The sequence below is a fragment of the Bos grunniens genome, chromosome 6, assembly GCF_055505025.1.
Source record: "Bos grunniens cultivar Pamir isolate PY7600 chromosome 6, Bosgru_T2T1.0, whole genome shotgun sequence".
NCBI classification, from domain to species: Eukaryota; Metazoa; Chordata; class Mammalia; order Artiodactyla; family Bovidae; genus Bos; species Bos grunniens.
In genome coordinates, this window is record NC_141170.1 from 10109233 (window position 1) to 10253411 (window position 144179).

Genomic DNA, 144179 nt, shown 5'->3' on the forward strand with positions numbered 1-144179 from the left:
AAATTAATAGAATATACAGAAAAGTAGAAGGGTATAGTAGACCTGGAAAATACTATGATCCAATTCAACTTAATTAAGGTTTATACAATTTTTTACACAACAGTAGGATACAAATCCTATTCAAGTTCCCATAGGCTGTAAACTAGGAGACACTGGAACATATCTAGGGACATAAAATAAGGTGCAAAAATTTCATGATCTAAAGGTATTGAAACCATATGGAGTCTATTCTCTTATCACTGTGGAATTATGTTAGAAGTCAATATCAAAAGATACTTGAAAATAACTCACATATTTTCAAGTCCAATGTGGCATTTACCAAGCGTCTATATAGTTTCTTATTTGATGTTCTTAGAGTCAAATTCACTTTTTAAAGCCTATTCAAAGCATTAACCAAGATAATTTTGGCTAAAATATGAAGGTTTAGTAGATGTACAGAAATAATTAAATTGTTTTCTAATATCTTTGGTTACTATAATTATTTAAGCTATTGTGAAATAAAGGAAGTCAATGAAAACTGCATTTTGCAGTAAATAGATGAATTCATAGTTGGGGAGTTCTAGTTCATTGTTCTTATATGATTCTGTTTAAATACTTTTATATGTACTAGAGAATACAACCATCTATGATTAAAAAATAATGAAATGAACCCCAGCATTATCTAATTTAGTCTGAAAATACTACTGTATTTTTATCTGTTTAGGGTGTAAGCTTTAAAAAAATTCCTGTTTTAATTTGTTTCTCTAGTCCAGGGAGGCTCACTTTAGGCAAAATTAATCATGTTAATTAAGTGATACAATGTAACAAAGCCTACACTTGAAATTATAAATAACCAAGTAGATAATCATTAACTATTTAATGATAGTTAAGTATTTTCCAAATATACAATGCAATTTAAAAATGAAACAAAAATGATATGTTAAGAAAGAGAGGAAAATGAATGTTTGGCTTTTTTCCCTATTGGGTATATCACAGTCTTTTGGGAAACCAGGCATTAATTCATTTATCCCTCTAAGACTCTTTTCAGAAAACATCATTAGGAATTAAACATTCATTATTTTATTTCACTCCTTATTGATATCAGTAGAGGCAAAACATGCTGTGGGCTTAGATTTGACTCAGGAGAGGAAAGGACTTATGGTCAAGAATTTGATTCCCATTGGCTGTGATACCTTGACTAATTTGTTGCATTTTTATGAGCTTCAGTTGCTTCAAGTGTAAATTTGGAATATTAACCCTTCATTGCCCTGTTTTCCAAATACTTTTGATGCAGAAACCAAAAGAGGTAAGCGTGGCGATCATTTATACATGCCTAAAACTTTCACATTTTTAGTCTTTGTCCATTTAAAGAAGCTACACAGAAATTTCTAGGAAGAAGTCTGGCTGGTCTCAGGGCCAAGGTCTAGTCAAATGACCATTTCCTAAAGTGAATGTCCCATTCCAAAAATATGTTCTGCTTTGCAGGTCGAGACATTTGCTACATTGGTGTTGTATACTCAGTCAGGAAAGACTCCGTTTCAGAAGAGATTGATAAACAGACATGAAAAAAAAAGAAACTTTATAATAAATGATGGCTTTCTAGAGATAGCTATCATCTAGTCTGCTCAACTGTGTTACATCCTGGGAGCCACATAAATCACCAGAAGGCTACTTACTGATTATAGGAAAATGGCGGTCTCAAGGGATATTTCATCCTGATGAGCCACTGTAACCACACCCCTTTTAGATTTTGAGGTGTTTTGTGTCTGACCAATTTCACTTAAAGTACTAAACACATGTATGCACAGTCCTATTCTCTGCTTTCTCCTTTCATAATCACTAAACGTTCCTCTTAGAACATTTTTTTAGAAAATGCCTTTCTCTTATCATGTTAGTCATGCTAATTAAGACAATGTTTCCTCCAAAGTAATTTCTGCTTCAGCAGACAATCTTTTTAATTAATTCTACATAGATGCTTCACATTATCATTAATTTAAGACATAAAAGCTAATTTTAGTTCAAATTATGGAGATATACCACTTTTAAGTGAATAAGCATTCATTAAAAATGTTTGCTATTTTTATTATTCCTCCAATTATTTACTCTGCTTACTTCATTCCACATTAGGTATTACATGAAATTTTCTTATTTAGTTTTCAGAGATTTAAGACTGAAGCTTAGAGAAGTTGAATATCTTTTTAAGATTAGATTGCTAGTGAACCAGGAAGCTGTCAAAGATGAAATTTGAGTTTGAGATGCACAGAGTCCAACTTTTTGCACATTATAGTATTTAAGAAATAAAATCTCAGTATCATTTGACAATATATTTAGAATTCTTTATGGGTTGGTATGGAAAATGATCATTCCATATTCTTGTGACAAAACTAAAATCATATCACCTGGATTGATGCGCAATCACATACATATTATATTGTTTCCACATGACTTTATCAGAGGATGTGCTTAATTCTCGGAGAAGGCAATGGCACCCCACTCCAGTACTTTTGCCTGGAAAATCCTATGGACAGAGAAGCCTGGTAGGCTGCAGTCCATGGGGTCGCTAAGAGTCGGATACGACTGAGCAACTTCACTTTCACTTTTCACTTTTCACTTTCATGCATTGGAGAAGGAAATGGCAACCCACTCCAGTGTTCTTGCCTGGAGAATCCCAGGGACAGGGGAGCCTTGAGGGCTGCCGTCTATGGGGTCGCACAGAGTCGGACACGACTGAAGTGACTTAGCAGCAGCAGTAGCAGTGCTTAGTTCTTTTGTTACTTTGCTTAAATTATTTGTTAACTATTTGGAGGGGCAGTACAGTCAGTGGGTAAAGTGGAGTAAGATAAACTTGTCTCATGGCCGCATCACTCACGTGCTCTATAATTTTTTTTTAATTATGTAACCCACTTCAATCTCACTAAAATGGAGATTTCACTATTCTAGCTCTGATTTCACTATTAGGCACTGGGGTCACAAATAAGAAAAATAAAAAATAAAGTAAAACAAAGGTTACAGCTTTAATGGAGAGAATAATTTAAGGAAGAAGATATGGAATAATTAAATAAAATTGTATTGTCACAAGGAACAAGGGCAAGCAATGTTGTGCTGGTTAATTGATCTATGAACTTGAAAATACAATTTATAATGTCTGCTGATCCCTATGGTAGATATACTCCCGTCATGGCCAATTTCAAGCTACCAAATTGCCCTAAAATTCCCTGAGTGTTTTATAATCTGCTCTTATGATCCAGTGGAAGAGGTTAATATCATCTTTGAGTGTTTAGTAGGGAGGATTTTCCTATCAAGATATTTCTAGAAATATCACATGTAAATTGCCTAACATAGATTTTTGGGGGGAGTTGTTTTTTGTTTGCTTGCTTTTCTGTTTTTTAAAGAGCAAATTTCTGTAAGCACCAGTACCTTTTTATTCCGCAGGTCTACTTAAGATATTGTTTGCCTCTGTTTAATATATTTAAGATCTATGTGAGAGTTAAAGGCTGGAAATTTTTCTATCTGTATTGAGAATCTTTTACAGACCTTGGTTTAAATTACACAATAAAGCATTTATATTTGTGCTTGAGGAGTCAGAATATATAAGAAATAGAAGGTGAAAAGGTTTTTAAAAGTCCCAGGGGCAAAGAATAATATACAAGCTGTGATCGATAGATTGGATAAAATGGTCATTTACAGGGCATTAATTTTCTCTTAGCATTCATGGTCCTCTCTGGAGAGTAAATAAAATCAACATTTTCCCCAACCTTTTGTGTTGAAATGTTCATTTATCTTTTGCCATCTTAACTTTGTTTTTCCATTTCTCTTTTCTAATATCCTTTTCAAATTCATTATAATGACATTCTTACTCAATATTTCCCCTGGCTTTCTATCAAACTTCCGATTCTCATTTTTTTCTCCTTTATCTTAAGTCATTACTATTCCTTCTTTTTCTTCATGTTCTTTCCTCTACTAATGTAATTGCCTTTAGCAGAATGCAATTCACTAGCTTCTACTTTAAGTTTAGTTTGGAGGCAGTATCTGAGGTATAAATTGCATATAAGGAAATGCAGAGATTGTATTCATACAGCTTGATGAATCCTGACAAATATGTATGTCCAGGTAACAACTGTCTCAATTAAGGTAAAGTCATATTTATCACTCCCAAATTTTCCCTCATACTCATTTTCATGTAACCCTTTGCCTCAAAGCAGTTATTTCCTTGACGTCTATCTCCACGGGTAAGTTTAGCTTACTCTCAAATTCCATAATATTTATATGATTTTGTCCTGGGTTCTAAAATTAAATATAATGTTTTTCAGTTCATTAGTTGTGTTATTTTTATCAACAATTTATTATATAATTGCTAAACAATACATCATTATATGAGTATACTATATTTTAGGGCTTCCCAGGTGACTCGGTGGTAAAGAATCCACCTGCCCATGTAGGAGATGTAGGAGAAGTAAGTTTGATCCCTGGGTCTGGAAGATCCCTGGAGGAGGAAATGGCAACCTACTCTAGTATTCTTACCTAAAAAATCCCTTTGACAGAGGAGCCTGTTGGGCCATAGTACATGGGATTGCAAAGAGTCGGAGATGACTGAGCACACATGCATTTATTATTTATGTATTGTCTTGTTGATATATTTGTGCTGTTTTCAGTTTGGTCCATAATGCTTGCTTGTTGAAGTCTTATCTCAGATATTTGTTTGTACCGTTTTGGGTGAGGGCATGAATAGTTTGGGGTCAAAATGAATGATTAGAGACCAGGTGTTATAAGAAACTGGCAAACCATTTTTCAAAATGCCTGTGACAATTTAACTTCTATCAGCAATGTACATTCTAGTTACTCTGCATCCTCACTACATTTACTATTTTTTGGGTTTTTAATTCCAGTGGGGACCCAGTGGTTTCTTATTGCAGTTTTAAATTGTAATTTCCTGAAGACTGGTCGTGTTAAGCCTGTTTTCATGTGCTTGTTAATTTTCATATATCTTCTTTTGTGAAGTTTAATTTTCCCATTTTTTAAAGGTTTTGCTTGCATTTTTTTCTATTGGTTTGTAGAAACCTTTTTTATGTTCTGAGTATGAGCTCCTTTTCAGATATAAGTATTGTGAATACTTTTTATCAGTCTTTCACTTTACATGTGTTTTCATTTGTCCACTAAGTCTTTTTCTTTAATGATCTCTTAAGCTTTTTGTTTTTAATTGGGAATATTGCTTTACAATATTATGTTAGTTTCTGCTGCACAACGAGGTGAATCAGCTATGACAGTGTTAGTCATCGCTCAGTCATGTCCAACTCTTTATGATCATATGGACTGTAGCCCACCAAGCTCTTCTGTCCATGGGACTTCCCAGGCAAGAATACTGGAATGGGTTGCCATTTCATTCTCCAGGGGACCTTCCAGACCCAGGGATTGAAGCCTGGTCTCCTGCATTGCAGGCAGATTGTTTACTGTCTGAGCCACTAGGAAAGCCTGATTCAGCTATATGTACACATATGTCCACTCCTACTTGGACCTGCCTCCCTCTCTCCTCCTGTCCCACCCATCGAAGTCACCACAGGGCTCCGAGCTGAGCTCCCTGTGCTATATACAGCAGTGTCCCACTATCTATCTATTTTACACATCTTAGTATATATACTTATATGTGTGTATATATATACACATATAGGAGTATATAGTGTATACATATAGAATATAGTGTATACACATAGTGTATATAGACATACACATATATGTATATATACATATATACACATATATGTACACATATACATATATATATATGTCACTCAGTCTCCCAATTCATGCCCCACCACCTCATCCCTGTGCACTAAATCTTTTGAGGAGCAGAGTTTTTACATCTGATTGAGTCTCAAGAGTAGGACAGTAAATAAAATATATACATATACATATAGACACATAAATATATGCTTATGGTAAGTATGATAAGTAGATAGATGATAAATAGATCATTTTTTACATCCTAAGAAATCTATACCTACGAAGATATCTGTATCACTTGAAATTTCTGTGACAGAGGGAATAAGTTAGCATTACGAAAAGGGTTTTGGAGATTCAGTTCAGTTCAGCCGTTCAGTCGTGTCTGACTCGTTGCGACCCCATGGATTGCAGCACGCCAGGCCTCCCTGTCCATCACCAACCCCAGAGTTTGCTCAAACTTATGTCCATTGAGTTAGTGATGCCATCCAACCATCTCATCCTCTGCCATCCCCTTCTCCTCCCACCTTCAATCTTTCCTCACATCGGGGTCTTTTCAAATGAGTCAGCTCTTCGCATCAGGTGGCCAAAGTATTGGAGTTTCAGCTTCAACTTCGGTCCTTCCAATGAATATTCAGGACTGATTTCCTTTAGGATGGACTGGTTGGATCTCCTTGCAATCCAAAGGACTCTCAAGAGTCTTTTAATTTCATGTAGTCACCATCTGCAGTGATTTTGGAGCCCCCAAAAATCTATTAAAATAGAAAGATTAGGCAATGGTTATCAGACCTACATCTAATCAAGTTGAGATGCAGATCTGATATTCTGCCAGATCAACAGGGAGCTCCAGACAAAATTGCCAGTTAGAAGAATCCTGGGTTGGGCAGACAAGGGTAGATTATTGCTCCAGAGTCTTGATCAAATTGCCTGGACCATCCCACCCTGAGCAGACTGTAATTTTGAAGAGTGATCCAAACAGTACAAGCTGTACAGGTACAGGCTGTACCAAGTCTGTTGCAGGCCATTCCTTGTATTATGTGTATACACCATGACTTCATAAACATTTGGGGAAAAGCTCCTTCAATGTTCTGTTGGTCTTGCTTTCTGAAAAGAGACAAACTCGGAAGGTTAGTGGGACCCAGTACTGACCTTTGCATGTTATTTAATTGATTTGGGGCTGCAACTGGTATTCATCAATTTCTTCCACTACCATACATTCCCCTTGCCCTAAGCTCTCCTCTTTGCTAATCTCAGTGGCTATTTGGTAGGGTCACCTCTCATTCCTAGAGGTGACTAAGTAGTTGGTTATAATACTCATCTCAGCCCAGACTTTCTGCACATGTCTATTCACAGATCATGGCCCCTATTCTTACCTTTTAGACCCTGCTATTGCTGCTAAGTCACTTTAGTTGTGTCCGACTCTGTGCGACCCCATAGACGGCAGCCCACCAGGCTCCCCCGTCCCTGGGATTCTCCAGGCAAGAACACTGGAGTGGGTTGCCATTTCCTTCTCCAATGCATGAAAGTGAAAAGTGAAAAGTGAAAGTGAAGTCGCTCAGTCGTATCCGACTCTTAGCGACCCCATGGACTGCAGCCTACCAGGCTCCTCCATCCATGGGATTTTCCAGGCAAGAGTACTCGAGTGGGGTGCCATTGCCTTCTCCATTTAGACCCTAGACACAATGAATCCAAAATATATGTTGGAAGTTGTAGCTTCTAGTTGCTTGGGATACCTGCTGTGTCCTCTCTCCACTTTTTAAAGTTCAAGTCTAGGTATGGATGTAATGGAATTTGTCCATTTTAGGCACATACTTAATGAATTAACCCATGTACTAGCGAGTCTTCACTTTTTCTCCTTTATCAGCATCCTGTGCAGCTGTGTATAGAAAGAAGTTTCTGGTCAATATCTTGGTTAGTAGGTGTACCAAGTGAACAAGATAGCATGTTAATGAAGCTTGTGGTGTCCTCCAGTAATACTTGGGATCTGTTCTTATACTAATTTTTACATACTTATATAGTATAGGATGGTGCTGAACCACACAACATTTTGACTTGTTGGGTGTGATAGGACAAAACTCCTGATGGGCAGTTCTGAAGTTTTATAAATGATAGACATCATCACTTGGTTTGCTATAATCATGTCTTCCATCTCTACAAGGACCCAGTAGCATTCTAGGGATTGTTGATCAAAATATATGCCTTTCTCTATAGTATAGAACATGGTTAGGCTCAAGAAATACAGGGATTTCCATTGTGACCCTTCTACAGGGACTTCCCATAAATTTCAGAATGTATCTTATTTTTGTCTAACTTAGTTTCCTAATGTAATATTTTTCTTTGAGATTATCCTATGTTTTTGCATGTGTGAAGAGTTTTTCCTATCTATTGGTTAATTGTATGAACATACAAACGTGTTTATAACTTTTTTTTTAATCTGAGTGTTATAAATAAGGCAGCTATAAAAAAAAAACAACAACTTGTGTAAATATACTTTCTGATCTTAGGTGTTACATTCTCTTGTGCAAATACTTGGCAATGATATTTTGGGGTCATAGGATAGATCTTTGGAAAATGATCTAAGAAATTGTAAAATGGATTCCCAAAGTGGTTATAAAATTTTAACTCTCACCAGTAGTTCGTGAGTGTTCTAGTTTTCTTTCTTTTTGTTTTTTTAACCTCCTTATTATCATTTGCCTTTATTGAAGTTTTTAAATCTCAGCCATTCAGGTGAGTATGTGGAGTTCTTTTATAAGGGCTTTAAGTTGATATTTCCCTGATGACTCAAGATATTTAAAATCTTTACATCTGTTACTCTTTTGAGAAGTGTCTGTTTCAAATCCTTTGCCTTTTTCCCCCCATCAATTTATAGTAGTCATAGTTTATAGTTGAGGATGGACTAGACAGAAAAGTTGGTTTGGTGATACCACACATGTATTCAGAGAGTCTGAAAAGATTTATGAAAAGTAGAGGCTTTCTAAATAGGTCAGAGCAGGATCCAAAATGGCTTGAGAGGGCAAGATAAGTAGACTGGCTTGGGGTTTATGGTGGTGAGAAGGTGGGACTGGACTGATGATGCCCTAGCACAATGAACTACTTGCAAGCACCAAGGGAGAAGTATCTGGGCTTTCTCATCAGCATGTCCTATAGTGGGGATGCAGCCAAGGAAGAGAGTCGGGGAGGGGTTAAAACTTTCAGCAGTCAAACATCAAAACTGGAGTCAGACTCTTTATTATAATTATTTATATTTTTATTGATAACTTACAGGGAGATACATAATGAGGATATTTTCCAAGTTTCATTTGTCTATCATTTATAAAACTTCAGAAAAAGAAAAGAAATTTAATTTTGATGAAGCTTAACATAACATTCTTTTTTTTTACTTTACATTTAGTGCTTTTTTTTTTTTTTTTTTTGATCTGTCCCCAAATCCTTGCCTACTGCAATATAACAAATATATTTTCCTATTTTTTTTTATTATAGAAGATTTTTGACTATGATTTTAGGTCAGGTAATAATCCATTTTAAATTATTATTTTCTGAATTACGTTACATAGAATTTGAGGTTTTCCCTTCTTTAATGCAGATATGCTCTTGTTCCAGAAGCATTTGCTTAACCATAAGTTTCCTCTTTCCCATTGAAATGGTAGCTTGTCAGAATCAGTGGACTATGTATGTGTGGGTCAATCAAAATTCCCTGTGCTGTTCTGTTGATCTATTATCTATCCTGAAGGTAATACCACATTGTTTTGAGTTACTAGGATTTCATAGTAAATATTAAAATCAGGAAGTAAAAGTCCACCAGCATTTTTCTTCTTTCTTGAGATTGTTTGGCTATGCTTGGCCTTTTGCATTCCCATGCAAATTTGAGACTTAGCTTGTCTATTTTTTCAAAAGAGGCTGACTTAGTTTTGATAGGGATTTCATGGAATCTGTTAATCAATTTTGCAAAAACACATCTTAAAATACCATATTTCAATTTATGAAATAAATTTATGAAATAAATTCATAAAAAGTTATTTATGAAAATATACATAGTTTTAAAACTCAACATTCAAAAACCTAAGATCAGGGCATCTAGTCGCATAACTTCATAGCAAAAAAGATGGGAAAAAATGGAAAACAGTGACAAATTTTCTTTTCTCGAGCTCCAAAACCGCTGTGGATGGTGACTGCATCCATGATATTAAAAGACACTTGCTCCTTTGAAGAAAAGCTATGACAAACCTAGACAGTGTATTAAAAAGCAGAGATACCACTTTGCTGACAAAAGTCCCTATAGTCAAAGCTGTGGTTTTTCCAGTAGTGATGTACGAATATGAGAGCCTGAACATAAACAAGGCTGAGCACCAAAGAACTTTTCAAACTGTGGTGTTGGAGAAGACTCTTGAGAGTCCCTTGGACAGCAAGGAGAGCAAACCAGTCAATCTTAAAGGAAATCAACCCTGAATACTCATTGGAAGGACAAATGCTGATACTGAAGCTCCAATATTTTGGCCACATGATGCAAAGAACTGACTCATTGAAAAAGACCCTGATGCTGAGAAAGATTGAGAGCAGGAGGAGAGGAGATGACAAAAGATGAGATGACTGGATGGCATCATTGAATTAATGGACATGAGTCTGTGCAAACTCCAGGAGATGGTGAAGGATGGGGAAGTCTGGCATGCTGCAGTCCATGGGGTCACAAAGAGTCAGACCTGACTGAGAGACTGCACAACAACAACAAATCTTTGCTTGGCTCAGTAGCATTCTGCACAGATTTCAGTTACCAGAATTTTGAACTTGTAGGTTAAAAGGGAAGAGCGGACTGAGCCATTTACAGATAAAGCCAATACAAATGTGCTCCCCCAATATAAAAATACTGGTTTTCTTCCATGTAGAAATGTTTTCCTTTATTTTCTTGTGCTAAAGTCTATCAGGTTTTTAGCTTTACACATTTATCCTTTTGGTGGTGCAGCGTGAAGGATGAGCGGGCAAAAAAGCCCTACTGAGCACTGTTTAGTGAGCAGTGAGGTTGTACTTCTTCCTTGCTCCTAGGACTGAACTCTGTCTACTTCACTTTATCACAATGATAATAAAATGGAGACATCCCTGCCCCAAATTAGACCCTCACTTTCCCTTTCAGCACTGAGTTCTGTCCCTCAGTACCATCCTGAGGCTTGGTGGCCACCACACCTACTTTGTATTGGCCACCTGTTTGTGGAGGCCTCTCCAGGTCGAACGTGGTCAGAAGTTTCCTGCTCATCCAGATCTCCACACTGTACCACTTATACTTCTTTTTAGATTGCTGCTCACTTAGTCTAGATGTTTTTCACACAAGCAGACAAAATATCCAGAAAACACTTTTTCTGATAATATTATTGCATTGGTTGAATGCTGTTTTATAAGCCCTAAAATGCACAAGGAAAAAATTAAAATCATGCCAGTCTACAGATATAGCTATTGCTATCACAATGGTTTGTAATTTTTATTAGGCCACACACATACACATACATATCTTTCTCCATATGTTGATTTTGAAAGTGCTATTGTATTTGTTTACTGCTTACACCATATGAAAGCATTCACCTTTAAAAACTACAAACATTAAGGCTAAATTCTCTATTAACAGCTGGCTCAGTTGAGGTCACACACTTTTTTAAGTTCACCCATGTCCAGTGACTGAGGATGGCCCCAGGAATACAGCCCAAGACAGGATAATTCAGAGGTGTCAAGCATACTGCAGAACACCTTGAAGGGTTGGTTGAGGATTTCTACAAACTTTGGAGCCCAAATTCTGTTTCAGTGTTTACTTCCAAAGAACCCAACCTTCCATAATCACCTTGACCCTCTCTTGCTTCTCAGATTGGATGTATGTTCAAAATTTTAATACAATCCCTAACCTCAGAGATAACCATTATTAACAATCACTGTACTTCATTATTGCAAACACACACACCCCCGCCCCACACACACACGTGCAAGTGTGTGCCAGAAATACAGGTATTTATTGTGGACTAAATGCTTCTGTATCCCCTCCCCTCAAAATTCATATGTTGACATCTTAACTCTCCAATATGATGGCATCAGGAGGATATTAAGTCATGAGAGTAGGGTCCTCGTGGCCTGTCTAAAAGAGATTCCAGAGAGCGCTCTTGTTCCTTTTGCTATGTGAGGACATGATAAGAAGCCTATGAACCAGGAAAAATCATATACAAATCTTAATCTTGGATTTTTAGCCTCCAGAATTTTGAGAAACAAGTATTTGTTATTTAAGCTATCCGGTTTATGATAATTTGTTATAGCACCCAGAACTGACTGAGACAGTATTGCTATGATAGTTTATAAATATACATATGTATGCAAAAGCAAGACCAGGAGCTGACTCTGGCTCAGATCATGAACTCCTTATTGACAAATTCAGACTTAAATTGAAAAAAGTAGGGAAAACCACTAGACTATTCAGGTATGACCTAAATCAAATCCCTTATGATTATACAGTAGAAGTGAAAATAGATTTAAGGGCCTAGATCTGATAGATAGAGTGCCTAATGAACTATGGAATGAGGTTCGTGACATTGTACAGGAGACAGGGATCAAGACCATCCCCACGGAAAAGAAATGCAAAAAAGCAAAATGGTTGTCTGGGGAGGCCTTACAAATAGCTGTGAAAAGAAGAGAAGTGAAAAGCAAAGGAGAAAAGGAAAGATATAAGCATCTGAATACAGAGTTCCAAAGAATAGCAAGGAGAGATAAGAAAGCCTTCCTCAGCGACCAATGAAAAGAAATAGAGGAAAACAACAGAATGAGAAAGACTAGAGATCTCTTCAAGAAAATTAGAGACACCAAGGGAACATTTCATGTAAAGATGGGCTCGATAAAGGACAGAAATGGTATGGACCTAACAGAAGCAGAAGATATCAAGAAGAGGTGGCAAGAATACACAGAAGAACTGTACAAAAAAGATCTTCATGACCAAGATAATCACGATGGTGTGATCACTGACCTAGAGCCAGACATCCTGGAATGTGAAGTCAAGTGGGCCTTAGAAAGCATCACTACGAGCAACGCTAGTGGAGGTGATGGAATTCCAGTTGAGCTATTCCAAATCCTGAAAGATGATGCTGTGAAAGTGCTGCACTCAATATGCCAGCAAATTTGGAAAGCTCACAGTGGCCACAGGACTGGAAAAGGTCAGTTTTCCTTCCAATCCCAAAGAAAAGCAATGCCAAAGAATGCTCAAACTACCACACAATTGCACTCATCTCACACGCTAGTAGAGTAATGCTCAAAATTCTCCAAGCCAGGCTTCAGCAATATGTGAACTGTGAACTCTCTGATGTTCAAGCTGGTTTTAGAAAAGGCAGAGGAACCAGAGATCAAATTGCCAACATCCGCTGGATCATGGAAAAAGCAAGAGAGTTCCAGAAAAACATCTATTTCTGCTTTATTGACTATGCCAAAGCCTTTGACTGTGTGGATCACAATAAACTGTGGAAAACTCTGAAAGAGATGGGAATACCAGACCACCTGATCTGCCTTTTGAGAAACCTGTATGCAGGTCAGGAAGCAACAGTTAGAACTGGACATGGAACAATAGACTGGTTCCAAATAGGAAAAGGAGTGCGTCAAGGCTGTATATTGTCACCCTGTTTATTTAACTTATATGCAGAGTACATCATGAGAAACGCTGGACTGGAAGAAGCACAAGCTGGAATCAAGATTGCCGGGAGAAATATCAATAACCTCAGATATGCAGATGACACCACCCTTATGGCAGAAAGTGAAGAGGAACTCAAAAGCCTCTTGATGAAAGTGAAAGAGGAGAGTGAATAACTTGGCTTAAAGCTCAACATTCGGAAACGAAGTTCATGGCATCTGGTCCTATCACTTCATGGGAAATAGATGGGGAAACAGTGGACACAGTGTCAGACTTTATTTTTCTGGTCTCCAAAATCACTGCAGATAGTGATTGCAGCCATGAAATTAAAAGACGCTTACTCCTTGGAAAGAAAGTTATGACCAACCTAGATAGCATATTAAAAAGCATAGACATTATTTTGCCAGCAAAGGTCCGTCTAGTCAAGGCTATGGTTTTTCCAGTGATCATGTATGGATGTGAGAGTTGGACTGTAAAGAAAGCTGAGTGCTGAAGAATTGATGCTTTTGAACTGTGTTGTTGGAGAAGACTCTTGAGCGTCCCTTGGACTGCAAGGAGATCCAACCAGTCTATTCTAAAGGAGATCAGTTCCAGGTGTTCATTGGAAGGACTGATGTTGAAGCTTAAACTGCAATACTTTGGCCACCTCATGCGAAGAGTTGACTCATTGGAAAAGACCCTGATGCTGGGAGGGATTGGGGGCAGGAGGAGAAGGGGATGACAGAGAATGCGATGGCTGGATGGCATCACGGACTCGATGCACATGATTTTGGGTAAACTGTGGGAGTTGGGGATGGACAGGGAGGCCTGGCATGCTGCGACTCGTGGGGTCGCAAAGAGTCAGTCACGACTGAGCGACTGAACTGAACTGATGTATGTATATATATATACATATGTATGTATATTTTATGTATTTGTAACTGGACACCTTCATCACTTCTAGTTTTTCCTAGAAATTATTTTCAGAGATTTATGCATGTCTGTGTATGTAGACCTACCTCATCATTTAAAGTGCTACTTTATTCCAAACATGTATACTCTTGATAGAACCAGTCTGTTTAGCTATTGTTTCTAGCTTTTGCATACTTACCATCAAATCTAAATCAATACCTTTGTGTGTGACTCCTGCAGAGTTGTGACTATATCCCTAAGTAGACACTAAGAGATAGCATTACTGGGTTAAAATAAAAGCCTTGCTATTTTTTGTATGAGTTCAGACTCATCAGCAATGAATATGAGTAACACGTTCCCTATATACTCTCTCCCACACTTGATGTATTCAAGTTCATTTTGGCATGTTTATCCTGTAAATTTACTGTTAATGTATTCTTTAAAATGTTTATTGGGATCCATTTACCTTTCAATATTTTCTTTTCCCTCTTTTATTTCCCTGCCATCATCCAAACTTTATAACTTACATAATGACTTCACATCTATAATCACATTGTATCCTCAAAGCAGAGCAGCAATTTTTGTTAATGAAGTTTGAGAGAAAAGATTTCAGTATAAATGTTCAACTATAATACAGTAACATGTAAATACATTTAGAAGTGAGATTCTGCAATATTTATGCATATTTAATATTTTAACACTTTGTTTTGCTATTTCCTACAAGCAACATTTCTTATTTCTAAGCTTGAGTGTATCCATGGCTCTGTAGAAAAATATCTTAATTCAAGGACAGTTGTGAGGGTTTCTTCATTTTAAATACTGAGCAGTTTTTCCTCTGAGAAAACTGCCTTCATTTTTTTTTTTTTGCATATACTATTAATTGTGTTTGCAGATACCCAAATTCAGAACCCCAAATCATTTGCCTTATTACTTAAAATAGTATAATATTATCTGTCTAAAAGTTATTTGAAACCTTCTGAGACTTTAATTACTTTTTTATTTTCTTGGCTACAACAGAATTGGAATTTTTCCTAGATAAAATATACATATAAACTTCACCCTGATATTAGCAGATCAAGGGGTGTAATGCAATTTTTAATGAACTATTATAGGAAACCAATAAATTAGCTATTACAATGAATTGCAACATATAATTTATGGCAATGTCATTAATTTTCAAACTAATTAGACTTTTGGAAATTTTGGTGCTGTCTTAAAAACTGATTGAAAATCTGATGAAATATACAAATATGGTCCTATCAAGTCTCACTTTTACAGGGATATTTTTGCCAATCATTTTAGACATCTCCTATAATATTTTTTAATCATCAATCTTTTTCTGTTTTAGCTGGATTATGCATCTTAGTTCTCACTTCTTTGTTAGTCCATTCTTCTTTTTCCTTATTGCTATGTTTCTAACATTTGAATAGCTCAGTTCATTTACCGTATGCTGTCTCACTGCCAGTCTGAGAATATCAGAAACCTCTGCTCTCCCATTAGAACAACCTTGGAATATGCTATGCTTTTTGCGCTAGGACTAGTAACCAGATAAGACAAACTCTCACAGCCTTCCAGTCCTGAAAGAAATCAAGCTCAGGTCCTGTTATACCTTTTGCCTTTGAGAATTAGTCTAGTTTCTCCAGAGAACATAAAATACATAGATAGAGATAAATATAGATATGGATAAAGAGAGAAAGAGAGAAAAACAAGAAAGGAATTGATATTAAGACACTGACTCCTTACATTAAAGCACATATATGGGATCTAGAAAAATGGTACTGAACCTATTTGCAAGGAAGGAATGGAGACAGAGACATGGAGAACAGACTTGTGGACACAGGGGCAGAATGAGAGAGTGGGTCGAGTTGAGTAAGTAGCGTTGACATATAGACACTACCATGCTTAAAGTGATACCTAGTGGGAGTGCTCAGTCACTCAGTGATGTCCGACTCTTTGCGGCCCCATGGACTGTAGTCTGCCAGGCTCCTCTGTCCATGAAATTATCCAGGCAAGAATACTGGAGTGGGTTATCATTTTTTACTTCAAGGTATCTTCCCGACCCAGGATTTGAAGCTGCATCTCTTATGTCTCCTGTATTGGCAGGCAGATTCTTTACCACTAGCACCACTTGGCTGCTACATAACACAGGGAGTCCAATCTGGAACTCTGTGATGGCCTGGGGGAGGGGGGGGGAGGATGAGGGGGAGATGGGAGGGAGGCTCAAGAGGGAGAGGAGATATATATAGTTATGACTGAGTCATGATGTTGTATGGCAGAAATCAACAATGAACACAATATTGTAAGGCAATTATCCTTCAGTTAAAACACAGAAACAACACTGACTCGTGTAACTGTTGGGCAGACAAATCTCAAATTCACAGGGCAGGCCAGCAGGTTGAAAACTCAAGTATGTTCTCTATGTTTCAGCCTCACTGAGCCAGAAATTCTTCTTTAAGAAGTCTCAGTCTTTGTATTTTAAGATCTTCAGCTATTTGGAAGAGACCCACCCACTTTTTGTAGGCAAATCCTCTTTAATCGCAGTCTATTGATTTAGATGTTAGGCACCTTCAAAGAAAATCATAGCAACATTTAGACTGATGCTTGACCAAACAACTTGGCACTGTAGCCTAGTCAAGTTGACACGCATCACTAACCATCAAAGCCTGCAATGTGACTCAAGATGTCGAATTTCAGGGCAAAAGCAAAGAGTGAAAAGCCAAAGCAAAAGGAAAGCAAAACAAAGTCCCGAAACATGGTCACACAAACATAGAAATCTGAAGTATTTAATAAACATTTTTTATACTCAAAATGGGGACTAACATATCTATTTCCATACCATTTCTTTTTCATTTAGTTTCTTTAATTTTCATAGGAATACTAAAGAATAAAAAGATTGCCAGTTTGGGAATGCAAGGAAATTAAGCTCATATATATTAAAAAATGCATCCATGATCATATAGTTGGAAAAAAGCCTTAAAAATGTACTATCTGAGGATAATCAAGAGAATCATGACATTTGACATGGTGAGAAGTCTTGGATGAGGAAAGTTAGCTCCTTTAATTTATAAAAGAGGAAGAGGGAAAAGAAACAAGATATTTGTAAAGAGTTAATTACATTAGAATGTATACTGGCTAGGGAGGGAAAGAAAGAAGGAGGAATTGATTTACAGTAAAGAAATGGTTGAGTTCAGTTCAGTAGCTCAGTTGTGTCTGGTTGTTTGAGACCCCATGGATTGCAGCATGCCAGGCTTCCCTTTCAATCACCAACTTCCAGAGCCTGCTCAAACTCATGTCCATTAAGTTGGTGATGCCATCCAATCATCTCATCCTCTGCCATCCCCTTCTCCTCCTGCCTTCAATCTTCCCCATAATTTCATTGATTTAGATAAGGACTAACTGGGAAAGATTGAGGGCAGGAGGAGAAAGGGACAGCAGAGAATGAGATTGTTGGATGGCATCACCAACTCAATGGACATGGGTTTGGGTGGACTCTGGGAGTTGGTGATGGACAGGGAGGCCTGGCCTGCTGCAGTTCATGGGCTTACAAAGAGTCAGACACAACTGAGCAACTGAACTGAACTGAACTGAACTTGAGTTTCATTGAGTTAGACAAGATACTGAGCCAGACTTGCCTGTGAATGTCCAGGAATCTCAGGTGGAGGTGCGGGTTGACAGAGGCCTGCCACAGGGTCAGGGTCACTAAATACAACAGTGCCCTTCTTAAGGAGGTTACCACCATTACCCCTACAATAGTTTGGCCTCAGGCCAAACAATAGAGGGAACAAAGCCCCACTTATCAGTAGAAAATTGGATTAGAGATTTACTGAGCATGGCCTCACCCATCAGAAAAATACCCAGATGCTGCCACAGCCAGTCCCTCCTATCAGAAAGCTGCCATGAGCTTATCCGTCTGAGGACAGAATGAAAGCCAAAATCACAGAAAACTAATCAAACTGATCATGTGGATCACAGCCTTGCCTTACTCAAAGAAAGGGTTCAGTTCATTTTAGTTCAGTCGCTCAGTTGTGTTCAAATCTTTGCGAATCCATGAATCACAGCACGCCAGGCCTTCCTGTCCATCACCAACTCCAGGAATTCATGCATACTCATGTCCATCGAGGCAGTGATGCCATCCAGCCATATCATCCTCTGTCGTCCCCTTCTCCTCTTGCCCCCAGTGCCTCCCAGCATCAGAGTCTTTTCCAATGAGTCAACTCTTTGCATGAGGTGGCCAAAGTATTGGAGTTTCAGCTTCAGCATCAGTCCTTCCAATGAACACCCAGGTCTAATCTCCTTTAGGATGGACTGTTTGGATCTCCTTGCAGTCCAAGGAACTCTCAAGAGTCTTCTCCAATGCCACAGTTCAAAAGCAGCAATTCTTCGGCACTCAGCTTTCTTCACAGTCCAACTCTCATATCCGTACATGACCACTGGAAAAATCATAGCCTTGACTAGACGGACCTTTATTGGCAAAGTAATGTCTCTGCTTTTGAATATGCTCTTTAGATTGGTCATAACTTTCCTTCCAAGGAGTAAGCGTCTTTTAATTTCATGGCTGCAATCACTATCTCCAGTGATTTTGGAGCCCCCCAAAATAAAGTCTGACACTGTTTCCCCATCTATTTACCATGAAGTGATGAGACTAGATGCCATGATCATAGTTTTCTGAATGATGAGCTTTAAGCCAACTTTTTCACTCTCCTCTTTCACTTTCATCAATCAACAGGCTTTGTAGTTCCTCTTCACTTTCTGCCATAAGGGTGGTGTCATCTGTATATCTGAGGTTATTGATATTTTTCCCAGCAATCTTGATTCCACTTTGTGCTCCTTCCAGCCCAGCGCTTCTCATGATGTGCTCTGCGTATAATTTAAATAAGCAGGGTGACAATATACAGCCTTGACGTACTCCTTTACCTATTTGGAACCAGTCTGTTGTTCCATGTCCAGTTCTAACCATTGCTTCCTGACCTGCATAGAGATTTCTCAAGAGGCAGGTCAGGTGGTCTGGTATTCCCATCTCTTTCAGAATTTTCCACAGTTTCTTGTGATCCACACAGTCAAAGGCTTTGGCATAGTCAATAAAACAGAAATAGATGTTTTTCTGGAACTCTCTTGCTTTTTCCATGATCCAGTGGATGTTGGCAATTTGATCTCTGGTTCCTCTGCCTTTTCCAAAACCATCTTGAATACCTGGAATTTCATGGTTCAAGTATTGCTGAAGCCTGGCTTGGAGAATTTTGAGCATTACTGTACTAGCATGTCAGATGAGTGCAATTGTGCAGTAGTTTGAGCATTCTTTGGCATTGATTTTCTTTGGGATGAAAACTGACCTTTCCTAGTCCTGTGGCCACTGCTGAGCTTTCCAAATTTGCTGGCATATTGAGTGTAGTGCTTTCACAGCATCATCTTTCAGGATTTGAAATAGCTCAACTGGAATTCCATCACCTCCACTAGCTTTGTTCATAGTGATGCTTTCTAAGGCCCACTTGACTTCACATGCCAGGATGTCTGGCTCTAGATGAGTGATCATACCATCATGTTTATCTGGGTTGTGAAGATTTTTTTTTTGTACAGTTTTTCTGTGTATTCTTGCCACCTCTTCTTAATATCTTCTGCTTCTGTTAGGTCCATACCATTTCTGTTCTTTATCGAGCCCATCTTTGCATGAAATATCCCCTTGGTATCTCTAATTTTCTTGAAGAGATCTCTGGTCTTTCCCGTTCTGTTGTTTTCCTCTATTTCTTTGCATTGATCGCTGAGGAAGTCGTTCTTTTCTCTCCTTGCTATTCTTTGGAAATCTGCATTCAGATGCTTATATTTTTCCTTTTCTCCTTTGCTTTTCGCTTCTCTTCTTTTCAAAGCTATTTGTAAGGCCTCCCCAGACAGCCATTTTGCTTTTTTGCATTTCTTTTCCGTGGGGATGGTCTTGATTCCTGTCTCCTATACAATGTCATGAACCTCCATCCATAGTTCATCAGGCACTCTGTGTATCAGATCTAGTCCCTTAAATCTATTTCTCACTTCCACTGTATAATCATAAGGGATTTGATTTAGGTCATACCTGAATGGTCTAGTGGTTTTCCCTACTTTCTTCAATTTAAGTCTGAATTTGACCATAAGGAGTTCATGATCTGAGCCACAGTCAGCTTCCGGTCTTGTTTTTGCTGACTGTATACAGCGTCTCCATCTTTGGCTGCAAAGAATATAATCAATCTGATTTCGGTATTGACTATCTAGTGATGATGTTCATGTGTAGAGTCTTCTCTTGAGTTGTTGGAAGAAGGTGTTTGCTAGAACCAGTGCGTTCTCTTGGAGTTCATGTATTTATAGAGGTAAACAATTGCCTTGATGGGCATTCTGAAATAGGTGAACAGGGATGGTAGAGAGGGAACTATGAAATTGTGGTATGAGAGAATGCCCTTATTCATGGTATAAGATCTAGAAGTGAGACAGATCCATATGAGATAGTAGAAACAGAAAGAAAAAAAAATAGAAGAGGTAAAAACATTGAGAAGCCTGGTGGTGTATGAGTTATCTGTTCATGTATCAGCAAGTCCAAATGGTGATGCACATAGTGGTGGGGAGAAAGATTATGGAGACAGCAGCCAAGGTCTTTAACAAATGAAAAGAAATAAGAGTGTGCTTCATACATAACCCCGTCTAGACAGTACAGCTCAGGGTATAATCCTGTGGTGCAACCTTTGAAATAACTGGAGGTGGAGAGTGAGCAAAGAAGTAAGAACTATTTACAGAGAGGTGATGGCCCAGAGTGATTGGAGCTTAAATGCATGCCTGAGAAAAGGGTCACTGCTGGAAGCAAGAATGACAATTCTTCCACCAAGCACATTGTGCTAGTATAGATCAAGCCAAACACGTGAGGCCAAAAATGTTCAAAGCCAAAACAACTGCAGATAGCAGTTGGTGTTACAAGAGGGAAAACCTAAATTTGGAGTCTTTGTTTTGGCAGAGTTGGAACACCCAATTTTCTTTTGGGTGACGTTTTCAAGATGCCTGGGTAGATTCCACAGGAGGAGGAGAGCTATCTAAAGTCAGGTTTCCCCCTCCCCAAATCAATTCATGCCTGCTATGTGGGGGATGGTCTTCCCCAGTGGCTCAGCGGTCAATAATCTGCCTGCAGTGCAGAAGCTGCAGGAGACACATGTTTGATCCCTGGGTTGGTAAGATTCCCCGGAGGAGGGTATGGTAACCCACTCCAGTATTCTTGCCTGGGAAATTCCATGGACAGAGGAGCCTGGCAGGCTATAGTCCATGGGGTCATAAAGAGTCAGACATGACTGAAGCGATGTGGCATGCATGCATGTAGGGGATCGTGCTCAACTATAACTTTTTCCATGCTCCTGACTTTGGGAGAGAAGATCTGAAATAAATGGTAGTTTGAACAAAAAATGATACCCATGTGATGGGCATCAAGGGGTCACCATTATCTTCTTCCAGTTTGACAAAATGGACCATATCTTGTCTAAATGACATGACAGTAATGTTATTCACTGCCAACTAGCTGTCATTTTGATGGCAAAAATCATCACACTTTGTATCACAGATGTTAGTGATCCACAGGAAATAAAACGTGTTGACATCTTTCACTTATAATAATATAGGATTGATTGTTTCCAACTTTAATTTATCCAAAAATACATTTGAAAAAAATTAGACAGTGATTGATTTACAAATGACAGGGCTTAGGGGAAGGTGGTAAGACTATAGAAAATAATCTACCTGTAATAATTAGAGGGCAAAACAGTTTTAGTTGTAAAATAATCTTGTTGGATGGTTTAGAAGCAAATATGAGAGATTCAGTGATTCTTTGGGATTATTCACTGTCATAAACTTAATAAATAGCAACTAATGTAGAAGCTAGTTTGACAACTCATATAGAGACATATGTAATATATTTTCTTCTTCACATCTTAAAGCGACTTCCAATTCTTGGTGATTTTATTAGAATTATAAAAATATAGCACTGGTAAGATTCTTAGAGATTTTCTAAATCCAATTTATTATTTTATTAATGAAGAAATTGAGGAAGAGCTCATTTAGCAAATGCCAAAATTCATGAGTCATGTCCTTTTATTTAGGGTAGGCAAGACACGTTATTTAGTTCTTTCTAAGTAAGAGTTCAGTTTGGAATTTCAGGACACCAAGAAACCTGGAGACTTGTAAGAGTATTATTATGCTGCTCCTTTATTTTTCCATAAAGTGTTACATAAAACTCAGATATTACTGCAATGATATCAGCCCTCAATCCCTGTGCCCCCCAAAAGGTGTTTTGCTTCCCTAGAAACTAGGAATACATAGGCATTGTAGCTCTCATATACATTTGCTTCTTACAGTAAATTTACCTCATATGTAAATTAGCATCACCAGAATTCTGATTGGTGTTCTATCATGGGAAATTATAAGGTAGAAGGACAAACCACAGGTCTTGATGCTGATGTTGATCTTGAGATTGTAACTGATACCCATCCTTTATTTCCTCTGGCACATATTCTACCAGCTCACTGAGCACCTCTGTTTTTCTAGGTGACTGGTTTGGTGGGGCAACCCAGTCCTTGAACCTTGAGGAGCTTGAATTCTTGGGTATCATGCTTCCCTGATTGCTCAGTTGGCAAAGAATCTGCCTGCAATGCAGGAGACCCTGGCTCAATTTATGGGTCAGGAAGATCTGCTGGAGAAGGGATAGGCTACCCAATCCAGTATTCTTGGGCTTCCCTTGTGGTTCAGTTGGTAAAGAATATGCCTACAATGCAGGAGACCTGGGTTTGATTCCTAGGTTGGGAAGACTTTCCTTGAGAAGGGAAAGGCTACCCACTCCAGTATTCTGGCCTGGAGAATTCCATGGGCTGTATAGTCCATGGGGTCGCAAAAAGTTGGACACAACTGAGAGCCTTTCAATTCAATCAATGCCTATTTCAGACTTTGGCCATTTATCATTACAACTGATTATGAGAATGTTTCTACTGCTGGAGTGCCAACTGATATATTCTTTCATTTGTCAAGATGTTGGAAAATCAACATCTTCATAATTGGGGCCCATTACTCCTAGCAGTGTGGTGGGACCTTTCCTTGCATACTAGTCTTTTGGCATGAGGAGCCTGGAATAATCAAGTGATGGCCATATCTTAAAGTTCAATAGGTCTTCTACAGCGTTACCAGGTGAAAATATTTCCCCTATAAGCACTGAGATCACTAAACCCACAGAGACTAAACTGGTATTACAGGGAGTGTACATTAATTGATTAGGTGAATAGTGAGTGATAGAGAGGTCATTTTTACTTCCACTTTTAGTAACTGAGCAGAATATATAGTCATCCTATAAAAGAAGTATGTAATAATTATTGATTTAGGGTATATGTTCGATCTTCATGAATGATAACCCATCTCCAACCTGGCACCTCAGCTGCACATAAGGAAAGTTAGTGCTCAGCCATTTCCAACTTTTTGTGGCCCCATGGACTGTAGCCTGCCAGACGCCTCTGTCCATGGAATTTTCCAGGCAAGAATACTGGAGTGGATTTCTATTGCTACTCTAGGGGATTTTCCAACCCAGAAATTGAACCCGATCTCTTCTGTCTCTTGCATTGGCAGGTGTGTTCTTTAGCACTAGCACCATGTGGGAAGCCCGTACATCAACTACACACACATTATGTCAGTGCACAACTGTGTTTGCCCAGGAACTTTGCAGTGGCGGACCAGAGATGCATCTGAGTTATTTATGGCGAGTATTTCCAAGAACTGCAGAATGGATGTGTCAGATCTGAAAAAAAGACATAGAATCCTTATGTGGCTATTTATTCAGCCTCCTTGATATTGAATATAGCATGATTACATGGTAATCCTGTTGATAGTCATTACTTTTCTGGACAAGAATTTACTGAGGACATACTATGTGAGATATACGCTTCCCATCATTAAGTAGAAAGCTTGAGAAAAATGTTGTTTACTAAAATAAGCAGTAGGAAAGATGTCAGAAAGGATTAATGTGGGGATTTTGAGGGTTGGATAAGCTATCACTCACAAATTTGACTTGAGTAAATATTTATTTATATTAGATAGTTAATATTTGTTGAACATTGCAGTTTAATTTTAACAGGGAAGACCAGATATCCTAATACCTTTGGCAAGTGAATGATTTCTCTACATTTGAATATCTGCCTCTCTGTTTGATTGTCCAGATTTTCAAAGGGATATAATTGGGGACTTGAACAAAAGAACAAATTTCAAAGGTATATAATTGGGGGACTTGAACAGAACCTTTGCCAACAAAGGTCCCTCTAGTCAAAGCTACAGTTTTTCCAGTAGTCATGAATGGATGTGAGAGTTGGACTATAAAGAAAGTTGAGTGCCAAAGAATTGATGTTTTTGAACTGTGGTGTTGGAGAAGACTCTTGAGAGTCCCTTGGACTGCAAGGAGATCCAACCAGTCCATCCTAAAGGAGATCAGTCCTGGGTATTCATTGGAAGGACTGATGTTGAAGCTGAAACTCCAATACTTTGGTCACCTGTTGCGAAGAGCTGAGTCATTTGAAAAGACTCTGATGCTGGGAAAGATTGAGGGCAGGAGGAGAAGGGGATGACAAAGGATGAGATGGTTGGATGGCATCACCGACTCAATGAACATGAGTCTGGGTGAACTCCGGGAGTTGGTGATGGACAGGGAGTCGTGGCATCTCAGAGAGTCAGACACAACTGAGCAACTGAACTAAACTGAACAAAAGAAAAGGTTTCCTGTCTGCCAGTCAAAGAATTTAATAAAATGTGGGATCAGTGAAGTAGTAATTGCAATTTCTGGCTCACCTGCATAATTTTGTCTGAGTATCAGTACCCTTTTTTCTTCTTAAAAGTAGACAGCAAATTAATCTTCTGATATGTGTGGTTGAGAAGAGACTGGAGGAGGACCCTCATAGTGAGACTTTACACCAGCCAGTCAGGGTGAAAATAAACCAAGGGGTTCAAAGACAAGAAAAGCATTCAGAGGAGGTGATGGCATGGATGAGACACAATGACCATTTTGAAGGGTGTCAGGAAGCTTAGTTGGTGCAGTGAACTGGGCATGTTGCAGATCGTGGCTTATTAAAGTGATTCCCAGTCCACTAGGTGGGATGGAGCAGCAGACATGTGCAGACTTTAAGAGTACTCAAAGTCAGGGAGTGGTGGTGGCATGATTCCACGTGGTCTGTATGCATGAAAGCCAGAGGCAAGGTATGTTCCTGAAAGAGGAATCAGTAAATCAAATTCTCATAGTGATCAGGTAGCTAGAGCAAATGAGTGATGCAGACAAGTTGTTGCAAAGGGATTGAAAACGACAGTGATGTCACGGAGTTTGCACGCACACCCTTTATGAAGGGGTCAGCTAGAACTCAGCCTCAGCCAGTTCTGTTTTGTGAGAAGTGGGCAAGTATTACAATATCTCAGACATTTTTCAAGATATTTGTGGCCTGTTGATTTAAATTTATATAAATTTCAGATAGGTGGATTTTGGAACTAAATCCATTTTTAGAACTGGCTGGGCAAATTAATATGAATCTGAAAATCAAATGTTGCTGATAGGCTTCTGCAGTGCAATTCTGAGATAGTATTTGTCAGAATCCTAACGTAGAGTGTAAAGCTACAGAGAAGGGCATCTGTGATGAATCTATGGACAAGTCAGAAAACTGAGGCACCATCTAATATTCAGGGCTGGGTTATCACCGCAGGAGTGAGGAAAAACCTGATGTCCTGCGGGCAAGCTGATGTCCCCATATTCACTATATTTGTCAAGGCTAAATGACCCTTTCCAGTTTTTAAGTTTTAAAAACTGAGAGAGCTAAATCTTCTTTATGAAGGGCAAAAGTAAGATCTAAATAATAGTCCAAGGTGTTTATGCAATCACTCTTACTTGCTTTTACTCACTTTTCTTTGACTTTTTTTTTTTTTTTTTTACTTCTGATCTTAGATTTAAAATCTGCTTCTTGTGACTCTGGTTTGAAGGTAAATTTTGATTCCCTTGTAAGAATTTTTTTTTTTTTTTACTTTGAATCACAATTAAACTTTTTTCAATGCTCATCACACTGGTATTGGTTTCTCCTGTGGTCTCCATCTAGAAGTATGTGGACCCCCTGGAATTTCAGTAATGAAGCTTGCTTCCTGGGTAGCAATAGGGGAAGATAAGTGGAAAGAAAAGTCTACATGGATTTTTTAAAACTGTCAGGATTGCTTCAGGAATTCAGAGTGGGATAGAACCATGCCCCCGGGCAAAGAAAATGATTAATAGTACATTATAGCACTGCGCACATTTGGGAATGTAAGTTGTGTTAGGTTGCAACCTCGAGAGTTTCCTGGGTAAAATTTGAGACTGGTCTCATACACAGAGGGCAAGGAGTGACCAAAGAAAGAGGCAGGTCACTCGAGACTGGTAGGTGGCAATTTTAACAAGCAAGGGAACTTACATACAGGACTTATCTTAGGTGGCATCAAGATGAGTAGGTCTCACACCTGCCTGAGAGAAACTTACATTTTATATAGAGGCCTTAACTGACTTCCTTGGGCTTCCCCAGTGACTCAGGCAGTAAAGAGCCTGCTGGCAATGTTGGAGACCCGGGTTCAATCCCGGGGTTTGAAAGATCCCTTGGAGAGGGAAATGGCAACCCACTCCAGTATTCTTGCCTGGAGAATCCCTTGGAAAATAGAGGAGATTGATGAGCTACAGTCCAAGGGGTTTCAAAGGGTCAGAAACAACTGAGTGACTAATTCTTCTTAACTGACTTCAGTCACATATTCAATTCACATCATCTCACCCATACATTACTGTTCACTTTTCCAGGTCTGCATCCCTGAAAAGGCTCTGGCAAAGGGAATGGTGAATGGAATGTACATTCCAAGGCTGGGGAGGGGTGGGAAGCCTCTGATTACCCATATCTGGCTCAAGGGTCACTAGCCATCACATCCCTTCAATGACCTCCTCCAACAAATAGGTGTATTGTTTATTCTTTCATAGACACAATACAAGCATCTGTAACTATAGGTAACAATACAACTTCACAGCATTTTTGAAAAGCTTAATCTAAATCACATCTTTAAAATGCTAGAGTGCAGCTCACGGACTCTGGAATGCTGGTTCAGTGATTGTGGCACAGGCACTTAGTTGTCCCGTGGCACGTGGGATCCTCCCGGAGCAGGGATTGAACCTGCATCGCCTGCACTCTGCAACTACTGATGTCTGCAAGTCTAGAGCCCATGCTCTGCAACAAGAGAAACACCCACTCTGTTACCGATCCAAGCTTGCCCCATGACAGGCCAACGAATCTGAGAAACTAGGGATTGAGGCAAGGAAGAGACTTTATTTGGGGAGCCAGCTGACCAAGAGGATGGCTGCCGAGCACCTCAAAATAAGCATCTTACTGGAGTCTGGATGCCAGGTTCTTTTATAGATCAGAGATGGGGATGTGAGGAAACAAAGTAAAAAGGCCATACATCTTGCAAAGCATCTTCTAGAATGGCATGCCTCAAGCAGGAGATGTGTTCATTTCTTCCTTCCTGCCATCTTTAGGTGGACAGGGTTCTGAACAAAGGCATTTCAGTTTAGCAATCAGACAAAAGGGCAGGACTCTCTGAGGCAGACCATTCTGTAAGATTATAATAACAAAGGCAACTAAAAGCAAGTCAAAAAAGTTCCAACATAGTCACAATTGGCTTCTCTTCTGCAACAGCACCACAGGGAAGAGCAGCAACTAGAGAAAGCTCTTGTGTGCAGCAAAGACTCAGTGTGACCAAAATTGAATAAATAAATAAATACTAAAAAAAAAAAATATATATATATATATATATATGTGATGGCTTCTGCATTGGCTCAATGGTTAAGAGTCCAAGAGTCCGTTTGCCGATGCAGGAGACAGGGGTTTGATTCCTGGTGCAGGAATATTCCACACGCCTGGGGCAACTAAGCCCGTGTACCACAACTATAGAGCCTGTGCTCTAGAGCTAGTGTTTCACAGCAAGAGAAGCCACTGCAATGAGAAGCCCGTGCACCACAACTAGAGAGAAATCCTGCTCACTGAAACCAGAGGAAAGTTCACACAGCGGTGAAAACCCAGTGCAGCCAAAATGAATGAATGAATGAACGAATAAATAATATATATATATGCACATATATATATATGTATTAAATGCTAGAGTTGGTTGGCATGTAACAGGGTTGATGCACCACAAGGTTGTTTTTTGCCCTCTGTCCTCCCACTGTGAACAAAAGAAGACCATAGAGAATGTTGAGGGGAACTCCTAACGTTCATTTCTCTTGCAGCAATGTTTTTCATAAATGTATGCATGTATTTTCTGTGTCAACAATACCTTGTTGCCTTTTCTTTGTGCTTAATAATGTTCATGTATCATCTATTATGCAATCCACACCTACTCCCTTCCCTCCCACGAAAATAAATAAATGAAAAAGCAAATGCTAAAAACTACTTTTGTAAAAGCTAGGAGAGGCTATTAAAGTGACATATTACATAGGAGTATAACCCAGGGACTTTCATAAAATAATTTAGCATCCAGAACTTCCTGATGATGAGTGGTGTAATAAAAGCCCTAAAACTACCATCTTGACTTCAGGAAAGGCCAGAGGATAAAGAAAGACACCATTCACATTTGTTTTCAGAATCTCACCTTGACTGTTTTTCCTTTCACAATGAGCTTGGGCTTGATTTAGAAATGAACTACAAAGTCAGGTTAAGAAGAACATAATTTTGCATGCCATGCTGTAGGCTGCTTTTGCCAGCAAGGGGACCTTTGTGGGCAAAGAACTTCAAGGTGCATAACTAGAAAAAATAAGCCCTGGTGGAAGCCTAACTCCCTCCCCTCCTTGAGAGATGCACTTTCATACACCAAAGATATTTGCCTTCCTTTATTCTTAAGCAAAGGAAACAACAGAATGAAAATTTGTGTCAAGGAACTCTCACTCTCAGCCCATCTGGACAGAGGGTGATTTAATGGAAAAGGTCAGCTGCCTTGGCTGAAGGTAACCCTGCTCTCCTAGGAGTGAACATCGCTACACACACAGCACTAAGCACAGGTCAGAAGTTAATGCAGGTCAAATTCTTTTTCATTATCGAGTGCCAATTTTATTGCAGGTATTTTTTATAGCTACTTCTGAGTGGTAAATATTACCATCTGGAATTTACAGATGCAGAAGCAAACCCATAGAAGATAACTGTCAAACTTACTGCTGGCTTTTGGGTGCCTTTATATGACTGGGTTTGAGCCTGACTTGCAGTTATGTACATCTTGTAGTTGTATACTTCTGCTTATATTTGAGGAGCTTCCCTGGTGGGCCAGATGGTAAAGAATCTGCCTACCATGCATGAGACCCAGGTTCGATCCCTGGGTCAGGAAGATCTACTGGAGGAGGGAACGGCAACCCACTCCAGTATTCTTGCCTGGAGAATCCCATGGACAGAGGAGTCTGGTAGGCTACAGTCCATGGAGTCTCAAAAGAGTCAGACATGACTGACTTACTAACACTTTCACTGTTTACTTTGCAGTCATGTATGTGTGATCTCTTTAGTAACTTTGATATCAGAGCTATCTTAATTTAGAAAAATGAATTGGTAAATGACTTTCTGTGCTCTACAACAATTTACAGAAAATATTCTGGTAGTCCAGTGCTTCTGACACTGCACTCTCATTGCCAAGGACTGGGCTTCAATCCCTGGTCAGGGAAATAAAGTCCCACATGCCGCACAGTGGCACAGCTGACCTATTTAACTACCTATACTCAGATGTTTTTTGAAAAGAACTGTTTGAATACAATAACGGATTATTTGTCCAAAGCTTTGTCATCTTCAGGACTTTCACGGAAGCTTTACTTTATTAAATTATTTATTGTATTTTCCCATAAAGTTATAAATATATCACTGATATATTTTTAAATTTAATATTAGGAGAAGGAGTGTTCATTTATTTATTTGTTGGTGTTTTCATAAATATCTCCATAAGAAATGCTTGGAAGGTGAATCACGAAGGTGAGTTTTTCATGATTTGCTTTCCTTTTTGTGAGTTCAAGCAAAGGATAAGGGTAATGGCCCAATAAGTATGTCATAAGAGACAAAAGGAGATTGATACTGCTATTTCATATTGACAGAGATATCAAAACCAAAACATCCAGGACAAAATAGTAAGCGCTTGTATGCTTTGTTTTACAACTCTAGAACCAAAAATGTGGGTTCTGTCCTTAATAAGGATGTTTAAAGAGATGACAGCTTCAAAATGAGGTGAATAGAACAGTGGGTGTAGAGGACTGTTATCAAGGTATTTGTGTTGCCCCAACAGTCATGTGGAATCGTTATCACAAATGTTACTGCTATGACGGGCCAGTGAGACATGACAGAGAAAAGAGCTGGGCCCTACTTCAGAAGGTCAAGATTCTTTCAGATGAGGTGAAATTAACATGAGGAAATAAAAGTGAAAGTTACCTATGTGAGGTCCCAGAGGAAGAGTATTTCAAACATACAAAACAACATGCACAGGGACCATCAGGTGAAAGATGGTTTGACTCATCCTAAGATTCTGCCCATGTGTCCCAAGCTTTGAAAGTGATGGAGAGAGTAAGATGAGGTGCAGTCAGTGTGATGGGCAGAGTCAAGACTACAAACATCTTATTTTGCAAGCTAACTAATTCATAATTTAGCAGCTATAGAGTGAGAGTTCCCAAATGGTGGGGGGAAAACATGTAAACAGGAGAAATCAACAACATTTCTGCATGCTGATATGGCCCCTCAGGGGCTTCAACTGGAAGAAAAAGGAGTTCCAACTGAAGTCCACACTTCTGAAATCCATCTTGTAACATAAAGCAGAGCACCATGCAATGTCCATTTTGAAAGCAGCTGTCTTTCCCCTTAGCTCTTCGGTACATTCTTATATAGTGAACTTAACATGATGACAGAATATGCTTTCGGATTTGTATGAGAGATGCATAAATAGATGTGATGTGTAGAGTGAGATGACAACTTATTCTTTTTTTAGTGTTGATCAGAAATAACACTGTGTTGATGTGATTTTTGCACCACTGGAAAAGTTTAAAATCATCCTTTAATTCTTAAATTATTTCCTAGAGAGATGGAGATCATTCATACTTGAGAAGTGGTAGAGTTAGAAGCAATAGAAAAACTATATAGGGGTTTTCTTATACACCCTGTCTATTGTTATCATCCCAAACTTATGATGTTTTTTGCCTTAAAAAATGAAATACTATGATAAATGCAAGGAGCTTCCCAGGTGGCACCATGGTAAAGAATCCACCTGCCAATGCAGGAGACACAAGAGACACAATTTGATCCCTATATTGGGACAATTTCCAGGAGTAGGAAATGACAGCCCAGACCAGTATTCTTGCCTGTAATATTCCATGGTCGGAGGAATCTAGCGAGCGAAAGTCCATAAGACCACTAAGAGTCAGACACAACTGAGGGACTGAGCACACACACATACATGGTAAATGCAGACTGTTTATATTTTCAGTGGCCTTTTGGAAGGAACATTTTGTAAGAAGGGAATTGTTAAGCTTAAAGTGAAGTGAAATGCAGTGAAAGTTGCTCAGTCGTGTCTAACTCTTTGCAACGCCGTGGATAGCTCATGGAATTCTCCAGGCCAGAATACTGGAGTGGGTACCCTTTCCCTTCTCCAGGGGATCTTCCCAACCCAGGGATAGAACCCAGGTCTCCCACATTGCAGGCGGATTCTTTACCAGCTGAGCCACAAGGGAAGCCCAAGAATACTGGAGTGGGTATCCTATCCCTTCTCCAGTGGATCTTCCCAACCCAGGAATCAAACTGGAGTCTCTTGCATTGCAGGCAGATTCTTTGCCAACTATGTTATCAAGGAAGCCCTTGTTAAGCTTGCTGCTGCTGCTGCTGCTATGTCGCTCCTTCAGTCGTGTCCAACCCTGTGCGACCCCATAGACGGCAGCACACCAGGCTTCCCCATTAAGCTTAAAGGTCTTTAAACAACCAAGTATGCAACTTAAATACACTCATATGAAAATAGACACTTTTAGAAATAATTATAAGAAATAATGCTAGCTCCAAAACTGTCCATATGCTGTAAGCCATTCTCAATTTTTTATTCTAGTTCACATAGCCAATTGTCTATGAATCTTCCCTCTTTGCCCTTTTTAGCATTTTCAGTGAGCTTCTTTTTTTCAAACCAGCTTGAGAAAACCAAAATCATAAAGTTTATCACAACAGAAGTGGCTCAGTAGTAAACAATACTCTGACAATGCAGGAGAGGAGGGTTTGATCTCTGGGTGGGGAAGATCCTTTGGAGAAGAAAATGGCAACTCACTCTGGTGTTCTTGCCTGGGAAATCCCATGGACAGAGGAGCCAGGTGGGCTACAGTCCATGGGGTCACAAAAGAGTTGGACATGATTTAGTAACTAAACAACAACAAATTTTCTCCCTCTCTCTGAAGTATTTGCAACTGTATAGGTCTTATTAGGATGCTTACCACAATTCCTGAAAAATAGTAAATACTGAATAAACACGATAAATGACGGAGATAAAATGAAGCAGTATCTTCCTTAGTTTTCCATTTCTGTTTTACTTCAAAAGACACATGTTCATAGAGCTTGTTGAGAATATCAGGAAAGACATTTTGCAATCTTTAAAATTATAAAATGTATCTCTTCCAGAATTTTTGTCTCATAAAAAGCAGACCACACATCTAAATGACCTAGATTTTTTCAAGAATGTTCAAGCAGTTCTTGATAACTTAAGAAAAGGTCAGCTACCAGCTGGAAGCTGGATAAAAGGCTGAGCAGGTACCAGTGTGCATTGTGTTTGATAAGGATGGTGAAACAATGAGGGGAAAAAAAAATAAATGTGTATTTGGTTTCCTCTTTGATTTCTGATATATTGTAAAGTTGCTCTCATTCAAATTTAGTGACCTTGAGGTTCTGAGCAGACAAAATTACATTTTATCATTTTAGTCTGTTTGACTAACACTTACCATTGCTTTAATAAAAACCGCAGTGTACTCTTGCCTGGAAAATCCCATGGACGGAGGAGCCCGGTGGGCTGCAGTCCATGGGGTTGCTAAGAGTCGGACACGACTAAGCAACTTAACTTTCACTTTTCACTTTCATGCATCGGAGAAGGAAATGGCAAGCCACTCCAGTGTTCTTGTCTGGAGAATCCCAGGGATGGGGGAGCCTGGTGGGCTGCCCTCTATGGGATTGCACAGAGTTGGACACAACTGAAGCGACTTAGCAGCAGCAGCAGCAGAAGCAGCAGGTGTCTCTATTTTTTTTCTCTTTCTTTCCAGAATGTGTAACATATTCCTCCCAACTTTTCCTAGTCACTCAGACAGACCCGGGTTTGATCCCCGGGCCGGCAAGATCACCTGGAGAAAGGAATGAAAACCCACTCCAGTACTCTTGCCTGGAAAATCCCATGGACGGAGGAGCCTGGTGGGCTGCAGTCCATGGAGTCACTAAGAGTCAGACATGACTGAACAACTTCACTTTCACTTTTCACTTTCATGCATTGGAGAAGGAAATGGCAACCCACTCCAGTGTTCTTGCCTGGAGAATCCCAGGGACGGGGGAGCCTGGTGGGCTGCCATCCATGGGGTCGCACAGAGTCAGACATGACGGAAGTGACTTAGCAGCAGCATGTTGAAACTGAGCTGGTAGCACAGCTCACCTGGAGGTACTGCTTGCTTTCCATTGACAGAAGCGGTACTCATGAAACCAGGCTGCCTTCACAAAAGTTAAATGGTCGAGAAGGATATATTTTATTTGGGGTTAAATGTGTGTGTGTGTTCAGGGGGGCGGTGAGAGTGTGTATGTGTGAATAGTGAGTGTATGAGTAGTGGAAGAAACACTGAATAATAGTTGAGGTTCAGATAGACTTGCTTTCTCAGTTCTGACGATTACAACAGAGTAATCTTTGGCAAGACAGTCAACCTTTCTAAACCCTAGTCTTTGCATTCATAAAATGGGGAAAATATAGAATTATGGTACTAGTTAAATTAATTAGCTATAACCCCAATATGCCTAGTGCAAACTCAAAGTAAGTGCTTGGTAAACATTATTGTTTATACTATTATCATTGTTGGCATTATTATTATTATTGCCATATACTACTTTTGCAAACTACAAACCAGAGTTGCAGAAAATCCTTCAATAACAAACATCTTCTCTGTGTTCCTGCAGTGACTTTGCACCATAGGGTCAGTAGATCTTAGCTATGAATTTTACATCCTAAAGGCAAGACTTTATGAACAACAGTGGAATATTTGGCAAACAACCATTCTGTAACATCAGAACTGAATATCGGAACAGAACATGGCACAAAGGCAGACAGAAGAGACATAAATTATCCTAAAGTTGTGTGAGGAACAGTTGAGAGAACTGGAGATATTTAACTTGGAGAAGAAAGCTGTCTTAAAGATCTCTGTACATACTTGGAAAGCCATCCTAACAAAGAAATATTTAACTTTTTTTTTGATAGAGTCTCTACAGAGAAGATGTATAACCAATAGATGATGGTTACAGAGAGAAAGTTTGAAATTAAAGTGCTACTTGAAGTTGGGAAGGGACTTCCCTGAGAGTCTCGTGGTTAAGATTCTGAGCTACCAATGCAGAGGGTGCAGGTTCAATCCCTGGTAAGGGAACTAAGATCCCATGTGCTGTTGGGCACAGTCAAAAAAAAAAAAAAAAAAAACAAGAGTACAAAAATTGGGATTGCAAGAGTTGGACATGGCTTAGAGACTAAACCACCACACCACAACCACAAAAATTTGAATGGATTGTCTCGTGAAGTAATGAACATTTTACCACTAGAAATCAGTGAAGCATCAATATGGAGATCAAGGGCAGAGTGAGGGCAACTTACTAAGGGATTTCTAATATTTCCTTTTGGTCTCCTCTTCCTTTTTTTACTAGGGGCTTTCATGGTGGCTCAGATGGTAAAGAATCTGCCTGCAGTGCAGGAGACCTGGGTTCAATCTCTAGGTCAGGAAGATCCCCTGGAGAAGGACATGGCTACCCACCCCAGTATTCTTGCCTGGAGAATTCGATGGACAGAAGAACTTGGTGGGGCTACAGACCATGGTATCGAAAGAATCCAACAGGACTGCTACCACTTGCTAGAGAGATCTCTTTGCTTCTCTTGGGTACAGAAACTATAAAGGACCAGGAATTTTACAGAAACTTTGATGCCAACTCTTATCCAGTCCCAGTCACCAGGATAATGGCCCAGACTGTAATATGAGCCAAAAGACTTTACTTTTGAGAGTGCATTTTCTTAGAGTATCTATTCTGTTGTCATTGCAAACAAAGAAAAGTGAAAAGTCCACCTCCTACCTATTCTTGGTAGGAGGAGGACAGTTTTGAACTCATTTTCCTGGATGCGTTAACCATATCTGTTAAGATTAACTTTGAGTTTTATGCATCACTTAGACTCTCAACTTCTATCCAATATTTTAAGGTGAGACTTTCTATATTATTATATGTATTAATATATATATTTATCTATTTTTATATTGATGAACCAGTTCTCAAGATATCTTTGAGTGATAAGAAATTTCCTAGTGTCTTGAGTACATGTTATCATTCAACTCCCAGAAGATAAGGCCAATGTCAACATTTGTGTCATGCTTGGTGCTTGTAAGGAAATGGCAACCCACTGCAGTACTCTTGCCTGGAAAATCCCATGGATGGAGGAGCATGGTAGGCTACAGTCCATGGGGTGGCAAAGAGTCAGACACGAATAAGCGACTTCACTTTCACTTTCATTTTGGTGCCTAGAAGCATCACAGTTAGGTCATGCTCTGAGCCAACAGCCTTATGTGTATTCTTTATGAAATTAGAGTCTAAATGTGGATTCTTTTTCTCTGCTCAGTTTTAAGTTTAGCCTCTCCTGCAAAAGCATAAGTCAAGTGCATAGGCCTCCTGTGAATAATAGATTTTATCTGTGTAGGATTCACACTTGATGATCCGTAACTACAGTGCTTTGCTACTCATAAAATACCCATCTCAATTAGTGAATTAGCAGCCCATCAAGTTGATGCCTAAGATGTGAAACCTTGAGAATGCTCATTGCAGCTAATGAAAATATGTTTAGAAATTGCTTCTCTAAATGAGTCACTAGCAAGAAATTGGCTTATTATTGTAGACTGTATGTGGTTCTGGAAAAAAAAAAAAAAGAATCAATCTTCCCTTCAGCTCTGTCATCTAGCAGCTCATCAGATGTTTGAAGCATCACATAAGCTGCCTGCCTTTACCGATTCTTAAAAATTGGGACATTTTCACAGTTCATCAAGTGACATTAGAGCCATTATTATACAGACTGAAAACAAAGTAAATGAATGACTGCCATGCTTCTTTAAATGCAATCATTCTGTTCACGTTTAGTCAGCATTGGTTAAAAAATAGCTGCGTTTCTTGAAGAATACAGATTCCAGGGGACACATAGTTAAAAATATTAAGCATCACACAGTATTTCAAACATCTGTAAGTGCTTGCATTGCATATTATAAAAACCTTGATGTAAAATGCCACAATTGAAAGGGAAAAGTATTAAAAATGTCAATGCTCTTATATCATTTCTGAAGACCAATTTGCCATTTTTAATTTTTTTTTTAAAGTTGTAATGAGCATGGTTCATTTTGCTTCCTAGCATTTATCTTTTCAGTAGCAATGGAAAATTTCCCCCTTAGGCCCAGCATGCTATTCTTGTCTTAGACGATTAGGCAGAAATGAAGATCATAAAGGTGAGAGATTTTCCCACAAACAATATGATGCTCAGCAGAGTAGCTTGCACAATTTAGGCTGAGGAATTCCAACTCATCTCAGGGATAGTGGTTTTGTGATATAGGGGATACAAACAACAGAGCTTCCATTTCTTAGTACTCTGAGAGGTGTTGTGAGAAGGCAAAGTTCAGACTTTGCCTCGGCCTTTCTTTGAATGTTCAATAAGCTGTCAAATGATAGTTTAACTCGAGAGTATAAAGCGTCAATCTCAAGTGCATTGAGGCTAGACAAACAGGAATGAAATAATTGTAGTTTATTACATTGAAACTGGAAGAAAGGCTATTTTTCAGGAATTTTTCTTTGTTGAGGTTTAATATGTTTCTCTCAGATATTTCTGGAACAAAGAAAGCTCACGACTGTTACGCTTCCTGAAATGAAGGTGTTACGAGTGTTTTTGAGAAAGAAAATGGAAATATGCATTCAGAACCAGGCAAAACTGGGTAGTTCCTGTCTCTGCCACTCTTTGCAAGTGTGAGTGTACACGGGCTATTTAAATCTATTCAGACTATTTCCTTAACTGCAATGGAGTTTTAGATTAATTTGGACCATACAAGACTATTTGACCACCCTTGATCAATCAAAATGGCAAAGAGTTAGTTCTCGGTGTTGCTGTGAGAATTAATGAAAAAAACAAGCAAACAAAAAAGCCCCCCCCACCCCAAACTCACAAAGAGATCCAATGATCAATTCTCTCTGCTCTTAGATAATCAATGATAGAGGAGAGCATGGTACCCACCTCAGTATTCTTGCCTGGAAAACCTCATGGACAGAGGAGCCTGTCAGGCTACAATGCATGGGGTCACAAAGAGTTGGACATGACAAGCAGCTTAGCACACACAAATGAAACTAACCCGCAAAGCCTTCCAGATGTTGCCCTGGATCCAATGCCTTCTCCAAAATAAGAAAATGTCTCATAATAATGAGTGATTGCTTTTATTATCAACAGCTATGGACAGAACTTTGCGTGTGGCTTCTCATTTAACTAATTCTTATCTATGAGATAGGTCTTAATATTATTTCCATAATATAAATTCACAAACCTATATTATTATTATTATATTGTTATATTATTCACAAATCTCACAAATATGAGATCACATATCAAGGTCTTAGGATGGATAAATGGAGAACCCATGGCAATTACCAGCACAGTGTGATATATTTTGAGAGGTCAGGAATCTGCCTTCAATGTTATAGACTTTTCTTGCTTTAGTCTTCTTCATGAACCCTTTGTATTTAATAATAATGTTTAGGATGTTTTAGGTATGCAGATTCTGTAATTGAGCTTCCATTTTCTTAAACTTTTAGCTTTATAATCTTGTAACATTAAATAAGCACATTTTCTATTTATTTGATAATTTGTTTATTTTTTAGTTTATTGTTTTGGCTGTGCTGCATGACTCACAGGATCCTAGTTTCCTTCAGTTCAGTCAGTCGCTTAGTCGCGTCTGACTCTTTGCGACCCCATGAATCGTAGCACGCCAGGCCTCCCTGTCCATCACCAACTCCTGGAGTTCACCCAGACTCACGTCCATCGAGTCAGTGATGCCATCCAGCCATCTCATTCTCTGTTGTCCCCTTCTCCTGCCCACAATCCCTCCCAGCATCAGAATCTTTTCCAATGAGTCAACTGTTCACACGAAGTGGCCAAAGTACTGGAGTTTCAGCTTTAGCATCATTCCTTCCAAAGAAATCCTGGGACTAATCTCCTTTAGGATGGACTGGTTGGATCTCCTTACAGCCCAAGGGACTCTCAAGAGTCTTCTCCAACACCACAGTTCAAAAGCATCAGTACTTTGGCGCTCAGCTTTCTTCACAGTCCAACTCTCACATCCATACATGACCACTGGAAAAACCATAGCCTTGACTATATGGACCTTTGTTGGCAAAGTAATGTCTCTGCTTTTCAATATGCTCTCTAGGTTGGTCATAACATTTCTTCCAAGGAGCCTTACCACGTGTTAAACCCACACCCCCAGCAGTGAAAGCATAGAGTCCTAACCACGGGATCGCCAAGGGATTCCCAAGTAACATTTTGTTCCAACTTATATTTACTAATATTTGTTGATCCCATAGTTAACAGCCACTGTTCAAGGCATTTGCTCACATGACCTCTTTTTATACCCACAGCAATCTTGATAGATGGCATTATGACTTCCATTCTGCAGAGATGGAGACTTGCTCACAATCACAAAACGAGAAAGCAGAACCAGGGTTTGAACCTGATGCTCTGACTTTAACCTTACACTCTTAACTATTATTCTAGATTTAACCTATTTTCTCTATTTCTTCAGTGTTAAAATGATATTTAATGGGAACATACATGAAAAACCCTGGGACATGGTATTTTCAATAAAATTTTTATTAATATTAATATTTGTTAACCTGCAACAGTGATCCTTGTGTAAGTGTTGTTGGGCTAATTTCAGATGAAAAGCTGAACCTTACCAAATAACATTGATTTGTCAATGTTATTGCATGAAAAGATGCTATTGCATCAAAAAGGTATATTAAAAGATCCTAGAACCTACAGCTTCTGGCTTTTAACCCACTGGTTTTCTCAATATTCATTCCTCCATTATACTTCACTGTGCCTGCATGTGTGCTGAGTCGCTTCAGTTGTGTCTAACTCTTTGAGACGCCACGTTCCGTAGCCCACCAGGCTCCTCTGTCCATGGGATTCTCCAGACAAGAATACTGAAGTGGGTTGCCATTTCCACCTCCAGGGGATCTTCCAGACCCAGGGATCAAACTTCTCTCTCCTGTGGCTCTTGCATTGCAGGCAGATTCTTTACTGTTTCAGCCACCAGGAAAGCCCATACTTCACTCTAAGTGTTTATAATTAATTTATAATTTTATCTGATTATTACCAATTCAGTTTTACTTTATACCTATTTAATTTTTAATTTCTTGAACCTCAAATCTCTTTACTATATTTGGGTAATAATTTCATAGTTATAGCCTAAGGTATATGTAATTATAGTAATAGCTACAGGTAGTACATTTATGAAAATGAATTAATTTTCTGACATTGGCTCAATTTTTTTTATTTTGAAAAAGTATATGCATATAATATAAATTAAATGGGAGAAAATTTTACTTTTTAAATTAGAACAAGGAAGAGGAGACAAGTGAGCACAGAAAACTTGAGTTTCTTTCTTAGAATAGGAGTAGTTTTAATGTGTGTTGACTTCTCTGTATTTGATGGTTACCTACATGTAACAAAAATGTTAAAAGGATAGTCTTCCTCCCTGAGACTTAGTTTCCATTCTGTGCACATTGACCAAGTCTAGTGGGTATACTGAGCCATGCAGATACTTCCTTCCAGAATGAGGCACTCATTTAACCATTTGCTGGGTGTGTTGTGGTTCACAGTCATAGCTGAACTGACTTCTAAGAATTAGCCTCAGCCAAAAACAGCCACTTCACCCAATGTCACACCTCTTTTTGCCAGCAGCCTGCTCCAAAAACTGATCTAAAAGACTGACCCTGTGTCTGAAGATGGGGAAATTCTGAAGGGCCATATCAATGTTTGAGTTCTTGGAGGGCTCTAGGATTAGCTGAGGGCTCTGTTTATCTCTGAGAAGGAAGAGGGGCTTGGGTATAATTTCTCTCTAATCTCAGTACTATGCCCTTCATCCCCGCCACCCACAGGCCTGGGTCCTGAGAATACTCCCCAGTAAATTCTCTGCATACAGATCTCTATGTCAGAGTATGTATCCTAGACAACTCAACCTAAAATAGACAGGTTTTAAAGAATAGACACCTGCTTTGCTTCTTACATTAAAGTGATCTGATACTAGACTTGGTTGCGGCTAATTGACTATGATTAAGGCTCTCTGATTCTGACCATTGCCCATTCCACCACAATCTTTCAATACCTTCAGCCTTGCAAGGTAGCATCACTGGCAACAAAACATAGTTCTTTTCAACTATTCTTGGCAATGTGTCTCTGTTCCTTATCTTTGGATCTGGTGTCATGGCTTCATTCCAAAAATTGTATCTCCATCTTTGGCAGATGTCATACAGGGCACCATTTCTCATGTTCTTGGCACTTGAATCTTGCATTCTGTACTTGATTTCTGACTGTGTACACATTTCCAGGGACAAATGACTTGTGACATTATAGTTGAGTTCCCTTCACTCTTGTTTCCTCCTGAAATTAAAAGTGCAATCCCTATGTGCAGTTAGAGATTAATTCAGTCATTGTTTGACTGAATATATCCTCATATGTCAGATAAACTTTACCCTTTGGACTCATTCATTACTTCCCAAATTTCATTGCATGGAACTAGAATCTGATCACTTTTTAAAAGTGTTCCTCAATGGGCGGGGTGGGGGGGGACTTAAAAAATCATTTAGTAAAATTGTCTTTATAAGTTCCATTTTAATGATTCACATCTTTCTTTACATATTAAATGTGCTCAGTCACTCAGTTGTGTTCTCTGCAACACAACTCTCTGTGACAACTCTCTATGACTCTCTGCAACCCCAAGGAGTGTAACCTTGCCAGGCTCCTCTGTCTATGGAATTTTGGGGGCAAGAATATTGGAGTGGGTTCTTTGTTTCCTACTCCAGGACATCTTCCTGAGCGAGGGATCAAACACACATCTCCTGCATTGCAGACAATTTCTTGTATTGCAAGAGAATTCTTTACCACTGAGTCACCAGGGAAGCTCTCATAATGTCTGCAGTCAAGAAATTATGCTTATCTTCACTTAACCTCTTTCCAAAATCTGGATTGACCACTGGATGCTTTTTGTTTTTTGGCTTTTTACAATATCTGGCCATCTTTCACATGTAGCTTGTCTTGGAACAAGTTTGAGGAACACAAATCTACTTCAAACTCTGATCCAGTTTAGGATGCCTTTCTGCGGTGGGCTTCCCTTGTGGCTCAGCTGGTAAAGAATCCTCCTGCAATGTGGGAGACCTGGGTTCAATCCCTGGGTTGGGAAGATTCCCTGGAGAAAGGAAAGGCTACCCACTCCAGGAATCTGGCCTGGAGAATTCCAAAGGGGTCGCAAAGAGTCGGACATGACTGAGTGACTTTCACTTTCACTCATTGTATCTCAGTATGATTCTTTAATATGGGAGAGATGTACCATTAATACATTTGCATTGCACTTGACTTTTGCTTTTATTTCGGATATTTAGGAATTCTTTTTTTTGTTTGTTTTTTTGCATGCAGGTAGAGACCATAAAGATGAATAAAAAGGCAGTTACCATACATCATATCTTTCCTGTGCTTGAGGAGGGAACAGCTCTAGTTGAAGAGAAGTTAATGAGTAAGGGCCAGGCTAGCCCTTCAGCCTTGTCACAGATGTCCCCAAGGAATAAAAACTTGTTTCATAAGGAAGACAATTTCACTGCTAGATTAGTCTAATTCTTATAAATTATCTTCATTATAATTTCTGTACATCTACCCCAGATTGGCCCTCTGGAGAAACATTAAAAATTACTTGTCATTACTATTATTTTTAATAGTGTATCATCCTCTTAGACAGTTGAAGGCAACTAACTTACTCTATTTGAGACTTCTTGTCTCCAGACTAAACATAAATTATTATAATATTCCACAGTTGTCATGTTCCACAGAATCCTTTTAAAATGTCTTCCTCATGTGAACATATACTGCTTGGCCCTGAAATTCATATTTCCAGCTAGATAACATATTTCTGCAATAGCATTCAGCTGTTTGACAGTCACTTGAAGGTGAACGAAAATAAAACAGTATTTGCTTCCTTGTTTCAGAGGGATGAGTGAATTTTGTGTTTTATTCTTAAGGTTTTCCTTTAAATAAAAAACTAGATGAGAAAATAGATGGGGCTCCTATTTTTAGTCTCGAGTATGATTAAAAGGCCGCCTGTGCTGGGATAGCTGCATTCTTTGTGATCTACACAACAGCTGGCATATGTGTCATTTAAGAAATGGGCACCAGAGGATTGGGGATTGCTAAATAATATTAGATCCTCCCTGGGAAATGAAAAGTCAACACCTATTTTGCTTTACTTTTCCAACTTACAGAATTACCATAGTTCTTGCCAATATTTGACATCTTAAACTTCAAACAAATTACCCATAGGCACAAAGCCACTTCACACAGATTTTCTTATTTAAGCAAAATGTCATTGAGAGGAAATCACACTACTGAAAATCACCACTTTCTCAAATGACTGAATGTGTGTGAGGTCCTCTATTGGGAATGGGTATAGTTTGATAAGGAAAAGCGGTGAATATGATTTATCAAAGTATATAAATGAACTCTATCAAATCATGTTTTCTATAAATATCAAAATATGGGAATAAGAAGCCAAATCAGAGGATAATTGAGAAGCATTGGACTAATAAACAGAACAAGATAATTAGATCCTGTTAATTATATTATTGATTTTCCTCTTAAGTCAGTGTTCATTTCCCTTTTCTTATGGAGAAAATTAAATGTAGGTTGTGGAGTTTAAATCTAACTCATCATCCTATGCCTAATGTAACTTGTAACTACTCTACTTGCTAACTGCATGTTGGACAGCTTTTATTGATCCCATTCAATGTTGTTTGGGATAGAAGAAGAAAATGAGAGAGAAAATGAATGGATGTTTTTATGATTACCACTCTCCTGAAAGGGCTGAGTAGTATTCAAACTGATATCAGTCACTGTGACTTACCCATTATCTGATCGAGGGGAGGTGAGGGGGAAATGGGCAATTCTCTTTCTACCTTAAGCACACACATTAGGTTTGGTGGAAAGCTCATGTTTATTAAAATGTTAGCTCTGTTGGATATTTCACAAATGCACTTGACACTTGAAATCTCAATAACTTATTCAGATCTCCCAAACTTTTAAATAGTCAAATTAGACTCGAGAATCCTGGCATTGGCAGTTAGGAGAGTTGAAGATGTAAGCAGTTAATCTCTGAGACAATCTTGGCTGCTCCTTTTCACATGAAAAACAGATTTCAAGCAATTAAAGATATATATATATATATAATGAGGAAAAATGTAAAGGAAAAATGATAGTCATAATTTATAAATATTTTATAGACTTCCAACATTTAAAATGAAATCTCTGACAAATGAAGAGACAACCCGCTCACACATAAGTTCATTGCAAAACATTTTCAAACATTTGCCAAGATATTTAGTTCCCATCCGAAATGTAAATAATTACATATTTCTGTGAAGAAGGCTGAATGCCGAAGAATTGATGCTTTTGAACTGTGGTGTTGGACTCTTGAGAGTCCCTTGGACTGCAAGGAGATCCAACCAGTCCATTCTGAAGATCAGCCCTGGGATTTCTTTGGAAGGAATGATGCTAAAGCTGAAACTGCAGTACTTTGGCCACCTCATGCAAAGAGTTGACTCATTGGAAAAGACTCTGATGCTGGAAGGGATTGGGGGCAGGAGGAGAAGGAGATGACAGAGGCTGAGATGGCTGGATGGCATCACTGACTCAATGGACGTGAGTCTGAGTGAACTCCGGGAGTTGGTGATGGACAGGGAGGCCTGGCGTGCTGCGATTCATGGGGTCGCAAAGAGTCGGACACAACTGAGTGACTGATCTGATCTGTTCTGAACAGTAAAAGGTCAATATGATATTCAATAGTCATTGACATCTTCTGCCTCTTCACCACAGTCTTAATCTGAAACTGTGAAAGAATTAAAAAAATTTGGTTTTGATTGATGTTATTTATTTTGAGTTTCAGTTTCCCCATATGTTAAGAATTCAACAACAAAATGAACAAAAGTAAAATCTAGCAAACTAAAATCCAAATTAAATGAGCAAAAAAGAAAAACACAGAACAAAGGGCCCCAAATGTCTGCACATACTGCTATACACTCTGTGTCCAGTGATGAAACTGGTAGGGGTTGAGATTATTAATTTAACCTATTTAATTAACTCACATAAAGAGTCTATACTGGGCCAGCCACTGATTTAAATTATTTACATATGTTGAGTCATATTTATTGCTTAAGATAACTTCAAGAGCTAGCTAATGTTATTATTCTCATTTTCTGAAGAAAACTGATTCACAAAGAACTTAAATGCTGGATGAGAGTTCACCCAGCTTGTAGATATTAAAGCTGGCCTTCACCCTGGATATTAGGCTCTGGACATTCTTTTTCTTTTTCCCACTTTTGTGCTGTGTGGTTTCACCTAAAATATTGCTCAAATATAGGAGCTCACTCTTCCATTCTCCTCTTACTGTTTACTAGAAAACTAATTTAATTTTTAAATTTCCTGTTCAGAACCTGGTACGTAGAAGTAGTGAATGGTAGATTCACTTTAAATATGGTGGGCTTCCACTTACAAGTTTGAGGTTTAGAACCCCCAGTGAAGACAGTTAAGCAAACCTCATAATGCTGTAATTGAAATGTTAACAGATAACTGCCTATGTAATTATTCCTGGTCATTTTACTATCAGTAAGAGAGAATAAAAGCAGTACAATTCCTTTTTTTGTTGTTGTTGTTCATTGCAGGTTTATTTTTAATGGCTAACAACTAGAAACAACACTTCCTACAACAGGTGATTAGTTAAACCTATGATACAGCTTGGAGATCTCAAGAATAGAAAAGCATGAACTATTGGTACGGGCAACAATTTGGATGAATCTCAAGGACGTTATTTCCAGTGAAAAAAACAGCTGGTCTCAAACGGTCACACAACTGTGTAGTTCCATTTATTGTATCTTTCTCAGAATGACTGTTATGAAATGGAGAATACAAGGAAATCAGTGATTTCCTGGAATTAGGAATGTTGGAGGGTGGATATTTAAGTGTAATCCAAAGGAGATGCTTATGTTGTAGTAGAACTCTGTATCTTGATTCTGGTGTGTGCGTGCAGGCATGCCTAGCCACTTCAGTCGTGTCTGACTCTTTGCGACCCCATGGACTGCAGCCCGCCAGACTGCTCCGTCCGTGGGATTCTCCAGGCAAGAACACTGGAGTGGGGTGCCATACCCTCCTCCAGGGGGGCTTCCTGACCCAGGGATTGAACCTGGGTCTCCCACATTGCAGGTGGATTCTTTACTGTCTGAGCCACCAGGGAAACCCATGAATACTGGAGTGGGGTGACATGCCTTCTTCCAGGGGATCTTCCGAATCCAGGGATTGAACCCAGGTCTCCCATACTGCAGGCAGATTCTTTACCCTCTGAGCCACCAGGGAAGCCCCAGTGGTTATACAGATCTGTATGTGATACCGTGATGTAGAGCTACACACACACATTCGCTCAGTGTCAGTTCCCTGGTTTTGAGAATGGCACCCCACTCCAGTACTCTTGCCTGGAAAATCCCATGGATGGAGGAGCCTGGTAGGCTGCAGTCCATGGGGTTGCAAAGAATCGGACACGACTGAGCAACTTCACTTTCACTTTTCACTTTCATGCATTGGAGAAGGAAATGGCAACCCACCCCAGCGTTCTTGCCTGGAGAAGCCCAGGGACGGGGGAGCCTGGCGGGCTGCTGTCCATGGGGTCGCACAGAGTCAGACACGACCGAAGTGACTTAGCAGCAGCAGGTGGATCTTGCGTGAGATCTTTCTAAAGTGTATTTGCAACTTCTTGCAAATCTTATAATTGTTTGAAACTTTCCATGGATCTATAGTTATTTTAAAATTAAAAAGTTTAACAGCAAAAGATCCCTGGAGGTGGAAGCCCAGTTTTGTGGATGGATGTTGGTGAGGGGGTAGTTTGGGGAGAAGAGGCAGAGATGGTAATGATGGAAAAGGAAAGATTGTGAGTGATGTGGACATTTAGGACTATGTTCTAAGTACATGCAAGAAGTGCTTAGCAACATGGATGAGCCTAGAGATGCTCATACTAAGTTAAATAAGTCAGACAGAGAAAGACAAATACTCTGTATTGTTGTTTATATGTGGAATCTAACAACCAAGTGAACAAATGTATGTAACAAAACAGAAACAGACTGAAAAATACAGAGAACAAACCAGTGATTACCAGAGGGGAGGGATATGATAGGGATAGGGGATTAAAAGGTACAAACTATTATGTATAAAATAAGCTACAAGGAGCTATTGTATAGCACAGGGAATATAGCCATTATTATGTAATCCCCTTAAATAAAACTTAATCTTTAAAAACTGTGATTCACTATGTTGTCCACTTGTAACTAGTATAATATTGTAAGCCAACTACACTTCAAAAAAAAAGTGCTCATTATGACCATAATTCCACATTTTCTTTCAAAGTAACCACCAAATTCTTATGGGTTGTAAGAACAGAGGATGGCCAAAAAAAGGCAAGACCATTTGTCAAAGAAATACAAGCCAAAGGACCGTCAGTCACATGTGCCAGGCAAGGTTAGGGCATCTGTTTTATAATAATTCAGGTGTTTTCATTTTGTCTGAAGACAGACAGCATGCTAATTCCAGGCACAGGAAGCACTTGGTAAGCTGGATTGTTGTCACTGGTAATCATCATTTATCAGGTGTGTGTACATCTCACTCTCAATCATAGCTTCTAAAATTATTGTTCTTTGTCCTGGAAGACCTCCTGCAGCTTCCCTAGTGATTCAGATGGTAAATAATCTGCCTGCAATGCAGGTGATCTGGGTTCAGTCCCTGTGCCAGGAAGATCCCCTGGAGAAGGGAATGGCAACCCACTCTAGTCTTCTTGCCTGGGAAATCCCTTGGACAGAGGAGCCTGGTGGGCTACAGTCCATGGGGTCACAAACAGACATGACTGAGCGACTAAGAGTTTCACTTTCACCTCCTTGCTGTCCAAGGGACTCTCAGGAATCTTCTCCAGCACCCCTGTGGTCTGCCTTTCTTTCTAGTGGCCTAGAGCCTCCCATTAGCTCCCTTCCACTGCCCTGACAGCTCAGCTGGTAAAGAATCCACTTGCAATACAGGAGACCCTGGTTCAATTCCTGGGTGGGGAAGATTCGCTAGAGAAAGGATAGGCTACCTACTGCAGTATTCTTGGGTTTCCTTGTGGCTCAGCTGGTAAAGAATCCACCTGCAATGAGAGAGACCTGGGTTTGATCCCTGGGTCGGGAAGATACCCTGGAGAAGGGAAAGGCTACCCACTCCAGTATTCTGGCCTGGAAAATTTCATAGCCTGTAGAGTCCATGTGGTTGCAAAGAGTCAGACATGATCGAGTGACTTTCACTTACTGGTCTGATATTTAACATTTCACCATTCATGCCTTATTGACATTAATTATTTCAGAGTTTTCTATATTGGTTTATTTTTTAAAATTTATTTTTATTTGGAGGATAATTGCTTTACAGTAGTGTTGGCTTCTGCCATACAACAATGTGAATCAGCCTTCAGTTCAGGTTCATTTGCTCAGTCATGTCCGACTCTTTGTGATCCCATGGACTCCAGCTTGTCAGGATTCCCTGTCCATCACCAACTCCCAGACCTTGCTCAAACTCATGTCCATCGAGTCGGTGATGCCATCCAACCATCTCATCCTCTGTCGTCTCCTCCTCCTCTTGCCTTCAATCTTTCCCAGCATCAGGGTCTTTTTCAGTGAGTCGGCTCTTCACATCAGGTAGCCAAAGTACTGGAGTTTCAACTTCAGCATCAGTTCTTCCAATGAATATTCAGGACGGATTTCATTTAGGATGGACTGGTTGGATCTCCTTGCAGTCCAAGGGACTCTCAAGAGTCTTCTCCAATACCACAGTTCAGTGCTCAGCTTTCTTTATGACCCAACTCTCACATCCATACATGACCACTGGAAAAACCATAGCTTTGATTAGACAGACCTTTGTTGGCAAAGTAACGTCTCTGCTTTTCAATATGCTCTAGGTTGGTCATATCTTTTCTTCCAAGGAGCAAGCATCTTTTAATTTCATGGCTTAAGTCACCATCTGCAGTGCTTTTGGAGCCTCCCAAAATAAAGTCTGTCACTGTTTCCATTGTTTCCCCATCTATTTGCCATGAAGTGATGGGACTGGATGCCATGATCTTAGTTTTCTGAATGTTGAGCTTTAAGCCAACTTTTTCACTCTCCTCATTCACTTTCATCAAGAGGCTCTTTAGTTCTTCTTTGCTTTCTGCCATAAGGGTGGTGTCATCTGCATATCTGAGGTTATTGATATTTCTCCCAGCAATCTTGATTCCAGTAAGCTTTAAGTAAACATATATCCTCTCCCTCTTGAACCTCCCCTGCCCCCTACCCAGCCCTCTAGGTTTTTGCAGAGCATGGGGCTGACTGAGCTCTCTGTGTTGTACAGCAGCTTCCCCCTAGGTACCTATTTTACACGTGGTAATGTATGTGTTTCCATGCTCCTCTCTCAACTTGTCCCACCCTCTCCTTCCCCTGCTGTATCCAAAAGTCTGTTCTCTGTGTTCGCATCTCTAATTTAAATTTAATTAAACAATCTCAGTGAGATTATGTGATTACAACCTAAAGAATTAATACTTTTATCATTATTCTGTTAATAAGTAGCTAAAAATATTTTAAAATGGGGAATTGATCTTGTAGTTTAGCAAATGACTAATTTCAGTATTTTCTTAGGATTTCTGTCATTAAGTTGTTTTGGATAGCACCCCAATCTCTTAAATCTTCAAAAAATATTGTCTATAAATTTGCATGGTGTTAATTATAGGTGATTCTAGGTTTACTATTCTAGGAATTGTTTGAAATCGTATGTACTTTTCAAATTTAGTGATGAAAAGATTATATGCATAACAATTAGGGATCAACAAAATTAAGTCTCAAAATATAACTAAACTTTCCTTTGCCTAATGATGACATAGATATCTAATAAACAAGTATAACATTTTAGATTTTTTAAATACAACATTGGAAAAATGCATGTTGAAAATTGAAATATTTACTTTGCATTTTTCTTAAATAGTTAATTTCTCCTTTGATTTGAAACTAAAAGTCTGACATGTTTTCTTTCACATCTATGTCAATGTTCAGTTGAGTTCAGTTCAGTCGCTCAGTCATGTCCGACTCTTCGCGACCCCATGAACTGCAGCACACCAGGCCTCCCTGTCCATCACCAACTCCCGGAGTTCACTCAGACTCAAGTCCATCGAGTCGGTGATGCCATCCAGCCATCTCATCCTCTGTCGTCCCCTTCTCCTCCTGCCCCCAATCCCTCCCAGCATCAGGGTCTTTTCCAATGAGTCAACTCTTCCCATGAGGTGGCCAAAGTACTGGAGTTTCAGCTATAGCATCATTCCTTCCAAGAAATCCCAGGGCTGATCTCCTTCAGAATGGACTGATCGGATCTCCTTGCGGTCCCAGGGACTCTCAAGAGTCTTCTCCAACACCACAGTTCAAAAGCATCAATTCTTCGGCGCTCAGCTTTCTTCACAGTCCAACTCTCGCATCCATACATGACCACTGGAAAAACCATAGCCTTGACTAGATGGACCATGGTTGGCAAAGTAATGTCTCTGCTTTTCAATATGCTGTCTAGGTTGGTCATAACTTTTCTTCCAAGGAGTAAGCATCTTTTAATTTCATGGCTGCAATCACCATCTGCAGCGATTTTGGAGCCCCCAAAAATAAAGTCTGACACTATTTCCACTGTTTCCCCTTCTATTTCCCATGAAGTGATGGGACCAGATGCCATGATCTTCATTTTCTGAATGTTAGTTCTTATATTTTTTATTGAGGTGTTCCATACAAAATTCAGTGTTGAATTATTTATCTGAGAATGACATATATCTACTTATTTGTGTAATGGAAAAATGCTTCTCACATATAAATGTTTCTGAATATAGAGCCTATGTAAAGTACTAGAACAATACTAGTTCTCAAATACACTAGTACTAGAACTAGTGTATTTACTAGTTAGGGTAAATTTTTCAGATATATTTAAGGTTTGTGGTACCTCAAACGGTCAATTTTTTTGTTTGTTTGTTCCTGACAACCTTATACTGCAGTTAAATAAATTTTTTGGAACTCTTCATCTTTTGATCATCATTACCTGGCAAAAGCAAATGGTAATATTAGTTCATTTTCATAAAACTGAAATTCAAAGAACATTTTTGGAAATCAATGCTCAGGTTCTTAGAGTACACCTTCAGGTTTCTAGTTTGACATTTGGAAATGATTTAAGCACACGAAAGTGTGCAATGATAAACTTTCTCTGGTGAATTTCATTCTGGTGAACTCATTGAACTATAAAAAAAGTAAGAACTGCACATATTTAACTATTTCCAAATTTCCTTGAAGATAAATATTGAAAAAGTTTGTATGGTTCTAATGTCAAACAGAAAAATGCCTAATATTGTTGATGTGATTTTCATCAGCAAGCTAAAGGTAGACATTTTCCAGACTTGATATGAGCAAACAATTTTCTTTCAAAAGATCAAAACTTGCCCCAACACCTTCCATTACTTAGTTGTTCAGCTCTAAGGTGTATGACAGATGAAATGTATATCCAATTCATCAAGCAAACCTTTAGCTGTCTATGGCTAAGACCATGGAAATGTTTCTAATTCACAGTATTCATTTTTGTATGCCTGACACAGACCACATGAAATCCATCAGCACAGGTGATTTTTGGTAAATGATGCAATGGATAGATTTAAATTTGGAATCTTTTCAAAATTGTCAAACATGGTTTGTCGGTTCTCCAGCAGATCTTCCCAATCAAGGGATTAAACCCAAATCTCCACATCCCTTTCACTGCAGGTGGATTCCTCACTGAGGAGCCACAGGGGAAGCTCAGTTAGTACAAAGATATCATCAACCATCTGACTCCAAACCAGTTCAGACTTGTCTATCTTCAAGTTTGCAGCACCTAAGAAGAAACCATTTTAGATATGTATTAACACTTATTGTGGGCACCATGTAGGTGAGTCTCTAGGTCATATATTCACTTCCTTAGTAAAAACTTTAATGCTCTGTGGATTTTCTCATTTCTTCAACATGCTGAAAAATTGCATTTCTGAATGGGTTTTTATATTTCCAAATGCTTGTTTCAGTTTAGGATATTTAATTTCTGTTGCACTTAGAGGAAAATTTTATAAACTTACTTTCAGTAAATAAGTTTAAACCTCAGGTCATCTATTAACCTATATTTCCCAGCAGCACTGCTTAATCTATTGTCATTCAAAAATAACACTGGCTAAAATTTTAGTCTTTTATTTAGGTTATTAAGTTGATTCTGATGCAACTACTGCATGAACCAGTCATAGTACTTAATATGTTTTGCTTTATAAGTGACACTTTGATTTGCATACATTGACATAGAGACATTTTGCTTGCACATAAGTATGTAGAAATTATTTTCATCCCCAGAGGAGAAATATTTCTTTCCATATTTTACCTGGAAACATGAGGCTTTCTTCATTCATCTTTAATTTTCCCTCTTTAAATATGGATACAGATGAGAAAAGTTACTTTCCTCTTAATTTTCAGTAAGAATGCTGCTGCTGCTGCTAAGTCACTTCAGTCGTATCCGACTCTCTGTGACCCCATAGACGGCAGCCCACCGGGCTCCCCCATCCCTGGGATTCTCCAGGCAAGAACACTAGAGTGGGTTACCAGTTCCTTCTCCAATGCGTGAAAGTGAAGTCACTCAGTCATGTCCGACTCTTCGCGACCCCATGGACTGCAGCCTACCAGGCTCTTCTGCCTATGGGGTTTTCCAGGAAAGAGTACTGGAGTGGGGTGCCATTGAAGAAAGATCAGGCAAACAAAATGTGTAAAACACTTATTTCATAGGTGGAGGCCACTTTGGCTTTCAATTCTGAATGATTTTGTTATTGCTTAGTCACTAAGTTGTGTCTGACTCTTTGTGACTGCATGGACTGCAGCACACCAGGCTCCTCTGTCCATGGGATATCCCAGGCAAGAATGCTGGAATGGGTAGACATTTCCTCCTCCAGAGGATCTTCTCAACCCAAGAATCAAACCTGTATCTCCTGCATTGACAGGCAAATTCTTTGCACTGAGCCATCAGGGAATTGCTGACCATCATTTTCAAAACATCCTTGACTGTGATTAGAATTGAGGTTGTTGAGAGGGTTGCATGGGAAACCCATTCCAAACTCAGTAATTTTATAATGGACTCCAGAATCTGCTGTGGGACTTTACTGAGTTGTCCCATTTGTTTACCTATAATCAAGTTCTTGGTGTCCATGAGCCATATGCATGACACACTAATCATCTTGTGGGGTTATAGAGACTGAAATTGTATAGTAATAGAGAACACTGATGTACACATACATTATATATAGTAAAGCAGCACATTGCTTCTATAATGTGAAATACATGTCATCCTTGGAAGGGACAATGCTAAGAGAAAAGGGGGTACCAGGTAAAAAATTGATAATATATATAGTCTTTGAAAGTTCTCCGTATCTTCATCTGGAAGCCAGAACCTTGATTGATTTAACTAATATTCGTAAAAAATATAACTTAAATGGTTCTTCTTAACTCACAATAAAGTATTTAATGCTGTCCTCTCCAAAACTTGCTTCCCTGTTGCCTCAGATAGTAAAGAATCTACCTACAATGTGGGAGACCCAGGTTTGATCCCTGGGTCTGGAATATTTCTTGGAGAAGGAAAAGGCAACCCACTCCAGTATTCTTGCCTGGAGAATTTCACGGACAGAAAATTCTTGTGAGCTACAGTCCATGGGATTGCAAAGAGTCAGACACAGCTGAGTGACTAATAATACCTCTCCAAAACTCATAGCTTCTTCTCGTAGAGTCCTATTTAATCTTAACATTTTCACCTTAAATGAAATTACCAGCTTGGGAATATCTTTCCCTACCAAAACAGATTTAATCAAGCTCTCTTCATTCCCAAAGCAATTTGTACATAAGTCTATTCACTGCAAAATACTGAAGTTACATTTTATACACATATCTTCTTCAAAAGATTTTAAAATATATGTGTGTCAGCACCAGGGAATTGTGTCCATAATGCCAGCATAGTTAATGTCTGTGGAATGAACAAGTTAAATAAATTGGCAAAAACAAGCAGGTTGAAAGACTAATGTGCTCTCCATTATTATTTTTTGCTTTACTTTCTGTTGAGATAAATTAGCTGGTGATAGTTTAATGAGATGTTTTTAAAATAAAATATCTATCATAGACACTTCTAAATTTGCATCCCAAATGTGTTGACTATCATATACAGAAATATATAAGATTATGGCCATGACTGTCCTTTTGTGTCATATGTATCTATGCTGTATGCATTTTATTTACATTGTTTTTATACAAGAAGTTTATTAGACATTTATGTATGTAAAAGTACTGTGTAAAATCATGTGGAGCAGAACTTCAAAAAAAAAAAAAAGAAAGACCCTGCAAGGACCTCTAAACATTCCCTTCTCTATAAAATGAGAAAGAATACTGGCACAAAGTTGTAAAAATCAGCTTTTCAAAACCCTAGAAATTAACCAAAGGCTTGCGGTAATTCGGGAAGTATGTATTCAAGACAAACAACTGAATCTCAGTGAAAACAGTAAGCTTGTGACACTTTAATTTTCATGATTCCTTTCCTCTCTTCCTAGCTCCAGGATAACCTTAAAGGTCAAGAGACTGCAATCACTGAGGAAACCACCAGTCTGAAGCCAAAGAAGAAGGAAATTTTTGTGGGGACTCCTTCAAAGCCCCGTTTCCATAGAATTGACATTGTTAGACTTATCTAGTAGTTCTCTGCAAAACGCTACTTGCAAAGCTGTCTTTATTAGACTTTATTGAGAGTTCATCCAGTGGAAACAACCTTTCAAAGGGGCATTTATCTAAATCAATCAGAGGCAATTGTTGACCATCATAGCTGCCTGCACAATAGATAACAAATGAAACTAAGGCTAATCAGGAAGCTTAAGAGGAATATTTTGGAAATGAGAACTTTACACAGGATTTTGAAAAGCTCTTTTACATTCCTGAGAATCCAAAAGGCACTTGTGTGGTGGAAGAACATAGGGATGAGGCTGCATGTATGCTCAGTAAAGACCAAGGAAAACCATAAGTTACCAGCCTTGCCTAATACTGAGGTACAACATAAAGTTAAATCAAAGATGGAATTATTAAATTTATTAATTAATGTTAAATCCATGCCCTAACATGTATCTTCTTCTTCTGGTGTCGTATCTTTTTGCCTTTTGAGCTGGCAAAATTCCGTATAGTCCAAGTTATGGTTTTTCCAGTAGTCATCTATGGATGTGAGAGTTGGACCATAAAGAAGGCCAAGCACCAGAGAACTGATGCTTTCAAATTGTGGGGCTGCAGAAGACTCTTGAGAGTCCCTTGAAAACCAAGGCCATCAACTCAGTCAATCCTAATAGAAATCAATCCTGAATATTCATTGGAAGGATTGATGCTGAAGCTGAAGTTCCAATACTTTGACCATCTGATGTGAAGAGCTGACTCATTGGAAAAGACCCTGATGCTGGGAAATATTGAGGGCAGGAGGAAAAGGGGATGACAGAAAATGAGATGGCTGGATGGCATCACTGACTCAACAGACATGAACTTGAGCAAACTCCGGGAGATAGTGAAGGACAAGGAGTCCTGGTGTACTTCAGTTTGGGGGGTCGCAAACAGTCAGACACGACTTAGCAACTGAACAACAAATATGTATACTGACTTTTTCAGGAAAGACTGGGAAATGTATTGGTTTCAGGCATTTAAAGACATCTTTGTCACATCATAAGCCAGTCATTAAGTTAAATGGGCAGATATTTCAGTGGTCACAAACAAAAAAGAATAAATATATTATAGAAATGTTTCAGAAAAGTCATTACATGAACAAAACCACTACAAACAGCAATAACTTAAAAAGTCCTAGAAATAGTGGGGCATCTGATTTCTAGAATTGCCAGAATATATTATTTAAAATGCCCAGTTTTCAACAACAGTGACAAAAAAACCTATGAGACATATAAAGAAACATGAGTGTATGGAACATATACAGGGGGAACATAGTTAACAAAAATCATATCTAGGAAAGCTCTGATATTGGACTTACTAGAAAAATACTTTCAGGTATTTTGAATGCAGTCAAAAATCTAAGGAAAATTATGTCTAAAGAACTACAGATGAGAATAAAAGTAATGTCTTACCAAGTGAAGAATATCAAGAAAAAATATACATAAAAGATATTTTTATGGAAATCTTATCATTTAACTGGATAAAATACAAAAGAAAGATAACGTTTATCCAGTTAAAAGATATAAATTGTCAGAATGGAAAAAATGTATTAAACTATACACTACCTACAAAAGCTGTACTTTCCATTCAATGAATTGAATCGGTTGACATGAAAATATAAAAAAAGATAAATCAAGTAAATAAATAAAGAGAGCTTAGGTGGCTACACTAATACCAAATAAAATATACTTTAAACCAAATATTATCACTAAAGACAGAGGATAATACAGTTGACCAATGAACAGCATGAGTTTGAAGAGTATGAGTAGACTTATATGGATTTTTTTTCAATCAATACATTGGAAATATTTTTGGAGATTTTTTACAATTAAAAAAAAAAACTCAAAAATGAACCATATAGGCTAGAAATATTTTTAAAATAAGTTGAAGTTAGATAAGTCCTTAATAAATAAAATATGTTTAGGTCTAATGTACTTTACCGTTTCTACTGTTTCCCCATCTATTTCCCATGAAGTGATGGGACCAGATGCCATGATCTTAGTTTTCTGCATGTTGAGCTTTAAGCCAACTTTTTCACTCTTCTCTTTCACTTTTATCAAGAGGCTTTTTAGTTCCTCTTCACTTTCTGCCATAAGAGTGGTGTCATCTGCATATCTGAGATTATTGATATTTCTCCCAGCAATCTTCATTCCATCTTGTGCTTCTTCCAGCCCAGCGTTTCTCATGACATACTCTGTATATAAGTTAAATAAGCAGGGTGACAATATAGAGCCCTGACGTACTCCTTTTCCTATTTGGAAGCAGGCTGATGTTCCATGTCCAGTTCTAACTGTTGCTTCCTGACCTGCATATAGCTCAACATTCAGAAAACTAAGATCATGGCATCTGGTCCCATCACTTCATGGGAAATAGATGTGGAAACAGTGGAAACAGTGTCAGACTTTATTTTGGGGGGCTCCAAAATCACTGCAGATGGTGATTGCAGCTATGAAATTAAAAGACACTTAGTCCTTGGAAGGAAAGTTATGACCAACCTAGACAGCATATTAAAAAGCAGAGACATTACTTTGCCAACAAAGGTCCATCTAGTCAAGGCTGTGGTTTTTCCAGTGGTCATGTATGGATGTGAGAGTTGGACTGTAAAGAAAGCTGAGTGCTGAAGAATTGATGCTTTTGAATTGTGGTGTTGGAGAAGACTCTTGAGAGTCCCTTGGACTGCAAGGAGATCCAACCAGTCCATGCTAAAGGAAATCAGTCCTGGGTGTTCATTGGAAGGACTGATGCTAAAGCTGAAACTCTAATACTTTGGCCACCTCTTGCGAAGAGTTTACTCATTGGAAAAGACTCTGATGCTGGGAGGGATTGGGGGCAGGAGGAAAAGGGGACGACATAGGATGAGATGGCTGGATGGCATCACTGACTAGATGGACCTGAGTCTGAGTGAACTCTGGGAGTTGGTGATGGACAGGGGGGCCTGGCATGCTACGATTCATGGGGTCACAAAGACTCGTAAAATTGTACATCAAATATACTTCCATTTTTTTGTTTTCTTTTCATTTTTTTAGAAGTAGGGAAAAGGGAACGTGACAAGTCTGGAAAGTTTCAGAAAAAGGACAGCTGAAGAAAAAAGAGACGTTCAAGTTGAAGACAAGGAGAGAGAAAGGATGCTTGCATCTTACTGAAAATGCAAGTTGTCTTTACAATGTTGTTGTCTTTACAGTGTTGTGTTAGTTTCTACTGGACAGCAACTAGCAACATTAGAAGTCAACTATACTCGAATAGAAATCAATTCTAAAAATATGAAATAAAGATGAAGAATATTGGAATGAAATAAATATTTCATTTAAAAATAAATATGTGCAAGGAAATAAAGCTACCATCTTTAAAAAAGAAAAAAAAGATAAATGAATACTAAATAGAGACCACTGTAAGAAAAAAAAGGAAAATTGTTAACTCTGTCATTGCAGCCACATTAATAGGCATGAAAACCTTGCACTTTGTGAGAAATAGTGTTTTATCTTATATTGAAAATGCAGCTTTTATGCAGGTGCAGAATTGCTGTAAGAAATACAAGCCTATAGACTCTTACATGATTTGAAAGAAGGCAGTTTTTATATAACAACCTAAAGCAAAAGGTTTAGGGATTGGGGGCAGGAGGAGAAGGGGACGACAGAGGATGAGATGGCTGGATGGCATCACTGCATCGATGGATGTGAGTCTGAGTGAACTCCGGGAGTTGGTGATGGACAGGGAGGCCTGGCGTGCTGCGATTCATGGGGTCGCAAAGAGTCAGAAACGACTGAGCGACTGAAATGAACTGAACTGAACTGAAAGCAAAAGGAAGATGTAGAACCTAAAGTTGGAGAATTAAATGCCAGAAAAGGATGGTTTGATAATTTTAGAAAGAAGTTTGCCTTAAAAATGTCACAATAGCAGGAGAAGAAGCTTCTGCCTACCAAAAGGCAGCACACAAATTCCCAGATGCCATGAAGGAAAGTATTGAGGAGAAAGGATATTTGTCAAAACAGGTTTTTAACACAGATGAAACTGCACTATTCTGAGAAAAAAATGCAGCAAAAGGAATTTCTTAGTAAGGAAAAGAAGTGAGTCCCAGGATTTAAGGCAGACAGGAATAGGCTAACTGTACCGTTTTGTGCAGGTGAAGTTCGGCTTATGATCAGGATTTCCCTTATTTGTAAAACTGCTAACTCCCAGGCTTGAAGAAAAAGATAAACACCAGCTGCCTGTCTTTTGTTTGCACAGCAGAAAGAGATGGGCAATGAGAATATTGTCTTTGATCAGTTCCATTGATGCTTTGCCCCTGAAGTCAGAAGTATCATGATAGTGAGGGACTATTTTTCAAAGTTCTTTTAATATTGGCCAGTGTCCCTGGTTTCGTGAGTTCAACACTGAAGCTGTCAACTTGGTCTACTTGCCACATCATCCCCACCAAATGTCTAATTCAGCCTCCAGATCTAAGGGTCATAAGAGTCTTTAAGTTTTATTGTACACAATACTCTATGAAAAGCGTTCTCAGTGCTGTGGAAGAGAACCCTGATAGATAAACATGATGAAACTCTGAGAGGTTTACATCATTGAATATACCACTGTTGTTATAGAAAAAAAATATGAAAGCTATTACATTGGAAACAAATTCCTGCTGGGAAAAAAAAAATATATATATATATATATGTCCAGATGTTGTGTACAACTTCACAGGATTTATGACAGAGTCAATCAAGGAAAACAGGAAAGAGATTGTAGATATGGAAAAGAAGTTAGGGGTGACCATTTCCAAGATACGGATTTTGGAAGAATTCAAGAGCTAATCGATGCCACACCAGAAGAATTAATAGAAGATGACTTGATGGATATGAATGCTTCTAAACCAGTGCCAGATACTGAGGAAGAAGATGTAGAAGAAGCAGCACCAGGAAACAAATCAGCATTAGACAATCTGGTAGAAGGCTTCTGATTATTCAAGACAGCATTTGACTTCTTTTACTATGTAGACCCTTCTATGACACAGACATTGAAACTAAAGCAAATGGTGGAAGAATAATTGGTACCAAATGGAAACCTTTTCAGATAAATTAAAGTCTAAAATGTGTGAGACAGAAATTGCCCTGTATTTTTATAAAATTGGGCTTTCCATATAGCTCAATCAGTAAAGCATCTGCCTGCAATTCAGGAGACCTGGGTTTAATTCCTGGGTTGGGAAGTTCCCCTGGAGAAGGAAATGGCTACCCACTCCAGCATTCTTGCTTAGAGAATCCCATGGATAGAGGAGCCTGGCAGGCTACAGTTCATGGGACTGCAAGAGTCAGATATGACTTAGTGCTATCTTTCTTTCTTTTCATAAAATTACCCTGAGTGTGCTTGCTTCTCCTGACTCCCACTTCCACCTCCTCCATTTCTTCCTCCTCTGTCACTGACTCCTGATATAGTAAGACCAATTCCTCTTCCTGCATCTCCTTAGTCTACTCAATGTAAAGATAACAAGGAAGAAGACTCACTTCCACTTAATGAATATTAAAATAGTATTAAAATAATCATCAGGCTGTATAGTAAATAAACTGATCTGCTGTGCATGTGTCTCCATGTGAAAGTATAATAAATGTATAGCGAAAGAGTATGGTTTACTTTTTGTCATCATAATCATCATTATCTATGTGCATATTGTGTAGGACATTGCATGAAGGCTTGTACTGAAGCGCATAGTCCATCCTTTCATGGGCATAAGGTGAGTGATATTTAATATGAAACTAATGTGTTAGTTTTCTCACTATCTTATAATTCTACTTCCAAAGAATTACATTACTGAGTAGTATGCCCCTCTCCCATACTTAGAGAAACTACATATCAACATATATTACAGGTAAGTGGTTTTTTTTTTTTTAATTTTTAACAATGTAACAATGTTTCCAATACAGTATTACAAACATGACTGCATGATTATGAACAAGACAAGGATGTCTACTCTCACCACTTCTATTCAACATTGCATTGAAAAATCTAGCTTCAACATTTTTTTTTTGCAATAAAAATAAATAAAAGTTAGCCAGACTACAAGACAGTAAAACTATCTCTACTTGAAGATGGAGCTAACTTGTAAGTAGAAAATCCTTAAGAATATACTAAAATGTTCTCTAGAGCTCATAAGTTCAGCAAATTTGCAGTATTTAAGGTAAATACATAAAAGTCAGTTGTACTTCTCTACACTAGCAATGGACAATATGGGAAATAATTTAGATGCTATTTAAAATAGAATAAAAATAATGAGATATTGAAGAACAAATTTAATATGATTGGACACTGAAAACCACAAAAAAAATTTTGACAGAAATTAAAGATCTGAATTTCTGGGAAAGATTGCGGGCAGGAGGAGAAGGGGACGAAAGAGGATGAGATGGCTGGATGGCATCACTGACTCGATGGACATGGCTTTGGGTGAACTCCGGGAGTTGGTGATGGACAGGGAGGCCTGGCGTGCTGCAGTTCATGGGGTCGCAAAGAGTCGGACACAACTGAGTGACTGAACTGAACTGAACTGAAAGACCCAAATAAATCAAGAGACACCCCACACTCTTGGATTGGGAGACTCAATACTGTTAAGATGGTAATATCTACAAATTCAACAAAATTCCTGTTAAATCCCAGATGTAGAAGTTTTTTTGCAGAAGTTTATGACCATAGAAGTCATGTGGAAACACAAGGGACCAGAACACTCAAAACATACTTAAAGAATAAAGTTGGAGAACTCACACTTCCTGACTTCAAACCTTACTGCAAAAGTACCATTATCATGACCATGTGGTATTGGCATAAGGATAAAAATAGACATCAATTGGGAGAATGGCATTGAAACATGTATAATATCATATAAGAAACGAATCGCCAGTCCAGGTTCGATGCAGGATACAGGATGCTTGGGGCTGGTGCACTGGGATGACCCAGAGGGATGGTATGGGGAGGGAAGTTGGAGGGGGGTTCAGGATTGGGAACACGTGTACACCCGTGGTGGATTCATGTTGATGTATGGCAAAACCAATACAATATTGTAAAGTAACAGTAAATAAATAAAGTTAAAAAAAAATAGAGATCAATGGAGTAGATTAAGATTCTTTGGTCAGTGATTCTTGTCCAGACTGCTGATGAAGAGCAAGGTGGAAAGAATAGTCTTTTCAGCAAATGGATCTGAAACAGCTAGATACTCACATGCAAAATAATGAAATTCTACCTTTAGCTACATCATATACAAAAAGCAACACAAATAAATGAAAGATCTAAATGTGAGAATGTAAGAGCTAAAACCATAAATATACGCTCGAAAGAAAATATAGAGGTAAATCTTATGACCTTGGACTAGGCATTTTTTTAATTTATAAAACCAAAAACAAAAGTAACAAGATAAGAAAGAGACAAATTGAATTTTATAAAAACAAGAAAGCTTTTAGTGGGAAAATGAAACCCACAGAATGGAAGAAAATAATTGGAAACCATATACCTGAAGAGGAATTTATATCCAAGAATGCAAAAGAATATTTTAAAAATATTCAATTCAGTGATGAATTTTGGTAGACATTTCTCCGAAAAAGATATGCAAATGGCCAAGAATTACAAGACGATATGCTTATCACCTTTAGTCGCTAAAAATGCAAATCAAAATCATGAGTTACCCTGAGTTACCATTTCATACCCGCTAGAATGGCTATACTCAAAAGGTCAGATAATAGTAAGTCTTGGTGGAGACGTAGAGGAATCAGAACACTGGTTTAGAATAGGAAAGAGCACAGTAGCTTAGAATACAGTTTCACAGTTCTTCAAAATGTTAAATATAAAATTGCAACATGACTTACCATTTCCACTCCTAGGTATCTACCAAGAGGAATGGAAATGCATATCCACACACAAATACACATTAATATTCACAGCAGCATTATTTATCGTGGATAAAATATAAAACTCCAGTTATTTGATGAGCTCTATACCTCAGATATGCAGATGACACCACCCTTATGGCAGAAAGTGAAGAGGAACTCAAAAGCCTCTTGATGAAAGTGAAAGTGGAGAGTGAAAAAGTTGGCTTAAAGCTCAACATTCAGAAAACGAAGATCATGGCATCCGGTCCCATCACTTCATGGGAAATAGATGGGGAAACAGTGGAAACAGTGTCAGACTTTATCTTTTGGGGCTCCAAAATCACTGCAGATGGTGACTGAAGCCATGAAATTAAAAGATGCTTACTCCTTGGAAGGAAAGTTATGACCAACCTAGATAACATATTCAAAAGCAGAGACATTACTTTGCCAACAAAGGTCCATCTAGTCAAGGCTATGGTTTTTCCTGTGGTCATGTATGGATGTGAGAGTTGGACTGTGAAGAAGGCTGAGCAGCGAAGAACTGATGCTTTTGAACTGTGGTGTTGGAGAAGACTCTTGAGAGTCCCTTGGACTTCAAGGAGATCCAACCAGTCCATTCTGAAGGAGATCAGCCCTGGGATTTCTTTGGAACGAATGATGCTAAAGCTGAAACCCCAGTACTTTGGCCACCTCATGTGAAGAGCTGACTCATTGGAAAAGACCCTGATGCTGGGAGGGATTGGGGGCAGGAGGAGAAGGGGACAACAGAGGATGAGATGGCTGGATGGCATCACCAACTCCATGGAGTTCACTCCACTCTGAGTGAACTCCGTGGAGTTGGTGATGGACAGGGAGGCCTGGTGTGCTGAGATTCATGGGGTCGCAAAGAATCGGACACGACTGAGTGACTGAACTGAACTGAACTGAAAGGGTTATTAACATTGGAATAGATAAGCAACACATAGCATATCTACACAATAGAATACTATTTGGCAAAAAAAAAAAAAAAAAGGAATAAAGTGCTGATTCCTGGTATAACATGCTGCTGCTGTTGCTAAGTCCCTTCAATCATGTCCAGCTATGTGTGACCCCATAGATGGCAGCCCACCAGGCTCCTCTGTCCCCGGGATACTCCAGGCAAGAATACTGGTATGGGTTGCCATTTCCTTCTCCAATGCATGCATGCATGCTAAGTTGCTTCAGTCATCTCCGACTGTGCGACTCCATGGACAGCAGCCCACCAGGCTCCTCCATCCACAGGATTCTCTAGGCAAGAATACTGGAGTGGGCTGCCATACTACATGGATGAACCTTAAAGATATTAAATTAAAGAAGCTACATACTGTGATTCCATTTACACGAAATGTCCAGAATAGACAAATCTATAGATGCAGATTGTACATTAGTGGTCAACACAAGGTGTGGGGAGATAATGGGTATGGGATGTCTTTTAAGGTTATAAAAATGCCCCATACTCCTATAATAGTGATGGTGAATATAATAAAATCCAGTGAACTGTACACTTAAAAAGGATAAATAGTACAACTTTAAAGGGGTGAAATATTTCTGAATTTTAAAAACACTTGAAGCTTACTATGCTGAATAACTGATCTCCAAAACCCAAATTTCCTGAATGCATGTACACAAACTATATAAAGATGCAAACAGATGTTTTGTGCCAAGGTAAAGTGCTGATATTAGGATAAATGTGGTGTTAGCTGGCATATGGTCTTCATAGTAATGAATATTAGTCACTATCTATGTTCCAAGATGTTTCTTAAGTGGCATTATCTTCACATTTTCTTCTAAATCCTCATACAATTCTTCAAGGGTTTGTAAAACCTATTGTTTTATAAACGGGCAAACCAAAGCTTTAGTGATTAAGACGTTAGCCCAAAGCCTATTATTGTGTAGTCAGATTTCTATTGAGACATGTCTGACTCCAAAGGTGATATTATTCCACTGAAGTATAACTTTTTAGTAATTAATAGATCAAATAATTGATAAATCATATTTACTCAATATTTTTTTAATTTCTATGGTGGGTTAATTTTAATGATGGTAAAATATCAGGAAAAATGCTCTCATTGAGATAGCATGTGGGGAAGAGTAAACAATAAGAAAGCAAATTAATTATGGTGAAAACTCTAAGAAAATGATTATGTAGATAGAAAACTTAGAAGGATAGATGATTAAGGGGATATGATAAACAGAGACTGAGTAGTCAGAGGAGAAAGTGACCTAATGAATAATGAAACAAACAAGCTCTACAAAACCCTAGAGGAAGACTATCTCAGGCATTAGGAACGGCTACTACAAAGACTTTAGGCAAGAATGTCCTTGGACTGGAAAACAAGGCAAATATTGCTAGAGTATAATGATAAAGACTTCCCTGACTTCTCTGGTGGCTCAGACGGTAAAGCGTCTGCCTACAATGCAGGAGACCCGGGTTTAATCCCTGGGTCGGGAAGATCTCCTGGAGAAGGAAATGGCAACCCATTCCAGTATTCTTGCCTGGAAAATCCCATGGATGGAGGAGCCTGGTAGGCTACAGTCCATGGAGTTGCAAAGAGTTGGACACAACTGAGCGACTTCACTTTCACTTTCATAATGACAGAGGTAGGATGGTAGTATCTAAAGTCTGAGAGCCAGGCACAGGCCAGATTATAGAAGGCTTTGTAGACCTGAATAATGGTTTGAGAGAGGAAGGGAACAACAGTCATGATGATATTGTTGATGACAAAGGTGATCATGAAGACAAGGGTGATGGTCATGATAACTCTACCAAACAGAACCAAAATCAGTGTGTACACCTGATATTGTAAGGTTTGCTTACAAACCTTATGCTAAGATTTGATATACGTTGTTCTCACTTATTATTCTTTAAAACCATGGTGAAAAAGAGAGTCATCTCGATTTTACACAAGAGAAACCCAGGCTCAGTGCAGACTGTCCCAAGACCGCACAGCTAAATGAATGTGAGGGGAAAGATTCAATCCATTTGACCCATTTACCAAAATTGCTAGCTCCAGCTGCTTTCCAAGAGAAAATTATGCGACAGAACACTGTGTACCTTTATTATTCAGCAATATTTTTTTTAGTTCAATTAGACAGAAGTTTATTTTGCCCACCAAATGTTTCTTGTACATATTCTATTCACACTGTGATAGGTACTAATTCTTAAAGATTTCATGGTCATTATTTATATCCCTGGGACTCCAAGAATACCAGTGTCATGATTCCACAAACAATCCTCACCTTTAGAGTTGTCATTCTGGATTGCCACCTTTGAGAATATTTTCAGTGTGTCCTTTATGTTCTAGGGACAAAATATCCCGATTTCACTGCAAAAATCAGCTTGCATGACTCAAAGGCTGTGGCAGGTTCAGGCTGTCAGTTATTAAGCAGGTTATTCTAAATAAACAGGCAAGATCTTGTTATTTTGACACGCAGTTACAGAAAAGAGCTGGCAGCCCCATGAGTATAAAATGAAATGTCAAAGAGTCCAGGGATATGTCATTGTCCAAGAAAAGCCATCAGCAACTGCCTGGGAAAACAGCAGATTTACATTTACTCTCCCCAGTAGTAAACAGTATTGACAAGTGAAATGTTTCTTGTGTTCTGTCCTCTGGTAGAATTTTAAGAAAGACAAATGATACCTTTTATATGGCTGTTTTTTAAGAGGTTCAAATATGGGTCAGAGCAGTGAGAAAAACTTGCAAAGATGATGTGACAGAAGACCCTGCCCCTTCACAGAAACACATCCCATCTGAGAGTGGTTGTGAAGGTGAGAGAAAAAGAGAAATATTTATTTTTCTTGTCCTCACATAAAGTTTGAGCCCTGCTAATTATTTTTGGGAAACTGAGGCTAAGTAGCAGGGAGTCTTCATGAGGCATTATTGCTGGATAGTAGCAGAACTAGGATTTTGACCTGGGTCTCCTGCCCCTTGAGCCTGCAAAAACATTCTCCGTGTGAGAAAGAAACCACACATATCTTTTCCTAGGGGGAAGGGGATTATCCCAGTCATACTAATTGGCCAGATTGACTGCACAGTTAAATGACTTCTCAAGATCCTAAAGCATAATTGTGAACGTATCTACATGTTATATGTCATTATCTATCTATGTACCTATCTATCTGTCTATCCAACATCTATCCATCCATCCCCTTCTATTCAGAGTGTTTTGAAATACTTTAACATTTATCTCCATTTATCTCCTGGGACAAAAATCCTTAGTTGACATATTTATCTGCAAATATGCTCAGGCACATCTGACTCTTTGAGACCCTATGGCCTGTAGCCCGCTGGGATCCTTTGTCCATGAGATTTTCCAGGCAATAGTTGTGGAGTGGGTTACCATGCCCTCCTCCCCCATTAGTCCAACCCAGGGATCTAACCTGGTGTGCTGGCAATGCAGGTGGATTATTTACCAACTGAGCCACAACCCCCTCTTATGCCCAACTAGAATACCACCTTACCAGTTCAGAAAACACGGTGAATTTTATGTCTTCCATTTCTAGAAAAAAAGCCTGGAAAGTTTTAAATAAGTAAATAAATTGGTAACACAAACTGGAAGTAGTCCGGCAAACAATACTTCAGAAGCTTTTTGCCAGTCTTCACAATAGTTACAGCTTAAGCACTCTTTTCAGTTCCTTGAGATAAAATTGTTCAACCTTTCATTTGTCCCAGATGAAAAGGCCAATTTAGCATCATTTATCTTCTAGGTAAATTTGGAAGTATGTTTCGGGTATTGTGATGTATAATAAACATTTTAGCATAATAAGGGAGAGAAATAACTGCCTCTTCCCCAGAGTTTCAAAATAGCCTATTTTAGGATTGAAAAGGACAGGTGGATGTATGCAGTCTTATTTGCCCTCCGTTGAGGCATTCTATATATACATTTATTTGTCTTGGAGATACTGAAATTCATCTCTGTGAGTGTCCACGTATCTGCAAAGCAACCAGGCAAGGGTTTTCAGGAGGATCTTGACTGGAAGGATCCAATATGGTGGTGGATTAGCCTTTCACTGCTTGTCTGATGAGCCAGGATTTGTGAGAGGGATGCACTAAATAAGCAGTCCAAGCCTCAGTTTTAAAACAGAATCATTTTTTGCCCAGGGAAAGGATTAAGAGAACAGGGTCTGTCTCTCTTCTGTTGACAGGAGTTCTAGCTCCATCGTCCTGGGATGGCCTTCAACTTCCCAGTGACACATGGTCAATTGACCTATTATAGTACTACTGAGTTCCTAATGCGTTATTGATTGGAAGGTTAGCACAGAGTGGTAATTATATTAGATAAACATATGAAACCAAGGTCTGTACCTAGGAAACATATATTCTGAAATATACTCAGAGCTCCTAAAATTCATATCTGCTTAACATATTTTGAGTATCTACTCTGTTACAGGCACCATCTTCTGCTGTTTATATAGTTTATTTAATCTTTACCTGAAACACAAATACTATTACTTCTATTTTACAGATGAGACTCAGAGAGTAGCCAAAACAGAATATAATTAAATTTTCTGGACATTCATTCTATTAATCTTTCTATTAGGCCAATGATGATTAGTACCAGTTAGTAACTATGATCACTTTACTGATAATCATATAATTTTAAATCTAATATAATCATGTATTAAAGGCAAATTTTTGTCTGTGGATCAATAGATGAGCAGTCTACATCTGTATGTGAAGAAGAATTATGAATAAGATGTTCGATTACTATCCTGGTTATCATATTTCATAGAAAGCCCCCAGATTCTTTCAGAACTTTTAAAATGCATTTTCCTCACTCTATTTCAAGCTGCAGTCATATCTTATTTTTAAGATTTTTTTTTAATATGGGCGACTTTTAAAGTCTTTGTTGAATTTGTTACAATATTGCATCTGTTTTATGTTTTGTTTTTTTGACAGTGAGGTATGTGGGGTCTTAGCTCTTCAACCAGGGATTGAACCCCCACTCCCTGCCGCTAGACTACCAGGGAAGTCCCTGCAGTCATCTCTTCTCTAACTTTCTAAAGAGGTCACCCATTTCTGCTTTTCTCTCCACCTTAGTTAATTTTCTTTTCTGAAAATACCATTCAAATCATTTCATTGCCAGATGAATCAATAAATGGATATTTTATATACCCCCCAAATCCTATCTTATCTTTACAACCTTACCAGGAGTCATTCCCCTATTCCCCTTCAATGGCATCTCAAAGAAAAGTCTATCCAAAACAGGACTCTTGACAAATGTTCCAGTAAGTTAGTATTCCCTAATAAACCATACCAAAAGTCAATGGCTTAAAATAATCACATCATTTATTTGGCCCACAAATATGCACTTGCACAGGGCTTGGCAGATTCAGCTTGTCTCTGATCCACTGAATATCAGCTAGGCAAGCACATAAAGTCATCTGACATTTACTCACTTATAGAGTGGCTGATGACCTTAGCTTCAGCTATCAGGCAGAACACCTATAAATGACCTCTTCTTGAGGACTGAAATTCCTCACAACATGGTAGCTGGGTTCTAAGGGTGAACATCCCAAGGAACTGAATATCACATGAAGTTACGCTCCCATTTGATTCTAGCCTTTAAATTCACACATTCTATGTGATGTGGCAAAGATAAATCCATGCCTAATTTCAAAAGAAGGAAAAACAGAGCTCATTTATCTGAAGGGAGAGAATCCCATCATTCTAGAAAAAAACGTTGGACTAGAAATATCTCTGTGATCCTTTTGTTGGACAGAGATAAATGGAATGTGTGTATGTATCTATGTCTAGTGCAATTTCCCTATACATATATGTAGGTAGATGTGTGCATGTGTCAAGCTGGAATCAAGATTGTCAGGAGAAATATTAATAACCTCAGATACTCAGATATGCAGATGACACCACCCTTATGGCAGAAAGTGAAGAGGAACTAAAGAGCCTCTTGATGAAAGTGAAAGAAGAGAGTGAAAAAGTTGGCTTAAAGCTCAACATTCAAAATACTAAGATCATGGCATCCGGTCCCATCACTTCACGGCAAATAGATGGGGAAACAGTGGAAACAGTGTCAGACTTTATCTTTTGGGGCTCCAAAATCACTGCAGATGGTGACTGAAGCCATGAAATTAAAAGATGCTTACTCCTTGGAAGGAAAATTATGACCAACCTAGACAGCATATTAAAAAGCAGAGACATTACTTTGTCAACAAAGGTCCATCTAGTCAAGGCTATGGTTTTTCCAGTGGACATGTGTGGATGTGAGAGTTGGACTATAAAGAAAGTTGAGTGCCGAAGAATTGATGCTTTTGAACTGTGGTGTTGGAGAAGACTCTTGAGAGTCTCTTGGACTGCAAGGAGATCCAACCTGTCCATCCTAAAGGAGATCAGTCCTGGGTGTTCATTGGAAGGACTGATGTTGAAGCTGAAACTCCAATACTTTGGCCACCAGATGCGGAGAGCTGACCCATTTGAAAAGACCCTGATGCTGAGAAAGATTGAGGGCAGGAGGAGAAGGGGACGACAGAGGATGAGATGGTTGGATGGCATCACTGACACAGTGGACATGGGTTTGGGTGGATTCAGTGAGTTGGTGATGGACAGAGAGGCCTGGAGTGCTGTGGTTCATGGGGTTGCAAAGAGTTGGACACGACTGAGTGACTGAACTGAATATATATATATATATATATATATATATATATACACACACATATATACACGCACACATATATACACGCACACATATATATATATAGTACTTCCCAGTTGGTACAGTGGTAAAGAATCTGCCCACCAATGCAGGAAACATAAGAGACACAGATTTGATCCCTCAGTTGGGAATCCCTTTCCAACATGTATCCCTCTGGGAATATACTAATATTCCCAGAATAGGAAATAGCAACCAACTCTAGCATTCTTGCCTGAAAAGTTCCATGGACAGAGGAGCCTGCATTGAATCAGACACATCTGAGCATGAACACATGTCCTATATATATACATATATGTTATGTATATATGTGTATGTGTATATGTGTTTATATATACATGATATACCTATATAATATATTTCTAGATAGAGCTTTCAGAGAAGGCGATGGCACCCCACTCCAGTACTCTTGCCTGGAAAATCCTGTGGATGGAGGAGCCCCGTAGGCTGCAGTCCATGGGGTCGCTCAGAGTCGGACAGGACTGAGCTACTTCACTTTCACTTTTTACCTTCATGCATTGGAGAAGGAAATGGCAACCCACTCCAGTGTTCTTGCCTGGAGAATCCCAGGGACAGGGGAGCCTGGTGGGCTGCTGTCTATGGGGTCGCACAGAGTCGGACACGACTGAAGCGACTTAGCAGCAGCAGCAGCAGCAGATAGATCTTTGCAATGTCTGCACACTCATGAATACACACAGACACAAACATATAACTACATAGAGACAGATAGAATTACAAATAAATTGATATATATTGTTTCTATTATTAAAACCCTTGAATTCATGAGTTGACACTTTCCAATCTAATGTTTCCTATCCAACACCACAAGGTTCATTCTAGTTTTCTCTTGCCATATTCAAAACTCCATTCTTTGACAATGAAGCTACTCCTTTGCCTAATACAATAATTCATTTAATCAATTTTCCTCTAAGCAACCAATTTCTTATTGTCACCCTTACTCCTTACTTGCATGGACACTTTATTTAACCTTCTTAGCTTCTTCCCCCTCTCCAGGCTATCCATTTGCAGATAAACCCCTTAACTCATTGATCTGCATCCTGTGGGTACCCTCTTTATCCTCCTCAAGCTCTGAATTCTCATACTAGCCACCCTGGCTAGAGTTTTGCCTTCTCTGTTTAGGCTCTTACTCCTGAGTTGGTGTGTCCATAGAGATGGACGCCCTTCCCACTCTATCGGTCTCTGACCACCCATACAGCTTTTTTAACTCCACACCTCCTCATCCAACATGTACACCTTCTTTATCCTATGTGTACGCCAATGCCCATCAGTGACATTCCATGTTGATGCTCTCATTGCCCTGGGTTCTGAAGCCCTAAGATGAGCCTTCTCATCCTATTGGGATGATTCCTCATGACATCTCAACTCATATAGACATCTTCTTCAACTTCTTTGAGTTTGGACACCCCACACAAAGCTGACAATGTGGATGACTATCTTGCTTGAATTAACCTGATGGTTTTAGGACTAAACTGCTTAAGAAATTGAAGAGAATAATCTAGCAGTTGAGTTCTTGGGAAAGCAGATGCTGAAATTAAGTTAGGAGTGCATAGGATTTATTGTGAAGTAGCAAGCTTGTTCCCAGTCCATCTGCCTGGGAAAGTCAGATGAGGCCAACTATGAAATTGTTATATATATATATACATACCAGTGTCTCTGCTGCACCAGTGGAGAGCTCCAGAGGAAAGACTGCACTTCAAATGAGTACTGTGTTGGTCTTGACCCATCTATGACAAGTTTGCTCAATCAAGAACAGCGTGGCCTCAAGTCAGACTCAAGTCCAAATGGAAGGAGTTATAACTGGCAAGTACTGGAAAAGCATAATCACCACAACCTGTCAACAAGTTCTGGGTTGAAGAGGGACTTGAGAGTTACATTTCTGCTTCTGCCACAGACAGAATACAGGGAGAGAAAGGGAAGGATGTCTATTAACTTGGGATATGTGCTAAATATCAGCATTAACACCTAGAACTCAAACCTGTAAATGCACAAAAATTCAAAATTGAGATGATTGGTTCTCAGACATCATTAGCTGTCCATGTCTCCCTGGGTGTTTGGCAAAAATATACATGAACACCATAAATCTAAAATTGGAACCACCTAGGATGAGTCTCAGGAACCTGAATTACCAACATGTAACCCAAGTCATTGAAAACATTTTGAACTCTGCCTGCAGATCCTGCATGCATTCAATGAATGTTTCTTGTGAGTTCATTTTTATCACCATAGTCTGTTGACTGATCTGGCACTTCAGTACAGCCCATAACTCTGGGAGCTGTAACTATTGTTTTGCTGAGTGCAACATCTTGTCCTTTTACTGTAAATCTATTTTGCTTCAGGGCAAGCTTTTATAGGTCAAGTTCCTTGCTGTGTTATTGAGAAATGTAGGTTGGATTGTAAAGAGCAATTGTTTCCTGCAAAGTCACAAAGTTGGGCCCAGCATGATGGATATTCTCGGGTTACAAATGCTATGATATACCTTGAATGCTAACGCTTTCTCAGGTAGATATTTTTTATGAATCTGATCTGCCTTGCCAACATGAAGCATTAGGAATTAGTAAGATGCAAAAGAGAAACTCTGGGCAAAATAAAAAACAGTTTCTGATATTTACTCAGGTGATACTTCAACCAGCCAGTTTTAACCTTCTTCCATCTTCTATTTCTCTTTGATTTGCTAACCTGCCTGACTCTAAACCTTGGCCCAGTATCTAATTTTTTTTTCTTGCTTTGAAACATGCTTCCTCATTTTTGACCCTAACACCATTTTTTAGCATGATGTGGTTACTTCCCATGTCTATACACATTAATACATGAAATTGTTAATAGTGCTTGTCCTGTCTCCCAGAGCTCCATAAGGGACTGTCATAACAAGAAACTCTTAAGTTGCCAGAGATCTTTGGTCACAAGATCTTTTATCCCAAATTCTCATTGCTACATAAAGAAATATTCCAAATGTAATGACATACAATGTAAGAGCTGGATCATAAAAACTGCTGAATGCTGAAGAATTGGTGCTTTCAAACTGTAATGTTGGAGAAGACTCTTGAGAGTTCCCTGGGCAGCAAGGAGATCAAACCAGTCAATCCTAAAGGAAATCAACCCTGAATATCCATTGGAAAGACTGATGCTGAAGCCAAAGCTCCAATATTTTGGCCACCTGATGCGAAGAGCTGACTCATTGGAAAAGATCCTGATGCTGAGAAAGATTGAAGGCAAAAGGAGAAGGGGGTAGCAGAGGATTAAATGGTTAGATAACATCACTGACTCAATGGACGTGAATTTGAGCAAACTCTGGGAGATGGTGAAGGACAGAGAAGCCTGGTGTGCTGCAGTCCATGGAGTTGCAAAGAACTGAATATGACTTAGCGACTGAAAATAATAATAATTACAATTGTTCATTTGTCTTCTCATGCATTTGTAGTTTAGGAAGGGCTTGGTGAGAAAAGTTCATCTTTGTTTCTTATAACTATCAGCTTGGACAATTCAAGGCTAGGGAGCACTCAAAAGCTAGAGGCTGCAATCATATAAAGAGCCACTCACTCTTATGCCTAGAGGTTGATGCAACCATTAATATGGAACTCTTGGCCAGAACATCTCTGTGTGTGGCTTCCTGCATTGTTCCAGCTGACCAATTTGGTAACAAAATCTTCTATTTCTTTCTTGTAAAGAAAATTGCTGTTAGAATCAAAGCCTCTGGATGATCCATGATAACTTATCCTTTTCAAGATTCTTTACTTAATCATATCTGCAATTTTTTTTTGCTGAATAATACTCACAGGTTCCCAGGATTAGAACTCAGACAACTTTGGAGGCCATTATTCAGGTAACTGAAGCCATAGTTTCCTGCATTTTAGATAAAGTCATATGGAAGTGGCATGGATACATGCTAAGTCGCTTCAGTCATGTCCGATTCTTTGTGACCCCATGGATTGTAGCCCACCAGGCTCTTCTGTCCATGGGATTTTCCCAGCAAGAATACTGGAGTGGGTTGCCATACTCCTCCTCCAGGGGATCTTCCCAACCCAGGGATTGCACCCATCTCTTACAATCTCCTGCACTGGCAGGTCGATTATTTACCACTAGCACCACTTGAGAAGTCCCATGGAAGTGGAGCCTGGGTTAAATTTTATATCTTCCCAGAGTTAACAATTTTTTCTTCCTTACTCACAGCTGCTCATTGCCTTAGTCTGGGAAATCCGCTATTCTTCTTAAGTACAGAAAACCCTACTACCATCGGGATTTCAGAGTGCACAGAGCTTCCCTAAGAACACAAGATACCTAGTAAGAATGAAACCAAATTTAATGGAAAAGTCTTTTGTTAAGAAGAGATATAGAGGGATAGATATATATCCTATGTCATCAAGCATACAATAGTGAGAGACAAGTATTTTACATTCTCTAAGACTCACTTTTCTCATCTCAAAAATGGGAAAATATATATGTGTCCAATAACCTTAGAGATTATTGGAAATATAAAAAGAAAATCTATCCAAATAGTGAGGCACTATGATCAGGTTAAATCTTTGGGGTTTATGAATCTCTATGCAAACAGTACTGAGGGATGCGAAATTTTCATTTTTACTTATATAGACATCATCATCCCTTGATTCTTCATTATTTGGGGATCATATGAAATACTTAAATTCTAACTTTACTTGAAGTTGCAAGTATTAGTAATAAACCTTCTTAGTAGACTTGGAGTTTCCTTGATAGATCAGTTGGTAAAGAATCCACCTGCAATGCAAGAGATCCCAGTTCAATTGCTGGGTCAGGAAGATCTACTGGAGAAGGGGTAAACTACCCACTCCAGTATTCTTGGGCTTCCCTTGGGGCTCAGCTGGTAAAGAATCCGCCTGAAATGCGGGAGACCTGGATTCAGTCCCTGGATTGGGAAGATCCCCTGGAGAAAGGAAACGCTACCGGCTTTAGTATTCTGGCCTGGAGAATTCCATGGACTGTATAATCCATGGGGTTGCAAAGAGTAGGACACTACAGAAAGACTTTCACTTCACTTCACTTCTTAGTAGACAGCATGAATTAGATTTTGACCTTCTGAACATTCTGCCAAAAATAATTGTGTTTTATAGCTATGGGGAAAAATGAATTAAAATGTCCTTTTGAAAGAAAACTGGTCTTTAATGGAAGAGCTGGACTATTACGTAGACTACTTTCGAATCTGATTTTATTTTCCTTGTCTTCTTCCTTGTATGAGCATAAAGTAATCATGCAGGCCACAGGAAAATTTCAGTGGCCAAATAAATTCAAAATAATTGCTACTCAACTGCCATCAGAGAAGGCAATGGCACCCCACTCCAGTACTCTTGCCTGGAGAATCCCATGGATGGAGGAGCCTCGTGGGCTGCAGCCCATGGGGTTGAAGAGTCAGACACGACTGAGTGACTTCACTTTCACTTTTCACTTCCATGCATTGGAGAAGGAAATGGCAACCCACTCCAGTGTTCTTGCCTGGAGAATCCCAGGGACGGGGGAGCCTGGTGGGCTGCCGTCTATGGGGTCGCACAGAGTCGGACACGACTGAAGTGACTTAGCAGCAGCACCCCACTCCAGTACTCTTGCCTGGAAAATCCCATGGATGGAGGAGCCTGGTAGGCTGTAGTCCATGGGGTCGAGAAGAGTCAGACATGACTCAGCGATTTCACTTTCACTTTCATGCATTGGAGAAGGAAATGGCAACCCACTCCAGTGTTCTTGCCTGGAGAACCCCAAGGACGGGGGAGCCTGGTGGGCTGCCATCTACGGGGTCACACAGAGTTGGACACGACTGAAGCAACTTAGCAGCAGCAACTGCCATAGATCTGTTTGCAACCCCAGGATTGTAAAGCAGTAGAGTTGCAATTGACCCCAGGAGTTGCTGAGTGGTGCGTGGTAAAATGGAAAGATCACTGGTCTGGGCGCCTGGAGAAACGTTTCCTAATTTATTCTGACAGTCCTGCTCTCTACTTTTTCTGCTTTGCCTCTGTCATATATTTCACAGATTCTCATTCCTAATATGACTACAGCCAAAAGATGCTTAATTATTTGTTATGTACATTGGTCACAGGATCTTAGTAAACTCACTGTCAGCAATGTAATCTATGTGCTTCTGGATAATTTACTTTGTTAAGAATCTGGTAACTAGAGGCAAATCAAAGAAACAAACTCATGTTACTTCCTTATTCAAAAATCATCACTCATCCTCGTTATCATAGTGCATTTTTCACGTCGTATATGTCTTCCCCAACCTCTCCCCTCAACAATCTGCAGCTTTATTTATGCTATAATCCTTACAAGTCTCTGATACTGCTTACTGACTTTCTTTTATTTCATTTTTTCCTAGCACTATGCCTTTCCAAATCCTGTCTGCCAATAGAATACAAAGGAAAAGTGATATGCTATTGCTGGGCCAAGAACATTAATAAGTACATATACGTTCTCTTCAGCCAGCTTGAAACACTGACCATCTTTAGTCTAACAAAAAATATCTCTAAAAAACAATAAACAAACATCTACAGCCAATATTATTTTTATTGATAGAATCACTTTGGGAGAAACTGTAGGGCAGTTTCTACTACCTAGAAACTGAGAAAACTATGCTTTTTGATCATCAGCTCCACTTATGTTTACCACTGTTAGCAATAGTTTAGTGCTATTAGTAATAGTAAATCTGGAAACAACTTAAATACACATCAAAAAGAAAAAGAATGAGTAAATAATCACAACATAGTCATATATTAGAGCACTATGTTAGTCATTGAGTCATGTCTGACTCTTTGCGACCCTATGGACTATAGCTTACCTGGCTTCTCTGCCCATGAAATTCTCCAGACAAGAATACTGGAGTGGGTTGTCATTCCCTTCTCTAGGGGATCTTCCCGGCACAGGGATCGAACCTAGGTCTCCTGCGTTGCACTTTACCACTGAGTAAAGTTCTTTTACTTTACTTTGGTGGCTCTTTACCACTGAGCCACCAAAGAAGCCCATACTGGAGCATTACCCAGCCACAATAATAAAACAAATGAACAAACACAAACTACAACAAAACAAAATGACTTAGATGAATCTAACATATGCAATACTGAACAAAATCAATCAGACATGTGTATGAGAATCACATGAATTTTAGAAACAGTGAAAGGTGATCAATGGAAGTAGGAGTCAGGATGGTAGTTACTATTGAACAAATCACTGTGTGCAGACCTTTTTTTGTGTTTAGGGTGGGAATGGAGTAGAGAGGAGAAAGCAAGGCTCTGCTTTTTCCCTTATAGGCATGCTATCTTTTTTTTTCTTTTTAAAAATTTCTTTGATGTGGACCATTTTTAAAGTCTTTATTGAATTTGTTACAATATTGCTTCTATTGTTTATGTTCTGTGATTTGGCCATGAGGCATGTAGGATCTTAGCTCCTCATCCAGGAACTGAACCCACATCCTCTGAAATGGAAGGTGAAATCTGAACCGCTGAACCACCAGGAAAGTCCCAGATGCCATCTTATCGTGGCAACCCCACATTCATAGAAACTCCATCCTCATGACTGTATGTAAGCCTAATAACCCCTCAAAGGATCCGTATGCAATATAATCACATTGAGTGTTAGGGCTTCTACATATGGAATTGGGAGGGACATAATTCAGTTCACAGAAGATAGCACATTACAAAACCCCCAAAAACAAAAAATCTATAAACCTTAGTCCCTTAAACTCTTCTCCTTACCACCCTCAAATGATCTGGTTGTTTAATCCTTGGAACATAGCAAAAAGTGACAATTCTTGTAATACTCTGATCCATCTCTTCATACCCTATTTGCAAGTCTTTAGCGTTAAGAATTAATCTTACTGCTTACTTCAAATGGCTACAGGGAGGTTATTCACATATCCACTCTGCTATAGCTTTTAAAACCCACCCATCCTAATGTAAAACTTTGGTAAGCCACATGGCCCACTTCCAATGACCAACCCTCTCTCACATTTTTGTTAGTAAACAAGCTGCATTCTGAAGTACAATTTTACCCTGAGCTTCTGACAACTTGAGGAGATGACTTAATCTTGCATGAATCTTTCCAATTCCCTCACCTAATATCACAATTTCATATCCTCCAGATGCAGAATGGAGCCCTATTCCACGTGAGAACCTGGTCGCTGCTGTGCAATCAAATCAATACCCAGCCAAAGCAAAAAAGCTTGCCATCCACCTCTCAGATCCCATGATCTAGCAATTGGATGGTCTCCCCAAATGTTCAGCCTCCACTCAAATCTATTTCCCTGTGCCTAGTATTTATTTTCCCTTTCAGCCAGTGGTGCTCAAGGCTGAACTTGCCAGGCATTCAAAATTGTACACGCTATGACTCATTTTCATATTTCCCACTCCACCTCTCTTTTTTCTTCACTTCACTCTTTTGCCATGCATTTCTTGGAACTTTTCAAAGGATAGTTGGAATCTTCCCAGGGTATTTATCATTTAAAGAGGAGAAAGAGTAAATTAGTAAGATCAAAGGAAAGATAAAACAACACTAATTTTTCAAAGGCGGCTGCTGCTGCTGCTGTTAAGTCTCTTCAGTCGTGTCCGACTCTATGCAACCCCATAGACAGCCTCCCACCAGGCTTCCTCATCCCTGGGATTCTCCAGGCAAGAACACTGGAGTGGGTTGCCATTTCCTTCTCCAATGCATGAGAGTGAAAAGTGAAAGTGAAGTCTCTCAGTCATGTCCGACTCGGTGACCCCATGGACTGCAGCCCACCAGTCTCCTCCGTCCATGGGATTTTCCAGGCAAGAGTACTGGAGTGAGGTGCCATTACCTTCTCCAATACATGAAAGTGAAAATAAATGAATGAAGCATATGTGTGTATTCTTGCCTGGAGAATCTCATGGACAGAGGAGCCTGATTGACTCGGGTCCATGGGGTGGCACAGAGTTAGACACAGCTGAAGTGACTTAGCATATACAGCACACACAAGTGTAGAAGGCAAGGATGCATATATTTGGACAAGTTATTTTATTGTCCAGGACACAGGAAATGGTGAAGGATATAACCAGATGATTTGTGGGATGATTTGTGGTGAGCCAAGGTGTAAAGGAGTATGGGCACAAGATATTTTATTTCCCCAGATTAGAAGAGCTGTAGTAGTCAGACTTGGATGCGAAAGGATTTAGAACCTGTAGCATTTATTGCATCTATCTTCAGATTGATCAAATGGCTATTATCCAACTAATTGTTCAGTAAATAATTTATGTACTTTGGAATGAAAGGTGTTATTTAACAATGAAATTGCTTTTTTAAGCCCTATGTAATGATGTCTTAAAGACAAAAGTTATCATTAAAGAATTTCTATTATTCTCTGGAGAGGGTAACACATTATATTACACCGATTTTCTAAATGTCATGGCCATAATAAATTACATTAAAGCGATTGTTCGGTAGCAATTATTTCTCAGTAAAATAATAGCTAAAAGGTAAATTTATAATAAGGCTTACGAATAATCAAATTTCTAAAATATGGAAGAAGGATAACACAAGACATGCTCCTTATTTTTGTTTACCCCTCCCTTTCATCTCTTACATCTCCTCTTCCTCCTACTTCTTTTCTTTCAAAAATCAACTTTATTTTATTAATGCTGTGTGTGTTAAGTCACTTCAGTCATGTCTAACTCTTTGTGACCACGTGGATTGTAGCCCACCAGGCTCCTCTGTTCATGGGATTCTCCAGGAAAGAATAGTGGAGTGGTTTGCCGTGTCCTCCTCCATTAAACCCGTATCTTTTACTGTCTCCTGCATTGGCAGGCAAGTTCTTTACCACTAGTGCCACCTGGGAAGCCCTTGCTGCTAAGTCACTTCAGTCGTGTCCGACTCTGTGCGACCCCATAGATGGCAGCCCACCAGGCTCCCCCGGCCCTGGGATTCTCCAGGCAAGAACACTGGAGTGGGTTGCCATTTCCTCCTCCAATGCATGGAAGTGAAAAGTGAAAGTGAAGTCACTCAGTCGTGTCTGACCCTCAGGGACCCCATGGACTGCAGCCTTCTGGGCTCCTCTGTCCATAGGATTTTCCAGGCAGGAGTACTGGAGTGGGGTGCCATTGTCTTCTCTGGGAAAGCCCTTACTATTGCTAATAGACCAAACATTGGAAAATGAAATAAATTTTCTATATTTATTCTGTCTTATACTTTGGTACTAACAAACTTACATTTGGTGCAGAAATCAGTAAAAGATCAATAAAAAATAAAATAAAACTCATCATATTTGTCATCATCATCCCTGATGCTAGCAAGGGTGTTCTAAAATAAATGGGGTGAGAAAATTGGCACAATCTTTATGAAAAGGCTTTTGGAGATATATATTAATAAAACAATAAAAGCTTAATGCATTTGGACCCAGAAACTATATTTATGAAACCCTATCCAAAAGAAACAATCCTAAATATAAACTATTATTACTTTAAAAATTAACATAGTTATTAATAATACCAATCCATTTGAAACAATTAAATGACCAACAAAATTGGAATGCTTAAACAGATTATAGTGTATATATACTGAAAGAAATTTTGTACAAGATTTTAACTGAATGACTATAAAAAGGATGCCATAAATTAATTATAAACATTTTCCTTATGAAGGGAAACAGCAGGAAAACTAGTGTACATAAAGTATGATTATAATCATGTTTAAATTGTTCATAAAAATTAGTCTAAGTAAATATGTTTCCTTTGCAGAACTTAGATTCAGAGTATTCTTCTACTATCCATATATTTCTGGTTTAAAAATTATATTTCATAACTCTGAATTGATTTTTATAATGAAATAAAAATAAACATATTTTTGGAAGAAGTTATTTTGGAAATTTTGGAAGCCAGTGCTTTTTAGTTAGCCCAGATTTACATAACATGCTATGAACAAACTACTAACGTGCCAGACACTCTGATAAACAGGAAAAGCAGAGATATTGAAGACAGCTTCCCTATACTCAATGCTAAGAGGGGAATGCAGATGTAAACTTGATTAAGTATAAGTGATTTCAGTTATGAAGGAATCTACAGGATCAATGTAAACTAAGTTTTTGAGGTCAATAAGAAAGAACACATTAGTTCTAAAAGGTGAACTGAAGTATGGAGATGCTTGTGAAATTTGAGATAGCATTTGTACTCTTTCCACTGCTAGATTTGGGGAAGACAGCACTTGTGTGCATGGGGGCTTCCAAGGCGGTGCAGTTGGTAAAGAATTTGCTATCATTTCCACTGCTGTGGTGCCATCTGCACTGCTATGACTTGGGGAAGTCAGTGTTTGCGGGGGTGGTATTTCACAAGTGAAGTCCCGGGCAAGATGTGGTGGCTACCTTCAGGGCAAACAGGTTGGATTCATTTGATGGGAAGCATTCTCAGGAAGTTCTAGTGTCAGTGACAGCTGGAGAATTTGTGTGTGCATGCACACTCACACACAACCCTCAGTGCTGATGTGAAATAAGAACACAATTAGGCTACTTTAAGAGGAAGTAGAACAAGTTGGTGGAGGAAAGAGAATAAGAAATAGCTTCCTTTGTAACATACACGATACATGCTTTTCTCTAGAACATTTGCTAAGTCAATTCAGTAGTGTCCTACTCCTTGTGACCCCATGGACTGTAGCCCACCAGGCTCCTCCGTCCATGGGATTTCCCAGGCAAGAATACTGGAGTGGGTGTCATGCCTTTATCCAGTGAATCTTCCTGACCCAGGGAATGAACCCATGTATCTTACACCTTCTGCATTGGCAGGCAAGTTCTTTACCACTGGTGCCATGTGGGAGGCCCACTGCATAACTTTAGCCACTTTCTGCACTGGCAAGAGCTGAGAAGGAAGACATATGGAAGGGGAAACAGGAGCTACAGAGGACACTCATTCCTGGCCAATCAGATGTATGCAAATTTATTGTGTGGAATTTGCGTTAAAACTCTGTTAACAGGAAGCTGATTTACCCGAGAAGAGATCCCTTTTGTCTTTCCCCCTACCTCGAGCTACATGAAATGCAGACATGGTTGCAGGTGCTCCAACATCCTTTTTGTACTGTGAGGCAATCTTGACTGTGGAAACCTGAGAATAGGAAAAAAAAAAAAAAAAAGAAAATGAGGAAAGCTAACAAACCAGCTTCAAGCTTCTCATCCCCCAGATTTGTTTTATGGAAGAGAGAAGTTATCTTCCAAAAGCCACTGTTATACTGTGTTCCGTTCTGTTATATGGAGATGAAGTAAATCCTAACTAAAGAAAGCTAATACATATTTACTGAGCTAAGATTTGTTTTAGGTATAGCAGTAAAATATACATACATAATATATGCATATTTATATAACTATGCATTTTATATATATTATATATAAATTTGTTTCATTTATATATTATTTTTTCATAATGGTCAATATGGTATTGGAGAAGACTCATGAGAGTCCCTTGGGCTGTACAGAGATGAAGCTAGTCAATCCTAAAGGAAATCAGCCCTGAATATTCATTGGAGGACTGATGCTGAAGCTGAAGCTCTGATATTTTGGTCACCTTATGTGCAGGGCCAACTCATTAGAAAAGACTCTGATGCTGGGAAAGATTGAAGGCAGGAGGAGAAGGGGATGACGGAGGACCAGGTGGTTGGATGGCATCACTGACTTGATGGACATAAGTTTGAGCAAGCTCTGGGAGTTGGTGGTGGGCAGTGAAGCCTGGTGTGCTGCAATTCATGGGATCACAAAGAGTTGGACATGACTGAGCAACTGAACAAAAAGAATATAAATTTGCTTTTTTGTATATATTATATTTTTCATAATAATTATAAAAACAGTGATATATATATATTAATTCTGTTATTTTATAGAATAAAACCATAGAGAATAAGTAAGACTAAATAATGTATTCAAGATCAAATAGTATATGGGTAGTGTGAAAATAAAGCAAGGCCCCATCACAGTGTTACCAGGTTATGGTCTTTATATAACATGCATACTATTTGTACTTTGCACACACACTATGAATTCTTTGTTTTCTATTTGAGATCTTTTTGATGATTATTCTTAAGATTCAAGCTAACTGTCTTTTTCCTTTGTAGTTAGCTTTTTTAAAGTTTGTCTTAGTTAAATAATAATTGCAATAACATTCATAACAATAAAAGCATAAGCTATTTCACTGTCAACTTAGAAAAGAAATCACAATATGAGAGTTGAGAACAAAGCTTTATTTGGGGCAAAATGAGGACTGCAGTCTGGAAGACAGTACCTTAGGTAGCTCTAAGAAACTGCTTCAAAGAGACAGGGGGTAGTGGTCAGTATATGTATGATTTTGGTGAAAGGGGAATGCGTGCAATCAAGTACGTATTTTTCCAGAAGGTTTCTGCTAGTCTCATGAAGCTTTTGTTAGTCACGAGGAACAGATGTCAACATGAAGGATTTTAGTGTTTTTCTAGATATGAGAGGATATGAGAATTTGGCTCATAAAATTGGCTAGTGAAAATATTTATCTGAAGACCTATCCTGCAGTTTTACCCTTAGAACAGCGTTTCTTGTTTCTGCTCTCCACCCTGAATTCCTTTCAGGGGATGTTGAAGGTCAGCAGCTGTAGCAGCATATGATTTAATCCTTGTAAACATAAGTGTTTAGGAAGACGGAAGAGACTGAAGGATTTACATATACTCCTGAGGACTAAGGAAGACTATTGTTATACTAGCAAATCAGCTCCATAAACAGTTGTATAAATTTATACTCTGAAAAGCAATCTTAGTGAAAGTCTCTTCTTTACTCTTGCCCATTAATTCTGTGATTTCCAACCCAAAAGGCAAATCACAATATCTCACTGTTGCTTTTATTAATTTTCATGTCTTTGATGATTATTAAGTTGAAATATAATTTCAAATCTTTGAAAAGCATTTGTGCTTTGCTTTCAGGAGTATAATTTTTCATGTCCCTTAGGTATTTTTCACGTTCTTCACTCTATAGCATGGATGTTAAGAATGCAGATCCTGAAGTCAGACTACCTAAGTTTGTATCCTGGCCAACACACTAAATATGGAATATTTAGTAACTTTCTTAAATGCATTAAGCCTCATATATAAATTTATAATATGAATATATTATATATAAGCTTATGCTTTTCTATATATAATATATAGTATTGTATGAAATATAATATGTAAATATGTAATATATTATTATGTATATTTAATATGCTTATCATTTTCTATTATACATAACATGAATTACTTATATGTTTATAGATATAGATATAGATATGTGTGTGTGTGTGTGTGTATGTGTGTGTGTGTGTTTCTGGGCTTCCTAGGTGGCAGTGGCAAAGAATCCACCTGCCAGTGCAGAAACATGGGTTAGATTCGTGGGTGGAGAAGATACACTGGAGTAAGAAAAGGCAACCCACTCCAGTATTCTTGCCTGGAAAATTCCATGGACAGAGCAGCCTGGTGGGCTACAGTCCATGAAGTTGCAAAAGAGTCAGATATGACTGACCACACACATACAGGCATATTTTTTCTGCTTAATTTAATTTTATATGTATATAAAATTGGGATTTCTTATCAGGGATGTCTATTTATTAACCATTCTGTATACTGGGCTCTAGGTTCATCCACCTCACTGAGAGTGAAAGTGAAAGTCCCTCAGTGTATCAGACTCTTTGCAACCCCATGGACTATAGAATCCATGAAATTCTCTAGGCCAGAATATTGGAGTGGGTAGCCTGTCCCTTCTCCAGGGGATCTTCCCAACCCAGGGATCGAACCCAGATCTCCTTCATTGCAGGTGAGCCAAAAAGGGAAGCACATCCATCTCATTAGAACTGACTCAAATGTATGCTTTTTTATAGCTGAGCAATATTCCATTGTATAAATGTATGACAACTTATTTGTCCATTCATCAGTTGATGGACATCTAAGTTGCTTCCATATCTTAACTATTGAAAATCATGCTGCAACAAACATTGGGGAACATGTGTCTTTTTCAATCATGGTTTTCTCAGGATATATGCCCAGTAGTGGGATTATCAGAGAAATTCAAATCAAAACTATAATGAGGGAACAGCTCACACCAGTAGGGATGGCCATTATAAAAAAAAAATCTACAAACAATAAACGCTGGAGAGGATATGGAGAAAAGGGAAACTTTTATAACTGTTGGTGAGAATTCAAATTGATACAGCCACTGTGGGAACAGTATGGGGATTCCTTAAAAGGCTAGGAATAAAACTATCATATGACCTACCATTCTTCGATTTTTTTTAAAGAGTACAAAGCTTTATTTTTTACAATGCTATATTTGTTTCCAGAATGTAAATCAATTTATTTGAAGATATAATATTTATTTTAAGACAGAAGCTGAAGACAGAACCTCTTCCTTTGGAGCATCCCTGGTAGCTCAGCTGGTAAAGAATCCACCTGCAATGCATGAGACCCCAGTTGGATTACTGGGTCAGGAAGATCCCCTGAAGAAGGGACAGGCTACCCACTCTAGTATTCCTGGTTTTCTCTAGTGGCTCAGATGATAAAGAATCTGCCTCCAATGTGGGAGACCTGGGTTCAATCACTGGTTTGGGAAGATCCCCTAGAGGAAGGCATGGCAACCCACTCCAGTATTCTTGCCTGGAGAATCCCCATGGACAGAGGAGCCTGGTGGGCTGCGGCCTATTGGGTCGCAAAGAGTCGGACACGACTGACTAGGAAAAAGTACCTCTTCCTCTATTGGTCTCTCTGCCTCTACCTGCTGCAGATACAAAACAGAACAGATATGTTTGGTTCCTCTGTTCTGACTACCCCTCCTCCACTCTCAAGGACTCCATTAAAAGAGGAGCAATATTTGTCTTGTCCATGGATCAAGAGAGTAGTTTAGCCCTCCACATGCTCCACGTGTGTGTTAGTCGCTCAGTCGTGTCCGACACTTTGCAAAGCCATAGACTATAGCCCTCCAGGCTCCTCTTTCCATGGGATTTTTCCAGGCAAGAATACTGGAGTGGGTTGCCATTTCCCTCTCCAGGGGATCCTTCCAACCCAGAGATCAAACCCACGTCACTTGTCTCCTGCATTGGCAGGTAGGTTCTTCACCACTAGCATCACCTGGGAAGCCATCACATGTTCTAGGGAAAACAAAACAAAACAAGGAAGAGCTTTTTCCTCACTTGCACATCATAACTGTGAGGAAAGGTGTATTCCTTAGAGTCTACATCCTCCAAACAAGCCTCTTCCCTTGGCTTATCTCCTTTTGTTCTTTACCCAGATCAAGTCATTCTCCAAAACAAACCACTTCTCTTAAGCCAAGTGTCAGATGGCTCATTTGTGTATAGGGCAAATCGCTTTGCCAACACTCCACTTTCCTCTCCTCTCGTTTATTTCCCTTCCCATCACTCATCATCTACTGGCAAGTCATATATTTGATTTATTTGTCGGTCTCTCTCCAGTAGACCATGCACCTCATTAGGAGACAGAGATCTTTATTTTTGCCATCACTGTATCCTTATGATCTAGCAAAGTACCCGGTGCATATAGATGTTTAATAAATATTTGCTGATTGTTGAACAAATCAATTGATGAATCAATTTCTTGTTCATCTCATTTCACTTTTCATATTGCTTTTAGTGTGTTCTAGTTTGTATTTTATTTTCCATTTACACTTCAGTGAGGTCAGGTTTATTTTGAACTATTATGGAAATAAACTGAATAGTTTGGGGGATGATTTCTTTTATGTTTCTCTGGATGTCCAATGAATGTTGTTTTAGATCTGAGGGAATTTTCAGGGTGGATCTTTCCTTAACTTATACCTTCCATGACCTGGCAGGACATGACAGGGAGATTGCACAGTGGTCAGGTTCAGCAGGGAATCGGACTTAGTTCAGTAGAGTCTGTTTTAATTTTTCATCATTGTTGTCAAGAAAATGTCAAGAAGTCATGAGTCTATTTCTAGGTTTTTGTTCATCCTATTCTTTTTATAGGAACATATATTCTATGTTCTGCATCATTCCTATAGTTACTAGAGCTCACAGAAATATCTAACCCTGTTGGGAGTTTCTCATCTAACTCAGTGTTCTTGCTATAAATGAAAAGCTATATTGAAAGATTTAGACTTTTTGTTTGATGTCTCCATGAATGAATTTCCAGACTAAAAATAAGGGGCTCAATTTTATAATATCAGTCGTGAAGGAAGTTCTTGCTTATCTGGTTCATTCATTTAGTTTCAGGGAAAAGTTCTCAAATTGTATACCTGCTCTCCCTTCTTGCTCCAGTTTTAACCTGAGGCTGTAGATACTGCCCTAGCTCCTGGATAGCACAGTGGCATGGGAGAATCCAGACCCCAGCACCCTCAAGAGTGTTGCAAAATGTCAGGTCTCAGACTCTTCAGAGATGTTGCTTTGTGTGAGTTACTTTGCCTCTTTTTTTTTTGCTGTTGCTTAGTCACTAAGTCATATCTGATTATTTTTGCAACTCCATAGACTGTAGCCCACCAGGCTCCTCTGTTCATGGGATTTCCCAGGCAAGAATACTGGAGTGGGTTGCCATTTCCTTCTCCTGGGGATCTTCTGAACCCAGGGATTGAACTCATGTCTCTTGCATTGCCAGGCAGATTCTTTACCTCTGAGTCACTGGGGCAGCTTGTCTTGTTTAGCTGCTCATAAAAATAATTAATTCAAATGAAGAGATTTAAAAAAATCATTCTCTTTTCCTTAACTTTGTCTATTGCCAGATACATATATTGTAAATGTACAATGAATTAGCTTGTTATACGATAAATAAGTTCTTTACCCCAAAGGAGAATGCCAACTTCAAAAATATATATTTTTACATTTTATTTTCCTTTATCTTGTCTAAACAGACGAGGATGTATTCTGTGTGTGTGTGTGTGTGTGTTTGTGTATGTGTGCCTGTGTGTGTTTTTATATGTATTATCTACTCATCTGATATGACAGATTCTAGTCTCTGACTTTTCTGAAGGTGTTAGAAGAAATCTTGTACCAGGCCTCTGCAGATAATCATATTCCTTCAAGTTACCTTGGTGATTTGACTTTTTAAAGTGTATTGTTGAAACAATATAAATTCACTGATTTGCATGACAAATAAATTACCAGTTTAAAGTGTTGAATGCCTAAAGAAATTTAATCATGGCTTTTCAGATAAATTATAGTCACAGAGTGCTTTCTGTTTAAAAAGTAACACACAATTTCTGTTCAGTTCAACACATGTCCTGAGTATGTACCCTGTGCCCAAAACTTTGCTTCCTGCAGGAAACAAAGAGGAAGGAGACAGTCTTTTAGCCTAAGAAACCCATGATTTGGTGTATCCAGAGGAGTACATGAGTTTTATGGCTTCTTCTTCACTAAGATGCATGTCTCAAGTGTCACAGGAAAGATTCTACAGCAAAGATCTTCAGGTCATGAGATTTCTTCAGGTTGAGGGTTACTTCTGCTGGCTTGAAAATTTTCATACTTATTGGATTCCCCAGATAATGGTGTGTCTGCTTCACACACCAGTTTTCCTCATTTCTTAATCAAGGTATGGTATATATTTCTAAGCACTGAGCCTGGCATTAGAGATGACTGGAGAGTAAGCAGACAAAAGTTCAACCTTCCTAGAATTAGAGTCTCATTATCAGATGACATGGTCAGACTGTATGACTTCTTTTGCCAAGACTGATGATGGTGGTGACAGTTCATTGAGCACCAAAGCTAATCTTAGGAAAAAGAGATCTTACACTGTTTACGTTATCCACAAAGAGCTAAATTCTAAATTCGAGCCTTGGGCACCGATAGTATAAATGCAGACGTTCTAAAAGCAGTATCAGCATAATTTCATGACTGATAGGGCATGGGCTGTGAAGGAAAGGGAGAGATATATGCTATCTGGAGGTGTTTTATCTTAGTTTCATTGGTAAATGTGGATCCTATTAACCAAAGTAAGGAATAAAGAAAAAAAAATAGAGATGGAGTGTGACTTAGAGAGAGTATAAGCCATTTTAAATATGTTAAGTTTGAGTTTCTAGAGGGTCATTTGAATAGTTCTATTAAAGAAAGAATTACATTTAGAACAGTCTAAATCTCAAAGAGAAAATCAGAGTTGTAGATGAATAAATATCTCTCATCTGCATTTAGTTACCAGTTATGTCAAAGAATGACTTCAGAAGAACATGGAAAGTGTAAGCCATTTTCATTGGTCCTGTTACTACAAACAAGGATGAAAATGGAATGACATTTCCATTTTGGTCCTTCCAGATGGTAGGATGGCATCATTGATTCAATGGACACAAGTTTTAGCAAACTCCAGGAGGTGCTGAAGGACAGGGAAGCCTGGCGTGCTGCAGTCCCTGGGGTCACAAAGAGTAGGACATGACTGAGCAACTGAACAACAAAATGGAATGCATGTTTGTATCCCTTACAAAAGTCTCAAGTTGAAACCTAACCTCCTATGTGATGGATGGTGAAGATGTGGCCTTCAGAAGATGACTAGCTCATGAGGGTGGATCCATCATAAGTGGGACTAGTGACCTCTAAATGAGACCCCACAGAGCTCCCTCAGTCTTTCTACGATGGGAGGATACAGCAAGACACAGCCATAGATGAACCATGAAGTGGGTCCTCACCAACGAATTTACAGGTGCCTCGATGTTGGACTTCCTAGAGTCTAGAACAGTAAGAAATACATGTTTATTGTTTATGCCACTTGGCTAATGGCATTTTTGTTGTAGCAGCATGAATAGACAAAGACAAAAATACTTCTGTCCAGAATAATTGACTTCATTGTGGTCATGTAGCAAATTAGTACTACAGCTCAGATCCATTATTTATTATTATTATTTTTTACTATATTACTGCTAATTCTGAAAGAGGATGATAATGATCATATATAGATATGTTACCTAGGAAATTAGGCATGAGCAAGGGGGGTGGCCTAGCCCCAAAGGATGCAAGCTAATCTCTAAACCCCATCCTAGACACACCCAGGAGAGCTCACAGATATGCTACAAAAATAACCACGGAGACTTTTCTAACTGCAGCAGATGCACCCTAGGCACACAGTGGATACAAACTCACCATGGGTGCTTCCTCAAGTAACCTTAGGCAACCAGGAGCCCAGTAAGAGTTAATAAATATTCTATACATTCATGCATCTGCTTATAACAGACTAAATTATGGGAATACATGCACAACAAAGCCTGTTGTTACATAACTTGCAATTGTCAATCAGCCTTGAATGTATGCCTATTTGCATCTCCTTTCTTGATTGGTGGTGGGAACAAGCCCTACTTTGTACAGGGCATAACCAAAAGGAGGAGACAGGAAGTATAAAAAGGGGAAAGCCAAGAGAGATTGTTAGAATGGTTCCTTTGGGGTTAGCTTGCTCCCATATCTTGGGAGTGTTTGTCTAATAAAAGATCTGTCTACTTGAGCTGAACTGAGTTGTACCTTGACTATTGTCTTAAATCTTTTAGTTTGTCATTCCAAAGTTTTGCTGCAATGAGATAAGAACTGAAGAAGAGAAATAAACCAACCTGAGAGACAGATAGATAGATCCATCACCTTCTTTGACAATTACAGTGTGACAGGCTATAATAAATGTTTTATATGCATTATCTTGTTTTATATTCACAATGCTGCTAGTGAAAGTGTTAGTTGCTCAGTCATGTCTGACTCTTTGTGACTCCATGGACTATAGCCCGTCAGGCTCTCTGTCCATGGAATTCTCCAGGCAAGACACTGGAATTGCCATTTTCTCCTCCAGAGGATCTTTACAACCCAGGGATCGAATCCAGCTCTTTTGCATTGCAGGTGGATTCTTTACTGTGTGAGCCACCAGGAAAGCCCAATACTGCTAAAGGTAAGGCAATTTATTATGTACATTTTACAGAGAACACTGAAATCCAGAGAAGCTAAGAAACTGATCAGTTGGATACTAAACCTGATTTGTCTAAAAACAAAGGTATTCTTCTGATAATCACACCACACTCTTCTGCCTTTTATCTGCCCATCCATTCATTCATTCATCTATCCAACTTACAGACAGACAAACCAAACAATGTGGTTACTTCACTTTCTCTATGGGTAATTTTCCTGAAATAACTTGAAGCTTAGAATAGAAAACTGAAAAATTTGAAATTATTTTATAATTTGCTAATAAGCTATTTCTAGGATATTGCTAGAATACCCAGGATGGAATACGGAGCACTATTACAGTTATTAGCAGTGAAATGTTTCTTTTGTAATTAATAATCACATAAATACATTGGTTTCACAAAAAGTCAGTAAGGAGCTTATCATTTGCATTATCCTTGACTCTCCTCCACATTAACAAATGTGTACCAGGATGTGACAAAATATACATGTCCTCTTGGCAGGAAGTTTTAAAGAGAGCTATAATTTTTAAGTGATTGTTCTTGTTGTTATTTTATTATTATGTAAAAATGTAGTAGGGTTTTCCAGATGGTGCTAATGGTAAAGAACCCACCTACCAATGCAAGAGACATAAGGGACATGGTTTGATGGGTTAGGACATGGGACATGGGTCGGGAAGATCCCTTGGAGTTTTCTTCACATCGTGATGTTTATTGTGACTTTTCTACTTGTTGAAATAGTCCATTTTAGCCCTGGGTTCTTGGATGCAGAAATTCTTTGTATCACTGGGGGCCTTCTAATTCAGGATAGTCAACATTTTTCTAACCATTCTTGCATTCCATCCCAGTGTTTCTGCATTTTCTTCTTAAAAGTTTTCTCAAATGTTGGCATCAGCTCTAAACAGTGAAACGTGGTTAGACATTGAGTACTGTGAAAGACATGAGGACAATAAGGTCCAGGCTCCAAGTGCTACATTCTTCTTGACATCTCCTAGTGCCTTGTGTAGAAATTTGGACTACTCCCATCTCTGGGCCATCACTCCTGGAGGAATGGAGGTGAAGCCCAAGCTAAGGGATAACCACCATTCTTCAGGGAGAAGGGCCTTGGCAGATTGCCAGGGGCTATTAGCTGCAGGTTGGAGTGTGGCCAATATTAAATTCAACCTAGAAGGCAAACTGAGAGCAGACTCCCCAAGGAAAGGGCTGCAAGAGAGAACCAATACACGTAAAGTATAGCTTCAGGGAAAGCTGATCCTATATTAACATGCTAGAGTCAACCCCTTGAAAATTTAGATACTTATCCCCAAGTGAGTTCTCTGCTTCATTTTAAGGCCACAGTACTCTAAGCCAGTTACCTGACAGTAAGTTATTTGTTTCCATATCTAGAACATGTGACTGTTTTAATGATTTTTTTGACACAGTAATCAAGAAACTATAATCTATTTATGAAAATAAGATGTGCTGTCTTAAGAGAGCCCCCAGGAGGCAGAGTTCCTGATTATGCTGTATAATTTATAGTATTTATTGAGCACCTACTCAGATATGCAGATGACACCACCCTAATGGCAGAAAGTGAAGAGGAACTAAAAAGCCTCTTGATGAAGGTGAAAGAGGAGAGTGAAAAAGTTGGCATAAAACTCAACATTCAGAAAACGAAGATCATGGCATTTGGTCTCATCACTTCATGGGAAATAGATGGGGAAACAGTGGAAACAGTGTCAGACTTTAATTTTGGGGGCTCCAAAATCACTGCAGATGGTGATTGTAGCTATGAAATTAGAAGACGCTTACTCCTTGGAAGTAAAGTTATGATCAACCTAGATAGCATATTGAAAAGCAGAGACGTTACTTTGCCAACAAAGGTCCGTCTAGTCAAGACTGGTTTTTCCAGTAGTCATGTATGGATGTGAGAGTTGGACTGTGAAGAAAGCTGAGTGTGGAAGAATTGATGCTTTTGAACTGTGGTGTTGGAGAAGACTCTTGAGAGTCCCTTGGACTGCAAGGAGATCCAACCAGTCCATTCTGAAGAAGATCAGCCCTGGGATTTCTTTGGAAGGAATGATGCTAAAGCTGAAAATCCAGTACTTTGGCCACCTCATGCAAAGAGTTGACTCATTGGAAAAGACTCTGATGCTGGGAGGGATTGGGGGCAGGAGGAGAAGGGGACGACAGAGGATGAGATGGCTGGATGGCATCACTGACTCAATGGACGTGAGTCTGAGTGAACTCTGGGAGTTGGTGATGGACAGGGAGGCCTGGTGTGCTGCGATTTCATGGGGTCGCAAAGAGTCAGACATGACTGAGCAACTGAACTGACTGAACTGAACTCTGTTCCAAGTACTTTCCATACTTGATATCATATCTTTCTTACTGCAGACCCTAGACATTAGATATTATTAGACTGATTTTTACCAGTAAGGAATCCAAGGCTTAGAGGTAGCTTAAGCCATTTTCAAGAGTCCAGAAATAATAAATGATGAAGCCAAAATTCAAAGGAAGTCTTGTACTTTATCACTATAATGCAGTACAAAATTATTTTCAGGGTTCAGATTTATTTTACAATGCCCCTCACAAAGCAGATAAGAATGAGTACTGGTCCCTAAAATAACAAAACCAAGCAAATAAAAATTATACTTATTGATGTTCTAGAAATCATATTACCTCTTTGATTCTCTCATCTGATTTGTAGCATTTGGCCAGAGATTGCTTTTGGTGAATTTCTGAAATTAAAATGAAAACAGAATCAGTTCACCAAAGTTAACAATTTCTCATTGTAAGGAATATTTCAAAGCATGCTGAAGGCCCTATGAGGGTACTACAACATTTGAGTAATGATAGCCTATTTAACCTTGTACTGTTACTGCTGTTGATAATAATCACTGATGTCTATTATTAATTTACAGTTTTAGAAATGTTTTTGTTTTTATTGCTTCATAAAATCAAGGAAACTCTCAAGGGTCTACTTGGAAGATGAGTCACTTAAACATCTAAATTAGAATAATACATCATCTCAAATGAACTGAATACATAAATACAAAAATAAATATACATGACTTCATAGTAAGGGAAAGGGTATGTCTTAAAATCCTCTGTGAACTCTATATGGGGGGTTCTACGCCAATGTGAGAACTGTTATCAATCTTATAACAAGTCCAATGTTAGGGAAAAACAACAGTCAACAATGTTTGTATGGATGGTGGCTTAGTCTCTAGGGATATGGAATCCCAGGGCCTTATGAAGCAGTTCTTTGCTTTTTAAGCACCACCCAAAGTAGTGAAGGGGCTTCCCAGGTGGCACAGTTATAAAGAATATGCCTACCCATGCAGGAGATGCCAGAAACGCAGGTTTGATCCCTAGGTCAAGAAGATCCCCTGGAGTAGGAAATGACAACCCTCTCCAAGGTTCTTCTTGCCTAAAAACCCCCATGGACAGGGGAGCCTGGTGGGCTATAGCCCATGGGGACAAAGAATAAAGGGTCGGACATGACTGATGTGACCGAGCACACACAAAGTACTGAAAGAAAAGAACTTCTCTATATAAGGTCCAAATCTATTTTGGTATATGCTACAGGTGACCATGCTGCCCCAGCATGTGGAATCTTCAGTTCCCAACCAGGGATCAAACTGCTGTGCCCCCTGCACTGGAAGTCTCAACCACTGTATTACCAGGGAAGTCCCGGTATATGTTACCATTTTAGAAAGCCAATAAATATTATCCATTATTTCAGGGTTTGGAAAAACTGAGCACTAGAAGAAACAATGGTGATAAAGCTCCCAGCTTTGTGACCGATAAGTAGAATTAGAAAATGCTGCTTGACCCATTGCCACAACTAAAACCTCTAATAGGTTCCCTTCTCCTAAATAGAATCTTGCTTAAAAGTTACAGATTTTCAGGCATGTTAGTCCCATGGATCAGTAGAGAGGCACATGTCATTTAAGGATCAGCCACTGTAAAATAGATAACTAATGGGTGCCTATATAACATGGGGGCCTCAGTGCTCTGTGGTGACTTAAACAGGAAAGAAATGCAAAAAAGAGAGGGCATATGTATATGTACAGCTGATTCACTTTGCTATACAGCAGAAACGAAAACAATATTGTAAAGCAACTATACTCTAATAAAAAAAAAAGAAAAAAATTGAGAGAACCAGAAAGGGATGAAGCTACAAATATTCTCTCTCCTAAGGAAAGTAACAAGGGAAGCCTTTGGGAGAAGAGAAAGCCTCCTGCATCTACTAGAGAGTGAACACATTATGGAAATCATCTATATGGAAAAAAAGAAAGAAGTAAGTGCTCCTTTGTAACTTCTCTATTTCCCAGCTTTTGCTCCTTTAACTGTTGGTCTTATCAAATGTTTCCACGGCTGACCAGGTATGTGGCTCTCCCCATCAGGAAACTAGAATAATTATTTTTGGGCAGTCTTCCATCTTCATTTATGAGTCTTTTCTCACTCTTCCAAGCTTTGTTTCTTTGTTTTTTTTTTTCCTTCTAGAACCACTGGTGGACAATTTATCTTCTCCCTCCCTCACCAAAGCTAAATAGTACAGAACAATACTTTGAATGACTCCTAAGACTATTCCAAATTCATCCCTTATTCTTTGAGGCACAGTCACTCTGTACAAAGTATAATGCTTCAGGGATTCAATGGTAACCTCACAGGATGGTTTAAAGGTACTCGCTATATACAATATTCTCAACACAAGACACCTCCATTTGCACGTAAGCACCTCTCACTTTCTGTCATGCTTAATCTACTCTTCATTCTGGTCCAGTCATATTTAGAATCTCAGAATGGGTGAAATAATTTAACATCAGTGAAAGTAGCTCACTTTTAAGAGTCAGATGTTAATAGGACAATATAGCCTTCCTTAGATCCAGTCCTACACTTTATATGTGGACTAAACACAAGCAAAGACAGAATCATGTCCATCCCTAATATTTGTTATGTATTCATTTATTCACGCATTTCACAGATAGTTATTAAGAGCCTACTCTGTGATCGTTACTATGCTAGATGTTAAGGACACTGTAATGAACAAAACGGAAATTCCTTCACTCGTGGAACTTACATTTAATTTGGAAAGGCAGGAATATTTAAAAGATACATAAGCAAAATATATGTGAGCTTGATTTTGACTTGTGCCAAGAAGAAAAAAGATATGAAGGTGGGGAATTCAGAAAATATCTTGGAGGTGGGGTGACACAAATAAACAAGCAGGGCAGGCCTCACACCTCCTTATATAAAAGAAAGACAACACAGAAGTGAAGATAGACAGCAAATGCATTTTCATGGATACCCGAACGAGGAGAGACATAGCAAAGGACAATGGAGATAAAGAGGAAAGGTATATACATCAAATCAAGAGTCCTTCCTGGACTATAAAGAAAGCATGACATGAACTAAACCATGTCTGCATCTACTCTAAAAGAAGAGTCCTTAGAGCCTAAGAGCAGCCATTCCAGGTACAATTAAGGCTCACTTGTCAATCCTTGGTACAATGCAGAGCCATAGTACATGTAACAATTCAAGGAGCCCACTGTCAATATGCAAAGATGGAAAAATGAATGCTTTCTGTCTTACTAAGATACCAGTTAGTCAGTGTCTGCTAAGCATCTGGAGACTAAAACCTGTGAACATCAACTCTCTTAAGGAAAATCCCCCATAGAGAGGAGTGTTAATTACAGCCCATGCCTACTCTGACAGAGGGGCACCAAGAATGTTTCCAGTTTCCTTGGGAAAGGTGATTGGCAGCTCCAGCCACCTCATTATCTTCCTGTCCTTTCACATTTCAAGCTTCCAAAGTTTATTTCCCTCCGAATCCTGGACTTTTGGTGCCTTGACTCTGCATTGAGTGTGAGTCTCGTAAGGTTTAACCTCCATTTCAAAAGCAGATACTTGCTTCATCCCCTAGTGCCTCCCGTTCCGGTCTTTGTCATGGAATCTCCCAGGAGTATGAGAAGCTGAGCTAGGGAGCAATTTCATCCTTGTCACCATATTTGTCTACGTTGGAGGATCACTCCCTGCAGGATACTGCTTATGGATACAGGATACTGCAGGAAAAGCTGCAGGGGCTGCTTATGAAGCCTGTGCCCACAGGCCCCTAAATGAGCCTGTTAATTTCAGTAATTTTCAACCTACCATGGAGACGACCGTGACCTTTACTGTGAACTCCTCAAGAACCTGTCTTCCTTCAGCTTTTGAGCATTTCAGGCTCCAAGGAACAATTCTGCTACACCTTTTGCAGCTGAATAAGATAAGATCCTCATGTCTTATTTCTGTCTAATTTTCATTTTCCCCCACGTTCTTTTATGGAAGGTTTGATAGTTTAGTCCAGTTTAACCATTTGTTTTGTTCCTTTTTTCTGTCGATTTCCTTTTCTTCTCTATTATGCTAACACACTTTACAGGATCTGAGCACCATTACTCCTTTGATTTCTTTCTTTTGAGTCACAGAGAGTTGTCTCTGTAGCATCTTTTGTAGGTTGTCACCTTAACGAGATGCGCTTAGTTGCTCTTTGTGACCCCATGGACTGTAGCCCCCACCAGACTCCTCTGTCCATGGGAATTCTCCAGGCCAGAGTACTGGAGTGGGTTGCCATGCCCTCCTCCAGGCAATCTTCCCAACCCAGGGATCCAACCCAGGTGTCCCGCATTGCAGGCAGATTCTTTACCATCTGAGCCACCAGAGAATCCCATCTTAATGAGACGTCCAAAGCCAATGACCGGGCTGACAAACAGCATTGTCCAAAACAATCCCATCCTCTCCTACCTTCCTAAATAGGATAATCTCAACCTGCTGGCATTCTCCTTTCAGATCAACATGGATAAAATCGCTGCTCTTGATTTATTATTGTTCTGTTCAGTTCTCTTAGAGTAGTGCTTGGTCCCTGTTCCTTCTTTCCTGCTCACTCAATGCAATGGAGTAACTGCATCCCTAACTGCAACTGCTGTGCTGCTTATAGTACACTCTAAATGGCTCTGAGTGGCCAGTGTCCTTCCTGATCCCTTTTTAAATTGGTACAAATTGTCATCACTTCATACAGCTGTTCTGATCTATTATGGAAGTTTTCCCTTTCATTGTGACACCACTCTTAAAGGCCTTAGATGTGTCCTATATCTGGTTTCCCTCTGGGGGGCCTCTGCCCTCTGCTCTCTGGAATAAATTCTTGTTATTATGTATGACTGGAGGTGGAAACATCATCCTCTCTGATTTAGTATCAACAAAGGTGCCTGACTCTCACTTCAACTCCCTTCAAGGACATTTAACCCAGGAGAATCCTCTTTCCTCTTTGTTATTTGTCCAGTCTGGACCCTGCGATCTAACTGCACCCCATGAGCCTGCCCCTCTTCCTACCCAAACACACTACCATCTCTACGGTGGCTGCCATTCTCCACTGCTCCCATTGTGATAGCTAGACAGAAAGCTAAGGCTTAAACCAATTCATTACTAGAATATTCAATTCCTAGAGATGGAGTAGTTTACTGGAACAGAACTTTTGTTTTGATTTTATTTAATTTGTGAGTTGTCATGTGTTTCATGGAGTTCCTCTGTACTTTTACCTATAAATGCTTATTCATTGCATTTATTTGTTGGAAAAATCTACTACCCTTTTGTTCATGAGGCTGCATCTTTATAATCGAAAGCCATTATTCACATGCTAGTAAAGTAATGCTCAAAATTCTCCAAGCCAGGCTTCAGCAGTACGTGAATCATGAACTTCCAGATGTTCAAGCTGGTTTTAGAAAAGGCAGAGGAGCCAGAGGTCAAATTGCCAACATCTGCTGGATCATGGAAAAAGCAAGAGAGTTCCAGAAAAACATCTATTTCTGCTTTATTGACTATGCCAAAGCCTTTGACTGTATGGCTCACAATAAATTGTGGAAAATTCTTCAAGAGATGGGAATACCAGAGCACCTGACCTGCCTCTTGAGAAACCTATATGCAGGTCAGGAAGCAACAGTTAGAACTGGACATGGAACAACAAACTGGTTCCAAATAGGAAAAGAAGTACGTCAAGGCTGTATATTGTCACCCTGCTTATTTAACTTCTATGCAGAGTACATCATGAGAAATGCTGGGCTGGAAGAAGCACAAGAAGGAATCAAGATTGTCAGGAGAAATATCAGTAACCTCAGATATGCAGATGACACCACCCTTATGGCAGAAAGTGAAGAGGAACTCAAAAGCCTCTTGATGAAAGTGAAAGTGGAGAGTGAAAAAGTTGGCTTAAAGCTCAACATTCAGAAAACGAAGATCATGGCATCTGGTCCCATCACTTCATGGGAAATAGATGGGGAAACAGTGGAAACAGTGTCAGACTTTATTTTGGGGGGCTCCAAAATCACTGCAAATGTTGATTGCAGCCATGAAATTAAAAGACACTTACTCCTTGGAAGGAAAGTTATGACCAACCTAGACAGCATATTAAAAAGCAGAGACATTACTTTGCCAGCAAAGGTCCGTCTAGTCAAGGCTATGGTTTTTCCTGTGGTCATGTATGAATGTGAGAGTTGGACTGTGAAGAAGGCTGAGCACTGAAGAATTGATGCTTTTGAACTGTGTTGTTGGAGAAGACTCTTGAGAGTCCCTTAGACTGCAAGGAGATCCAACCAGTCCATCCTAAAGGACATCAGTCCTGGGTTTTCATTGGAAGGACTGATACTAAAGCTGAAACTCCAATACTTTGGCCACCATGCTGGGAGGGATTGGGGGCAGGAGGAGAAGGGGACGACAGAGGATGAGATGGTACATCACTGACTTGATGGACATGAGTTTGAGTAAACTCTGGGAGTTGGTGATGTACAGGGAGGCCTGGCGTGCTGTGATTCATGAGGTCACAAAGAGTCTTACACGACTGAGTGACTGAACTAAACTGAACTGAACTGATCGTGGCTGTCTACGAATGCAAAGGCTCTTGAGTTGATGCTGAACTTAACTGCAATGATAATGCTAAGTCACTGCCTGAGGCTGTTGCAAAAACTCAGGCTGGAAGCAAAACTCATCTCATCTACTAAAACCAAAAACATTCACTGAGGAATCTTAATTGGGCCCAAATCTTTCCCCTGTTACCTGCTTCCTAACTCAAATCTTGCTTGTGTAAGTCAGGTCAATGTTCAACACCATGGCCCCTTATATCATAAAGCCCCTGGGATGTGCTTATTTATAGTCCTGAAGGCATCACCTAGGCCCTCATCTTTTTAAAAATAGCTTCAGGTCTGTAACTTATAGAGACTAGGGATAGCTGTGATCCATATTCATAAATACTTCAGTGATCTGAGCTTAGTAAATCTTAGGTTTGAAAGCATCTCATCCTGGCTGAGCCAAAACCCTCAATCTATCTGGATTTTATGTACATAATAATGCCCCTAATTTCTAAGATTCTGAGACCTTGCACCCATTTATAATAGCATCCTATTATTTTCTTCTACTCAAAGTAGGACCCATTTGTTAGGAATAAGAAAAAGAGCTATCTTTTTGCTAGTAAGCTGATGGGAACCCAGTCTACTGCCAACAGACTTTGAATATGCCCTCTCTATGTTCCTTAAACTCACCCCACAGTCCCTGGGTGTGCTGGAAAAATCACAACCCTACATGCTTGAGAGCCTGCCTTAAAAAAGAGTCTGTGATCTTGGCTCTAATTCTACCTGTATCCTAGGCTGAGTCATTATGCCCAGGCTTTTGGTCAAACATTATTCTGATGTTTCTGTAAGGGTGTTTTCAGATGAAACACAACAAAATCACTGGATTTTGAATAAAACAGATTGCTCTTCATAACATGGATGTGTGTGTGTGTGTGTGTGTGTGTGTGTGTGTGCTCAGTCGTGTCCAATTCTTTGCAAATCCATGGACTGCAGATTACTGGGCTTCTTTGTCCATGCAATTTTCCAGCCAAGAATTCTGGATTGGGTTGCCATTTCCTACTCCAATAAAACAGATGGACCTCATCCAATCAGTTGAAGACTAATAGAACAAAAAGGTTGACCTCTTATAAGCAAGAGAGAATCACTCTGCCAAAAGACTGCCTTCAGACTTCATCTGAAGCATGGGCTCTTTTCGGTTAGCCAGCAGACTGCTTTTGCACTTGAACTACAACTCTCTTCTGAGTCTCCAGCCCGTTAGCCTCCACCATCAGATTTTGGCATCACCAAGCCTCTGCAAGCACATGAACCAGTTCCTTAAAAAATCTCTTCTTTATGTAACCACATCGTATTGGTTCTCTTCCTCTGGAGAATGCTGAGTATTACAGAAGATCTAGAAGGGATAATGCTGTACATTCTCTGTTCTTTTTTCAAACTCATCATCTCATCAGCCTGATGAAGCTTTCTCCCTCCCTCACCAAGCAGGGAATGAGACACAGAAATAGGAAAGTGATCGTTTTCTCATACTTTTCTCCTGGATTGGGGGAATGTGAGAGCATTCAAAGAGCTGAATGAGCCTGTTCCCAACTCCTGGAGAGACACAGACTCAGTTTAATCTTTCTTACAGTCAACAGCCTCGTACTTGTTTTCCCCATTTTGATCTTTGTATATATTTATCTGCTTCCAGACTAAACAGATAACTTTTAATTTTTGCTTCTTTGGCTAAAATTGACTTACTCTGCATCTGAGTCACAGCCGAGGCACCAGGTGTGCCTTTAGGCAGCAAATGCAGACTTTGATTTAGGCAAAGCTGATTTCAAACCACGGGTGTTTCCACTTAAATGTTCTTTGGCACTAAGGTGTAGATTCTAACTTACATATTTCCTGTATATAATCTGTAAGTCAGTCAGAAGATTTCTGATTTCATTCCTTCCTCTGTTGTTGATTTGAAATAGCAACAATCTACCTAATAGAGTTTTCTTTTTTTTTTGAGAATTAAATTAGGTAATAATATCGTATGGTGCCTAGAGCATAGTTATGAGTTAGATAATAATATCTTACAGTGTTTAGAGCATAGTAATGAGTTATTACTGAATTTTTGAGGTTATGAACATGTTCTTGTGAAAAGACTGAGGATTCCCCAAACCCTGTTTGGTCAACATGGATGCTACTATTCTGCTGGTTTCCGAGGAAGACATTGGCAAATGTTCTCTGATAGACCAGACTTTATTCAGGCTCCGAAAACTTCTCTTATGCCCCTCTGCCCTTCCTTGTAAAATCCAGTTTGGGCAAGAACCCTGAGTCAGTTTTCATGACCCCTTGCCCTTGGTATTGTGTATCAGGTTACCAGCTCACCCTGGCCTGTCTTCATCTCTCTCTTCATGGGCAAAAATAGTAGCATTAGTTTAATTGATAATGAAAAAGTGGAATGAAGGATTTGAAATTATCAGAGTGTAGAAAAGATCAAAGGTGCAGAGGGATCAAGACAGCTGACAGACAAATAATGCAGTTTAGCTTACATGAGACCTTGTCTTGTTGGGTCCAATGTGTATTTTAGCTACACAGAGGGAGAAAACCATAATATGCTGGGGGTGGTGGTATATATGTGTTTAACAACCGCATTCAACAGAAAATATGTCCCAGTCAAAGGGTGCTGACCCTCTTACTTTAAAACATCTGGATTATTGCCCAGGAGAAGATGCTGTAATGTCTGTTAGGAAGGACACAAGTGAGAATCTTAAGTATCCTGATTATCTTCTCTTTGAAGTATTTGCCAAAAACATCACACTTTCAGTTCCTGAAAAGAATATGCATTTCTTATCTAGGTGCCCCCTTATCCTAGGATTTTACTCAGTAAGCATACGTGTGATTGCACCAATTTAGAGAATGGAAGCTGCATTAGGCTTTTTACAAGCAGCTCATTTAAGTAAGAACATGAAGAGGTCAGTTCAGGAAACTGTAAAGTGCATGGATTGTAAGGTTTCAGGCATAAGTGGATCCAGGTGTTTGTGACACAGTCACCTTCTTGCCTTTTACTGCATCTCTTATCTCTACTTTCCTCTCTATGAGCCCCATCCTTTGATCTTTCTGCAGCATGTCAGCGTGACACAGTCAGCAGGTCCAATTGTATGTGGTATTTATAATTCCTGATTTGAGAAGAGTGAACCATTAACTTTCAACATAGATACTACGTACTCAAGTCTCATTTATCTTATATTTACACCTTCATATAATATTAGTCCTGGAGAGATGGGGCCCTCTCATCAGACAGGGTAGCAAATAATCACCATGTCTTACAGATATTCCATTTCTCTGAGGATTCTTCTTTTGTCTAGAGAATTCCCTATATAGTGAATACAGCTTCTCCTTTTATGTTGCCCTTTTCTAGCCTCTAGAATGTCCTTTTCTAGCCTCTCTGAATCCAGGGATGAGGCATGAGTATATATTTAATTGTCAGGTTCGTCCACATTAAATTAATCTCAGTTCAGTTCAGTTCAGTTCAGTCGCTCTGTCCTGTCCAATTCTTTGCGACCCTATGAATCACAGCACGCCAGGCCTCCCTGTCCATCACCAACTCCAGGAGTTCACTCAGACTCACGTCCATCGAGTCAGTGATGCCATCCAGCCATCTCATCCTCTGTTGTCCCCTTCTCTTCCTGCCCCCAATCCCTCCCAGCAACAGAATCTTTTCCAATGAGTCAATCCTTCGCATGAGGTGGCCAAAGTACTGGAGTTTCAGCTTTAGCATCATTCCTTCTAAAGAAATCCCAGGGTTGATCTCCTTCAGAATGGACTGGTTGGATCTCCTTGCAGTCCAAGGGACTCTCAAGAGTCTTCTCCAACACCACAGTTCAAAAGCATCAATTCTTCGGCGCTCAGCCTTCTTCACAGTCCAACTCTCACATCCATACATGACCACAGGAAAAACCATAGCCTTGACTGGATGAACCTTTGTTGCCAAAGTAATGTCTCTGCTTTTGAATATGCTATCTAGGTTGGTCATAACTTTCCTTCCAAGGAGTAAGCGTCTTTTAATTTCATGGCTGCAGTCACCATCTGCAGTGATTTTGGAGCCCCCCAAAAATAAAGTCTGACACTGTTTCCGAGCAAAGGCAGGGAGCAGGTGTTATCTGGAATGCATCCATGACATGTACAGCTATTGCCATCACGGATTTAGACTTGTGTAGTCATGTCTTTCGGAGAATGCAATGGCACCCCACCCCAGTACTCTTGCCTGAAAAATCCCATGGATGGAGGGGCCTGGTGGGCTGCAGTCCATGGGGTCACTAGGAGTCGGACACGACTGAGCAACTCCACTTTCACTTTTCACTATCATGCATTGGAGAAGGAAATGGCAACCCACTCCAGTGTTCTTGCCTGGAGAATCCCAGGGATGGGGGAGCCTGGTGGGCTGCTGTCTATGGGGTCGCACAGAGTCGGACACGACTGAAGCGACTTAGCAGCAGCAGCAGCAGCAGTAGTCATGTCTTTGGGCTTCATTTCTGGCCTTTCATCCCTATGAATAAATTACCCTATGGTACTCTTAGAGATCCGTTGTGGCACTTAATAACAAAAATAATTCATTCTTTGCTGCTTTAGAAAGAGTTTGTTCAGATCTTTGCAATTAACTACTCCAACTATGATAGCTAACCTGGATCAGTGGTCACCCTGCTGATTGGAAGTAGAGATTTAGTTCAATATCCATGGCATACTGACATGGATTGGGAAAGGGTTAATTTACCAATGAAAACAATGCTATCAGGAAGTATCACATACTCACACAGATCTGCCACAATGTAGCAGAAATATTCTGGTTATGAAGTGATTCCTTGATTTGTTAATTAATGAGAAACTGTCAGGAAATCCTTAGATGAAAGTAGTATTTCCTTACATTCATCTTCTTGGCGGGCCTTCCTCTGGCCCTTCAGGCACCGCTGTCCAGTGCAAACACTCCTGAGGCATGTGCCTGAAACTGCCATGATGATCAAGACTAACTCCTCACTTCCCTTCCTCTTGCAACCCTGGCTCTCGGATACTAGTTCTTTGTATTATTTAATTGTTTTCCTTGATTCTCTTCCACTTTTAGGGAAACCTACTTTCTTCTTTGGCTTTTTGGGGTCTTTCATAGTTTGTTTGCCATTCTGCATATCTCCATAATGTGTGCATTTCCCAATAGAGGTTCAATGAGAGTTTTGTCATTTTTGTCCTCATTTGACTTTTTTGACTGCCAATCCCCACTCTCCACCCCATAAGGACAAGATGACTCAGATACCTCCTGTAAAACACTGGTGTTCTTATTACTACCCAAATTTCCCATATCTTCTATTATGAACCCACACCCTCCCCATTTTCTACAATATACCACTGAGCAACATACATTTATTTTTCATGTTTATGAAAAATCCCCTAAAGGAAAAGAGCTAGCTGGCATCTTAATACAATTGGCTTTTGAGCTATTGGTGTAGCTTCATCTTTTTCAGATCAATTTTCTATGAAACTTTGTGTGATTTTGTGACAGTTTCCAGCTTGGCTTTTATAAGCTCGATTAATGATGTTGCAGCTTCCCCTGGGGGTTTGCTGGTCCCAGGTCCTCTTGTGTGCCAGATGTTACAAAACAGCTGTTAGATGTCGGACTTTGCATATACAATAAAAACCACATACACACACCACTACATATAGATATAGGTGATATAGAATAGATATATATCTATCTAAATAGATTGATAGATAATATCTATTTCTCATAAAATAAGTGAATTTGACTGCATCTTATAACAAAGTTGAATTAATTGTCTGTGATGTGCAACTCTTTAGGATGATGAGATGCATTGTGGCAAAAGAAGGTGCTAATGGATGGCAGTGAAGAGATTCAGGTTCTGATTCTCACCTTCCTCTAAGACTGTGTCACCTTGAGTAGGTCCTGTCATCCATGGGGGGCTCAGGCTTTCGATCTGCTAAATGAGAGGTGTGGACTATAACAAATCATGAGTCAGCAAACACATACTAATATAAATATTTTAGGCAATATGCTCTCTGTTGAAACTACTCAGTTCAGCATTTTGCTGTGGAAATAGTCATAGATAATATTTAAGTGAATGGACACAGTTGTGCTCCAATAAAACTTTATTTATAGAAACAGCTGATGGGCAAGCTTCATTCTTTAGCCCTTGACTGAATGATCTTTAAATGCCCTGTATGTCTGCTCTAATACTGTGTGCATGCTCAGTCATGTGCCACTGTTTGCAACCCCATGGACTATAACCTGCAAAGCTTCTCTGTCCATGGATTTCCCAGGCAAGAATATTGGGGCAGGTTGCCATTTTCTTCTCTGGGGGATCTCCCCAACCCAGAGATTGAACCTGCATCTCCTGCATTGTAGGCAGGTTTTTTACTGCTGAGTCACTAAGAAAGCTCTAATATTATCTAATCCCAAATACATATAAGCTATCTGGTGGAGCACAATTCCCAACATAATTTAAAGATAATAGTATGGTGTTTAATTTACATTAAAGTTGTTTCCCATGATGTTTTCTGTGATCCCTAGTCCCTCATCCTAGTTCAGCAACACCACTACCCCTTCATTTTGCGTGGACACACACATGTCAGTGTATATGTGTGTGCTCACACACACATACACATTTCCTGCACAAATTCAAAATGACCTGTTCTCAAGTCGTTGCTACTTGAAAAATCAGTGTTCACTTACAGGCAATTTTGATAAATTGTGAAGTATATAAGCTGACTTAGATACTTAGTAATGATCTCATTATGTCATCAATTCAACAAGTATGACTAAGAACTTACATATGTGGCATTGTGCTTGGACCTGGGGATAAAATAGTAAACAAAAGAGATACAGTCCACATCTTCAAGGTCTAAATTATCCAGCATAATTGATTTAATGCTTCAATGTCACAACTGTTCAATCAGTTTTACTAATGTAGTTCTAAAAATACAGAAGCATGAACCAAAAAGATATGTGCTGTTTCCTTAACTTACTACTGAAGTGACTTTGGTCTAACACTTTAAGTCTTATGAGCTTTACCTTTCTCAATTGCCTTTTGCAGTTGTATATGCGGCAAAGCTATATGCATTATAGACGTACCTGTCTCAAAGGGCTTTTACAAAGCTTTAAAGGGTCCATCCATGCAAAATGTTATCCAAAAACTTTAAGTCTTATACATGGACTAGGCTACTGAGTGAGACTTTTTTTTTTTAACCTGGATAATGTTACTTAGCTTATTAAATACTCACTTATTTCTTTATTTTAATAAAAGGTAGGACTTAATTTATAAGTATAGGATCTTTTGTATGAAAATTGGTGTTTTAATTCAGAATCATCCTCACTGTTCTCATTAGAAGAAATTAGATTTTTTAGGATCTCATGCTTACTGCAGTTTCTACCACACTCACCCCTCCTCCTTGACCTCTCCCCAACAGATGGAAGTAAATTATAAATCAGCACTAGCAAATGTCAACGTGTGTAACTTCAAGAATAGAACATTAAGCTAATCCGTTTGGCTGAATAATAATTTTACAACATTGTATTCAAACTTATTGATTGATGAAGCCATGTTCCTGACATCTAATATAACTTATCACATTTTTTACTGCACAAATACCCTGTTTGATATTTTCTCCACTTTAAAACACATTCACAATGGAAAAACAGATGGACCAGGATGCAATTCCATGTTAGCCTGACTTTAAAACACCTGCTCTTTTCTCAAATTATACAGTGTTCTCTCTTTTCTTCTTCAGTTTGAAGTTAAATTTAGTTTTCAATAGTCTAGAACCATCTTGGAGAGCCATTGAGGTAATTGAGTTTTATTTATATGAGAAAAGAAAAACCTTGTTCAGGAATAACTCATCTTAAGGGAGAGACCAGAAGCTGGAATATAGTTCAAATGTAATGAAGCAGAGTCAGAGGTTTGGGATGACCTGAGAGCATTCTAGTCACTTAGTCCTCTGGCCAGTTCCCATCCTCTGCATTTGCATCTTGCTTTGGTTGGGGCAGGGGTGGTAGGAAAGAAAGTAAAATAAAACGTAAAGTAATTCTAAAGGACTGAAGACTTGGGAGACATAATAGCACAGGTGGCCAGCCTCCCAGATCCGTGTGTTGAGATTGTATCCCTAATATTCGCCTCAATAGCAGTGCTCATTCTCAGAAGTGTAATGACCCTGTGAACAACGGCAGGTCCACTTTCTACAGCTGCTCACTCAAGTCTGCCACTTCTTGTTTTCTTACAAAGAATGAATGATTCCAGATTTAGCGGAGATTAAAAAAAAAAAGGAGAAACAGATCCAGAAGTCCCAATAGAAATTTGCTATGGACCCAGGTTCCCATAGGAAAATTGGTAGCAGAATTTTATGTAAACACCTACATACATGCATCCATGGGCTTCCCTTGTGGCTCAGCTGATAAAGAATCTGCCTGCAGTGCAGGAGACCTGGGTTCGATCCCTTGGTTGGGAAGATCCCCTGGAGAAGGCAAAGGCTACCCACTCCAGTATTCTGGCGTGGAGAATTTCATGGACTGTATAGTCCATGGGTTTGCAAAGAGTCAGATATGACTGAGTGACTTTCACTTCATATGCATCTATATGCATGTATCTGTGCATATATACATATATGTACATGCATTATATATGATGCTTCGTGTGTTTACAGTCCTCAGTTTTAGATTGCATCTTTGTTCACGATTTTAGTTGACAAAACAGTCTTCATTGCGCAAAACTGATGGCAACTCAATAGGAATTCCTTATGATTTTATATCCACTTACCATCTTATCTCTATAAAATTTTATAAAAGCATTAGACTAAAAATCACAAACTTTCCTGGATTATCCCCCATTCCCATTGCCAAACTCCCCAATAGACAGCACAGTATATCCTTTCAGCCCTTTGGAAAGTTAAAACCATGAAATCCTGCTTCTTTGATACAAGAGTGAGTTGGACTGACTACCAGGAAGGAAAAAAAAAAAAAAAAAAACTAATTTATTCTGTTTCTTATACATGGAACTAACTCTAGACATCCAGCTTCACATTCTTCCCATCAGAAAACCCTCCAGGCTCCTGACATACCTAATATCAAAATTCTTCTTCTGCAGTTGAAAGGAAAAGAGGAAAAATAGAAAGGACTATTTATTTATTTATTTATTTTATATTATTTTTAAACTTTACAATATTGTATTAGTTTTGCCAAATATCAAAATGAATCCGCCACAAGTATACCTGTGTTCCCCATCCTGAACCCTCCTCCCTCCTCCTTCCCCATACCCTCCCTCTGGGTCGTCCCAGTGCACCAGCCCCAAGCATCCAGTATCATGCATCGAACCTGGACTGGCGACTCGTTTCATACATGATATTATCTAAAGAGATCTCTTGTCTTCTAACCAAAACCTATGTCCCATATCCTTTCTCTGCTAAACTCCTCCCTTTTTAAAGCTTTGCTCTGTCTTCCCGGAGAGGGGCCACGGGGTATCTATCAGTGTATTTATAGGGACAGATGGCTGGGAAAGATTGCGGGCAGGAGGAGAATGGGGCAACAGAGGATGAGATGGTTGGATGGCATCACCGACTCAATGGACATGAGTTTGAGCAAGCTCCAGGAGTTGGTGATGGACAGGGAAGCCTGATGTGCTACAGTCCACGGGGTCACAAAGCATCATGCACAACTGGGCGACTGAAGTAAACTGAACTGAGGAGGATCCTTGGGAGAACAGCAGTGTAGTGAAATTCCACATCTAGTGTCTTTCAGAGGCAAGACTTTAGAAGCATTGCTTATATTTTCTGACCTTCATTTTTTCTCCAGAGACACAGGGTAAATAAACATACTACTTGTCATCTGCATGAGGACACGGCTCTGTACTGCTTACCTCCAGCAGAGTGCCTGGCAAGGGGAGATAGCCCTTTAATAAAAGAAAGAATGTGGAGTGGGAGGGTAGGCATGAGGGGATGAAACAGAGAAAAGTATGAGAAAAACATCTGTAAAGTAGCTGCTTCTCAGTAAGTCCTTTAGTTAATGTCATTTCCTAGTATCTTTATCTTCCCCTCCTGCCCCAGAACTTTATTTCAACTAATCTGTATAACTCCAGTTTTGTACATCCTTGGTCTTAGATGTCTAATAATGATATTGATGTAATATAAAAAAAAAAGGTGGGAAGTGATCACACATTGAATAGTTTAGCTTACCTTCTTTCTTTATACCTCATAGGTATTGTGACTCATGACACAATGGTTGTGAAGAGTCATAGCCACCCTTATGCTGAGTTTCTCAATTGCTACAATGTTTGACGCTAAACAAACAAACAAAAAATCAAACAAATGTGAAAACAAAACTGTCTTGTATCCTTCAACTTTCCTCTCTCTCTCCTTTTTCCTCTATCTCTCCCTTCCTTCCTCTCTCTCCATTCCTTCCTTCCTTCTTTTCTTCCTGTGTTCCTTCATTGTTTTCTTTCTCTGAAAGAATATTTCATCTCTACAATTTCCTTCAGTTCAGTTCAGTTCAGTTGCTCAGTCGTGTCCGACTCTTTGCAACCCCATGAATCACAGCACGCCAGGCCTCCCTGTCCATCACCAACTCCCGGAGTTCACTCAGACTCATGTCCATCGAGTCAGTGATGCCATCCAGCCATCTCATCCTCTGTCGTCCCCTTCTCCTCCTGCCCCCAACCCCTCCCAGCATCAGAGTCTTTCCCAATGAGTCAACTCTTCTCATGAGGTGGCCAAAGTACTGGAGTTTCAGCTTTAGCATCATTCCTTCCAAAGAAATCCCAGGGCCGATCTCCTTCAAAGTGGACTGGTTGGATCTCCTTGCAGTCCAAGGGACTCTCAAGTCTTCTCCAACACCACAGTTCAAAAGCATCAATTCTTCGGTGTTCAGCCTTCTTCACAGTCCAACTCTCACATCCATACATGACCACAGGAAAAACCATAACCTTGACTAGACCACTGGCTAATAGTTTTGTGATTTTGTTTACGGAACACTTTGTTATCAGCTGAATTTTTATACCTGAACAAAAATTCATACGTTGCAGTTCTACCCCCCAGGACTTCAGAATGAAACCTTATTTGGAAACAGGGTTGTTGCAAATGTAGCTGCTTAAGACAAGGTCATACTGGAGCAGGTTGGACCCTTTATCTAATAGGACTGGTGTTGTTTAAAAAGGGGGACATTTGGATACAAACACACACACATACAAAGATCACCTACAAGCTAAAAACACTAAAGATTTCCAAAAGCCACCAGAAACCACTAAAGACGCCTAAACAGACCATCCCCTGTACCTTCAGAGAGCAGGGCCCTGCTAAAACACCTTGATCTCAGACTTATAGCCTCTGTAACTGCGAAGCTATAAATTTCTGTCTAAATCAAGCCGTTTATGGTACTTTGTTACCACAGCCCTAGGAAATTAACATGCATTATAAGCTTATCTTTCTAGATTACTCTTTTAAATGGGTTTCCCCTTATTGAGTTATTTCCCTCTTCAAGCATTTATATTTATGAGACAAAATGATCTCTAAAGTAATAGATATGCCAAAGAAAAAAAAAGGGATCGGGGTGGGGGTGGGGGAAATTCCCTCATGGTCAAATGGTTAAGATTCAGTGCCTTCACTGCCAGGGCCCAGATTCGATCTCTGGTCAAGGAACTAAGATCACACAAGCCACACTGCATGGTCAAAATAATAATAATAATAAAAGCAATAAATGTAATCACTCCCCCCAACCCCACGTCTTTAAACACTGTCATAACTCCATGTTGCACTGTAGTGATGTTGGCAGGACCCTGTGTATCCCAACCACCACTTTTCTCTCTCCAGCGCCATGTCACCTACCCTTCTCATTTTTCAAGCTCCCAAAACAGGACACCTCTCAGATCTCCATGTCCCCTCTCCTGATCCCACTGTGGGCGGGCTTGAGTCTGAATGTCATTCCTCAACAAGACTCAAATGGCTAGAAGTGTCAGCCCCTGTTTTCCTGATCATCTGTCATCCAATTGTCATGCAGGGCACAGCAAACTTATTTTTCTAGGATTTTAGGATTTTTCTGGCTGGAAAGATTGTTATTTGTATATGTTAAATTCTGCTTAAATCCCCTTAGGCTGCTTCAGTAATAAATCAAGCAAACACATCAAAGAAAGAAAACTTTGCTGAGCTTTATTCCTGAGCCATTGAAAATGTCCTTTGGCATGCAGGCAAAAAGTGGATTTTAGCCTGATGGATTTTCCTTTGCTTTAATTCCTGATTTTAACGGCATTAGGCAGAGGGGAAGGAAATGGCTCTTCACGGTCTTCAAAAATGGAAGGAAATTGAAAACCCTTAAAATCCCCATTATGCTTGAACTTCTCCCCTTCACTTAACCATGAGCTTCAAGTTTTTCATTATCTCCTTACTTATTAACTTACCTGAGCATAATCAACAAATAATAAAATGTGGTGGCAAAAGAAATTAGTGTCTAAGTGTTCCCTAGAATTGCTGTCATATGAGAAACAAGCAATATGTTCCAGACAGAGCCCTTTCTCTAGAGAACCCACCTTCCCTTCAGCCACCAGGTGGCTTTTCTGCTTGGAGTGACTTTTTCAGAGTTCAATCTCTTGGCTCTTATGAAGCTATTTTCTACATACAGACTTGCTTATGGAACAGGTCAACAGAATCAAAATATTTTGTTGTGCTCCAGGATGAAGCGAGAGGAAATTGCTTGGAATATGAAACAAGCAAGGGGGCTTAAGAGAGTCCCAAAAGGTAATTTATTCTGCAATGAGACCTTTGGGGTTGAGGCCTTCAATAGTGAATCTCTGCTTTGAGGACTTTCTCTAAGATTTAGGTGTATTTTTGAATCAGTGCCTGAAAAGGCAATGGGATTGTCAGTGTTTCCCATTTGTTTGTGCCTTGAATGTGAAAGAAAAAAAAAAGAAAGAAAGATTATCTTTGATTCTCTGAAATAGGTGGGGTTAGATTACAGGAAATGTGATTTGGGTTTTATACAGTGTGGGCTGAAATCAGATCATTGAGGCTGAATCTACTCTGTGCTAATTATCATGGCAGAGTGAAACTGACTGAAGGATTAAGGAACTTTCCTGAAAGAACTTCACAAAGTCTAATTTTATAAAACCTAAAAATGGTATAATGGGCTTGGGAGCTGTGGAGCTCATCAGATGCTTGCTGTAGGGTGGCTCAGGCAAATGGAAGCCTGGGAAGGAGCTAAGGAGGGAAGCAGAGCTGTTGTCAGAGCAACACAAGGGATGTTCTTCACTTGCTCAGCAAGTCTCAGGTGTTAATCCCTCTATTTCAGGGGGTTTAGAGTAGAACAGTGGGTGGAGTTGAAGGCTGAACACTCAGTTTGAGGAACTAGACTGTCACTTGGTAGTGTCCTTGAGCAAAAGAATAACTTCTTGATCCTCCACTTCCTCATGCAAAGAACTGAAATTATTTTCAAAGGTTATTATGAGGATGGAATGATAAAGTGAATACAAAACATTTTTGTACAATAAAATAATAAGTATATCCCTTACAGTATTTATCACATGGCAGTCTTTCACGAGCATTTAAAGATGGTTTCACACACAATGAACACACACCTGAATATTATTATCATCTGTATTATGTGGATGGATTAATTGGCACCAAAATCTTTAGGTTTGAAAACTGTAAAGTCAGTGTATGTTATTATTATCAGGGACTTGTTTCCTTAATAATCACATTACTTCTCTGCAGAATTAAGTGCAAAAAGAAGGTGGAACTAAGGGGAGATACTGAAATGTGTAGATGGAAGTAGATAACATTCAGGCTCATATTCTTCGATTTGACTGTTTTCCTTGATCTGTGGATATAAAACAGACGCGTAGTCTGTGAGCGCAAAAACAATCAGACTTGATTCCATTCAGTCCACTTCTGTCCATCAACACTGCCACCTATTTAACCATCATCTCCTCCAGCCTGTGTTGAAGAAACAAACTTCTCACTGAGCTTCTTGACTACAGTCTCCCTCTCCTCTTGGCTAATCTCCACACTGCATGTGATCTTTCTCAATTATAAGCAAACTATCCTTCATGGTTTATAATTGATCTTATGGCAAAATCTAAACAATGTATGGTGTCTAACAAGACCCTTGATAACTGGAGTGGCCCATTCGCTTCTCCAGGGGATCTTCCCAACCCAGGGATCAAATCTGGGTCTCCCACATTGCAGGTAGATCCTTTACCAGTTAAACCACTAGGGAAGCCCAAAAATACTGGAGTGGGTAGTCTATCCCTTTTCCAAGGGGTCTTCCTGACCCAGGAATCAAACCGGGGTCTTCTGCATTGCAGGTGGATTATTTACCAAGATGCAGCTAGGCGCACAGAAAACACCAACATTTCATTTGGGACAAGCATAAATCTATGCTTGAAGACAGAATCTAGTAAATGCTAGAAGACAGAAATCTAGTAAAAATGGGAATACAGTTTTACATCTGCCACATGGTTAAGAAATGCATAAATGCTACAAAAAAATGAAACTTGACCTTGACAGAGACCTGCAGTGTGTTTGCAGACGTGAGGATGAGAAGGGTACTGATTGTGAACAGTTGTCAAGAGGAGGAAGGAGAGTCACCTAGAATGGAAGGGAAAGATGTCACACCAGATGTGGGAGGGAGAGTGTGGCCCAAGGCACTCAGGTTGGACTGGGGGGGCTGGCAGATTCTTGAGATGTTGTATGTATGCGTGTTGTGTATTCCTACACAGCTTGGTGCAGGGAGGTGTGCTTTTTTTGCATTCAGGTGTACATCCTACACTGTGTGTTTCTCATAGAAAAGTCACACCTAAGCAAATGCTTTATTGACTATGCCAAAGCCTTTGACTGTGTGGATCACAATAAACTGTGGAAAATTCTGAAAGAGAGAGGAATACAAGACCACCTGACCTGCCTCTTGAGAAACCTATATGCAGGTCAGGAAGCAACAGTTAGAACTGGACATGGAACAACAGACTGGTCCAAATAGGAAAAGGAGTACGTCAAGGGTGTATATTGTCACCCTGCTTATTTAACTTCTATGCAGAGTACATCATGAGAAACGCTGGGCTGGAAGAAGCACAAGCTGGAATCTAAGAGGAACTAAAAAGCCTCTTGATGAAAGTAAAAGAGGAGAGTGAAAATGTTGGCTTAAAACTCAACATTCAGAAAACAAAGATCATGGCATCTGGTCCCATCACTTCATGGGAAATATATAAGGAAACAGTGTCAGACTTTATTTTTGGGGGCTCTAAAATCACTGCATTTGGTGATTGCAGCCATGAAATTAAAAGACGCTTACTCCTTGGAAAGAAAGTTATGACCAACTAGAGGGCATATTCAAAAGCAGAGACATTACTTTGCCAACAAAGGTCTGTCTAACCAAGGCTATGGTTTTTCCAGTGGTCATGTATGGATGTGAGAGTTGGACTGTGAAGAAAGCTGAGTGCCGAAGAATTGATGCTTTTGAACTGTGGTGTTGAAGAAGACTCTTGAGAGTCCCTTGGACTGCAAGGAGATCCAACCAGTCCATTCTAAATGAGATCAGTCCTGGGTGTTCATTGGAATGACTGATGCAAAAGCTGAAACTCCAATATTTTGGGTACCTCATGCAAAGAGTTGACTCCTTGGAAGACTCTGATGCTGGGAGGCATTGGGGGCAGGAGGAGAAGGGGACAACAGAGGATTAAATATCTGGATGGCATCACCGACTCAATGGACATATGTTTGAGTGAACTCCTAGAGTTGGTGATGGACGGGGAGGCCTGGCATGCTGCAATTCTTGGGGTTGTAAAGAGTCAGACACGACTGAGCGACTGAACTGAACTTAAAGCAAATGCAAAATTCACTCATGCTCAAACTGTTCCCTAATACATTAATTGCATTGGAATAAACTCAGCTTTTCAAAGCCAAGGCTATGGCAGACTGTGTTTGATGCACCATGGTTTATCCTGATTCTGGACAAAGACCCATTAGGCTTCTCTGTAGATCCTTCACCCTGGGCTCCTCTTCACGTCCATAAATCCTACAGATCCTGTATACCTTAGTGTAAGCACATTACATTCCAAGAAGCTTCTCTCAGAACTTCAATATATGCCAAGTCAACTTTTCTTAAACTCATCTTCTCTTATTTTCACCCAAAGTGTTTGTAAACCTAGACCCATTCCTTCAAAATACTTTGTGAGAACATGCCTTTCCTTATCACTAATCTCCTTCAATGAATTCACCTCCTCCATCTTTCTTCTCTCAATAAATGGAAATTTCTTTCTTCTAGTTGATCACAAACTTGACATCGTTCTTATTTCTTCTCTTCCTTTTGTACCTTACATTCAATCTGTCATGAAAGCTTGTTGGTTCTGTCTTCAGAATGTATCAAAAATCCAACCACTTCTTGCCAACATCACTGTTGTCCTTGTTCAAGCCATCAGCAGCCCTTGCCTGGATGACAGTGGTGCTTTAACTGTCTCCTTCATGCCAATTTTGTTCCACGTAGTTGATTCTTAACACAGAAGCAGAGGAATCCTTTTAACAAGAAAATCATGTTACTTTTCTGTCCAGAGTGGCATTCAGAGGCCTAACAATCAGCTTACAAGGACTTAAACAATCTCATAACATCCCCTGCTCAAAGCTAATCCATTGCCTCTTATTCTCTGCTTTCCTCTACCCTTTGACCATATGGACTTCTTTTCAATTTTTTGAGCACACCAAGCACATCACTTCAGGGCTAAACTGGAACACTCTTGGCTCAGATATCAATATAGCTTGATTCCATACTTTCAAGGTCTCTGCCTGAATATCACTTTAGTGGTGGGCTTTTCCCTGACTAATCTAATTAAAGTCACAAGAATAAGGTCCCTTCACCAATAGCATGCTTGTCCCATTAGCTGTCCAGTAGCTGTCCCCTACTCTGACTCATTTTAGCTACAACATTTTACACTTTTTTCTTTCTTATATATTTTTGAAAATTTTTTAAATTGTGAAAGTATGATAGCACACTTACAGGAGACTTGGAAAATACAGAACCAAGTTATATATAGTTCCACTATATATTACAATTATTTTTTAAGTAGATAAGTTAAGATTTTAGTTGGAATTTCAATACCAAGCTGTCAACAATTTATAGAATGAATAGTCAGAAAAGTAGAAGGATACAGTAGACCTGAAAACACTATGAACCAATTAAAGATAATTAAGATTTATACAGTTTTATGCAACAGCAAGATACTAATTCTATTAAAATTCCCATAGACTATAAACTAGGAGACACTGGCAAGTATCCAGGGAAATAAGGCAAGGTGCAAACATTTCATGGTCTAAAATTATTGATATCATACAGAATCTATTTTCTTATTATTGTAGAATTATGTTAGAAATCAATATCAAAAGATATTTGAAAGTATTGTCTATTTTTTTTTTTTTTACTAGACCATGAGAACAAAGGATTTCTGTTCATAGCTGTTTCCTTAGCAGATAGAACATGGTCTGGCATGGAATAAGCATTCAACAAAAATACGTTGTATAAAATTCTCATACGTGAGGTAACTGCATGAGCTATAGAGAACTCACCAGTGGCTTAGCAGTAAAGAAGCTGCCTGCAATGCAGGAGCCTCAGGAGACACAAGTTCAATTACTGGGTTAGAAAAGATCCCCTGGAGGAGGACAAAGCAACTCACTCCCATATTCTTGCCTGGAGAACCCCACGGACAGAGAAGCTGGCAGGCTATTGTCCATACGGTCACAAAGAGTTGGACATGATTGAAGCAGCTGAGTACATATGCATGAACTATAAATTGCTTTCAAAAATTACTACAGAGGATGATATGGTTGAATGGCATCATCGATTCAATGGACATGAGTTTGAGCAAACTCTGGGAGACAGTCAAGGACAGGGAAGCCTAGCGTGCTACAATCCATGGGTCACAAAGAGTTGGACGTGACTTAGCAACTGGACAACAACAACAGATGTATCAATGATTTTTCTTTTTTCTAAAACTGGCCATATTTTGAGAAAACCAAACACTGACATAATGATTTGTTTTTATTGGTGTGTGCTTAGTTTCTCGGTCACTCAGTTTTTATCGGTAGTCATGTTAAAAGAGATTCCACCTGACGTATTCATTTTTGAAGTAATTCAGTGTGAGCCCGCTGTCTATGGAATTCTAAACTACTAGTCCAAGGGATTATTTATAACTATTTAAAAAAAAATATAGCAACAACACTGTTAGTGATAGAGTTTGCACTTCATAAGATTATATACCCCATGCTGCTACTGCTAAGTCGCTTTAGTCGGGTCCACTCTGTGCGAACCCGTAGATGGAAGCCCACCAGGCTCCTCTCTCTTGGGATTTTCCAGGCAAGAATACTGGAGTGGGTTGCCATTTCCTTCTCCAATGCATGAAAGTAAAAGGTGAAAGTGAAGTTGCTCAGTCGTGTCCAACCCTCAGTTATTAATAGTATGGTTCAGTGCAGTTCAGTCAATTCAGTCTCTCAGTCGTGTCTGACTCTTTGTGACCCCATGAATCGCAGCACGCCAGGCCTCCCTGTCCATCACCAACTCCCGGGGTTCACCCAAACCCGTGTGCGTCGAGTCAGTGAAGCCATCCAGCCATCTCATCCTCTGTCGTCCCCTTCTCCTCCTGCCCCCAATCCCTCCCAGCATCAGAGTCTTTTCCAATGAGTCAACTCTTCACATGAGGTGGCCAAAGTACTGGAGTTTCAGCTTTAGCATCATTCCTTCCAAAGAAATCCCAGGGCTGATCTCCTTCAGAATGGACTGGTTGGATCTCCTTGCAGTCCAAGGGACCCTCAAAAGTCTTCTCCAACATCACAGTTCAAAATCAATTCTTCTGTGCTCAGCCTTCTTCACAGTCCAACTCTCACATCCATACATGACCACCGGAAAAACCATAGCCTTGACTAAATGGACCTTTGTTGGCAAAGTAATGTCTCTGCTTTTTAATATGCTGTCTAGGTTGGTCATAACTTTCCTTCCAAGGAGTAAGCATCTTTTAATTTCATGGCTGCAATCACCATTTCCAGTGATTTTGCAGCCCAAAAAAGTAAAGTCTGATACTGTTTCCACTGTTTCCCCATCTATTTCCCATGAAGTAATGGGACCAGATGCCATGATCCTCATTTTCTGAATGTTGAGCTTTAAGCCAACTTTTTCACTCTTCTCTTTTACTTTCAACAAGAGGCTTTTGAGTTCCTCTTCACTTTCTGCCATAAGGGTGGTGTCATCTGCATATCTGAGGTTATTGATATTTCTCCTGGCAATCTTGATTCCAGCTTGTGCTTTCCAGCCCAGGATTTCTCATGATGTACTCTGCACAGAAGTTAAATAAGCAGGGTGACAATATACAGCCTTGATGTACTCCTTTTCCTATTTGGACCAGTATGTTGTTCCATGTCCAGTTCTGTTGCTTCCTGACCTGCATATAGGTTTCTCAAGAGGCAGGTTAGGTGGTCTGGTATTCCCATCTCTTTCAGAGTTTTCCACAGTTTATTGTGATCCACACAGTCAAAGGCTTTGGCATAGTCAATAAAGCAGAAATAGATGTTTTTCTGGAACTCTCTTGCTTTTTTCAATGATCCAGCAGATGTTGGCAATTTGATCTCTGGTTCCTCTGCCTTTTCTAAAACCAGCTTGAACAGCTGGAAGCTCATGGTTCATGTATTGCTGAAGCCTGGCTTGGAGAATTTTGAGCATTACTTTACTAGCGTGTGAGATGAGTGCCATTGTGCGGTAGTTTGAGCATTCTTTGGCATTGCCTTTCTTTGGGATTGGAATGAAAAGTGACTTTTTCAAATCCTGTGGCCACTGCTGAGTTTTCCAAATTTGCTGGCATATTGAGTGCAGCACTTCCACAGCATCATCTTTCAGGATTTGGAATAGCTCAACTGGAATTCCATCACCTCCATTAGCTTTGTTCATAGTGATGCTTTCTAAGGCCCACTTGACTTCACATTCCAGTCTGGCTCTAGGTCAGTGATCACACCATCGTGATTATCTGGGTCGTGAAGATCTTTTTTGTATAGTTCTTCTGTGTATTCTTGCCACCTCTTCTTAATATCTTCTACTTCTGTTAGGTCCATACCATTTCTGTTCTTTATCGAGCCCATCTTTGCATCAAATGTCCCCTTGGTATCTCTAATTTTCTTGAAGAGATCTCTAGTCTTTCCCATTCTGTTGTTTTCCTCTATTTCTTTATATAGTATAGTAGATAGTACCTATTACTTGGAAACTTGGACTTCTACCTTTCTCTTATTCTTCAAGCTGAAGAATCATGATTTTCTATAGGTATCAATTACATAGTTATAAGAGGTTAGATGCTCTTTAAGAATCAAGGGCTTACCCATTAACTTTAGCTGGCTAACTGGCTTATTTTACTGCTCTCTCTATAGGCAATTATTTGTTTTTCCTGCTTGTTTACAATATCTGAGGTGGACAAACATTAGATTGAGCCACACATTGAACTCCTAAACCATAAGACACAATTGTCAGAGAGGCAGCATTGAACTCTGCTCTGATGTTGATCCTACCTCTTATCTGTGTGACCTTGCAAAATCACATAAGCTCATACTTCCTGGAATCTGCTCAGAAAGGGGCAGTCATATCAATTAGTGCACTAATTGGATTTTTCTAAGAACAACCACTGCCCAGCAGTGAAGTTCAGCCTCATCTGCAAGGTTGTGTGTGAATTTAAGCTGGTTAGCTTGGCTCTTGTGTGATTTTTGTGATTGATGAGTTTTCCTGTTTCTGTGACAGTGTTTCTCTGGGAGAAGGAACCAGCACTGGGGCCAGATTGCTAACAGTATCATTATGATTTTATTATTGTCCTGGATCTAGAGATCCATAACTTGGTTTTCTATTAGCACATTATTCAAGTGAGACAGTGGAAAGTAATCACTTCTGTTGTGGGACAGCACAAGCCACCTGGCTTCTGGAAATGCCTGTTCAGATACACTGGAAATGAGAAAATTAAGTGCAGTGACCAGCATGAAAGGTGGTTTTCCTTCCTTGAGCATCTGTATACAGTGTGTGAGATTATAGTCTCCCTGGAAAGGGAGATGCATAAGACCCATTAACATTTGGAAGATAAATGCACACTCACCAAGAGGTAAATACAACTATTAGAGTAGGAAGCATGTATCAATTTCATTGGCAATTTCACACAGGCAACCACTAATGTTGTTAGGCTGAAAAGATCCTAGTGGGACCTGAAACTGATAGATTTTAATTTAAGAAACATTATAAGAAAAAATTAAAAATAGTTATCATGGTTTTAAAAAGGCAGAAAATCTGAAAAAAAAAAAAAAAAAGCCTACGGCTTTGCAAATCTGAAAAAAAACTGCTTATAGGTTTTAAGTTCATGAGATTTCAAGGAAGAGGTTCCAGGCAGAGAAGAAATGGAAGAAAACTTACCTTTGATATTATTGGATGTGCTGTTATCTAAACCTAAATTTAGGATAAGTCATCTTTGTTGGTTTCCCAGGTGGCAGCAGTAGTTAAAAAATCCACCTGCCAAAGCAGGAGACCTAAGAGACATGGGTTCACTCCTTGGGTCAGGAAGATCCCCTGGAGAAGGAAATGGCAACCCATTCAAGCTTTCTTGCCTGGGGAATCCCATGGACAGAGGAGCCTGGCTGGCTACAGTCCATAGGGTTGTAAAGAGTCAGACGTGACTTAGCAGGAATGCATCCTTGCTGTATTCATTTGCTACAGCTGCCTGATAAAATACTACAGACTAGAAGGCTTAAACAACATAAATGTGCTATTACACAGTCCTCGTGCCTGATATCAAAGTGTGAGCAGGATTGGTTCTTTGAGGCCTCTCTTGTTGGCTTGTTGATAGCTGTCTCTCCTGTGTGTTGGTCTTTTCTCTGCATATGTCTGTGCCCTGACTTCTTATAAAGCCATCAGCCATCTTGGACTTCCCTGGTGTTTCGGCTGGTAAAGAAGCTGCCTGCCATGTGGGATACCTGGGTTGGGAAGATCCCCTGGAAAAGGGAACCTCTACCCACTCCAGTATTCTTGAGCTCCCCTGATGGCTCAGATGGTAAAGAATCTGCCTGCAATTTGGGATACCTGGGCTTGATCCTTGGGTTGGGAAGGTCCCCTGGAGAAGGGAACAGCTACCCATTCCAGTATTCTGGCCTGGAGAATTCCATGGACTCTACAGTACATGGGGTCATAAAGTGTCAGACAGGACTGAGCCACTTTCACTTTTTACACTTTTTATATTGGATTAGGACCAACCCGAGTGGCTTAATTTAACCTTAATCACCTCTTTAATACCCTATCCCTAAATGCTGTCACATAATAAAGTACTGAGGGAGAAGCAATCAGCTTTTTTTTTTTTTTTTTTTTGAGTGGGCAGGGAGAGGTCAAAATTCAATTCACATTAATCATTCATTCAAAATTGAAATGCCAGGTCTTTTTAGCCCAGTTTCCACAAGAGAAAAATGTAAGTTCTGAAAGATCAAAAAGTTGCTATATTGAAACAACTGAAAACAAAAGAGAGAAATTGAATCAGGAAAAGAAGTATATAGTTTTCCTCCTCTCCACATCCACTTTGCTTCACTGATTAACAGTTAAGGAGGACAAATCTAGAAATGGGAAGGAAAATAAAGAATAAATCCATATTATGATTGCTTTGACTTCTAAATTTCTAATAATCAAGTGAAATACTGAGAAAACACTGACATAGATGAAAGCATTCATTTAATCTTTCAAGAGATTGAAAAAGAAATGGAACTTAGAAATAAGTGAACATTAATTTAGATAAAGTGTTTGGGAGATTTATGTATCAATTTTAAACATGCATAGTTTAGCATGAAACTGTAGATATTTGAAGAGTGGTATAAGAAAAATGATTTGGAATGTACAATAATCTTATTTTCAATTTTATGATTGGAGTCTTTTGAATTCAACTCTAATATTTAAGGAAACAACATTCAAAAAATGAAGATCATGGTGTCCAGTCCCATTGCATCATGGCAAATAGATGGAGAAAAAATGGAAACAGTGAGAGACTTTAATTTATTGGGCTCCAAAATCACTGCTGACAGTGACTGTAGATGTAAAATTAAAGGACGCTTGCTCCTTGGAAGAAAAGTGATGGCAAACCTAGACAGTGTGTTGAAAAGCAGAGCTATCACTTTGACAACAAAGATATCTAGTCAAAGCTATGTTTTTTACAGTAGTCGTGTACGGATGTGAGGGTTGGACCATAAAGAAGACTGAGCACCAAAGAATTGACGCTTTTGAGCTGTGGTACTTGAGAAGATTCTTGAGAGTCCCTTGGACTACAAGGAGATCCAACCAGTCCATCCTAAAGGAAATTGGTTCTGAATAGTCATTGGAAGGACTGATGCTAAAGCTCAAGTTCCAATATTTTGGTAACCTAATGTGAAGAGCCAACTCACTGGAAAAGGCCTTGGTGTTGGGAAAGGTTGAAGGAAGGAGGAGAAAGGGGCAACAGAAGATGGTGTTGTCAGATGGCATCATCGACTCAGTGGACATGAGTCTGAGCAAACTCAGGAAGATAGTGAAGGATAGAGAAACCTGGTGATCTGAAGTCCATGAGGTCACAAAGAGTCAGACACATTTGAGCAACTGAACAACAAATGATAGTTTTGTATTTAAATTTTAAGGCAACTTTTATATAGTTATCCATAGTGATGGCAACACGTTACATTCCCACAAACTGTGCATATGGTCTCCACTTTCTTTTTACCAACACTTGCTATCTCTTTTTTTCTTCTTTTTTGAGAACAGACAAGCTAACAGGGTAAGATAAAGTGGTATTTCATTGTGGTTTTGACTTGCCTTTCCCTGATGATTAATGATATTTAGGAACATTGTATATACTTATTGGCTATTTGCATGTTTTCTTTGGAGAGATGTTGTTTAAGTTCTTTTCCCATTTTATATTATTTATTTGCATTTTTGTGAATGAACTGTAGAAGTTTTTATAACTTTTGGAGATAAACCCCTCACCTGATATAGGGTTAGCAAGTATTTACTCCCATTAGGTGGATTGCCATTTCATTTTCTTGACTTTCCTTTTCTGTTTAGCTTTTTTTTTTTTTTTTTTTTCAAGTAGTAGAAACCATCACCAAGAAAAAGAATGTAAAAAGGCAAAATGACTGTCTGAGGATGCCTTACAAATAGCTGAGGAAATAAAAAAAAGAGAGAGAGAGAATTGAAAGGCAAAGGAGAAAAGGAAAGATATACCCATCTGAATGCAAAGTTCCAAAGAATTACAAGGAGAGACAAAAAAAAAAAAAAAGCCTTTCTCAGTGATCATTGCAAAAAAATAGAGGAAAACAACAGAATAGGAAAGACTAGATATCTTTTCAAGAAAATTAGAGATACCAAGGGAATATTTCATGCAAAGATGGGCACAATAACGGATAGAAACAGTATGACTCTAACAGAAGCTGAAGATATTAAGAAGAGGTGGCAAGAATACACAGAAGAAATATACAAAAAAGATTTTCATGACCCAAATAACCACGATGGTGTGATCTCTCACCTACAGTCAGACATCCTGAAGCGTGAAGTCAAGGCCGCCTTAGTAAGCATCACTACAAATAAAGCTAGTAAATATGATGGGATTCCAGTTGAGGTAACTCAAATCATAAAAGATGGTGCTGTGAAAGTGCTGCCCTCAATATGGCAGCAAATTGGGAAAACTCAGCAGTGGCCACAGGACTGGAAAAGGTCAGTTTTCATTCCAATCACAAAGAAAGGCATTGCCAAAGATGTTCAAGCTACTGCACAGTTGCACTCATTTCACATGCTAGCAAAGGAACGCTCAAAATTCTCCAAGTGAGGCTTCAACAGTACATGAACCTAGAACTTCCAGATGTTCAAGCTAGACTTAGAAAAGGCAGAAGAACAAGAGATCAAATTGTTAACATCTGTTGGATCACAGAAAAAGCAAGAGAATTCCAGAAAAATATCTACTTCTGCTTCCTTGACTACGCCAAAGCCTTTGACTGTGTGAATCACAATAATCTTTGGAAAATTCTTGAAGAGATGGGAAATCCAGACCACCTTACCTGCCTCCTGTGAAACTTGAATGTAGCTCAAGAAGCAGCAGTTAGAACCAGACAAAGAGCAACAGACTGGTTCCAAATTAGGAAAGAGTAAGTCAAAGCTGTATATGTCACCCTGATTATTTAACTTAAAATCAGAGTACATCATGCCAAATGGTGGGCTGGATAAAGCACAAGCTGGAAACAAGTTTGCCAGGAGAAATATCAATAACTTCAGATACACAGATGACACCACCCTTATGGCAGAAAGTGAAGAGAAACTAAAAAGCCTCTTGATGAAAGTGAAAGAGGAGAGTGAAAAAGCTAGATTAAAACACATTAAAAAAACTAAGATCATGGAATATGATCCCATCACTTCATGGCAAATAGATGAGGAAACTATGGAAAAAGTGATATACTTTATTTTTTTCAGCTCCAAAATCACTGCAGATGGTGACTGTAGCCATGAAATTAAAAGATGCTTGCTCCTTGGAAGAAAAGCTATGGCAAACCAAGACAGCATATTAAAATCAGAAACATTAATTGGCAAAAAAAGGTCCATTTAGTCAAAGTTATGGTTTTTCCAGTAGTCATGTATGGATGTGAGTTGGACTATTAAAAAAAGCTGAGTGCCAAAAATTGATGTTTTTGAACTGTGGCATTGGAGAAGACTCTTGAGAGTCCCTTGGATTGCAAGGAGATTCAACAAGTCAATCCTAAAAAAATCTATCATATATATTCATTAGAAGGACTGATGCTGAAGCTGAAATTCCAATACTTTGGCCACCTGATGCAAAGAGCCAGCTCATTAGAAAAGACTGTGATGCTGGGCATGATTGAAGGCAGGAGGAGAAGGGGATGACAGAGGATGAGATGGTTGGATGGCATCAATGATTCAATGATCATGAGTTTGAGCAACCTCTGTGAGATGGTGAAGGTCAGAGAAGACTGGCATGCTGCAGTCCATGGGGTCACAAAGAGTCAGACATGACTGAGGGACTGAGCAACAGAAACTGTATTAGATCTAGCACTCAGAAGGCGTTTCACCTGAATATGGACCTGATTTTCATGCTGGGATCCTAGACTTATAGCTGATGCCATAAGGGAACACAACTCAGGAATCTTAGCAGAGGGCATGAATATTTTTGTATTTTAGGGGAATTTACATTTTCATGATCAGAGGGCAGATCATGGCTAGTTGTTATGTACAAAAGACCCCATGACAGTACTATCATACTCTTTTTAGTGTAAGCATCCAGATTTGGGAAGGGAGGCAGATGATTGCTTTGAATATGGCAAAAGTGACATTACTTTTTCCAAAGTATGGTTGTAAAGGCGATGGAGCTTTTGCCTTAGCTGTTGGAACATTATGGCTTGAAGCTCCAGCTGTTATTTAGACAGTGCAGCTGCCCTGCGTTTGCCTTGTGTGAGAAAGCCAAGTGACAGAGTGAGACCACATGCGTGCACTACTGTCAGCAGAGCTAGTCCTCAGTTCTTCCAGCCCAACACCAAACACGTTGGATAATTCTAGTCCCCAACCATCATGCTATATTCAGTCTTTAATCTGCTCAAGCTGAGGCCCCAGGCATGACAGAGCAGAGACAAGATATCTCTGCTGTACTCTGTCCAAGTTGCTGAACTTCAGAATTTGAGAACACAAGAAGAAATGTCACTTTAAGTGCCAAGTTTTAATTCAATTTGCTATGCAAAAAAGTAAGCAGAATAGTATATTTTAGAGAACTTTTAGTAGCATTCCAAACCACAACCTGATGTGAGATAATTGAAGAAATATTTAAGAATATAAGGACAAAATTAAAGGCTCCCTTCATACACATACTCAAGCCACTTGCCTGTTGTGTATCTATTATTTTTAAGCTCGGTATGCTTTCTTTCAGATGGCTTTTGTATTTATATACTTTACATATAAAATTATGCTGTCTTTAAGATATTTTGTCGAATAATATTCTTATTGTTCAAAATATTGCTGGTAAGCTTGTGAAGTTACCTTGGAAATATTAGCGTTGCACCATATATAAATATACATCAGTACTTTTAACAGCTGAAAGCCATGCTTACGTGTGACATTCATGGGCTCTACCAAAATTTGTCCTCATGGGCCCTTTCTAGAGTAAAAAGTAATGCTATAAGTGATCCTTTTGACTATATTGGTATATGAATGAATATAATCTAGGATAGAATACTTATTATATAATTATTATTATATTAATTTGCTCTTATTTTCAAAGAAATTAAAATTAAAGCGTGTGTGAGGTCTCTGGGCATCATGCCTACTGAGCCTAATGAAGAACTTGGCTCTGAATGAATAAAGTCTCATATTATGAATAGTCATAATTTATTTAACCATCTTTCAATTGAAGAATTTCTAAGATGCTTCTGCAATGTAAACAGTTTTCACTATTGAAATGAAAGTACAATGGTCATGACTGTACTCTCTCTCTCCTCTTCAGGCCTATTGATATGTATTTTTCTCTGGTGGTTTTCCTCAAATGCCAGCGCTTATATGTTTCTTTCTTTAAGGAAAGGATAACATGAAGGATGTATTCAAGATAGAAATCTTGATGTATGTATTCAAGGATGATACATACATGATAACATGAAGGATGTATTCAAGATAGAAATCAATAACTCTGTGCCTCTAAAAGAGGGCATTTAAGTCAAATAGACCTTTCATAAAGTGATTAGAAAGCTGGGTGGAGTATGTGAGTACTTTCTACTCATTCACACATCAGAAAGAATGTTATCAGGTACCCTTTTATACACTGGGAAATTTGTAAATCTAACAGACATTTAAAAGAAAAGAAAAGAAAAAAACAGATATTGTGTAAATTAACAGATATCCAATAAAGAGCAATAACCAAGAGACTAGTGTTGTGTGTGTTTTGAAATATATGAACAGATAAAATTAAATTGAAATGAGTACCAAGGAATGGAGTGTTGAGTTGAAAATTCCTTTATGTAAACCTTACTCATCTCTAATCTCATCACTAATTTGGTCATAAATCCATAAATGGAGACAGGCTCACATTCCACTTTTAAACCTACACTTCTTGTTTATTTTCCCCATCTCTTCCCTCCTCTTTCCTTTTTCATTCCTACCCATTCAGGAGGGGGCAGAATGTCACCTGATGACTGAGATTAAGTTGTCATATCTAATCAAGATATGGTTAGTGTAGGACCAGGGCTAATGGCATTGAATGTAGATGTTATTTTCATTCAGTTGTTAAGTCATGTCTGACGCTTTGTGACCCCAGGGACTGCAGGAGGCCAGTCTCCTTTATCCTTCATTATCTCCCGGAATTTGTTCAAATTTATAATCCATTTCAGTGATGCCATCCAACCATCCCATCCTCTGTCGTCCCCTTCTCCTCCTGCCCTCAATCTTTCCCAACATTATGGTCTTTTCTGATCAGTTGGCTATTCGCATCAGGTGGCCAAAGTCCTGGAGCTTCAGCAACAGCATCAGTTCTTCCAATGAATATTCAGAGTTGATTTCCTATAGGACTGACTGGTTTGATCTCATTGCTGTCCAAGGAACTGTCAAGACCCAATACCACAATTTGAAAGCATCAATTCTTTCTGCTCAGCCTTCTTTATGATCCAACTCTCTTTCCCAGTTGTCATGTATGGATGTGAGAGTTGAGTGTAGATAAGTTGAAGCAAATGGAAAACTTTGCCATCTTAGATTCTTAAACCAGGCACCATTAACAAATCAGACAGTCAAACTTACTTTGGAAGAATCTTCACCATATTATTATTTAAGATTATGTATGGCTAGAAAGTAACCACCAGGGACAGAAAATCTGAAACTAAGCAGAAAACCTATTAGCATGTTGAAATGATACTTGGACATACATAAAGAGTGTCCAAGTATCCCATATCTGCTAAGGATGAAAGCTGCACAGACTTGAGTGGTTTCTAATAATACAGGCATATCTCAGGATTACTGCAGGTTCAGTTCCAGATCACTGCAATGAAATATCACACTAAAGTGAGTCACACAACTTTTTTTTTAGGGTATATAAAAGTAAATTTGCACAATCTGTAACTTATTAAGTTTGTACACTTCAGTAAAAATATTTAAAATGCTAATAATTACCAGAACTTTCAGAGAGTCATAATCTTTTTGCTTCTAGAGGGTCTTTGCTGTTAGAGTGTGGATGGCTGCTGACTGATCAGTGTGGTGGTTGTTGAAGGTGTGGGCGTCTGTGATAGTATCTTAAAATAAGACAGTGAAGATATTTGCTGCATCAGTTGACTCTTCCACCAATGATTTGTCTATAGCATGCAATGTTTTTTGATAAAATTTTACCCACAATGAATATTCTTTCAAAAATAGAAGTCAATTTACTCATAACCTGCCAATGCTTTATCAACTAAATTGATGTAATATTCTAAATTGTTTGTTGTTATCTCAGCAATTTTCACAGCATCTTCATCAGGAATAGATTACATCTCAAAAAAATAAAAATATTTGCTCATCCATAAGAAGCATCTTCACATATGTTAAAGCTTTATCCTTAGATTGCAGCAATTCAGTCATGTCTTCAGTCTCCATTTCTAATTCTAGTTCTGTTGCTCTATCCACCACAAATGCAATAGTATCCTACACAGACATTTTGAATCCCAAAAGGTCATCCATAAGGGTTGGAATTAATTTCTTCCAAACTTCTGTTAACAATGATATTTTGATGGCTTCCTAAGAATCATGAATTAATGACATCTAGAATGGTGACTATTTCCAGAAAGTTTTCAGTTTGTTTTGCCCAGCTCCATCAGAGGAATCACTATCTATAGCAGTGATAGTCTCACAAAATATATCTTTGAAATAATCAGTTCAGTTCAGTCGCTCAGTTGTGTCTGACTCTTTGTGACCCAATAGACTGCAGCACACCAGGCCTCCCTATCCATCACCAACTCCTGGAGTTTACTCAAACTCATGTCCATTGAGTCGGTGATGCCATCCAACCCTCTCATCCTCTGTAGTCTCTTTCTCCTTCTGCTTTCAATATATCCCAGCATCAGGGTCTTTTCCAATGAGTCAGTTCTTCACATCATATGACCAAAGTATTGGAGTTTCAGCTTCAACATCAGCCCTTCCAATGAATATTCAGAACCTATTTCCTGTAGGATGGACTGGTTGGATCTCCTTGCAGTCCAAGGGACTTTCAAGAGTCTTTTCCAACATCACAGTTCAAAAGCATCAATTTTTCAGTGCTCAGCTTTCTTTATAGTCCAACTCACACATCCATACATGACTACTGGAAAAATGGTAGCTTTGACTAGACAGAATTTTGTTGGCAAAATAAGGTCTCTGCTTTTTAATATGCTATCTAGGTTGGTCGTAACTTTTCTTCCAAGGAGCAAACATCTTTTAATTTCATGGCTGCAGTCACCATCTGCAAGTGATTTTGCTCCCCGCCCCCCACCCAAATAAAGTCTGTCACTGTTTCCACTCTTTCCCCATCAGTTTGCCATGAAGTGATGCCATGATCTTAGTTTTCTGGATGTTGAGTTTTAAGCCAACATTTTCACTTTCCTGTTTCACTTTCGTCAAGAGGCTCTTTAGTTTTTCTTTGCTTTCTGCCATAAGGGTGGTGTCATCTGTATATCAGAGATTATTGATATTTTTCCTGACAATCTTGATTCCAGCTCGTGCTTCATTCAGCCCAGCGTTTCTCATGATGTACTCTGCATAGAAGTTAAATAAGCAGGATGTACTTCTTTCCCAATTTGGAACCAGTTTGTTGTTCCATGTCCAGTTCTAACTCTTGCTTCTTGACCTGCATACAGATTTCTCAGGAGGCAGGTCAGGTGGTCTGGTATTCCCATCTCTTTAAGAATTTTCCACAGTGTATTGTGATCCACATGGTCAAAAGTTTTGGTAGTCAATAAAGCAGGAGTAGATGTTTTTCTGGAACTCTCTTGCTTTTTCTATGATCCAACGAATGTTGGCAATTTGATCTCTGGTTCCTCTGCCATTTCTAAATTCAGCTTGAATATCTATGAGCAATTGTATTTGGAAAATAAGCTTTTCTTTTCTTTTCTTTTTTCTCTCTGAATAGTAGGTCTCAACAGGAGGCTTAAAGTATTTAGTAAGCATATTGTGGACAGAGAGTCCATATCCATGTTGGACAGACAGTCCAAATGCCTTGTCCCATTTGTGGAACACAGGTGAAGAGACTTAATGTAATTCTTAAGGGCCCTAAGATTTCAGTAAAGTGAATGAGAATTGGCTTCAAATTAATGTCACCGGCTGCCTTAGCCCCTAACAAGAGTCTGGCAGTCCTTCGAAGTATGGAAGCCAGGCATTGGCTTCTCCTCTCTAGCTATGAAGTCATAGATGGCATTTTCTTTCAATATGAGACAGTTTTGGCTGCACTTAAAATCTGTTGTTTAGTGTAGCCTCCTTCATGTATTAGCTAGATCTTCTGATTGACTTGCTGTGGCTCTTGTGCTGGCACTTGCTGCTTCACCTTGCACTTCTATGTTATGAGATGGCTTCTTTCCTACATCTCATGAAAAAAGCTCTGCCAGTTTCAAACTTTTCTTCTCTGAGCCTTCATGAAATTAAAGAGAGTTAGAGACTTGTCTGTATTAAGCTTTGGCTTAAGGAAAAGTTGTGTCTGATTTGATCTTCTATCTAGACCATTAAAACTTTTTCCTTATCAGCAATAGTGCTCTCTTGCTTTTTTATCATTTGTATGTTCACAGCAGTAGCACTTTTAATTTCCTTTAAGAACTTTTTTTTTTAGACATTACTTTGCCAACAAAGGTCTGTCTAGTCAAGGCTATGGTTTTTCCAGTAGTCATGTATGGATGTGAGAGTTGGACTAGAAAGAAAGCTGAGCGCTGAAGAATTGGTGCTTTTGAACTGTGGTGTTGGAAAAGACTCTTGAGAGTCCCATGGACTACAAGAAGATCCAACCAGTCCATCCTAAAGGAGATCAGTCTTGAGTATTCATTGGAAGGACTGATGCTGAAGCTGAAACTCCAATACTTTGGCCACCTGATATGAAGATCTGACTCATTTGAAAAGAACCTGATACTGGGAAAGATTAAAGGCAGGAGGAGAAGGGGATGACAGAGGATGAGAGGGTTGGATGGCATCACTGACTCAATGGACATGAGTTTGGGTAAACTCTGGGAGTTGTGATGAACAGGTAGGCCTGGTGTGCTGCAGTCTGTGGGGTCACAAAGAATTGGACACAACTGAGTGAATGAACTAAACTGAACTGAAGAACTTTACATTTGTGTTCAAAAATTGGTTAATTGTTTAGTGCAAGAGACCTAGCTTTTGGCCTATCTTTGCTTTCAAAATGCCTTCTTCACTAAATTTAACCACTTCTATCTTCTGACTGAAAGTGAGAGACATATGACTCTTCCTTTCAGCCGAACACTTAAAGGTTATGTCAAATTATTAGTTGGTCTAATTTTAATTCTGTCATGTCTCAGGGAATAGTGAACCATGAAGAGAAGGGAAAATATGGGGAAATATCTGGTTGGTGGAGCAGTTAGAACATAGATAATATTTATTAAGTTTGCTGTCTTACATGGGTGTGGTATATGATGCTCCAAAACAATTGCAGTTGTGATATCAAGATCACCAATCATAGGATACCACATTTAACACATGTAACAGGAGTGGAAGAATTTGAAATATTGGGAGAAATTTTAAAATATGACATGGAAGCATGAAGTGAGCAAATGTTGTTGGAAAAATGGTGCTGAGAAATGTGCTCAGTGAGGATTGCCACAAACTTTCAATCAGTAAAAAATGTAGCATCTGTGAAGTGCAATAAAGCTAAGCAAAATATAGCAAGCTATGCCTGTATTATTACTATTATTATTAAGCATTGAAAAGTGCTTACGTTTTGACTGCTGTTTGTTGAATAGTAAAGAAATGGGTTCAGTCTGCCCATTATCATTCCATCGATGATTATTCATCCACAGAGAGTGTCATGTTTTGATGGCATTATTTGCTAATTGTACTTTTAGGAGCCTCAACTTTCTTTCAAAACTAGTAATGAATCCACCATAAAAGCAGGTTACAGTTTGTTTTTAATACAAGCCATGTTCATGAACTTTCAAACTTGTTGTTATGTTCTAACATTTAATGCCTCCTTTTAATCTCAAGATCATCTAAAATCAGCAAATATGTACTAAGTATTTATGACCTTCTTACTGGCAGTCAGGTAATTTCATAGTGTTTAGTGTTTAGCTGCTCAATAGTGGCTGACTCTCTGTGATTCTATAGACTGTAATCCACCAGGCTCCTCTGTTCATGGAATTCTCCAGGCAAGAATACTGGAGGGGTAACTATTCCCTTTTTCAGGGGATATTCCTGACCCAGGAATCAAACCTGAGTCTCCTGCATCTCTTTACCATCTGAGCCACCAGGAATTTTCAAACTTTCATGTGTTTCTTTTGGTTTTTGCTCTTTACATCCTTTCCACTCTTTTGTTTATTTCTCTCTTTCTTTTCCTTTTGCCTGGAGAATTCTATGGACAGAGGAGCCTGGTGGGCTACAGTCCATGGGGTCACAAAGAGTTGGGCATGACTAAGGGATTAACACTAACTTATTTTCCTTTCCCAATCACACACGTGTTCGTGATTATGTCTTATTTCACAAGCACTATAAACACAAGTAAGACTTATGTGATAGCCCATAATTTATATATCTATGTCTACCTATAAATCTATATTTATCTATATATTTAGCCTGGAAGTATTAATTAAATAAACATAAGGACTAGAAAAAATGGTTGGGGAAAATACTAATATATATTGCAACCAATTTTGTCATTTTACAAGTGAAAAAATAAAGATGTAAAGAGGTGAATCTACCTATCCAAGATCCCATTGTAAGTAGAAATAACAGTAAAAACACTCAGGTCTTCTATCCTGTTCAGGAATGTTCAGTGTATTTTAGGGTTTTTCCAACTATAATCCAAAATCATACACCAAAAATGTGTGTGTGTGTGTGTGTGTGGTTGTATGGCATTTCAAGGTCAGTTACTTAATTTACATTTTGCCCATCTATGGCAATGAGAGTAACACAATGTGTGTTACATCATAGATATAACAAGCATGTGACCTTGAGACCTTTTTGTTTTGTGTACCTTCAGTAAGTAACACAAAACAACTATGGCTAAACAGTCCTCTTCCTTCCCAAAGCTGTTTTTTTTTTTTCTTTCTTTCCTTACAGGAAGTTTTGTACTTTCCTCTCTAGCAGAGGCACGTGGCTTGAGATTGACAACTAGCCACTTCGCAGATGTCAGTTCCCAAGAATTAACAGCCCTGCCACATTGCTTCCAATTATGTTTGACAGTGTCCTTGTAAAAATCTGTTGACAACCTATTTCAGCTTGTCACATGTGAATTGCACTTGCTTTGCCTCCCCCTCCCTCCTCAGCAACAGATATTGGCTGCAACAATCTAGAAGGCCATGATGGCGAATTAGAGATGTATCATGAGTGATACAAAATCACTCTTGAATGAATCAAAATTATTATGGAGATATTGCTGATTAAATTCATTGGTAGCCAATGATAGGGAGTGTCATTGGGTGTGATGGTTCTGAATGCCACATTTACCAGGAAGTCTGCACTTTTACATTCATTCATACAGCAGAGTCAGGAATCATATCTCTGGATGCTGAAGGAACTGCCAAGGTGATACCTGAGCAGCTGTCATTGCATATTGAGAAATCCTGAAGGAAGGGAGAAGAGCCAGGAGCTATAAAGGTGAGAAACTGTCCCAAATTTTTAAAGAGAAGAACAGAATTCATATCAGAATTCATTACAGATTTGGGGCACTGTCTAGAGTAGGTGATTAAATAAATGTATTTGAATATGCAGTGCCTCTAATTAAGTACTTGATAAATATCCAGTAACTGAATTCAGTGGAGTTAATAAATCAATGAAGGACTGAATGGACCATTTAAGAGCAAGTCTTGCCAAACTCCAGTGCCTTGTTTGGATAGAGTAAGTAAATATTTTACCATGAAGCTAACATGGTGAAATAAAAACAGGGTACTATTTTTATTTTGTTTGAAGGTGATTTGAAAACCCCTTAATCATAAGTATGCAAGAGTTTTCTAGGGAAAGAATTGTTACCATTCTTAGCTTTGTTCTCTTGAGAAATTTATATGATTTGAATATAAATATAAAAGATCTATTTAGCATATACAGAATACATTTAAAATCTGTATTTATCAGAATTCAAACTCTGTGAAGGCAGGGAGTTCTACTGTCTGATTCAGTTTTATTGTCAACATATGTTTCCCTGAAACACATGCTCAATATAATTTTGTTGAATAATACACAAAGCCAGGGAAAAAGGAATAAGAAAAAATGACTTTCACCAGTTTCTCAGGAACTCCAGTCCTCCTTCGGGGTCTCTCACATGGTTTTAGATTTGCCGGTGAGTTGGCTCAGGTTAATCCCGCATTGACTCTTGGCTGTTCTATTGTCCCCATAATGTTCCTTTCCCCTGTTCTTCCAGCTGTGACTTTGTCTGAGGAAATGCTTATCAAAGGCACCGCTGCCTTGGTACTCACTTGCCATCTCTATTTATGATTCCTAGGCTGAAACTGTCAGTTCCAGTTCAGTTCAGTCGCTCAGTTGTGCCCGACTCTGCGACCCAATGGACTGCAGCATGCCAGGCCTCCCTGTCCATCACTAACTCCTGGAGCTTACTGAAACTCATTTCCATTGAGTCGGTGATGCCATCCAACCATCTCATCCTCTGTCATCCCCTTCTCCCGCCTTCAATCTTTCCCAGCATCAGGATCATTTCTAATGAGTCAGTTCTTTGCTTCAGGTGGACAAAGTATTGGAGTTTCAGCTTCAATATCAGTCCTTCCAATGAATATTCAGGGATGATTTCCTTTAGGATTGACTGGTTGGACCTCCTTGCAGTTCAAGAGACTCAAGAGTCTTCTCCAACACTGCAGTTTAAAAGCATCAATTCTTCACTCTGTATAATAGGCTCCAGTTTCATCCACCTCATTAGAACTGATTCAGATGTATTCTTTTTAATGGCTGAGTAATACTCCATTGTGTATATGTACCACAGCTTTCTTATCCATTCATCTGCTGATGGACATCTAGGTTGCTTCCATGCCCTGGCTAATATAAACAGTGCTGCGATGAACATTGGGGTACACGTGTCTCTTTCTCTTCTGGTTTCCTCAGTGTGTATGCCCAGCAGTGGGATTGCTGGATCATAAGGCAGTTCTATTTCCAGTTTTTAAGCCAGAAGGAAAAACATAAATACAGTATACTAACACATATATATGGAATTTAGAAAGATGGTAACAATAACCTGGTGTACGAGACAGCAAAAGAGACACTGATGTATAGAACAGTCTTATGGACTCTGTGGGAGAGGGAGAGGGTGGGAAGATTTGGGACAGTGACATTGAAACATGTAGAATATCATGTAAGAAACGAGTTGCCAGTCCAGGTTCGATGCACGATACTGGATGCTTGGGGCTGGTGCACTGGGATGACCCAGAGGGATGGTGTGGGGAGGGAGGAGGGAGGAGGGAGGAGGGTTCAGGATGGGGAACACATGTATGCCTGTGGCGGACTCATTTTGATATTTGGCAAAACTAATACAATTATGTAAAGTTTAAAAATAAAATAAAATTAAAAAAAAAAAGACAAAAAAAAAAAAAAGCATCAATTCTTTGGCACTCAGCTTTCTTTACAGTTCAAGTCTCACATCCATACATGACTACTGGAATCACTATAGCTTTGACTAGACAGACCTTTGTTGGCAAAGTAAGGTCTCTGCTTTTTAAGATGCTGTCTAAGTTTATCATAGCTTTTCTTCCAAGGAGCAATCATCTTTTAATTTCATGGTAGCAGTCACCATCTGCAATGATTTTGGAGACCAGAAAAATAAAGTCAGCCACTGTTTCCACTGTTTCCCCATCTGTTTGCTATGAAGTGATGGGACTGGATGCCATGATCTTAGTTGTCTGAATGTTGAGTTTTACGCCAACTTTTTCACTTTCATCAAGAGGCTCTTTTGTTCTTCTTTGCTTTCTGCTGTAAGGATGATGTCATCTGTCAGTTCCAGAGGCAAAAAGAAAAAAAATAAAAAGGAAAGAAATATGCAGCTGCCAAGATCCATGAAAAAACTGTTGCTGTGGGGTTTTAAAATGCTCAAGACTGAGAGTACTAATATTTGTCCTGAGAGCTAATTTCTCAATATGGAAGTTACCTCTTGGCAGTGGAATAAAAGTTTAGGGGGATAAGTTTATTATAAATGTGATATTACATGTCATACATCACTAATCCTGTGGCAAAAATTTCTACCTTCATTGTGGCTTTGTTGTTATATGTACTTGTATCTTCACTGTTAATATTTCCTTTTTCATTGCTCTGCAGAAAGTTAACTGAGTATGCCCAAGACTGCTGTCCCCAGAAATGCTTCCTTGTACAGTTGGCTCTTAGCTGCCTCTGGGGACTTAGGTTTCTTTCCTTTCCCATAACTAATATATGCATTTCACAATGCCTAAACTCTTTGTAAAATCATGATGATTTATTTTCCATATCTACCTTTCCCTGAGTCAGAGGGTGATTACATAACCAGCCCCTAAAATCAAAACCCTGGTGATGAACCTGTAATGAGCTTCCCCAGTAGACAATATTTTGCATATATGACCATAACTCATTGCTTGATAAATCTTGTGTCTGATACAACTCCACTATGAGAAGGTTCTTAGAAGCTTGAAGCTGACTTCCTCTGGACATTTTTCCATAAGCTTTTCCCATCTGCTAACTTTGTATCCTAACTTTGCTAGCTTTTTGTCCTTTTTTCAATAATCGATTATAGACATGAGTATAATTATACTGATTTCCTGTGACTTCCCTAGCAAATCACTGCATCTGGAGATGTTCTTGGGAACTCCTGACATAATTCTTGGCCACATAAACCATTAGATTCTGGCTGACCCTCCAGGTCCCTAGAGATGATCGTAATTCAGATTCAGTACCACTGTATTCGGTATTTATGTATTGCCCGTTTGAATTAAAAATCAAGTTAAAAAAAATGATTTCTGATCAAAATCCCATAAGATAATATGAATAAAATCAATACCAACAAAATAGTAGCTAACATTTAATGACCTTATTGATTTAATTTATTGAGATCATTTATACATTTATTCTTCATTTTAGTGAGGCACTATGATTAGTACTGGGCTTCCCAGAAGATACGAGTGGTAAAGAACCTACCTGCCAATGCAGGAGACATGAATGGCTTAGGTTTAATCCCTGGGTTGAGAAGATCCCCAGGAGGAAGACCTGTCAACCCATTCTAGTTTTCTTGCCTGGAGAATCCCACAGACAGAGAAGCTTGGCCAGCTACAGTCCAATAGAGTTGTAAAGAGTCAGACATGGCTGAAGGGACTCAGCATGCACACACATGAATTTTCTCATTTAATCCTTACAGCAATTCCATGTAACTTTAAAATCATGAATTTATAGATGGAGAAACTAAGGCAAAAGGAGGTCAAGTACGTTGTCAAAGTTTCACAGCTGAAAAGTAGTGGGGTTGGAATTTTAAGCAAGAGTTTTAAAACATCAGAGTTTTGACACTCAACACAATGTTTTCACCTTTCCTCTGTCTTTAAATTTACCCTACAATCAGATCTCTTACTTGCACAAATCAAAAATTACGCTTCTTGCAGATCTCTGTTTTAGGGTAACTTTTTTCACAAAAAACTGCCACCTCTGCTAACCATATAAAGAGCATATGATGTGTGTGATCACTAGTAGTCCTCCAACAATCTGCGGCATATCTGAATCATAGGGATGAATGAGACTAGGTTGTATCAGGGACAAAACTAAGTCTCTAAAATCCATTTAAAACTTTGCAGTATAGTTAATTAATTTCTCAACCTGCTACTGCTTGAGAGCAGGGATTAAACTTTAAAAAAGTTGAAATTCTTAACAGCATGCACAGTTTGTGGCCCATACTAGATATGTGATTTTCTTTTTTTTTTTTCACTGTGATTAATCAACATGACTATTGAGCTAAAGAAGTTGCTTGGAGATTTGGTGAAATGGAAGGCACACTTTGAAACAGAGCTTTGAGCTAACAAGTGTATTACATTCTACTCATAGCCAAAAGATGCTATAAATTTATAGAATAAACCTAACTTAAAACCACAGTAAGAAAAAACTTTCATTTTCAACAGTAAGAAAAGTAGTTGAGTGCATCTATACTACTCATTCATGAAGGAGAATGAGTCACCCCTTTTCTGTGCTATGTTCAATGAAAAATGCAAGTTTCAGTCCTGGAAGTATGAAATAGTTACAATTTCATTAAAATGTATAGGTGTGTGTGTGCATCTAAAAATGTATATATGCACACTTATGCATGTGTTTCTAATGGGTATATATATTGCATAATATTTTTGTATATCATATATTTTCTTAAGAAAAGAAAGATGCATATCAGTTTTTCAAGGTGCATATCAGGATTAACTTTGGGATGGTGGGATAGATAGATTTTAGGAAAACATTAGTTTGTACCACAAATATAAATATTATGTTTCTAACCATTGTTGAAACCTGGAGCCATGGCTGCGCAGGCACAGGAGGGCCTAGAGGAGCTATCCCAGGTTGAAGGTCAGGAAGGGCGGCGGTGAGGAGATACCCCTCATCCAAGGTAAGGAGCAATGGCTGCACTTTGTTGGACCAGCCGTGAAGAGATACCCCACGCCCAAGGTAAGAGAAACCCAAGTAAGACGGTAGGTTTTGCAAGACGGCATCAGAGGGCAAACACACTGAAACCATACTCACAGAAAACTAGTCAATCTAATCACACTAGGACCACAGCCTTGTCTAACTCAATGAAACTAAGCCACGCCTGTGGGGCAACCCAAGACGGCGGGTCATGGTGGAGAGATTTGACAGAATGTGGTCCACTGGAGAAGGGAATGGCAAACCACTTCAGTATTCTTGCCTTGAGAACCCCATGAACAGTATTAAAAGGCAAAATGATAGGATACTGAAAGAGAAACTCCCCAGGTCAGTAGGTGCCCAATATGCTACTGGAGATCAGTGGAGAAATAACTCCAGAAAGAATGAAGGGATGGAGCCAAAGCAAAAACAATACCCAGCTGTGGATGTGACTGGTGACAGAAGCAAGGTCTGATGCTGTAAAGAGCAATATTGCATAGGAACCTGGAATGTCAGGTCCATGAATCAAGGCAAATTGGAAAGGGTCAAACAAGAGATGGCAAGAGTGAATGTCGACATTCTAGGAATCAGCCAACTGAAATGGACTGGAATGGGTGAATTTAACTCAGATGACCATTATATCTACTACTGCAGGCAGGAATCCCTCAGAAGAAATGGAGTAGCCATCATGGTCAACAAAAGATTGCAGTACTTGGATGCAATCTCAAAAACGACAGAATGATCTCTGTTTGTTTCCAAGGCAGACCATTCAATATCACAGTAATCCAAGTCTATGCCCCAAGCAGTAACACGGAAGAAGCTGAAGTTGAAAGGTTCTATGAAGACCTACAAGACCTTTTAGAACTAACACCCAAAAAAGATGTCCTTTTCATTATAGGGGACTGGAATGCAAAAGTAGGAAGTCAAGAAACACCTGGAGTAACAGGCAAATTTGGCCTTGGAATATGGAATGAAGCAAGGCAAAGACTAATAGAGTTTTGCCAAGAAAATGCACTGGTCATAACAAACACCCTCTTCCAACAACACAAGAGAAGACTCTATACATGGACATCACCAGATGGTCAACACCGAAATCAGATTGATTATATTCTTTGCAGCCAAAGATGGAGAAGCTCTATACAGTCAGCAAAAACAAGACCAGGAGCTGACTGTGGCTCAGATCATGAACTCCTTATTGCCAAATTCAGACTTAAATTGAAGAAAGTAGGGAAAACCACTAGACCATTCAGGTATGACCTAAATCAAATCCCTTATGATTATACAGTGGAAGTGAGAAATAGATTTAAGGGCCTAGATCTGATAGATACAGTGCCTGATGAACTATGGAATGAGGTTCATGACGTTGTACAGGAGACAGGGATCAAGACCATCCCCATGGAAAAGAAATGCAAAAAACCAAAATGGCTGTCTGGGGAGGCCTTACAAATAGCTGTGAAAAGAAGAGAAGCGAAAAGCAAAGGAGAAAAGGAAAGATAAAAACATCTGAATTCAGAGTTCCAAAGAATAGCAAGAAGAGATAAGAAAGCCTTCTTTCAGCAATCAATGCAAAGAAACAGAGGAAAACAACAGAATGCAAAAGACTAGGGATCTGTTCAAGAAAATCAGAGATACCAAAGGACCATTTCATGCAAAGATGGGCTCTATAAAGGACAGAAATGGTATGGACCTAACAGAAGCAGAAGATATCAAGAAGTGGCAAGAATACACAGAAGAACTGTACAAAAAAGATCTTCACAACCCAGATAATCACGATGGTGTGATCACTGACCTAGAGCCAGACATCCTGGAATGTGAAGTCAACTGGGCCTTGGAAAGCATCACTACGAACAAAGCTAGTGGAGGTGATGGAATTCCAGTTGAGCTATTCCAAATCCTGAAAGATGATGCAGTGAAAGTGATGCACTCAATATGCCAGCAAATTTGGAAAACTCAGCAGTGGCCACAGGACTGGAAAATGTCAGTTTTCATTCCAATCCCAAAGAAAGGCAATGCCAAAGAATGCTCAAACTATCCCACAATTGCACTCATCTCACATGCTAGTAAAGTAATGCTCAAAATTCTCTAAGCCAGGCTTCAGCAATATGTGAACCATGAACTTCCTGATGTTCAAGCTGGTTTTAGTAAAGGCAGAAAAACAAGAGATCAAATTGCCAACATCCGCTGGATCATGGAAAAAAGCAAGAGAGTTCCAGAAAAAATATCTATTTCTGCTTTATTGACGATGCCAAAGCCTTTGACTGTGTGGATCATAAGAAACTGTGGAAAATTCTGAAAGAGATGGGAATACCAGACCACCTGATCTGCCTGTTGAGAAACCTGTATGCAGGTCAGGAAGCAACAGTTAGAACTGGACATGGAACAACAGACTGGTTCCAAATAGGAAAAGGAGTTCAACAAGGCTGTATATTGTCACCCTGTTTATTTAACTTATATGCAGAGTACATCATGAGAAATGTTGGACTGGAAGAAACACAAGCTGGAATCAAGATTGCCAGGAGAAATATCAATAATCTCAGATATGCAGATGACACCACCCTTATGGCAGAAAATGAAGAGGAACTCAAAAGCCTCTTGATGAAAGTGAAAGTGGAGAGTGAAAAAGTTGGCTTAAAGCTCAAAATTCAGAAAACGAAGATCATGGCATCCGGTCCCACCACTTCATGGGAAATAGATGAGGAAATAGTGGAAACAGTGTCAGACTTTATTTTTCTGGGCTCCAAAATCACTACAGTTGATGACTGCAGCCATGAAATTAAAAGACGCTTACTCCTTGGAAGGAAAGTTATGACCAACCTAGATAGCATATTCAAAAGCAGAGACATTACTTTGCCAACAAAGGTTCATCTAGTCAAGGCTATGGTTTTTCCTGCGGTCATGTATGGATGTGAGAGTTGGACTGTGAAGAAAGCTGAGCAAGGAGATCCAACCAGTCCATTCTGAAGGAGATCAGCCCTGGGATTTCTTTGGGAGGAACGATGCTAAAGCTGAAACTCCAGTACTTTGGCCACCTCATGCGAAGGGTTGACTCATTGGAAAAGACTCTAATGCTTGGAGGGGTTGGGGGCAGGAGGAGAAGGGGACGACAGAGGATGAGATGGCTGGATGGCATCACTGACTTGATGGACGTGAGTCTGGGTGAACTCCCGGAGTTGGTGATGGACAGGGAGGCCTGGCGTGCTGCAATTCATGGGGTCGCAAAGAGTCGGACAGGACTGAGCGACTGATCTGATCTGATCTGATCTGAACCATTGTTGGATTGTGAATTTTAGTGGATTTTAAGCGTTTTTTTTTTTTAACCAACATCTCTATAACTCATAAATATTATATTATCCTTGTATATAAATATATTCTTATGATGTTCTTTGAAGAAATTTAGATTGACGAAGATTGTGCTTGTTTACTAAGACTCTGCATGCATGTGTGTATATGATATGCACATGTGTATATTTATTTGGAAGGTATATCAAACTGTTTGGAACTTATGTAAGGCTTTTATTTTCTAATTTTCTTATTTATGTGTTTTTAAACTTGTTTTCAATGAATTGTATTACTTTTATAAAAATAAACAAACAAGCCTAAAAGGCTGGCATAAGAAAATCAATAATTCTGCTATAATGACTAACAAGAAGTAAATGCTGTCCTTTTATTTATGGAAGCAAAGGTCTTCTCTAGGTCTTAAGGGATGAGGTAAAATTCAAACTTCTAAGCCTGGCATTCAGAGGCCCACCAATCTGGCCTTAATATAGCATTTTGACCTTAGATCCCATGTCTCTCATAAATTCCATTCTATAAAACTGTTTTGCTCATTTTCTTAGAGAGCACTTTGCAAAGCCCTGCTCCCACAAATATGCTCCTATCAAATTTTACTGCCTGGACTGACTTCTATTCTTCTCTATACCTTTTTTAGCCCTATATTCTATCATTATTTGAATTCTCACTTCTCCTTAAAAATCCTGACTTCTCTGAAATCCACTTGAAACTCAGCTTGTCAAATATAAAGCAAATTTATTGAACTCACAATGTTCACTAGCCTTAGAAATGGAAATTGGGATGTCTTCAGTTAGAAGAGCAAAAGTTTTCCAAAATGTATATACACTAGAAATGCCCTGTATCAATGTCCCAAACACTTGCAGACACAAAAATATGACTATAATATCAACACTGTGAAAGATACTTAAGAATATTAAAAAAAAAAAAAGAAAAAAAAAGTAGAACTGACTCACTGGAAAAGACCCTGATGCTGGGAAAAATTGACGGCAGGAGGAGAAGGGGATGACAGAGGATGAGATGTTTGGATGGCATCACCGACTCGATGGACATGAGTTTGAGCAAGCTCCGGGAGTTCGTGATGGACAAGGAAGTCTGGCCTGCTACAGTTGGGGGGGTCACAAAGAGTCAGACATGACTGAGCAACTGAAGTGAATACTAATTCACTTTAGGCAACTATTTGTTTCTATTGCCATTAAAAAAAAAAACTGTTAAAGGTTATTAAAATATTGTCATTACAGCTCTTCCAAATAGCCCATGGACATTATCCAGAAGGAGTCACATTTTCTAAGCCCCTAGTC